This window comes from Rhinolophus ferrumequinum, chromosome 24 (assembly GCF_004115265.2).
Source record: "Rhinolophus ferrumequinum isolate MPI-CBG mRhiFer1 chromosome 24, mRhiFer1_v1.p, whole genome shotgun sequence".
Classification (NCBI taxonomy): domain Eukaryota; kingdom Metazoa; phylum Chordata; class Mammalia; order Chiroptera; family Rhinolophidae; genus Rhinolophus; species Rhinolophus ferrumequinum.
Genome location: NC_046307.1, coordinates 23,452,624 through 23,554,850, shown reverse-complemented (window position 1 = coordinate 23,554,850; position 102,227 = coordinate 23,452,624). Strand labels below are relative to the sequence as shown.

The 102,227-nt window shown below is 42.6% G+C and overlaps 2 protein-coding genes across 5 annotated transcripts; one reads left to right on the top strand and one right to left on the bottom strand.

The window, feature by feature from the left end:
- Positions 1-19,332: 19,332 nt before the first annotated feature.
- On the bottom strand, positions 19,333-49,223 carry G3BP1 (G3BP stress granule assembly factor 1). Of its 3 annotated transcripts, none has more exons than XM_033096077.1 (12): positions 49,069-49,223; positions 35,446-35,558; positions 32,589-32,670; positions 31,962-32,135; positions 29,256-29,346; positions 28,168-28,261; positions 26,305-26,506; positions 24,727-24,828; positions 24,366-24,477; positions 24,034-24,162; positions 23,613-23,722; positions 19,333-20,461 (listed from the first exon to the last, which is right to left on the bottom strand). In XM_033096077.1, the coding sequence occupies exons 2-12, from the start codon at positions 35,538-35,540 to the stop codon at positions 20,255-20,257; spliced, it is 1,398 nt and encodes a 465-aa protein (XP_032951968.1). In that variant the 5' UTR covers positions 35,541-35,558; positions 49,069-49,223; the 3' UTR covers positions 19,333-20,254. The 3 variants fall into 3 exon arrangements, with proteins under 3 accessions (XP_032951968.1, XP_032951969.1, XP_032951967.1); XM_033096078.1 differs by lacking the exon at positions 49,069-49,223 and adding an exon at positions 48,682-48,815; XM_033096076.1 differs by lacking the exon at positions 49,069-49,223 and adding an exon at positions 48,455-48,598.
- A 9,758-nt stretch (positions 49,224-58,981) lies between these two features.
- On the top strand, positions 58,982-77,904 carry ATOX1 (antioxidant 1 copper chaperone). Of its 2 annotated transcripts, none has more exons than XM_033096609.1 (4): positions 58,982-59,091; positions 61,705-61,780; positions 64,232-64,401; positions 76,838-77,904. In XM_033096609.1, the coding sequence occupies exons 1-3, from the start codon at positions 59,086-59,088 to the stop codon at positions 64,354-64,356; spliced, it is 207 nt and encodes a 68-aa protein (XP_032952500.1). In that variant the 5' UTR covers positions 58,982-59,085; the 3' UTR covers positions 64,357-64,401; positions 76,838-77,904. The 2 variants fall into 2 exon arrangements, with proteins under 2 accessions (XP_032952500.1, XP_032952499.1); XM_033096608.1 differs by lacking the exon at positions 76,838-77,904 and adding an exon at positions 66,988-67,124.
- The last annotated feature ends 24,323 nt before the right edge of the window (positions 77,905-102,227 follow it).

Sequence of the window (102,227 nt, the reverse complement as noted above, 5' to 3'; positions counted from 1 at the left end):
TAACTGCTTAAATTTTTAAAGTCACAGAAGTGATGGACAATTTTTCCCAGAGTGGAAACAGTCACAAATAAGCTTGCTATGGTGTGTGTCCCACATCACACTCCAAAGGCCATGCCTCGCTTCCAACTGGCCCAGGGGGACACATGCCAAAAAGCCATTCTGCCTCTGCTCCAAGAGGGACGTGCGGCCAGGGCACGGGAGGTGGAAATGGGAAAAGGTGGAGAGAAGGGAGGGACTGAAGAGATGGGGCATTTCAGAGGCCCAAGGGTTGAGAAGCAAGATGACCCCACCTCAGTCCTCCTGTCTCCAGGCTAAGGACCCCTCCTGCCCGTCTCCAAGCACTGTCGCTTCTGTGCTTCATCACTGGCCTCACTTACCCTCCACCACCCCCCAGAAATGGCCGCCATGGTTTTCTCACTATATTGCCAATATGCAATCTTTTTTATGGTTTAAAAATAATAATAATCTCGAGAAATAATATGCATAGACTGAGTGTAAGCAAATGCACTTTTATCAAATGTCTATTTTTTGGAGAGTCTCTTTGAAATTGCAAATGGGTGTATATTTGGGAAGGTGGGGTCAGTGGGGTGAATTAGATTTATTACATAGTGGTTCTACAGAGTGAAGTTTTAAGAGGTGAAAGGGTATTGCTCAAGCTGCTGCAGGTTAGATATACGGGTGGAAAGAGATGGTAATGTTTAGAAAGTCTGTTCGTTATATTTTGACATTTCATAGACCACAAATAATGTGGGAAGCTCGGGCGAATGACTCCACTATATTTTTGTAAGGTTTTTTTTTTCCCTTCGTTGGTGCTTTGTTTAGCTTTAACGTTTAGCAAAAGGAGACAACTATTTCTCTTTCCTTCTAACTCTGAAGTGCCAGCTCTATCCCAGGAGAGCTAGGGCACCCCAGAAAAGAAGGAGAGACTAAGAAATGAATTGTGAGAGGTGGGAGACCCTGCGGTAGGACACAGGTGCTCACAGATGGGAGGTCACGAGGTGGGCTGTAGAATTAAAGAGGGGAGCTTTCTCCAGCAGCCTCTGCCCACTCTCTGCCCACACCGCGACGCCTGCCACCATGGCACCGCTGTCTGTGGCATTCTCCCTGCTTTGGCCAGTAACCAGGATACTGGGGTTACACTTCTTTCTTTGCACTTTCGTGTCTTGGCTTTGGATCAAAGTAGTAGGTCGATGGTGAGACACTGCTGACAATCAGTTTGTGTGGTCACTTGGGGTTGCAGTGTCTTTAGAGTATCCCCAACTTGGGGCAGAACAGAGATGAGACACTGGAGCCTAACTCTTCCCTAAAGCATATTCCCACAGAGAAATTTCTCCTATTCCCTGTGCTTGATGCCTACAGAGGCCCAAAAATGCAGGCCAAGATAAAGATCTAGAGTGATTTAGGTAAAGGAAATGCACTATGCAGCCAAAAAAAGATTTGGCGTTGGGGCTTGAAGGATAAAGCTGTTTACATCCAGGTTCCAAGGTCATGGAGTCATCGTCTTCCCTTCTCTTGGTCTGTGTAGACCAGAAATGCAAACTACATTCTAGCCTTGGATAATGCGGGATAGAACCTGGAATCCTTTCTCCTTAGAAGCATTGAGGGATGGAAGCCACACTGGGTAGGAGTCTCATCTAAAACCATCCTTCTCCCCACTATAAATCTGTGTCTAAAAGAGGAAGAGTTAAATAGAAGAATGTGAACAACTACCACCAGTTCAAGACTAGAGTGTCAGTCTCTGAACTGCTGTCAGCATCTTTCATCAGCACTATATTCACTTTATTTAAGGAAGGAAAAAGAACCTCAATTCGAACGTGGTATATGAGTCTTTGGAGAGGCTAGTAGCCCCTTTCACTAGCACTTTATTCACTTCATTTCAAAGAAAAATCATTTTTTTAATGAAAAACATGAAAGAAGCCCTTCTCTCTACTTTACTCATCACTAATCTAAATTCAGAATGCCTGAAGTCTAGGGAAATCGGGCAACAGAGGCGCTAGGCCTCTTAGCAGCAACTAAAGACAATACCAGTTCTTCTAAGACACGTGCTTCCGCTCAAAAAGCAAAATCTGCAGATTTCACACTGGGCTCCTTGACAGAGGTGTCTGAGATCTTTCTGAGACAGAAACCACTTGGCCATTTGCCCAGCCTCTGCTGGGTCCTTGAACTTCTGCCACCATATTCAACTTGTGGACCCACTTGGAGCTGCCAGGTCTAGTTGACAGTATGCAAGAGACAACAGAATCATCTCTTTGAGACACAGAGGGGGAATGTCACTGAAATCTTCTCTCAGACTATTCCAAACTTGGAATCCCTCTCAGAAAATAAATGTGAGTGATTGCATTATAGTAGTGAAAAGAAGAATCTGAATGTGCATCCTGCCACTAATATACTGGGTGACCTTGGGTAGATGCCTAAGCTTTAGTTTCTCTAAATACACAATGGGGAGGGTGATGCAGGTGATCTCTAACCCCTCCTAGCTCTAACTGTGTTATGTGCTTGAACTGGTCCATCGGAAGTTCACACAACAAAATGTTTGGTGTCACTTTGATTTGTGAACCCTACGGGCAGACATGCACATAAATAGGCACACATACACAGACCCACACAATTCTTACTGCCTTTCTTCTTTGCAAAATTTGGAGATTCATTTTTTGCTTTTGCTCTACTTTATCAAAGGGGAACAGTGGTGGGGGGAAAACACGTGAAAAATCAAAAATACCACATCATGGTTAGGCATGGAGTATGCTCAAGAAGACATTATCCTTAATGGATAATGTCATAAGGATTTAGCACTAAGCTACATGGATTTCATCGTTATAGACAATCAAACTAGATAATTTAGGCCAATTATTTTTTTAGGTGGCTCCAACAAATAAGACAATACTGTCTTAATTTCCTGTTTAGTTTGTGTACAAAAGGTATCATGCCTTAGAAGCACACATGCCAAGTGCTACTGTAGGAGGGAAAGCTGATTGAGGTATAATGAGTGGTTTACTGGCTTTCAAACCCTTTGCACGTACAGACCAGTATTTACGCATGGAGAGAGAACTAGGTATGGCATAGAGCAGTTGGTGACTTTACCCACCTCCAAAACTGCAGGGATTCCCGGCAGCCAAATTTAGAAGATCTCAATTAAGCAGACAGATAATACCAGTAACTTCCCACCTATGAGTTTAAATATATCTCATTTGTTTCAAGAGCAGTCAAAATAAATGGCTCAGCTCTGCCACCCTCTGGTCCTTTCAAACATTGAAGAGTCCGTTCTTAGCTAAGGTTGTAGGGACAGGAGAGAGAGAGAGAGAGAGAGGAGAGAGAGAGAGAGAGACAGAGACAGAGACAGAGACAGAGACAGAGAGAGAGCTGTAACTTAACTCTATTTTTAGTTCAAGTCTACGAAGATAAAAGGTCCTGCGATCCAAATTATTTCTTCTTCTACCTTGTCATTTGTATCCCTCTAAGAAGTTCACCAATATTTTTCATAGGCTATTGTTTTCATCCTGGGGAGAAAACAAATATAATGGGAGATGGTTCCTTTCCTTCAAAGTCCACGTTTCTATGAGCATCATTAAAAAGAGATGGTGTTTTGTGAGGCTCCATGATTTCAGATTGCAGAGTAGATTGGATCCCCAGCAGAGCTGGTACCATCACTGGTAACAGTCAATCTTTTGTGAAGGTTAGATTCCTTAGTCGATGGCAACACTCTGCAACTGAAGAGAGTTGAGTTGTCATCATGTCTGCAGTAACTGTCTCCTTAGAAGCTGGCAAGCAGAGGGCTTGCTGGTGGTACAGTCTGTATCAGCTTTCGGAGTGGGGTCGAGAGCCGAGATTTACGGCTATTCCCCAGTCCAGCAGGAAGCGCAACCCTGGGACAGTGGATAGCACTCTGGAAGTCATCTGATTTATTCAGTGAGCACCTTCTGCACATTCTAGCCGCCTTCCACCAACTCTGAAGAGGCAGGCAACACTGGGCTTTCTCTGTGGGCTGTTCCTCAGGTTAACTAGAAAGTTTGCACTCTAAGGGACTAGTAAGGTCTGTTGAGAAAGAGTGAAAGGATCTCTACTGCCTGATAGAAAGCATCTTTAATTCATGAACCAACCAGACCAAAAATTCTCTAAACAGGCAAGCAGGGAAACATGTTCTTAAAATATAATTTAGCTCTTCTTCCCCACTAAGCCCCTTTCTCTCAGAAACCAATTCCTGAAATTTAAATTAAGAACCCTATTTTCCTGCAGCTCTATGAAGCCAGAAACAGGAGCTTATCCTTACCAAAGGAAGGAGTGAAAGAAACACACCTTGTTTCATTTGAGCTGGCTTGCTTTTAACTACTTGTATCAGTGTAAGGAAGACCGTATGTTGAAAGGCTGTGGTTTCACAGTACCCTGAAATCCCCACGGGTAGGGCAGAACCTCCTTGGATAGATTGAAATCCCTGCAGATAAAGAACTTCTGAAAATTCTGAAATGCTGCCCTCCCCACTCCAGCCCCATGTGAAGAGAGTGAAAGCCATGACTTTTTTCTGACTGTCCCAGCTGAACACCTTGAGATATCAAGGAAGAGACGGGCACCCTGCAAATATCTCTCCCAGGCTTGAGTAATCGAGAATTTTGAGAGCCCAGGCTAGATGATGCTTCTATCAATTCTTTATCCTGTAGCTTCCTTAAGGATTTCTCAAGCTGTAAAGACAGCAATGGCAGGAGATAGGTTTGCTCATACGTGGGTGCTATTTCGTGCTGTTTTGATGGAGCCGCGTGGTTATTTAAAGCAATAATTAAGGTGCTTTATCATTCTTTGGAACAGCAAAATGAGTTCCAAAGTAGAAATTATTGCCCAGTAATTTTTAGGATCATTAAGGCTTCCTCAGCTAGCATCTAGACCATTACTTCTTCCTCCTTTGCAATCCGCTCAGGGCCCTGCCTCCTCCCACTGCCTCCCTCTGCCTGCATGTCCTATTGCATCTCATTTCATGAAACAACTCTGTCAGAAGATGCTGGTTTATTTCTGAGGGGGTTGAGGGTGGAGGGGACTAGAATGGACGTTGCTCTCGTCGCATTTGTTTTAAGGTCGCCATTTCTAGTCCTCCTCTTGCCCACGCATTTTGAAATTTCACGGCTCTGGAAAATTTCCATGGGAACATTGGGTCGAGAAGTCAGAGTATAGAGAATGGCACACCAACAATATACCCTTCAGAAAGCCCTGCAAGGAAAATTATATTTTACAGAAGGCCATTAACCAGCTACAGATCAGTACCAGCTAACTAACCTGACTGAACGTTTGCGGGCTGCATCCAGATTTCAAGCGTAATGGGGCTCCCCTTGCCACAGTTGCCCTGCTTCACAATGACCTGCCCTGCTTCAGATTCAGCTGCTTTCTTATGCAACTTCAGAAACCCAGCATCCTATTTAAACACACCTGCCTCCTGCAGCAGACAGAGGTCAGTGGGAAGTGGGTCCTTGTTCTGGTACTGCCTCCGGCTCACCATGGAAACGTACGTAAGCTAATCACCTTTCTTGGCCTGCTTACTTCCCCGTAAAAAGAGGGAGTTGAAGGAGAATTTTCAAAGCGAAACTCGGGACATGTTCCTGGGTTGAAGAAAAGAAGAAACGGTGTATCGTAGTGCTATAAAATGCTTCCTTGTTCCCCCATTTCAGGGTCAGGCTTGGAACCCCATCCCAGGCCTTCTGGTCGGCAGGTATGGAAAGGTTAAGAAAGGGGAAGAGTCTTGGCCCTCAAGGAGATTAACATCTTAATTTTTTTGCTACAAAAGTAAAGGTATTTCATGGTGCTGATGGACTTGCCTCTAAGACAAGCTTCTCACCTGAGAATCCCATCAAACATGAGGATAGTCCACTCTGGGATTTTAGCATGCATGTCCTATGGAGGCTGTAACCCATTTCCCATGGCAGTTGTTTGAATTCTCTGTCAGAGCCTCTGGAAGAATCAAAGAGAAATGCATCAGAGCAGAACTTGTGAAATACCCCTAGGGAAATAACTGCAATATGTCCAGGTCCCCTCCCAGCCTGGTCCCCGCCACACCCCCACCCCCATACATATAATTGAATCATAACAGGAAGCTTCCAGCAAGATTTAAGAATATTTTCCTGTTTGTCCCTGTTACTTTAGCTGTAGTTACAGGCAGAAAAAGTGGGACTGCTCCAGACCATTAGGGAGGTGCATCTAAATTCATACCATTAGCTAAGCTATACTAATAAAAAAAAAAAATATATATATATATATATATATATATATATATATATATATATATAAAAAAGCAGGTGTGGGTGGAATTGGGCCAGCTCTCTCCAACCCCCACCCCCAAATAAAACCTCACCCTGGCAATGATGTCTCTAAAATTGCTTCCACACTCCTGTAGCTCCAACAAACACTTCTTATAATCAGAAAACACTGTTTCTGTCTTCCCCAACAAGGATGTAGTATGCTTTTAATCAATGGAAACCTCTTCAAAATGTTTATACGGTGACATGACAAATGGTCCTCAATCTCCCTTCATCCGGCCCTGGAATTAATGAGAATATTGCAGACTGAAACTTTTTTCTTGTTCCCAAAGGTAAAAATTAATAGACTTAAAAATAGACAAACAATTTTAGATTTCCCATAACACGGAAACCACACTGTAAACCAACTGCTTCCTACCCTTGCCCCCCGCCCCGTCACCATACAGCCAACTCCTCCTTTGCCCCTGGAAGATTCAAATCAGAGATATTAAAAAAAGACCTCTAGAATGGAGAAATGTTCAAACAAATATAGTGAAATAGTAATTGTATATTTGAGATGGATAACAGAGCCAGTCACTGTAAAATTCTTTCATTTTGCCCTCCATTTCCTCAGAGTCTCAATTTTCCTTTCTCTAGTTGAGCTTAAAGGTTTTCCCAGCTGTGAAGTTGTTTTCTAAAGGCCACTTCACCAGTTGTCTGTTAACTGCAGGGAAAAAAAACAACAACAGGCCTTCCCCCAGATTCTAGGGTGGTCCCACTCTACATCTCATCCTCTCAGCTTTCCTCCCTAAACCCATCTGAAGTTTTCCTAGTACAGTGGAAAGGGCACTAGATTTGAGGTAGGAGGCTGAGATGTAGCTACCAAAGGCGTTATTCTGAGCAAGACCATTACCTCTCTGACCCGCAGTCTCTTTACGTATTTGCAGATAGTGATACCCACACCACAGGTACAATGTCTAGATAAAATAACATGAAGAGTGTTAACTCCACCCCGTCGTCGTAAACTGGAAAGCGTTCTCATTATTATTTAGTCTCACAATCCCTCTGAAATTATCACTTCTTCCCGTTTGCCAGAAGAGGTCATCAAAGAGCTTTCTTTCGGAATTGAAACAGGATCCCAAAGCCAAATCCACCTGCCCTACTGAGTGGCTGACAGTGACCTATCATGGATCCCCTTACCGGTGAATTACTCCATGCTTGCTGCAGAGCCTATACATGCATTTAAAAGACCTAAATTCCAGTCAATTTCACTTATCAAGCACCTACATCCCTTTTTCCCAGATATTTTAATAGAAGGCACCAGATGACGCTCTGCAGTTAGTTGTACACTAGTAACGAATTGTGAATAAAACTTGAATTTATCACGATACGGCTATTGAGCACCCACTGTATGTCAATCTCTTTAAATTATGTGATTTAATTCCCGCAATAGCTCTGATCTTATTTCTCATTTTATAGTTTAGGAAAATTAGGCTCTGAAAGTTTATTTTACCAGCCCAAGTCAAAGCCTTGCCCAAGTTTGGCCATGATTCTATAGACGATGGGAAGCTAAGTTTTAGAAAAAGGCATGGCATTGTTTACCTCTTCTACTAATATGTTTTGGACCTTCGACAAATTCTTTCACTCTGTGACCTTAAGTCACCCACCTGTAAAAAGCTCTATCTTCCCAGATTTCTGAGTATAAAAACAATTCACTGGAATAGTCGTTTGTCATTAAAAAGCAGTACAGAGATGAGACATTCGTTCATTTTAACTTAAATCTTTTAACTGCTGATAAAAAATAGGGACCTTTTTGCCTAGGTCCATTTCCAATATACAAACATGTCATCTATAATCTGTTAAATGTCAGAGAATACTGTTTTGTAACAGTACTAGACTGGAAATCAAGTATCTTTTTGATCAAGAACCAAACAAAACAATCCTTGGTCTTCCTCTTCTCAGACCTTGGTCATAAACAATACAAATCTATCAGCCCACCTACTAATCCAGTTTTTGGTATAGGAAGGATTTAGAGTTGGTATGGGGCCACTTTCTAGCTATGTATCACTGTGGAGAGTGAAAGGAGCAAGCAGCAGGGCGGGGTGGGAATGGATCCCATCTGGAGGACTTGACGACACACATCTTGTCAGTCGCCCAGCATGAGATCACAGTGTGCCTGGAAAGGCTTGGCTGTGGCTGGAATCAAGAAGGATTAAACCTTTTCTGGAAATCTTTCCTAAGTCTAAAATCCCTTGAAAACATTCACTCAACTAAGAACCTACAACAAACAATTCAAGGCACAGGAACCAAAGATGAGCACTGCCCCAAAGATCAGAACTGAAAATTTGGTAAAGGGAGCTGGACATGAATAACTAATTCAAAGGACGATGTGGTAACAGAGGCAGAGGCAGAATTCAGGGGAGAAATTGTGTCTCACAGGAAGAATCAAGAGTTCTTGGAGGACAGGAAGTGGAGCTCAGACTGGAAACGAAAGGTTCCTTTCCGTAGCAGTTGACTATCTGGATTTATACAATCGTGGTGGTTTCACCCACCTTTCAAAAGGTTAAACACTGGTAACTACTGCCCCCAAGCAGGTGTTCAGGTAAAGGGAACACCTCTTTATACCATTGAAATCAGAGTATTAACAGTGTCTGTGTGACCAACGTTCCAGTAAAAAAGGGCCTTCTCATGACTCTACCCCCATCCAAGCTCTGGAAATGAAGAGGGAAAATGAAATCACAGGGAAATGTATGGATGGACATATCACACACATACATACACCTGCCGCTTGTCTCCAAATCCTCTTGTTCTTGACTTAATCCCCTAAGTGACTTCATGTGTACAAACGAGGCCAGACCAGTTCACGGGACAAGGCCTCTGCTTACACGTCCTAGGACCCACTTGGCCTCATCCATCTCTTCAGCTGCATCCAAAGCGTGGCCGTTGGCATGACAGGACCATGAGCTAGAAAGTGATCCCAGGAATGTCTTAGCCACTGCTGCCAGCCACGGCCACTCCTGTGTAGCTCTGGACGCTGCTAAGAGAAGTGGCAATCTAAATGGACTGTTTAGTGACCTCCAGTCAGGGGCAGTGTGTCTCCAGGTAACTGCTATGTATTTGCCTTTGGGTGATTTTGCAAAATGTCTCAGCCTGGAGAAAGCAGCTTAGACTTTCAGGGTTTCAGTCAGAAGTTGAAGTTCAGGGAGGTCTCAATAATGAGTGGCATACCCAGAACTAGAATATATACACTTTCCGGTTTTTCTATCAGCTTTGTTTTTCACCTCCCTACATCTGCCTGTTATCCGTCTCTCTATTATGATAAGGCAGTGTACCATGAAAAGCAGGGCATCAGAATAAAACAGCCTCTTTTCTTACAATGTAGGAGGGGATAACAGAAATGCCGAAATAATTACTAATGAGGAATGTAAGAAATATGTAACAGAGAAAGGAGGGTGCCATGAAGCGGGCAAAAAATAAATCCTGGAACATTTCAAGGCATAAGGGCCCACTTGGGCGGTAGTACCTTAAAGAACAGACGAGATTTTGACGGATGGCCAAAGAGTATTCCAGCAGACGGAACATGAACAAAGACATGGAGATAAAACACCAGGGGCACATACAGAGAATAGTGATTATCCATTTAAGTGTAATGAATGGTGGGCATGATTGAAAGATGGAGTCCATCCCAACAACCATAAGTGCAGGGTAAGGGGTAAGGGGCGGGACGCTGTTGAGTCAGCCGTTCTCACAGGCCAACAGGGCATTCATTCATCCCTTGACGGGCACGGCAGCTCATTCCATCTCCTTTCTATTAGCTGACGCTTCCAGCCTAATTCAGATTTTCCTGTACTTATTTTGGGGGAACTTACCTTTTCCTTCATTTTAGGAACAGTACCCACTAGAAATTCACATCTTCAAGGGCATCAACTAAACCCAACAAGTAGTAAGCATTTAGTTTGTGCGGGGGTGTGACAGCAGTATGGTAGTCATGGTTCTACACTGAGACCCCTTTTCTACAGTGACTCTGAAAAACTTCACTTCCAGAGCTCTCTCTTTGTGTCAAATAGCAAGTCAATACTTAGTACAATGCAGGTATTTCTACAGGGGAGCGTGTGGTCCAAATACTATTACCTTTTGTTGAGCTGAATTATTAAACAGAGCTGGCCTGCAAGAAAAGTCTAGTCTACCATGTCCTTTTTATTCTCAGCTAACATCTGAAATGACTTCTCCAGTTTAGACAGCATCTCTCTATTCAAAGCAGGAAATCATGTCCATGGAGAAAAAGAGGGTATGGAGGAGAAAACCACCAAATGTGGATTTAAAAAAAAAAAAAGACAAAATGTAACCGATTTTTCATCAATTCATTGCTCAGTGGAATGAGCATAAAAAGAACAGTTTCTTTCAGAATGATTTACCTTTTCTGAGTAAATTCTCTAGACATAATATTGTGGGGAAAGAGGTTAGTATTACCTACCCTAGTAAATGAAAGATTGGCCCAAATCTGTTTTGAAAGTGGTGCTTACGTATCAAAGTAGCATTCTAAACTCCATTTTTTTCACATTAGATATATTTCTACCTCATTAAAGGTTGACCCTGCTCAGATTTCCATTTAGCCTGAAGAGTACGTAAGAAGCTAAAAAACTGGATGTTCCCACAATGCATGGCAGAGCATTAAACTCAAATTTTATACTATGAATTTAAAATTCATACTATCTCTTATTTTAATGGTTCGATTTTCCAATGCTTCGTCCATTATATTTTCAGCACTAACAAGTTAAAATGAGCGAATTAAATCCCCAAGGGATGCGTCTCGCTACCTAGTCTATCAGACATAGATAAAATGCCTGCCCAGTGTGATTCTTGCGTATTAGACAGTAGTGCAACACGATCTTTTTTTAAAAAAAAAAACAGCCAAGTTTTACTTCAAGACAAACACAGCAGGGACCTCAGAGGCTTTCAATGTTAAGTCTGAGAAACTAGATACAATGCACAATACACGTCTGCAAGTGCTGTAATTAGACTTGAAAGGTACATACAATGTGCACAAAGTGACCAAGACAAAACCCTTAATACCTTGAAGCCCTCTAGGTAAGATTGCCACAGGGTGCCCATGTCTCAGTGTACTGCATCTTTGTCACAATCAACCTGTTGGCTAAAATCACTTATCTAGAACTGATGCAAATTACTGCGATGTAAATAACTCGTGTGATTTCAGGGAAGAGAGGCTGGCACAAGACTGGGAAGGGCAGTGATGGCTCCCTTTCTCGCTCTTCAAACATACCCAAGTACTTCCAAATCACAAATTATTTGGTCCTCTCTCCCAGGAAGACCATTTCCAGAGACCTCATTCTCCAACTTGACTGGCCCAGGGAACCCACGGGAGGAGACCGAATTGCATTGCAGCCATAGTGGTGAACACGCTGGAGCCATGGTTGGAAAGTGGCCCATAATGAGCTGAACAGGACTAGTGATATCCAGTTCACAGCTAAGAAAACATTCGTGACAAAGCAGTGTTAGATGGATTTCAAACACTCCACACACTGAGTTAAAACATTATCAAACAAAGGCTGTCAGTCACTGGGTAAAAGGATATTTACATGATTTATCTTAGACTTAGTACATTTTTTTTTTGACTCGATTATCCACTAAGATGGGCCAGTTTCTGCGAATAGAACCAGAGTGCAATCTCAAGAGTCTCACCCCAGCCTTGCCAAAGCAAATGACTTCTGCATAACTGGCAGTCATCTCCAAAAGACTCATCCTTCATGTTTTCCCCCATTTCACTCATTTAGATATTTGCACAAAAGACCTACCCCTTTGTCTTAAAAGTTGCCTCATTTGATGTTTAGGCAGAAAAGCAAATCCCATGTTATGATTCTTCTGCAAGTAATTTTACATTTCCCTTTTTCCCAAAAAAGGGTAGCTGCCAACTTAAATGTTTTGACACAGGGGTGCAAGTTCAATGTGAACTTTCAGCAGCTCCAGGGGATGTTACCTGTAATAGCACACTTTGCTTCCTTACACTTACTATTCAAAATCATTTGAACCCCAAAGAATAGAAGGGCACTGTGTAATTCTTCAGGTCACAAGGCCAGGGCACAGCATTGGCTGTGGAGTCTGATACAGGTAAGACGACTGGAAGTTACAATTCTGTGACTCCCACACTGTAGGGAGCGGTAAACTACTATACATTGGGCTGGGCAGTTAGTTAAGCTACCAAGTGCTTCACCACCTACGATGGGAGAGGTTCGAGATGGCTCATACTTCCACGCAAGAGACTATAAAAGTCACAAGCCCACAGAGCAGTAACTGACAGCTAGCCAAAGTAGAAGAGAGTTCTAAAGTAGCCTGGGGACATCTTAAAACAATTAATTGGCCTGGAAAACTGGGTCGGAATTACTCACAAAGCTCCTCATCCTTTCCCAGAAGAAAATGTGATAGTATGTCTTTTATATGGAAACTTCTTTGTATATATGTATAAACTTGGTATGGCCTTAATGCTGCAGTTAAGGATTTGTTTGGCTACCACCTTAAGCAGCGTGTTAAGCAATCGCTTCCTTAATATAACATTTTTACTTCTTACAGGACTCTTAACCTTGACCAACCAAATCCCTTTTACCCCTTACTCTTCCTCCATTTTTGCATGAAGTCATAAAAGTTACAGCAATTATTTTCTGGCTTGTAAAAAAAAAAATCTATTTCTGCAGTTTGAAGATGGAATGTAAAATTTCTGTGATACATGTATATAAAAATATATTTATTGAACCATCCATATACACATATCCATGCTGATTCCAATGGAAAAAATTAAACGTTTTCTGAAATTTTCTCTGTGATTAATTCATAGTCGTTACTACTCAACCAAGTTTATGTGAGAGAACTTTTGAAGTCTTGCAATTGCCCCAGAGAGAAACCTACATATAATCTGGAAAACACCATTTCACTTAAGACTTTATGTTATTCATTCAAGAAATATTTATTGATATGTGTGCTATGGGAGATACAAAGATGACTCAGACACATCCTGCCCGTAAGGGGCTTACAGTCTAGTCGGGGAGACAGAACACATACATGGGCACATAGTCAGAGCTATGCTTCAGTAAGATGAATCTAGTATTGGGTATAATGTAGGCTGAGGCAAGAAGAGGTAAAGGAAGCTGAGAGGCCACTCAAGTTACCTAGGTGAGAAGAAGAGAGAGATGAAAGACCGTTGAGGTAGAACTGACAGGACTTAGCTGGAGAATGGATGTGGGGAATAAGAAAAAGGGAAGCAGATAATTTAAGACTTGGAGCACGGGGGATGACAGGAACTGAGAGAACAATGGAATAGGTTTGTGGGAAAAAAATGAAAATTGGCACATAAAATTCATCTGCATAGAAACAAAGTGCCTGGGATATACTGGGCACAGCCAGAAAGAAATGACTCGTGACTTCCTCCCTCCTCGGCCCACCCCTCAAATTTCCCCACAATCCCCTCCATTATGAAATGTCATAGTGCCTAAAACTTACTCAATTAAGTCCTATTTCTATGTATGCCTCCCTTGTGAGGATGAAAACAAATACATTCATTTGCTCAATTCAATGAGTCATCGTGGAAGGACTCTTTCGTATCTGTTACTGCACCTTCCGGTGAAGCACAGGGGTTAATCCCCCAATCCTGGTCCTCTAGGAGCTTATGGTCTAATAAGGTAGTAAAATAGATATAGGTCATTCTAATTCTAGGTTGAAGGGGTAAGTTATGAGCTAGGAGAAAGGTATAAAGTGCTCTAGGAACATTTTTGTAAAAATGAAGGTTGGGACAGAATCTCAAACAGGAAGGACAATGTGGAAGGGAAGATGAGAATGAATTTGTTCCTCACTTCAAATTCTGGCCAGATCAATCCCCAAAAGGGGGTTTCACATTCCTGTTGCAAATCTTCTCTCCTACGGAAAAAAAAATTAGCTCTTGAACTGGGTCTTCAAAAAAAATGACTTCGATGGCAAGGGATTTGGGTGGGGGGTGCAGATGCAAGTCTATCTTCAGGGAAGAGAGAAGGCACTTGAAGCCCCAAGTCAGCAGTGCCTGGCTTATTAGAGGAACCGGAAGTTATTCAGCATGGCTGGAGCATCACTTCCATAAGGACGGGAGAAATCACTGGAAAGGAAGATTAGGACCCCGATCCATACACGGCCCTGCCAGGTACTGAACAGGGTACATGCCTAAGACCAAATTGCTGCCCCTTAGGAGCTTACAGTTATAACAATACAAGGTGGAGAAAGCACCACAATGTACAGAATGAAAAACACTGACGGATTCAGAAGATTACAGCTGAGTTTCAGCTATTAACACATTAGGATACCCGATAGCTTTCTGACAGCTAGTAGTAAACCCATCCCTGAGCGGAGCACAAATTGCCATCCTCAGACAGCAGGCCCTGGTAGAAGTGGGCATGGAGACAGTTCTAAGAAAACAGAAAACCTGGGTCTGAAAACTAAGCTACAGAAGCTCCTTCCCTTCTCTCCCCACATCCGGAGCATTAACAGCTATGGCTTCCTACAGTGAACCGAGGACAGACTGGTGATGCCTGAAGGTGCTCCGTGCTATTTCTACAAGCCAATTTGGGATTCTGTATTAGTCATTCTCTGAGCCATCTGTCTTTTGAAAAATGAAGAGGTTGTATAAATCACTTTAGTCCTTTCCAGCATTCACTTTCTATGATTCAAAGAATTCTAGTAGCCCCTCCTGTCTTTTGTAGTAATAATCAGAATGGGAAAAAGGTTTTAAGGAAATATTCTGTTGTTTCTCCCTTAAAATTGTGATTTTTTTTTCCCCACATAAATCACAAATGATTCCTACACCATCGGCTAAGTTCCACCTCAATCCCCCCTTGTTCAAAATCTAACATCTACCTATGTGAACTTATTTTTAACATGATGTGTTCTACATAATCTACTTAAGTGTGCACTGAATCTTTAAAGGAAGGAAGTCCTTCTCCCTACTTCCTTATGCCAGCTTCTCGGTATAACGTCTTCATTTAAAAGGGCCAAATCAGTGTATACACACACTCATCACAAAAACATTTAAGAATTTTAACCAAATCCGAAGTCGGACAGGTGACATCAAAGCTTGGGGAGAGTATATCAGTAACCAAACTGTTTAATTATAGCAATAGTCAAAACTGTTTATATCCAGATTAAATGACATCATCATCCCTGTAATTGCTACCAAAGTATAGGAAACTTCCCGTAAGTGGGTTTATGAAAACTACTTGTTAAAATAATTCAACAGGAAATTTTTGGTAAACATTCCTTAATTTAAGAAACTAAGACACACTGGACGGACACAAGTCCCTCAGGAATCTGTGACACCGGCCACATTTCAAAGTATGAAATATGTATGGATCTCTGGAGGTGGCCAGGTCATGTGGTTTATGGAAGTTAAGAGTGGAACTGCTCCTCCAACCCGATTTTCTTCTCACAGGGAACTAAAAAAAAATTACCAGGTTCACGTAGAAATTGCAGGATGGGAGACTGTCCAAGGTTTTCGGAACAAGCGATATAATCAAAAAGCGAACGACCTTGATGCTAAAGCCACACATTAGCATAAATCAAAACTAACACTGGTGATTCTAGGCCCCTTCTAATCAACTCTACTCATTCAGGCCACAATGAGAAACTTTTTCATGAAAGTGTGAGCAAAACAGTCTAATTTCAGCATTATCCTGAGCTAGATACATATTCACTAAAAAGAATGTAAATAAAAGTTGTCTAACACGTGCCACCTTTACTATCATCTCATAAGAGTTCACAAGCCTACCGATGGTCCCAGAACCTCAAGCACCGTATACAAATGCAAATCCCAAAAGGCATCACTGCCCTTACTTAGTTATCTTGAGCCACACGGCCATGACTTGATCAGCAACTTGAACCTATAACCTCATCCCACACCAGACACGGCTAAGTTTCTAACACATTCTTTAAGGTTTCTAAACATTTGTGGAAGACTACCTTTAATTGCCCACTGCCCATTTTTGGTATATTGGGCAGATAGCTAGAAACCCATATTCAAATAAATGTTGCCGTCGCTTCTTTTATAAGGTTCAAAATTGCTGAACTAAAAGATCATTTGTATACAGTTCCTGAAGATTCTTTTAAGTAGCACAAAAACATAACTTCAATATAAAAGCTATCTTTTTTCAGTAGGTTTGACAGATGTAATCATTTATATAAAATAGGCCACTCAGCATAAACAAGGGTCTACAAATTTAAACCTCATAGAAAGAGTATTTCCATATAGATTCTAAAAAAATTGCTGTCTATAAAGTGCCACGTTTTCCACTAAATCATAAAACTCTACAAGGGTTTTCAAATAAAGGGATGACGTAGGAGAGGATGGCAGTTACAAGCACAGAATGCAACTGCTATATAAACTCACCTGGATTATCATGCTATAATAAAAATAGTTAAAATCCACATCAAAATTTCAAGATTATACCAGATGTATTATCAAACCAGATAATAATCTAAGAACAAGTTATTATTATTGTGTCGCTATATAGTCTGCAGATCAAAAGAAGCCCTATAAAGTCAATGTTTACTTATCTTGTTTACCCTAAAGGAAATGGAGAACAGAAAGGCTAACCTTGTTATCAATGTTTGGAAACAGGCTGTGGTCTCTCTACTGTAGTCAAGTCCTATCATCTTAGTATGTCATTCAAATGTAAATAAGTAGGCGTTTTGATTCTGGAGGAAAAGCATCAGTTTTGGAGGCCAATCTGCTCTTTGCTACATGGATGTCTTGGAGGCCTGGTCAAGTAACTGCTCTGATGCCATATCTTCTTCATCTATTTGGGGAAAATAGCACCTGACCCACAGAGTCATGAAAATAATTAGTCTTCTGACCTAAAACTAAAGTGCAATTCAACTAACGCTGTGGTAACCTACTCATTCAAAGCCAAACAGTTACTTCTGTATTATCCATTTCACGGTTCCCCAGCAATAGCTCAAAAAGTCGAGAGCACAGGAACACACAGTAAAGCCCAACTTCACCATAAAAGCAAACAAAAGTGTTTTTCTAAGTCCCAACGTCTACTTATTTTCAACAGGTCTTAAAGGACTAAGACTCACTGAACCAAACTAATCTCACCTAGCGTGATACTACCGTATTTCCCCGAAAATAAGACCTAACCGGAAAATAAGCCCTAGCATGACTTTTCAGGATGACAACCCCTGAACATAAGCCCTAATGCGTCTTTTGGAGCAAAAATTAATGTAAGACCCGGTCTATTTTCAGCGAAATACGGTAGGTAAATAAATGGGTGAAGGGTGCTAACTAAGCTCAGTAGAAAAGATCTGTACACTGGGTCATTCCTACAGATGAAAAATGGTAGTTTAAAAGCTGAGAAGGTTTAATGTGATAAACTGATGCTGTCTACAGAAACATCTTGCCCTAACCTATTTTATTTTCACTTTCTACCTGCGTGAACATATCTCTATAGTATCATGTTTATTCCATCAGCAGTAATATAAAAAATGATATTGGGATCATTGGTAGTGTTAACCATGATGCTAAATCCTATTTAGAAAGTCCAATGCTGTCCAAAACTCCACAATCATCCCAATTCTGATGACCTGAAATTACTGAAGCAAACTTTTGTTTTCTGAAATTATGCAGTAATTCCCAAGTTACAAGCAGCAAGTGACAAGCAGCATCTAGCATACTGCTACCACCTCTCCAACATTTTTTTAAAACCACACAATTGGTACAAATGAAGGAAAATGAGATTACTTGCAGATGTTGCTGTAATTCCTGAACGAGATTTCTATTTGCTAACTCATTTATTGTATTTATCTGAGGCTTTATGTCAAAGGAATGAGTCTTCAACTCGAGTTGCTCTAATCCACTACTCCGCCCACCATGTCTTACAGGAGTAGGGACTATTTCTGTTTTCAAGGCAGTTGATTCATTTCTACAAAGCATTTGACATAGTTGGCCCCCACTCGTTAAATGCCAAAGACAGTGTCTCCTCTCCGATCTCACATATTTTCCAAGTGTTCTCTGGATAGAGGAACTGCCCCAAGTTGGGTATCACTGCATCAGTGAATGCCTTTAAACCTCTGGGTAAGAAAAACTCCTATTTTGAAATGTATGGTTTAGTATTCACTTGTGAAAAATGATTTCAAGGTTATCCATAATTTATCACCTTACAGCTACTGCAAAAATAACTCAGGTTGTTTTTTCTTTCCACCACAAGCTTAATATAAGCTACAGAAGTACAAGCTGAATTTCTTCCAATCATCACTGGCCTGGGCAAAATGAAGTGGTTACCAAGTAATTATTTAAACTCACCCCAAAAACAGCCATGTGACTGTTATGTAAGTTTCTTTATGTGAAGGAGACATTGCCAGTTTTCAAATATTTGAGGTACTGAGGACCAAGTGATAACATCAAACTTCATTTTAGTTTAAGACTACACCCTAGGGCAAACCTAGTTTCCCAGTAACAGCAAAACAAACAAAACATTCCTGTTCCTACTCATACACTATCCTCCAACAACACTCCAAAAGATGAACACTGTTAAGAAAAAAATAAATAAGTTAAATTTGACAACCTTGTTGCCCCTCAATTAGTAATGACAAGTTTTCACACAAAGTCTTGCTTCACAAACGTGTAAACCTTCACCCACTTCACACACAGCACTCAACAAACAACATACTATGTAAAACGAGTATTAGTCTATATTGCCAGATTAAATTTTCTTCCAGAAATATTTTAATAAAAATTGGCCATTTCCAAGAAACACCCACTGCATGCCCATCAATAAAAAGAGAACCGTAACAAAACAGAAAATTTACCATATGGCTATGATTTAAAGGAGAAAAACTAGCAGACACGCAAGCACATCAGCAAAGTCCAATATTAACATCACATTCCTTCTTGTGGGCCATGATTAGGATTCTAAACAGATACGGAAATAAAACTTAGTACAAACGCTGAACTAAATGATGTAGGTCCAAGGACCTCTATAGAAGGATCTGTCCTCAAAGGCATTCCAGTTGGAGACTCGGTTTCAGAATAAGGCATAACAAATGAATAGAAGACATACAAGGTAAAAGAGGCAGTCTATGATTCCCAACACACTTTGAACCTGAAAAAACAAATCTAGACTTTTTTTATTATTATTATTTGCCATTAAACAATTGCCAAGACTGGAATCAAAGATAAATAGAAGGCACAACAGTTTTGCTCTGGTTTTGTGTTATTGGGATTGGAGGGAGGGTGCGTTTTTTGTGTGTTTGTTTTTTGTACAAATACAAATTAAACACGAAAAAAACTGTACTTCAAAAAAAACCCCTAACAATTCAAGAAAAGTATATCAGTTGCATTTTAGACATTTAAACCTAATCTCACAATTTAAATTTCAATAGTAAAAACAGTCAGTTGTAGAATCATTTTGTGATCACATATCAAAAGAAGAAAAACTCTAACAACACCTTTTATTATCAGTTTTTAACCATACCAGTGAAAATCAAAGTTGTCAATTTTTCCAGTGGCAGTTTCTCCACAACGAACGTAGTCATGACTCTCGAAGAAACAATTTGGGTTTTTCCTGCCTTCAAAATGTTTATCAAATCCTGTATTTCTCAAAGGCTTTTTTGAAACACGTATAAAACAAGTAAGAAATATTCCAATGAATGAACATACCAAATGTCAGTAATAAGCAAGACACATTCCTTTGGGGAAATGGCTGTTAAAAAAAAAAAAAATCCAGTCTGTATATGCAAAGTAAAGCAAGGAAGTTCAGTCTTTTTTTTTCTTCTTTAAAAATCCATTTTTCCTAAAATATCATTCCACAAAATTGGAAGTGAAAGACTAAAATGTGAGGAGAGGGCAGGGAGGGAGGAGAACACACACCATTAACACAAAAAGTAAAATTATACAAACTCAAGCAGTTTATAAGAGACCAGGGTCATACTGCAAGATACCAAGGGGTGGCTGAAGAATTCACCGTTCTGCGGAAGGGTGGCTTTGTACTGCTGCATGGAGATCAGCGGAGAGCAATTCACTGCCTTGGAGCAATCCCCCTTCCCACTCCAAATCCTGGTTTCTGCACCATGCCTCCTCGCGGGGGACCTCTCATGCCACCACCCAGCCCACCTCGAGGGCCTCCAGGTCCCCGCAGGCGATTCTCTCGCCGGTCCCCTTCCCGCGCAGCTCGAGTCTTCTTCTCTTCCACATTCAGACGGACCTCACCTCTGAACATGATGGGCTGTAAGAGTCAGGGTGAGCAGACTTAACACAGTGCTGATGGAATACCAACTAGCAAAGATAAAGTAAAGCCATTATACAGAACCATCAACTTACAAATCACCTACATTCTCACAGTTCAGTTTTTGTTTCAAATTCTGAACACATAACGTTCCAATTAACGAATACATGGAAAGGTGGTTAGGTATGCTGGCCAGTTCAAAAGAGTCCATTTAAGCAGCACAAGTAACTCTCATTGTGCTTAAAGTAAATGTTTTTCCCCATAGAATTATATAGGTAAGAACTGCCGGGGCAGCCGAATAGCTCAGTTAGTTAGAGCACGAGCTCTGAACAACAGGGTTGCCGGTTCGATTCCCACATGGGCCAGTGAGCTGCGCCCTCCACAACTAGATTGAAGACGAGCTGCCAGAGGGAAGGCCGGATGGCTCAGTTGGTTAAGAGCGCGAGCTCTCAACAAGGTTGCCGACTCAATTCCCGCATGGGATGGTGGGCTGTACCCACTGCAACTAAGATTGAAAACGGCGACTGGACTTGGAGCTGAGCTGCACCCTCCACAATTAGATTGAAGGATAATGACTTGGAGCTGATGGGCCCTGGAGAAACACACTGTTCCCCAATAAAAAATTAAAAAAAAAAAAAAAGAACTGCCACTTTATCTATGGATTGGGAGGCTTAGACTAAAAGACCAATAATCACTCAACGTGGAAAGATTGAACTGCACATATTACTGAAAAGTACACACACATATCTCACAAACATCATTAAATTCATCTAAATATAATTTAAATAAAACGCTATTTGCCTTAATAGAATTTTGGAAAACACGTAAAGATAACATCTTATTGAAAGGAAGTCTTTTGCCGTTTTTTTCCTCTAAGAACTGAAGGAGAAAACAAAGGGTCACTCAAGACTACAAGGAATCCTATGTGTACTCCTCACTGTTTTTCTGAAACATTTTTAAAAATACACATATCAGTACTTACTATACAGCGAAGTGTTCTATGTGCTTCACATTTATTATCTCATTTAATCTTCACAACTCTCTGAGGGTTGTTACTAAAGCTGTTTTAGAGGCCAGCAAACCAAGGGCTAGGGAGGTTAAGGACCTTCCTTTATACTTAGCCCATGGGTCACAACGTGAGTGAGTGATGGAAGAGGAAATGTAAACCAAGGCATCCTGACCGGCAAGTATAAGCTCTGAACCACTACACTACACTAAAGCACGTCGAACACCGGTCATCAGGCTTCTAGAAGCTATTTCTGTACTCATAAAAAATTATTGAAGGGAGTATGGTAGACGTCTACCAATAAAGTGAGATAAGGGAAAAGCAAGCTACATTTGAAGTTGCCAAAGTACAAAGGAGTGGTCTGAAAGTATACACGAAAAAAAAACACAAATTTTTGAATTCTAATTAATATTTTAAATTTGGATTAAACATATTTGTATGTGTACATTTATAAATATATATTTTAACATTTAACATAAATGTAAGTATTTTTTATATTCACACTATATAAATCCTCTCATATGCAATCTGAAACACTGTTCCAGGCAATGTTCTACATACAATGGGAAAAATAAAATTAAAGCCTGAAAGATTCAGGGAAGAGTGGTTGAGGCTGGAGTGTTTTAAAACAGTTATGGAAAACATCTCTGAGGAGTTACCAGAAGAGGTGAGCAGTATGAATGAAAAAAGGCAGCAGACATACAGCCCCTTTTCTAAGGAAATTTACTGGAAACAATTCTTATGCACCAAGATGCCATGGCTTACCTATGTTCATTAAATAAAACAAACCCCTTATCTTGGGCAATTAACTAGGAAGCCAGCTATTGGGTCTGACCTTTGGTCTGCTGAGAGTATCATACCCTCTAAGGAATTATGAATTCAAGGCTGCATCAAAAAGGTTGGCCACTGGACCTGTTGAACAGTAAGTGAGATTTATCCACAAAGCCTACTGGAGATTGCTAGGTTCAGTATTCTGTGGCCTTACTGAAAAACGCCACTCTTCTCATTTCTCAGTATTGTGCAGGAGGTGCTTCACAAAAATAATGATGGGTTTGAAAGATAATGCACATTTTCAGATTAAGGCTCACATGTTATGACCAAAACACACTAAACTTTGTAGTATATCCATTAACACTGTGGAGAACATCAGAAATTCTGGAGAACCTCTGGGAAATGATCTCCAGCATTTCTATTACATGGCTAATAAAATGTGTAGTATTAATTTACAGAGACTGAAAGCACATTAGTGGTTGCCAGGGCTGGGGAGAGGGGGACCAGAGGGGGTACACGGGGCCGGGACAGGGGCTGCGTAATGGATAAAGGGGCTTCCTTTTGATGAAAATGTTTTGTAACTAGATAGGCAATGATTGCACAACAATGTGTGTTAATAAATGTTACTGAATCATCCATTTTAAAACGGTTCATTTTATTTTTTTGTGAATTTCACCTCAATTTTTTTAAAAAGTGAGAGGTTTTAAAAAATCCCACACCCATCTCAGTAAATTAACAATTATTTACCCCTTTGTTTTTCTCTACTACTATTGCTATAAAAAGTGTTTTTTGCTAATGAAGATGTGGGAGAAAGGAAGAGTTCTTTAGGAACTACACAGTAAAACAACTCCAATTCTACAAATACCTCTATTATCGGAAAGGACTCATACTCCTAACAGCAATGTTAATAAAAGTGGATCCAGGTAGGGTGACTCCAAACCCAGACAACTGATAGAATAAAAAGACAAGCTCCTCATTGTTATACTCAGACAACAGTTATATACCAAGACTTCCCTGGTCAAACTGGCTTTTACTTATCTTAGCTAATAAATTGACACTGTATTTCATCTCCTACACCAGAAGCCAGCACCAAGAAAAGAAATTTACCTAAACCTCAGTGCACTGGTAACTATTAGTTATTTTATTCTCATCATTCACTTATTCAAAACCTAAGTTATTCAGACACAAGTTTTTTTTAATCTCCCATGTAGTTCTTTTGATAATAATGACTGAATATGATGTAATATGTTATCCAAACATGTTGGAATAAAGTGCACTTTACATATAAGACACAGTTGTAAGGGTGAAGACATTCAAAGAGCCAACATACACTCTTATTTAAAAAAAAAAAAAGCAAGATGAAGAACTGCTTACCCTGTTGCCAAGGACCTTCTGAACAGGCTCAGAATCATCAAACACAACAAAACCAAAATTGGGTAATTTCCCACCGCTGTTAATGCGGAGCTCCACCACATTCCCATATTCTGCAAATGAAACACAAGTTCGCAAATCACTTATTAGAACATTTAGTTTAAACATTACATACGCACTGTACAATACAATAGTCTCTAGTCACAGGTGGCTACAGAGCACTTGAAATGTGGCTAGTCCAAAGTAAGACATGTCATAAGTGTAAAACACACAATTTCAAACGTCAGCTCTCTCTTGTATTTTTACATTTTGAAATGAAATTTTAGACACACTAAATTAAATAATTATATATGTGGCTCATCTTCTGTTTCTATTGGGCAGTGCTGCATTAGATAAATCTAGTGTTTAAAACTCAATAACCTACTTTGAAAAAAATCTTTAAGCTCTGATTTGTCCACCTCGTGAGGTAGATTGCCAATGAAAAGTTGGTGACTGTCAGGGTGTCTCACGATTCTTCGGGGTTCAACATCACCTTGCTCACCAGCTTCACGAACTTAAAAACAAAAACAGCAATGAAAGACAAAGAAGACTCTTTTCAGCGACTGTTGCATTCAATAGTTTTTTTCTCTACCCTAAATACAGGTAATTCTATCCACTACAACTTTGTTTTAAGTAAATAAATGTCAAGCCTCCCCCAAAACAAGCTCTCACCTCAAAATCCCCCAAACTAGGTAAGTCCCCCTTCTGAGCTCTTACTTGGTCTGGGCCCCCTCTGCGGAGGAATGTTTACTCGTGGTTCTCGCACCCTTTGATCCCTCTGAGGCCTCTGCGGTGGAACCTGAGATTCAGGCTTAGACTCCTGGCGGGGCTGAAAAATTCGTAAGTTAGCTTTTGTGTAAAAACAAAGCAAGCTTACTTTTTTATCTTATGAAGTTTCTTAGCTAACAATAATGTTTAAACTCGAAAATGACAACTTTCTCTCTCGCACACAAAACCATTAAAACCACCTTCTCTGCTTTCTATACCAGTTTCCACATTCTCTAAACCTCTATGGAAACCACATTACATGAAATGCAAGTAAATTTCCCCTAATATACAAGCTTAATTAGAAACTCACCTGTGAAGCTGGTACTTTAACAACATGAGGTGGTATCCCAGTAACTGGAACAGCTCCACTGGGTGGAAGGTTCTTACTGGTCACAGATGCCCAGGAAAATGTCTAAGGTTAACACCACCAACACCAGATGATTACACCATATATCAAAACACAGAAAAGCTCTTAGCTCTTGATTTCTTGTACATAATGTATGAATCATATTTTCACAGGCAAGATGGAATTTAGAAGTATCTTGAGATTCTTTTTCTCCCTTAGTTACAAATTTTGTAAAACATTTCTTAGGACTACTATGAAATGTAGTCCTAAGACTTTAGAATGATCTTGAACACCTTTTCAATCCATCAAAATCACCAAACCCTATTATTTAACTGTTAATTATCTTATCTCCATCTCAACTGCCATGACCCTAACTCAAAATATGATTCTCTCTCTCTAGGACTACTGTAACAGCCACCTAACTGGTCATTCATTCTCAATGCAGCCAACCTATTTTTCTAACATCTGCGAGCTAAAGTCATCTCACCATTTCTTTCCTACTCACCTACTAGCTAAAGGAGAGACCCAGAACCCTACCCATTTTACAGATATTTCCCAGACCTAGAATAGTGCCTAGCACATGGGCACCTGTGACATACATAAATGACTGTTAGACATACATAAATGACATTGTAAGATCCCTGACCCCATCAATACAGCACTGAAACATACTCCTCCACAGACCAGCGAATATAAAGGTTCTGTGAGTTCAGTGAACATTATCCTGATGTGACTTAGGAGTAACTTTTCTGAAAAGCTTCAAAATTTTGAAATCAGGGATTCCAATTAGAAAAGTAGTCCTATTTCAGCTATTTGCTTCTACTGCTACTTTAAAGTTATCCTCAGATTTCATAGGAAAAAGGTCTATTGTGCCATGTTATTTTTAAAAAAATATTATGATCACTTGTTTATCCCCTTTCTTCCACCTCCCCATCCACTCTGGTTCAAGCCATTTTGTTTCTCAGTCTAGTTTTGTAGGACACAGCTCCCTGGCCCCCCGCTGAGGCAGTCAGAGCAGCTCTCACCGGCTGCCAGACACTCACACTGGCCACTGGCCACTCATGGCAGCACACGGTAGCCCAGCTCCAGGGAGAGCTGTTGTTCACAGTCTTAGCTGTAGAGGGCGCAACTCACTGGCCCATGTGGGAATCGAAACTGCGACCTCAGCGGTAAGAGCACAGCGCTCCAACCACCTGAGCCACCGGGATGGCCCCACTTGTTTCTTTTAACAAGCATGTAATAATTGCAATTTGAAGGATGAAATATTAAAAAGATGAAGAGTTGGCGATATGGTGATAAAAATAATATAGCACCTGCAATTTCTCGTCTAAAAAAAGTATTCATGTTACTTAGAGGGGGAAAGTTACTTTTGATTTTATAAAGCAATATGTATCTTACTGAGGTATGGCTCAATATGTAAGAAACTTCCCTGAACCACCAATATGTAAATGCTCCTACAAAGGAAAACCAAACAATAATAAAGGAGAAGAGATTTTTTTAAATAAGCTAGAAACAGAATGAAAATGAAGACATGTCACATACCCTCAAGTCTTCCTGCACTGTCTGCGCTATGTCTGTAGGTGCTGGAGAAGAACTCTTCTGAGCATCCTCAGGAGCAGTTTCTTCCAATACTGGTTCAGACTTTTCCTCTTGGATTTCAGATACAGGTTCTTGCTCCGGTTCGGGTTCAGGATCAGGCTCTGGTTCAGCAACAGGTTCCTCTAGATGTTCTTCCAAGTCATTGCTTTCACAGGAAAGTTTGAGAAATATCACTCTGCCTCCATGGATTTAGCAAGTATTTATTAACTAGAGACCAGAACCCCAAAATACCTCCCTCCCTCCAAAAAAGATCTAAGAAATACATCGAGTATTAAAACAAGACAACTTTTTAGAAAAGCACTCAATGAGCAAATGTTAACTGAAGTCAGATTGGCTAAATTCTCATAAGCAAATGCCACCAAAGTGGGTTAAAATAAACCACATCATTATTTCTGTTAGAATCCCTGAACTATTACAATTTACCTATCACTCATCACAAAACTCTAATAGGCTGTAGGGAGGGAGGAAAGGGCAGTTGAGTTGTTTAATGGGTAGATTCAGTTTTGCAAGATGAGAAGTCCTAGAGATGTGTTACTGTGTTACACAATCCTATGTGTATACTGCTATACAGTATGCTTAAAAATGGTTGGGGGCTGGCCCGGTGGCTCAGGCGGTTAGAGAGAGCTCCATGCTCCTAACTCCGAAGGCTGCCAGTTCGATTCCCACATGGGCCAGTGGGCTCTCAACCACAAGGTTGCCAGTTCAATTCCTCGAGTCCCGCAAGGGATGGTGGGCTGCGCGCTTTGCAACTAGCAACGGCAACTAGACCTGGAGCAGAGCTGCGCCCTCCACAACTAAGACTGAAAGGACAACAACTTGAAGCTGAACGGCACCCTCCAAAAAACTAAGATTAAAGGACAACTTGACTTGGGAAAGAAAAAAATAAAAAGTCCTGGGAGTACACACTGTTACCCAATAAAGTCCTGTTCCCCTTCCCCAATAAAATCTTAAAAAAAAAAAAAAAAAAGTGCTTAAAAAGGTAAATTTTGTTACGTGGTTTTTACCACCCAAAAAAAAAAAAAAAAACTCTCATAATAAATAAACACATATGGAATTTGAGAAAAAAAAGACGTTATGATTCATAATAATTCTTAAACTTCCACATAAATCAGTTTGTTAAAGCTGCAGATATTCCCCAACCCCCCATAATTTTAATTCTGGTAGGTTTGTGGTGCAACAATAAATCATTTTCAACCAACCCAGGTGAGTACCGTGGTTAGCTCATCATCCCACCTTGAGAAACATTTGAAAATATCTTTTAAGCACTGTGTATTATTGGTATCACATGGCAACAAGTATTAATTTCAATTCCTATCAAACACATTTCTGTTCCAGTTGCAGATTAAAGAAGAAAAATCCCTAAGATACAATCACACATTTATTTTCTGAGTTAATTAATGAAATTCTTTACCTACTATTAATTCATGTCTTAATTTCTATCAATTAATGAGGGATCTCTAAATAAGTCCTTGTACACTTTATATTCCCGCCATAGCACTTAATGCAGTGGCTTGATGTGTTGAATACTTGGTAAGAAATCCCAACTCTTTTTCACTTACCACCCAGAAAAAACTAAACCAAAAAGCAACTGGTGGGTACTAAGTAATCCTCATAGTGCAATCTATATTAAACACATTACAGATTTTTGTTAGCTCAAAGATAACAAAAGTAAAACCTTTCTTCTGGAAAGTTACCATTATTATGTGAGATAATTCTGAGAATACATGACTGCCCTCCAACCAAGGAAAAGACCAGACAACCCAAATTCTCATGCAGCTCTGCACAGATGAACAAAGTTTTCCTTACCTGACAGCCTGATCATAAAAAGTTCCAGAATCATCAGGCACCACCTCGGGTGTCTGCTGTCTTTCTTCAGGTTCCTCTACTTCTTCCTCAGATTCTAAGTGAGAAAAGAAATTTAAAGTAATTTGTGCTTACTTAATTCACAAATACATTCACTTTCACAATGTTCATCATAATAAAAAAGGCAATGAAATAAGAAAAGCAGATATCTATAAAAAGGAAAGAAAATAAGGCAATTTGGTAAAATCACAGTATATGTTTTAAGGACAGAATTAAGACAACTGCAGTGTTTGGGTTAAGAATATGGAATGAGGTCATATTTCCATGATTTCAATACAGCCTCTACCACCTAACTAGCTATATGACATCAGGCAAATTACTTCTCTGCCTCGCAGTGCTCCAATCTATTAAATGGTAACAACAGTACCTAAAGAACTTATCCATAAGGCTGTTTTATTACACAATAAATATAAAGCACTTAGAATTGTCTCGGCCACATAGAAATTGTTTTGAGACAATTCTCCAAGAGGCTCTTGTGTTTCTGTACATCTGACAATTGAGGCAATGGCTACCCTTTATTCCAGATTATCTTTTAAGGATATTTACACAACAAACAAACTCAGAAAACAGTGTCTCCCTTCAGAGCCAGGGCAGACATATTTACTGCCCATTATAAAAGATGTGGGTTCCCTAAATTTAAGGTTCCACTCTTGCAATGCACCCCACTGCAGTGCAGGTATCTTTTGGACTTCTTCATGATGTCCTATGGAACAGTGGCAAATGCTACTACTGTTGCTATGAGTATAACCTATCTACTTCTGAGTTGGTTTTGTCTTCTACCTTTAAACTAACCTTTAAACTTCAAGGCAATGTTTAATAAAAAAGGCAATGAAATAAGAAAAGCAGATATCTATAAAAAGGAAAGAAAATAAGGCTAACCTTTAAACTTCAAGTAGGTTTAAAACTCAGACCCTTTATGTCTTAACAATTAGGAGTTACTAAAGAATACAGAGGACAATGAAAACATTCAAGAAACTCGTATTCTCTTCAGGTCAATTAAAGCCATCAAAAAATTTAGACAAGTAACTTACCCTCCTGGGGCTCAGTGACAAAGCCACCAAAGACCTCATCTTGGTATCTGAAGATATCGTTGTGAACGTAGAACTTATTTGCAACAGAACCCTGCAATGCCAACAAAAACTTTTCCTTCATTCAGCCGACTTTTAAAAACCCAAATCACTCTATTCCAGGCAACACTGCCCCTGTCCCCCTGCCCCGCAGGAGCCACCTGTCAGTATCTGCAGACACTTGTTTTCACATTGGGAAGTGCAAGCGACTACTGAGGGCAGCGATGCTGCTAAACATCCTTCAATGTACAGGACACCCAGGCACAACAAAGACTTATTCAGTCCAAAATGTTAATAACACCAAGACTGAAAAACCTTGCTCTACATTATGGCTGTTAAAAATTATACTCAAATAGAGCCCACACCTCAAATCATTTCTTGAACAATAAATACATATTACCAACTACAGCAGATATTTAAAATTTCCTAAATCTGTATCCAAGACTATTCATACAAGCACTCAAGGGTGGTGTAGCTGAAAAGATCTGCTTACACTAGATACAGACAAATTTGAGTCTAAATTCAACTATGTCAATTACTAGTTGTTGAACTTCTAAAGCTATTTCCTCATCTGTAAACAAGGATACCAACATATACCTTAGAGCTTATTTATTAAATAAGGTAGTTTATGTAACAATGCTCTATATACTAAGGTAATGTTAGATTCTTCCTCTTTAAAGGAAAAAGGGAACTATAAGTAAACTTACTTGGCAGTCATCTCCCCCATGATTCCTTGCATATTTATAAGTCCATCAACAGTTTTACACTGCAGATAATGTAAGCCTTCCTCTAAAAATCATGACTAAAATGATCTCATGTAATTTTTCAAAGATATTTTATATTCAAACAGTTAAATGATAGGGGTTTTAGATTCACTAACCTAAAGAGAAAATTATCTTAAGAGTAATGCTAGAGAAAACATTTCATCAGTAAGTCCTTATTGAGCCACTTCCACATGCTTATTCTTATTCACATAGGCTTCTTGCTGACTCAGTCGTGACCAGTGACCAGTCAGGAAGACTGTACAAATACAATTATTCAACATAAACCTCTGGTCCTTTCATGGTAAGTATGATAACTAAAAAGGAGCTGATCCCACACTGGGGCTGGGGCATGGACAGCGCAAGTTGAGCCAAAACATCTTGTGCCCCAAAGTTAAAGTTCTCCAAAAAACAAAACAAAACAAAAACCATAGGGGGGTTCACACTTAGTCATAATGAAATATTTTAGACATCAGCATAAAGTTAACAATGGATTAAATCCATTAAATAAAGACTACACGAGTGATTAACACATAGAAAAAGCAGGGTTCTTTACAGTAAAATGCCAACTAATAAATACAGAATGATAGAATCAGATAATAACCATCAGGGCAGCAGTTGGTTCCCACCAAGAATCATCAATGAATGTAAAAACTAAAAACTAGTAAGTTTGATGAAGAATAGGATATTTGCATAATCTCAAAGAATCACCCACAATGTACTTACTAAAGTAAAAATACTAACTTCACAGTGGTGAAACCTATTGACCATCACCTTACCTAAGTGACCAAAGTTAACATCACTAATAACAGGGCTAAACAGCATCAAGAGCTTCCCTACTGTGAGGCACTAAAAGGCACGTGTATGACCTAAATCTGATCACAAGGGAGTATCAGAACAATTTAAACTGAGGCATTCTACAGAGTAACTTCATCGTGCTCTTCAAAAGATTGAAGAATTACTGCAGATTAAAGGCGTTTGCAAACACATTATAGTTATATACAATGTGTAATCCTGGACTGAATCTTGGACCAGGGGAAAAAATTACTATACAAAGGATATTGGGACAATAACCGAAATGTAAATATTGACTAGATGCTAACTGCATTATAACAATATTTCTTAAATTTGATAACTGTACTCTTATGGAAGACAATTCCTTCCTTGTTCTTAGGAAATGCTCACTTAAAGATTTGAGGATGGGGGCCAGCCCAGTGGCTCAGGTGGTTAGAGCTCCATGCTCCTAACTCCGAAGGCTGCCGGTTCGATTCCCACATGGGCCAGTGGGCTCTCAACCACAAGGTTGCCAGTTCAATTCCTCAAGTCCCGCAAGGGATGGTGGGCTCTGCCCCCGCAACTAAGATTGAACACAGCACCTTGAGCTGAGCTGCCTCCCGGATGGCTCAGTTGGTTGGAGTGCATCCTCTCAACCACAAGGTTGCCGGTTCAACTCCCACAAGGGATGGTGGGCTGTGCCCCCTGCAACTAGCAATGGCAACTGGACCTGGAGCTGAGCTGAGCCCTCCACAACTAAGACTGAAACGACAACAACTTGAAGCTGAACGGCACCCTCCACAACTAAGATTGAAAGGACAACAACTTGACTTGGAAAACAGGCCTGGAAGTACACACTGTTCCCCAATAAAGTCCTGTTCCCCTTCCCCAATAAAATCTTAAAAAAAAAAAAAAAAAAAAAGATTTGAGGATGGCTGGGCATAGAATCTCCAACTTACTTTCAAATGGTTTAGATTTTACAATGATAGGTGAAAAGAATTATGAACGTGTGGACAAGTGCTGACAGTGGCAGTTACTGCATGTGGGAGTTACTGCACATACTACTTTAAATTGGAAATTTCAAAATGAATAGTTTTTCAGAGATGCACAACCTTTCATTGTTCTTTTTTCATACCTCAGGAGCAAGGACAAATGTTTGCATGAATCTCCTCAAAGCCTGGTTGTTATTGGAGAGCAAACCCATCACCTGGACCACCACACCATCATTCAGAGTGGCATGAGCATCAACATGGCGAATCTTAGTGTGGCAGTTGGTGAAGTTTTGTGACATCACTTTCCTATGGATTTCCTAAGGAATCGAAGCAAGAGTTACTGCCTTAAAATTTATAATCTCCAACAAAAAAAAAAACACTTTCTAACACAACACAGGTAAAGAGAATCTGCATGTTTAAATTACAACTACACAAACCCTACTCGACTTTGTCTAGTACAGTATACTCCTCTTGACCACCTCTTGAGCCTTTTAAAATACTGTCCTTCATTAACATACCTAAAAAGTGTTTACAATAGATGATCCCCATGCTAAAACCAATTATCTTCTAACATCAAAAAACTTACATTGTAATCATACAAAATAAGCAAATGTGACATAAGCTTCTCAATGACTGTCATATTAATCAAATAAGTTACTGAATACCTAAATTTCTAAAAAGTTGAGAAATCTATTAAGCATGTATTCATCCCAGTTTTATGGGTTATTTTCCAGCTGCTTACCAGCCTACAAAAAGCTTGGTATGCTTACTTTCTGTCCATAGACCGCATCTGCTGGTTTTCCATTTGAATCCAATCCCCCATGGACATAAGAAGAGTTCTTTCCATAAAATCTGTGGAACAGGAAGACAATTTACTGTCATCTTCAAGTATCCTAAGACCAAGTATTTATTTTTCATGTTTGGTACCTAACTGCCTGTCACACTGGCAGATTCTTGGAGGCAGGAATGTGTTTTCTGTTTCATCTTTGTAGGCAATCAGATCCATCCCCTACTGTCAGTCAACACTTGCTGAATGGGAATGGATTGGTCAATGAGGCAGAACAATTATTAGATGATCGTGTTGGGAAGGATCCTGTAGTTCATATCAGGAAGGCCACTTAAAATAAAACAGAAGTTCCTGTTTTCACTCAAAAATAAAACAGGCAGCTTTGACATAGGTGAGTACATCTATACTCTCCACAGAGCTCGAGAGTCCTCTTACATCTAATGCATGTGAGAAGTTCCCATTAAAGACCCATTAACCCACGCAGGTGGGTTGTAGCAGTACTTCTTAGTATTTTTTGCTGGTGCACTAAGAGTTATAGACTTTAATTCCCATAGCTTGAATTTTCTCGATCCTCAATTGCTTTGTTTTCATTACAATACTGTAGTGGCGCCGGAAGGCCACACGCATCCCCCCAGCCACCCACGGGAAGTGCCCCAACCCCAGGAGAACCACACTGTGAGGATGGATTTCTCAGCGTCTTTACTCAGGATAAACAATTTTTCACAACTGAGCCCATACGTGCCATTCTACATCCTGATTCTGCCTCCCTCTGCCCCTCAAAAGGGGGAAAGCTCAGGGACCACAAGAACCCCAAGTCTACCTTCTAGTTGTCAAAGTTATTAAAAGGTTGCATATCAGCCAATGAAATCAATTCACTGCTGGCTAAGCCACTTTTCATCATTATCAAAGATGTACCGCACAGATGAAAAGTGGGAAAAAAAAAGACACCTTAGAATCAATCAATAGCAATACTGACATGAAATATATCAATGCATTTGGTTAGTTTCAACTCCTGCTCCTTTTTAAACTCAAATTTATCTAACTTCTAAGGGCACATAATAAAATCTGACATAAAACAGAAAAAAAGTAAGTTCAGAGACTTTTTCTAACACTTAATACTCACGTGAATGCTAGCAAATTTTTAACCCCTTAGCATCTTTATCTGCAAAATGCAGTTCACTCTCCTACAATGCCTTACTAAAAGATTTGGGAAAAGATCAAGAAGAAACAGGTGAAGTGTTTTGGAAGTTATAAAGCCTTAAAAAAAAAAAAAAGAATCACAAGAGATATTTTCCCTTTTCAGAGCAAGGACTCAAAATAAATTTAAAAAGGACCCCTTGCACACTGCTGGTGTGCATGTAAACTGGTGCAGCCAGTATGGAAAACAGTATGGAGGTTCCCCCAAAATTAAGACTAGAACCACCATATGACCCAGCAATCCATCTTCTGGCTATCTACCCCCAAAATTTGAAAACACTTATTCGTAAAGGTATATGTACTCCTATGTGTATTACAGCATTATTCACAACAGCCAAGACATACAAACAACTTATGTGTCACTTTGACAGATGACTGATACAGAAGATGAGATATATATATAAAATAGAATATGACTCAGCTGTAAAAAGGATGAAATTATTGTCATTTGCAACAACATGGATGGATCTTAAGAGTATCATACTAAGTCAGATGCAAAAGAACAAGAACAGTATGATTTCACTCATATGCAAGATATAAAACTGAAAGCAACAAACTCATAAAGACAAACAGAATGGTGCTCACCAGAGGGGAAGGGCAGTGGGGAGGACAATATGGTGACAAAGGAGACTAGACTTTGCATGGTCAACACACAATGGAGTATACAGGTGTTGTAGTTATACACCTGATAATCATATAATGTTATTAACCAAAGTTACCCCAATAAATTTAATTTTAAAAAATTGAATATAGTAAAAAAAGAATTTATAAATTTTCTTTTGTACCTAATAATCATGTGCTATCCAATGTGCAAGCTTTTCTAGAGAAAAAAAATAGTTCTAGTCCAACAAATTACACATTTTGGAATTTCTAAGAATTTTAATAAGTCCACATAAACAGACTTAAGAGTTCTGTATAATGCAACACTGTGTATAAAAGGAAATAATGGAAGCACATCATTAGGGGATTAAAGGGTGCTACATCTCTATAAAATAAAAACTCTGTGGATACTAAAACTAATTTGATACATGTGTCACCCATGTAAAATGACCCCAGATTATTAAAAAAAAACTAAAAGACAATATATTAAAATGTTTGCATATACATAGAAAAATTGTTAGTATGGTCTTCCCTATTTCATAATGTTTTAATTTATAATAAGCATGTATTGTTTCCACTAAAAAGATACCCCAATTTTTTTAAAACACGTCAATACAAGTGTGTTCTTATGGGAACAGTCTTGAATATTCTTCAATACATTCTTACTAAACAATTCATGACGCACCAAAAACAGCAAAACGGAAACAAAAGCATGAATATTATACCTTTATATTTTCAGGTACTATTTTTGTGATAATGTATAAGTTTTGGTAATTTAGTCTAGCTTTTTAATAACATCTGTATAAACTAATAATGAATAAACATATATATATACATGTCTATATATGCATGTATAGACATGTATACATATATGTACGTATACTCTACTTAAAATTATGTAATTTTAACAGCCATAGTTTATTGGTACTTATATAAAACACTATCACGAAACAACCCTACAAGGTGCATGATGAGTAACATAATCTCACGGATAAGTACCCACATACTAAAATATCGCATTAGATGGAGCAGCAATGTTTTACCTGTGTAGCATGTCTGGGGCCTGGTTCAGCAGCGTGTAATACTGTCTCACGAATTCCCGCCCGACCAGCAGGGGACTAGGCTTCTCCATAACCATTGCTTTGGTCAATTCAACCTGGAAAAAGAAAAAGTATGTTCAACCTGAAAAAGCAAGAACAGGGGGTAAAAGTGGCAGGAGAAAAGACAATCATTTAGCTAAAACCAACTAAAGTTAGACGAGACCACTTCAGCAATTCTTGGTTTTAAAAAATGAATAAATATTGTAAGAACAAACAAAACCCACAGACCAGGTGAGATTTTATACATTCAGATTTATTACAATCAGCTAAATATTGGGAAGAAAATCACTATGAAGAATTCATCATTATTCACAATAGCCAATTTTCTTAGATTGAGTATAAGAACCTCAAAGTATTTCCATCATGCATTCTAGCATAATTTTCTTAAGTTATCAAACCATATTAAGTGTTCCAGTTTTAAGATTACAGATTCTTATTTATGGCTTTATTTGATTCAATGGCAATAAAATCAAACAATGAATATAGCTTAGACATACAGGCACATACATCACCTTTTTAGTCAAACTAAGTTAAAATAATATTTAGTATCTTTAGAAAAGAAACCACAAAAACCAAAAGTTCTAAATATGCTTAATTTATTGTACAACAGGACCAAAAATAATCTGAAAATATGGGCAAAAGTTAACAAAATTGTTTTCAGTCAGCAAAATAATCCCTACCACTTTAAAATTATCATGATGATTTACAGTACCTTTGAGTGTTAAGGAAGTAATTACCGCCCGTTATTATTTACAAAAAAACTTTTTGAAAAAGAAATTTGGCACGAAATAATCCCAACTTTCCATTTGAGATAAAATCATCTTGAATTTAAAGGCAAACAGAGGGATATGTACATATTAATTACAGTATTTAAAAGGTGACAAAATTTTATTTCAGTTTTCTTAAGGACGGGCAATTCCTACACAATTTGTGGAGATATGTTTAACCTCATCTACTGTATTTCTACATTATTCTTAAGCATCTGTACCATTTACTACTTGTTTCACCAAAATCTAAGAAATTAGTGGAAGGCCTGTTCATTTTCCCAATAACAGGAAGCTATGGAATAGCTTCCCAGTCAAACTGGCGAGTAGCTTGCCTGCAGGTATGGTTGTGAGAACATGACATCAGTAACAAGAATTTGAATCCTAAGTCTTGAATGAAAATACTTAAAAGTAGACTAACCAGAGGCAGAATGAGAAACTGTTATGTTTTCCCCGGGCTTTTGGTCCAGAAAAAAAATAATTTCAGATGTTCCTAGATGTACTGATCCCAGATTCTTCAAAACTGAAGATCCTGCAATGTCTAACTGTAATCTTTAACAGTCATGTAGCCTGTTTATGAGTTTTAAGATTTTCCATTTCTTCACTTAAATCAGAGCAACTGTATTTTTTTATACATTAGAGTTCCCATATAAATTTTCCTTTCTTAAAAGGGCTTAGCTACTCTATTCGAAAACCACCAACATCTGACTCAACCTCAGATAAAAGGAAAAACTTCTATGCAATTGTATCACATCCCCAGATCTCACAACTAATTTCAGAAATGGAAGACAGGTCTTCAAATTCTTTGGAAACTGGTGAAGTTAATATCATTTTCATTCCATTAAGTTGTAGTTACATATTTTCTAATATGTAAAGAGACTGAACAAAAAGTTTTGTTTCCCTATCTCATCCAAAATATGCAATAAATCCACAATATAAAAAGCAATAAAAGGAACCTTCATGAAAGGACAGATAAATCAAATAAAAACAGTACACATTAAGTAAATTCCTATTTTCTTACTAATTGCACTTACTTTCTCTTTCATACCATCTGCTCTTAATGCCCAATTATTACAAATGTCATCATTACTAGACTAATAATATCAACCTAACTGTATCCTTTGATACTGACAAGTAGTCTCATTGTAATATAAATTTCTAACATTTTATCAAATACTACTTCTCACATCCAATCTTTCTATGCAAAATGATGAAAATCCTCTAGGTTGTGTATCAAAGGTAAGAAAAAGTAAAACCTATAGACCACCTCTAGAAATTCTCTTTTCCCTTTATTTGAGATTACCTAGATAACTCAAATTAAAATGTAAAAAAAGCTCATTACTGATTTGATTATAACATTACCATCAATATTTTATTTCAGGTCACCACCATAAAGCCAAGTAAGTAAAGTTAAACATATGTATATGCTAAATTGATCTTTACTTCGTTTGTAGGTTTTTCTTTATTTTCTCTTTTCTGTTTTGTTTTTTTTTAATTTGGGGGGGTTTGGAGATTTTTCTTAACTGTTGTAATTCTGAAGCAGATTGTCAAAAACATCTGTACCCCTCACCAAGTTTCCAAATGTTAATTTTATTAGTTTAACAGTTTAATATAATTAAGTATTTTGTAAACTAGGTTTTCAATTAGCATTTTTTAAAATTTTCCAAATAGACAGTACTTTATTTGGGGTTGAAATTTTTAACTTCAGAAACATGCAATTCAGCTATGTTGAAACCAAATTTTCAATACTCTGGTATTAAAGTTACAAGTTTTAATGTTAGTCATGAGGGTTGCCTCTAATACCTATACAGTTTCCCATCGCTTATATTTACACTACAAACATTATATAGTTCCATTACAGTGGAGGCCCTGGCTCTTAAAAAGTCTCTTCTTTAAGCTCTTCTATAATAAATATTGACCAATGAGCTTAAGGGAAATAGTAGCAGTATTTAAAAATAATATTCCTGTCAATTATATCTCAATAAAACTGGGAAAAAAATAATATTCCATGTGACAAAGTATGTACAGAATTTTAGTAAAAAGAAACTATATTGTGTCACTGCTTTAAAAAAGGCTTATTCCAAAATAAAATAGCCAAAGGCTTCAAGAATTCTACATTAGTTAAAGAGAATGCAAGCTTTTTCCTTAATGTTAAGTTCCTTAAGAGCAGAGACCATTTCTTAGTTAACTTTCTAGCCCCAAAACTTGACAGCCCCAAAACTTAACACATAACAGGAATAAAAAGTTTTCTTTCATTCAACATTTTCATACAAAAGGTTAAATTTTTATACAAGCAAAATGAATTTCTGACCATTCCTCAGGTTAAACTGTCAGGGTTTCCAGAATTGAGATTAAGATAGCAAGTACAACATTGTTTCTTTAATGATTAAGAAAAGGCCAAAGAAAAAACTAAGCTAAGGTGCCAGAAAGTAGTTGCCTGAGAGGTAACTGAATGAAAAGGCCCACAGAGAACCTGGTTAGAGAAATCCATGTATCTGGGTGATAGTTACACATATACCACTGAAAAACTTTTCAAACTGAACCCTGACATTCTATAATCCTGTTTGTAAATTATGCCTCAAAAATTCTAAATAAAAAATGTTTTCACATGAAAAAAATCCTGAAGACATCATAAAGTATATTGGAATAATTAAAAATACTGAATGAACCACCCAACAGCACCAGTCACTACAAAATGTTTAGGGAAGTTCTTTGGTAATCTACGACCATACACTGCAAATTTTGTGAATAACTTTGTGTGTTTAATCGCCATTCTCAGTAAAAAGAAAATGTTGGCAATTTGAGCACACAAGATCTAAGTCTACACAGACTCAATCAATCCTATTCAGAAAAAATTTATTTGGTGAATCACCTCTCTGAAACCTTCATCTTCGTTTCTGGCCCAAACATAAAACACAGCTATGAGAAATATATGAAGTACGATCATACCTACTAAGAATAAAGTCTTTAATCTCACTCTCGTTCATCAGAATGCTCAATTCTATCCAATCTAAAATAATGAAAGTAAACAAATTCAAACGGATTCATCTCAGAAAATTTGGTGTTTTGCCATTTACTGATTCACTGTGACAATTATAAACAATGAACCTCAACGAAAACACATGACAAAAAGTTCCAAAATTCTCCCTTATTCATTAAACCCTCCTGTGTCCTTTTCAAAGAGGTTTTACAAATTTGTACAACTATGAAGTCTGGTTGTTCCTAATGTAACGGCATATGCCAATGGATACATTACTCATTAGGCTATGAAATGTGTACCAAAATCAGGATTACGAAACTAGTTTCATTGTTTGAATTATCAATAGTAATTCTCCCTTCCCCATGATGATGTGAAGACTTCCTAAAAGATGCCTGCCACTCTCCCAAGACAAAGTAAGTTCTTTAAATAAACATTCCAAATAATTCCAATTTGGAGATCACTCCTTTATTACACTGCTTTCAGATCAACAGGATAAACCTTTTGGGGTCTATATTAAAAAACACTCAAAAATAATATTCCTAAGAATGATATAAACTGAAATCATTACAGTCTAGAGATAAGAAAATGAAAGAAACAGGACCTGGGACTAAAGAGAAGGGGGAAATCACTCACTTTTCACTAAAGGATGTTTACTTTCCACTAATTTTATATCCAAGTTTGTAATATTCCCAGTACTTGTGAATGTCATAATATCCCAAAATTGTACTCTAAGAAAGGGACAGGAAAAATGTATTTTAAAAATTATACTTTCCCTTAAAATTGTTTTCTAGAAATATTGAAAAGGTACTAGGTTAGGGAAAGGAACAGTTCTTGATCTCAAGAACTAAAGAAAAAAATTGCCGCTTAGAAATGCTTAAAGAGGGAAGGCTAGTAAACATGAGCTTCAGGTTACCAGTTCTACACTGAACCCTCCAAATCGAAGATAAGTAAAATATGACAAATGAAATTGGAAACTGAGCACTGTATTTTAAAATAGTGAATGAGTATTTGAGAGACAACAAAAGGAAACCCCTAAATTTTCTTTAACCAATTCTCTCACTGGTGAAAAATTCTCCAACACCATTCACTAGTTGTGCTCCTGGGCTGCTCTTTAATCTGTAAAACTAAAATCATAATTACAAGAACACTATATAATGGGAGTACTGTGCACCTATTAAAAAGATTGAGACTCAGACCTCTGCATTGCTGGAAAGTCCTGAGATGAACACGAGTTACTTTAAGAATTAAAAAAAAAAAAACGAAACAGGTAACAATGTCCAATAATTAGTGGCAAGTTATCTTACATATTTTAGCTCTCTTGAAATGGAGTGATCTTTAAAATCCCTTTAGATTTATAACTCCACAAATTAACTCTACTGTGTGATTCTAATTAGTACAAGTGGGGTACTTTATAACAGATCTGAGGACCACAGGACATCTCTCTGTATTTATTAGTAGCAGTTGCAGATGGCCCAAGTTCAACTTTTCATGGTGTAGGAAGTTTTCTGTCTGGTTACTTTCTCCCAACTCTCAGGGCAAAGGTCTATGAGCTAAGCATTCTCCTAAAAAAAAACTCTTTAAAATGTTCACCTTTAAATTTGTCTTAAAACAAGATATCTATTTACTTTGCTTTTTAAAGGATTTTATCAGAATATTTTCTGATAAAGTTTCCCAATTTTAAAAAGGAATTCACTTTTGGCTATGATACTATAATTTTTCCAACAGTATCACTCTGTGTTGGCATTAGGATCCTGGCTCAAAGCAAACACTGAAAGCATGAGTAAAGTAGTTTACAATACAGGAGGGAGAGTGAGGCCACAGAATTGGTTATCAGTTACCTACAAGAGGTGAAGAATATAATTTTTATACTTTCCTTACATACATAATTTGAAAAGCAGTATCATCAATAAGTGCTATTCCACAAAATACGTAGACACATAGAAATGCTGATACTTCACAGATTAACACTGATTTATTTTTGCTGGATTGACCCTGATTTATGAAATACTCCTTTAACTTTCCAAGTGTCCACTTAATACCAAATAACCAGATTGCATGGCTACTTTAAAGACATTCCCCATCAATAATTTTGCTCAAGTTCAGAGAGATGTTGAAGGTGCTTCCTTTAACTGACTCTAAAGAACTGTGAGCGTTTATGTTCCAAGAGACGGGAAGCACGTTACAGACTGACCATAATCCACCTAAATTATTTTTAACGTTAAAACTTACTCTAACAAAATCAAAACAGCAAAATGTCTTAACTCATGATCTGTAAATACCAGGTTTCAATTAAGAAAAAAATGCAGTATCATACAATAAAAAATTAGTACCCAAAATGTATATAGAACTCCCATACAAATCACTAAAATAAAGAATAACCCAACAGAAAAAAAAGGCAAAGGAAAAAAGGCAAAGCAACAAGCAATTCTCATTAAAGTAAATGGGCAACAAACAAAAGATAAACTTTAACCAATAAAATGAAACCTACCACTTCTCACAGGAGATGCCCCCAAAGTATTAAAATATCAGCCAACACTAAACATAGGCAAAGTAGAGAAGAGAACCTGCAAAAACTGAAGATTATCAACTAGTACAACCAGTGGAGAACTACTTTGCAGTTTTGATAAAATTAAAAACATTCTGTCGAATCTAGCAGTTCTCTTCTAGATATATATAGTACATAGTATTTATATATGCCAAGAAAAATTCACCTATTTGCACAAGACATAGAGAGAACTAACTGCCACCCTATTTCTAAACTATAAGGCAGGTAATAATGTACATGTCTGTCAAATGAGAAATGGATTGAGTTGTAGTTTATTCACATCATGGAAACCTCTATACCTAAGAAAATCATATGAGACACAAGATTGAAAAGGGGTACTATTAATAATTATGCCAGGTTAACTGGAATGAATTAGGACTATGTCATGGTTTCTAACCATAACATAAAGTCACCCTATTTATAGCAGTCATCAAATCAGCATGAAAGAGATCTCAAGAACAATGTTACAATGAAGTCAGCTGCCAAATGCCAGTTTGTACTATATATGATAGGCTTTAAATGTTTAAGTGTTTTTAGTATACACAAAAAAATATGAAATATTGTTCAGACACATATGTAAACTTATTTTTTAAATAATCTGGATGTAAAAATAGACAAATAGATCCATGGAACAGAATAGTTAATATGCCCACACATAAATGGAAAACTGTTTTTCAACAATAGTGCAGACAATTCAATAGAAAAATGGATATTCTTTCTCCAACTGGTGCTGGAACAATTGTATATCCACATATAGAAAAAAAAGAACCTCAATTCACACCTCACACCATATTAAAATTTAACTACAAATGGTTTTAGGTAAAACCTAAAACTGTAAAACTTCTAGAAAAAATATGCATGACCTTGGGTTAAGCAAAGATTGTAGATACAATACCAAAAACGTGATCTATAGGAGAACAGATTGATAATATGGACTCCACCAAAATAAAAACTGTTACTCTACAAAAGACACTAATGAAAAGCAAGCCAGACTGGAATATTTACAGAGCATATATCTGATAGAAAACTTGTATAAAGAATATATAAAGAACTATCAGAACTGAATAACAACCCCATAAAATAGAAGCAAAAGATATGAAGAGACATTTCACCAAAGAAATTTAAATGCCAAATAAACACATGAAAAATGCTAAACACCATAAGTAATTACAGAAATGCAAATTAAGACCACAGTAAGGTACCACTACACACCTGAAAAAAATGACTAAAATTTACAAGGCTGACCAAACAGTGTTGGCCAGGATGTCGAGAACATGGAACCTTCAAACACTGCTGATGGGAATGTAATGTAGTACAAGTACTTTGGAAAAGTTGGGTAGTTTCTTAAAAAGCTGTATTTGTAATAGCCAAAAGCTAAAGACAAACCAAATGTCCATCAACAGGTGAATGGATAAACAAAGTGTGGTATATTCAGCAATTAGGGGGAAAAAAGCATATATTGTATGATTCCATTTACATAAAAATTCTACAAAATGCAAACTAATCTTCAGTGACAGAAAGCAGATAAGGGCTTTCTAAGGCAAAAGAGGTGAGGGAATAAATAGGAAAATGGAAATGCAAAGGGGGGTGAGACAACTTTGGGGGTGGTGATGGATATCTTAATGGTGGCGGTTTCATGGGATGAATACACCATGCACCTGAAATATCTGCAGTGTATTGTAAGTCACGTATACCTCAATAAAGCTGTTTTTTAAGAAAACATTTTAACCCACCAATAAAATAGCCTGGAAAGAGGAAAGGTCATCTCAGGGGAAGAGAGGGGATGGGGATATGCACAGAAAAAAGTCAAACATAAGAGACTGATGCTAAACTGTCAATTCTGAATAGGATGGTACTTAAGTGGTCTTTTTATTCTATTATAATAATTAATAAAAAACTAAGGGAGTATAAACAATAAGAGTTTGTGTGTACTAACATGAGTATAAACTGTCATACCTGTTTTTGCAAGGTTGTGCTATGTATTCAAACCTTAAATTTGGGCTTGGTTATCAGAGAAACAAAAATGTTTTCCCAGAACCAGAGACTTTTAATACAGAAGCCAAAATCTGTGTTCAGAGCAAGAGTGGATCACCACCACTGGATCTACTATTCAATCTACTTTCCAAACTCTTCACATTTACCACCTGTCAGCTCCCTTCTAAACTCTTCCTGACAGCTCCTTGGAACAATGAATGGCTGATTCCAGGGCAGGACAGGCAAAACACAACATGAGCCTGAAGTACCTGGTAAAGAAAGAAAATGCTTCAGGGGAAAAAAAAAGAAGAAGAAAAAAAGCATAGGGGGGAACATGAACATCAAAAGGACATTAAGAGCTGAAACCAGAACAATTTGAGCAATAAAGCAAAAATAAGTTTAGGATGACAACCCAAAGAATAAAAGATACACAAGTCCATAGTGATATAAATAAAAGACTAAAAAATTAATAGGTAAGAAAATAAAGTCTTAATAAAAAAAATAAATGGGGCAGAAGAGCCCACTCTTCCGTACAGAAGAATGCCAAATAATGCAGAAGGAAATGGGAAATAAAGTATCACCATTAGAAACACAATAGACACAGGCAAGATCCACTAATAAATGTTAAAGTTAAGAGGGAGGGAACTTTAGAGAAACAGAACATTTGCAGAGCTTCAAATTTTCCCCTCCCAAATATTTAGTATCATATTCACCACTTCAGATTTACCTGCCTCTTAGTGACTAGCTTCTAATGATGAGAACATGCAAAAGGGAAAAAAATCCTAACCTGGTAGATACCACTTTTATCAAGTGATCAGGTTCAATTCAACCAGTGATATTATGTACCCCCTGATATGATAAGGCTAAGTTGCCTGTGGTATTCTTCCCCAAAATCCAAAACCTCAGCTTACTCACAACACCAGACACACCCAAATTGAGATCAAAAGGGTCAAGCTCATAAAAAAAGACAAAGGCAAGACAAACTGTCACAGACCAGAGAAAAGACTAAGGAGACTAAATGAATGTGGTATCTTGGGTTGGATCCAGGAACAGAAAAGGACATTAGTGAAAAAAGTAGGGAAATCCAAATAAGGTCAATCGTTTAGTACATAGTATTTTATCAATGTCAATTTCTTAGTTTTGATAAATATACCACGATTATGTAAGATGTGAATATTACAGTAGTTGGGTGAAGGGTACATATCTCTGCATTACAATTCTTCTGTAAACCTCAAATTATCTCAAAATCAAGTTCTCAGATAAAAACTTCAAGACAGGAATTAGAAAACTTAACAATTCACTAGCTTTTCTTGGTTTTTAGCATCCCTTTCCCACTCCAAAGTTAAAAGTCAGCTTCAGCTAAGTTTATAATTAAGAACAATCTGTTCTTTCTCATCAAGATGAAAATACTTCATACTTAATACTAATGCCTCATCGACAAAATTCCTGAAAACTCATGAATGTCCTGTCCTTTAGAGCTTATACAGCATAAGTAGATACGCTCCAGGAAACGCTAGGAGCAAGCTCAGCGTCCACAGACACAGTGTGTGCTTGAGGCACTGCCTAAAAGAGCCTGGAAGGACAGATGGATGTCGCACGCTGTCCAGATTCTGAATCCACTGGTTTTTTTTGAATAAAGAAATACCTAGCACTTATCCATCCACAGCTCCCTAGGAGGTACACCACATACTTTACAAAAGAGTTTAAGACAACTATTTGGATTTCAGATTTTCAGGTCTCTCCTAAGTAAAAACATGAGAAACCCTACAATATGTGAAAGCACTTTTAAAATATATAAAGAGCTATACAAATACATGATGCTGACATTAATATCCCTACAAAACAGAAGTGTGTCCCAACCAGAAAGCCAGTTTTCTTCCTCTGAACCATCTCTAACATTTACTTTTTACTAAATACCTGAAATATAGCACACAAGCTAACACCTAAGCAATATTATAAAATATGACGCGTGGGCCGTGGACAGAAGAGGAAATCCATCCCATGTAGTCACCTAAAGACCTTATTTACTAAGGCCACAGCCTATGAGAGATATTTATTATCTACTTTCTACTTTATAAAGCCCATTCTTCACCATCTCTCACCTGGCTTCCAATTTAGCTTTCCCAACCAAGGTGAGGCAGGGTGTCCAAGAGTACTTAAAAATAAAAAATTTTTTTGAGTAAACAGAAAGCTGATTGAGATGTAAAACCATAAATCTAGTTAACTGTTACAGTGTGAACAGCAACCACAAGTGAGATTACAGTTGCTGAATCTAAATTTAACTCCATGGCTGGAAGGACAGTGTTGCTTTGCACTAAAGGTTTTGCCACTAGATGTTAACAACTGACTAGCCAGAGGGTGGGAAAAAAAGCAGTTTTTTTAACCTACCTACTTTGACAATTATCTCCCTCAGTAAAGTCAACAAGTTTTGTCCAAAGCATTATGTTCAATTAAATGAATATACAATGCATATTTACATTCTGAAATGTTATTTTTTAAAAACCAGTCTAACTGCAAAATGTTGAAGATCACATGGGTAATTTTATTAAACTGGCAAAAAAAAATTAAAAACTGGTTTAGATCACAAATTCTGGCTTTGTATTAAATTTCATCATTTAATTAAACATTGCCCCATCCATCCTCCTAAGAACCACATAAAATTCACAAACCTATAATAATTTAAAACTAATCTCTGCCTTTTACTTTCTATGCAAAGCCCTAAAACAAGTAAAAAAAAAATGTAAATTACAAAAAACTGCTGCAAAGTAGGTCACCAACAAACATTACCAATCTCCTGATGTTCCCTAGCAGACTGTCAGCTGAGAACAGCAAAGTGAATGTGAGTTAAATAAAGAACAAAGAACTGCCTACTTTTCTACCAGTTGGAAGAGGTACAAAAGCTTAGATTGAAAGGATTTAACAACAAAAGTAACCTCTAACTTGGCTGGGGAGCAGGGAGGCACCCAAGTCTTTTATTATCACAATTTGCTTCAATTCATTTGTTCTTAATAAATGAAAGCACAAGAAGAGATCAGCTGGGCTACCAATTTGTGAACTACCAGTTTTCATATTCCTGTTCAATTGATAACCATGTATTTGCTTGAGGCCAAGAACAGTTTTTGGGTTTTTGGGTTTTTTTAAGAAACATTTGAAAGGCAAAATAAAAATTTCCCACAATTAATGCACAAGATAATTTCAGTGATACATTTTACCTCAAGCAGTAATAAAATTAGCTGGACTCAAAGTTAAGAGTTTCAATGTAATCATTATGTTTTCACATTTGATAACTAAAAATTCTAATTCGATAGATAAGGGGTGTCTAAGTGCAGGTAACTGAAATTGCTACAGGAAGGCAAGTTCAAGTGAAACAATGTTATATTCTTACAGCATTGTCACCTATTATAGGTAAAGAACTTGTCTATACAATATTTCAATCCTTTCTTGTTACTTTCTGTTAAACATGGAAACTATTAAGTAAATGGAAACACATATTAAGGTTCCTCAGTTTTTAAATTTTGTGTTCTCTGACTGTAAATCAAGAGCTATCCGAAAAAGCGTTTGTACAAACAAAACAGATGCCTTTTTTTAAAAGGTGGAAAGCCATTCCAATCAAAATTAATTCAGAAGAGTTTGTCCCAAAACTTTCATTGTAGTTTTATCTCAAGTAGAGACATGTGTCACGTCAAGTAATGACCTGGGCCTGCAACACGGCAACATTTTTTGTTCTTTCATTAAGCCAAAGAGTATACTGGCTTTTAAAAATCTAAAACGTAACTCTACTAGAAAAAGATAAACCCAAGTCTTTGGAGGTGTCTTCCACGTTTCCATACACTCATACACAGGAGCCTAGGAGTAAATAAATGCTAGATAAATGAACTGAACGTAGACAGGCATTCATCCACAGACCAACCCCACTGCCAGAAAGGTAAGATTCCCAACACATCTCCATCACCCACCTGTAATTCACCTCCCATAAGCTCCGCTCTATACTGTAACTGAGCACTAGCCTTTCCATTCCAATTTCAAACATTAACCTACACACGCTGCTGAGATCTGAAACGCATTGCTCTGAAACCTCATTTTCTTCAACTACAAAACAAGGAAGTTAAACTAGGTTCTCCAAGGGCTTTCTCAAAAGTCGGCTCCGATGGAAAAACGAAGACAACTGATTCAAGGTCTAGTACCAGCAGCGCCTAACTTCCTGCTGGTGGGAATTTCCCATCAGCGTGCTGTGAGTCGCACATCGGACGAGGAACACTGCCCGTGTTCACTGGCACTTATTCCTTTTATTCTGTCCTTTATCCAGAAGCTTCTAGGGCAGCACATCCGTCAGCTAGCTACGCGAAGACACGTACAAAGGAAGCCCAAACCATTTCTTTTCCTTTGTCTTAATCGCACGTCCAACTCGTCTCCCTGGAAGCCCATGAACTGGCTCAAGTACAAATGCCACTGCAGTCTTCGCAGCAGTTGGCCTTTAGAGGCTGATGTTGTCCCCTGGGACGAGTACTCTGGGGGCCAAAGTGCCCTAGGGCCGCACAGGGCGCTGGAACAAAGACTAAAATAGGCTCGGGGACTAGGAGTCAGGTGGCCTGGGTTAAAACAAATACCTGCCCCTTACCGTCCGTCTGCCTGTGACCATGTCACTCCACCTCTGGGCCTCTGAGTCCGCTGTAAACTGAGGGAACCTACCTTGCAGGGTCGTCGTGGGAGTAAATGAGAGGCACACAAGTTGCCCAGCACAATGCCTGGCACACAATAAGGGCTTCGAAAAATGTGAGTTATTATCATCATTCATTACCCATGCACTCGCTGCACCCCCTTTCACTGCCTGCAAAACCCTGGAACCACACTTCTACTTCCCCGGTCGAAAATTCTTATCGCACTTTCGTGTGGCCCCCTCCCCCCCCCATAAAAACCTTCTTTCGTCCGGGTCAAGCTAAAGCTCCACGCCGGGGAGGAAAAACTCAACTGGCCCGTGGGTGGGGGAGCGAGCGGGAAAGGCTGGCCAACCGGCCGCGCGGGGCCCCAGGCCCCCGAGATCGCCCTGGGGCCCGGGGCGGCGGCCGCAGCTCGCTCTCGCCCCACGTGGCCGTTGGGCGCGGCACGCGCACGCGGCGGACACGGCCACGCGCGCCCGCCGGGGGGCGGAGAGCCTCCGCGCGCCCGTGCGGCCGCCTGCGTCCGTTGGGGGGGGAGGGCGAGGGCGCGCCTCGCGCGAGCGCCGCTCGGACCTCTCCCTCTCACAACAGCCCCAGCTCGTCCTCGACCCAGGGCCGCCCCGCCCCGCCCACACCCCGGCGTACCTGCGCGGCTGAGCCGGGGAGGAACAAGCTTTGCTCCACAGAACGACACAAGGCAAAAGCCCCTCACGCAACTGCGTCCGCACACACGCGTGCTCCGTCGCCGGTCTATATATATGCCATTCAGCCTAACTTGTTGCGGCCAGGTCGGGCAGGCTGATGACCAATCCCGACTGCGTCCTCTGGGCTCCTCGAGCAGCAATTGGGCACTGACTCAGGATGAAGGCGTGGCTCTTGATTGGCTTTGACTCATGCCTATGAGACTATGAGGATCTCGTTTCCCTAGTAACAGATTGGCACAGAGAGAGACCAATTACTTCAAGGTACAGTGGAAAAGGGGGTGGGAAGTTCTTTAACTGATACCCAGAGTAGCCAATAAATGCATGGGGCCGCTCCTATTCGTTTAAACGTCTTCCCCTGGGCGGAGATCCGTTTTCCAATGCAGGAGCGGTTGCTCCACAAGGTGGGGCCCGTGTACTTTGGGGAAGTAAACCCCAAGCAGCTAGGAGGTGGGCGCCAGGGAGGCCAAGGAGGCCCCCGACCAATCGCAACGCGAGAAGGAGCTGATTGACGCGAGGGTTGGACTGCACCAAGGAGACGGAGCCCCAGGGCCGCGGTGCCCTCTGGTGCGGGTCTGAGGCTCTCCTGGTCCCCGCTCTCCTCTTGGCGTTCCCTCGCTGGTTGGGTTCGGCCGCTGAGGCCTCTGTCCCGCCTTTTCTGCACAGTTTGATACGAGGGAAACCAAGTGGTAAAGTTTCCCGTTGTTTGTTTGTTTCTGCTAACTTTATTTCCATGCTTAAGGGCATTTGCTGGCTCTCACCGTTAGTCAGCACTATCGTTGGGCAACTGTTAAGGGAAAGCCAAAGGAGAAAGTAACTCCTGTTGTGTTCCTAAGATCTTGTAAAAAGTAGCACGTGAAACTGTTGAGTTGGAGAACACAAATTTCTGCCCTGCGGTTCTGGGCAAATGCTGCTGCTGCAGGTCGACCGGAAGGTTGGCTGGTGGATGTTCACTGAGGTTTTCCCTTTTAGTTTTTGCCGAGGGACAGTAGTTTGTAAGTTGTCCTATCAGTTTGGGCCTCGATGCAACATCCTGTGCGTCACCACCATTGTCATTCAGTTTTCTAATCGCTGTGGGCGTGGAGGCTTATTTCTTGAAGTTGTTCCCATCTTTAAAAGGTAACTTGTCAAACTCCTATAGGGACACCCTGAAGATTTCCCGAAACAGTTCGGGGGCTGAGTGACGCTCCAGCCTGGTCCTGTCCACGTCTCACTCAGTGTTTTCTTGGGCCCTCTGTTGGTCACCATGAGCATTTTATATGGAAATACATAGACACGCCTCGGTCAGTTCTTATTCTAGGAATGTGACCCTGCGGGAGGGGTTCCCGTTAAGTTTTGCTGAGAAATTTGGAAATGAAGCACGTGGAGCGTCTTTGTAGGGAAAGAAGGGGTGTGGGCAGCCGCCTGGTGGCATCTGGGCTCATCCCTATTCTCCTCGTTGGCCCCGGAAACGCGGGGAAAGCGTCCCTCTACCCGCCCGTCCTCCCCGGACCCCACTCCCGCAGCGGCCGCGCTCTTTCAGCATTTATTGAGATCCAAGGGCTGCGATCAGGGGTGAGCAAGACGCTGTCCCTGCTCGCTGTCACCCATTCAACAGACCGGGCGCTGCGCTGGGCCGGTAGCTCCCAAAACCGGGGAACAGGTGTGTGGGACTGAACACACCGGAGAGAACTCAGTCCAGACCAGGAAGCTGCAAAAGGTTTTCTGAAGGAAGGAAACTTAAGGATCGTGTTAGCCATGCTAAGGAACTTGAACTTTATTCTCAGAGCAGTGGAAAAAAGCTCCTGAAAGGTCTCTTAAAGATGGACTAAGAAATTTGCATTTTACAAGATGACTCTCCAAATTGAAACGCTAATCAGAGCAGATTGGAGAAACTTTAAATTCACAGATTAGTAATTTAACCCAGGTGGCCTGCGGTGGGGGAGGGGTCAAAGCTATTCTTAATTACATTTGGAGGAAATTGTAAGTGATTACAGCTTTTTGTAAGGCTATTTGGCAGTCTATTAAAATTATGTATGTCCTATTTCTTGGTTGATAGCCACATTTTTTTTACAAAGAGGCATGTACCAGGGCGTTCATTACAGTACTGTCAGCTTTGTTAGAATATTTAAATACTGAAAACGTTAATTGCTCATCAATTTGCAAACTGATTAACTGGTGATATGCACGTAATACAGAACACTATGCAGCAGTTGAAAAAAGAATGAGGTACAAACTATACAGATTGTTAACTGGATTGTTAATTGACAAAAAATCAAGTTCAACAAAACATACAGTGAATTCCCATTCATATTAGTAAAAACGAAACCAAAAAAACAAAACTGATTTCTGCATGTTAAAATAGGTATCTAAGTGCAGAGGAAGGGTTTTAAATTTAAAACAATAGTCATTCCTCCTAGGGAATCCCCTAGGTTGGGAGCAATGAGAATAATGTATTATTTGAAAGTTTTACAACGAGACTGTGTTCGCCGGGTAATGGGAGGTAGAAAGAAAGGAGGGAAGGAAAGAGGAATGAATTACCAGAGGGAGAATGTGAACAAGATCCTTCAGGTGGCTGTTGCTGTCTCCACAGGACAGAGAAGTTGGCATCTTCCTGTGGTCGTTTACCCACTCAGATCATAAACCCTCAGGACCCAGACGCTGGATATTTAGTAAATGTTCAGTGAGTAATTTACCACCAGTGAATTGTCTGGAGCACTTGCTTTCTCAAGGGAGATTTTGCCCCCAAGAGACATATATGTGGCCTTGTCACAAGTGGGTAAGAGGGGCTGCTAGCATCTAGTGGACACTGGCCAGGGATGCAGCTGAGATCCCCCCTCCCCATGACAAAGGATTATCTGGCTAAAAAGTCAATAGGGCAGGGGCTGAGAAAGCCGGGTCTAGTTATCTTAGCATCTAAGGGAGAGTCCCAGCCTCCTACTGGTCTTTCTCTCCACTGCCAAGCAAAATGTGCGAACCCCTTCAGTACACTACTTCACCCTCTCTTTCTGCCAATTCTCCCCAAAGCTCTGAGAATCAGGGTGGGAAGAAACCTGGGTAAGACTCCAGAAATACAGTTTGGTGGGGGGCAATGGAAGGGTGGTAGAAATGTTTGGTAAGGAATGATCCTAAGGATAGCATCTGGATCAGTGTTTCCCACACATAGCTAATCACTCATGAAGGGTGATTAAAAACCTGTGCCTGTATGTATGCGTATCTTGACCTGTTAAACTCCCACCTGTGACAAAGACCTAGTACAATAATATTCATTGCAGTACGGCTTGTAGTAGAAAGAGACAGGAAATAACCCAGCTGTCAAACTATATGGGACTGGTTAAAAACAATACAGTGGACTGTCAGAGAAAATGAGGCTGATCTATGTGTATGGTTATAGAGTGATCTCCAAGAGGTACCAATATATAAAGAAAGCAAAGTGCAGAATAATGGAAACAGTTAAAAAGGGAGGAGGGACGCCATGGGTGATTATTTCTATAAAGATATATTGTGTTGCTATAGCTATCTATATACATTCCTATATGGTTTTGGTGTACTTGCACAGATTATATCTGGAAGGAGTCACATGCAACTGCCAATTGCTAACAGGGACGTGAACTTGAGCCAGGGTAGGAGAAAGGCTTCGTTTCCATTCTGTATCCTACATGATTTCTTTTTAAACATGTGTATGTATTATTTGTCAAACAAAATTCAATGTTGAATATAGATTTTAATAGGGACATGGAGAACTACAAATATAGACACCTTGATCTTTAAAACAGAGTGAAATACCACATCACTCCCTTAGACATACAGGGATTTTGAAAATGAGGCATCCAAAGTTTTAATTCACCTTTCTCCCAAGCTGCTAACCTCTTTTCCTTTGGCTCCTTACCATACAAAAATCATACAAAGATCCAAAGAGAACCTTTACAGGCTTAGAAAGGCATGCCTAATTGGATTCCTCCCTCCTTTGGCACTGACTGCAAATACAGCACCTCTGCAAACTCTATGGAGTGCTGACCATGACCCAGGCATCTCTACCAGGATGATCTCATTTAATGTTCACAGCAACCCTATCCCATTTCTCAGAAATAGGCTCGGAAAGGTCAAGCAACTTGCCCAAGGTCACACAGCTAGGGCTGGAAGCTAGGACTCCCTAATTTCAAGTCCATGTTCTTTTACCCACTGCCCAGAGAAGGAAGATATACCCTCAAGTAGGGAAAAGGGTCACAGCCTTCTCAGAAACCTCTGAAAGGCTGGGACTTCCTTTCACTCCCCCAGGTGTGCCACCAGGTAATCCTGCATATACAGCTTTCCAGGTAGTTTGAGAGTTTTGGAATCCATGGCAAATTGTGGTAACCTGCAGCCAAAGCTCCCTGCAAGAGATTCTTTGTAGCACATTCTGTACACTGTATATACAGACCTAGGAGTCCTCACTTCCTGTGGCTTAGAAGAGGGATAAAACTTGAAGGTCCAAATAATATAACATGTATCAATCACCTATTATGTGACAGGCATGTTGCTAGGCACAATATTTCAATTCCTCCTCACAAAAACTCTATGAACTATTAACTCAATATTATAGAAGTAGAAACTATGGCTCAGAGACGTTAAGTGACTGGCCCAAGGTCACATCGCCTGAACGTTGCAGAGCTGGTATTCGAAATCAGGTTAATATCACTCTAAACCTAAAGCCCAATAGGGAAGAAAGAAACAATTATTAAATATATATAATAGCTTATTTAATCCTCAAACAGCTCATTTCAACAGATGGGGAAGCCAAGGCGAAAAGAAGTAAAATAATTGATGAAGTCATCAAATTGTGAAAAATGATCATTTGTTAATATCAAATGTTGGCAAGGGTGTGGGGGAAAACAGTTATTCGCATATACTGCTAGCAGAAAACACAAATTGGCACAGCCATTCTGAGGGAGGAGGCAGCATCTCCCTAAACCCAACACCTGCCAAATGGTCGCTCCAGTAGGTGGGTCCACAGGCGAGGGTACAGCAAGAAGAAGGTACCAAGCACTGTCTGCAAGCCCACTCACTATACGACTACAGTCTGTACGTTCCTATCCTCACAATAACTCCGTCGGCCAGAAAGGTCCCCTGGCTTAGTGATGAAATGGTTTACCCACGTTTACAAGGTTAGTAATGAGACTGCTGGGCCATCTGGAACTCAGGATTCCTGAACTCTGCTTTTTAAAAATATTTTTCTCTGTGATTCTTAATACGTATTTATTGTAGAAAATACGGCAAAGAAAAGCAGAAAAAAGGGAACTAAAAAATCACCCATAATATTGGAATGAGTGCAGGTAGGACACATATATCTGGAGATACAAAAATGTAGCTGATAAAACTTAAAGAGACAATCTGGCAATGTCAAAATTGAAAACGAACAGCAATTCCACGTGTAGGAATATATTCTACATGACATGTTAAGCAACGATGTATGTGTATGGATTGTCATTATACCATCGTTATTAGCATGAAAAGATTGGAAGCAACCTATATGTCCAGCAGTGAGGACTATATCAGGAATGTGACAGGCGCAAGTAACAGGAAGTCTGAGTCTCAGTAGCTGAAATAAAGAGGGGCTTACGTTTCTCACATACCAAGTCTGGAGGCAAGCTGCGGCTGGCATTGGTTCAGTGAGCACACAGTCAGAACCGGCATCTCGGATTCTCTTGCCATTTCCCTCATGGTTGCAAGATGGCACACTTATACTCTAGACCTCACATCAGTGTTCTGGGCAGGAAGGGGAAAGGAGTGGCATCCGTCCCCTCTGTGAGAAAAGCAAGAGGTTTCCCAGAAGCCTCTTAGCAGGCTTCTGCTTCAGACTCATTGGCCAGAGCCATAGCATAGGGGCAACTTGGCTGCAAGGGGGGATGGGAAAGCAAGGATTTAGGGATCTAGCCTCTATACTAACAAGGGTAAAAAAAAAAAAGAGAGAGAGAGAGAGACTGGGAATGAATGTTGGAGTAGTCAACCAGTGGTTTCTGCCACAGGGACTGGTTTAAATAAACTATGGAACAACTGAGTGATATAACACCTTATATGTAGCACTAAAAAGAATGAAGGGAATTGATATGTATAGTAAAGAATAATCTCCAAGAATTTTGTAAAGTGAGAAAAGCAGGGTGCAAAACTGTGTATAGAATGCCTTTTGTTTAAAAAATTGAGATCGGGTATGAGGGAGACTCTTTTCCCTGTATATCCTTTTGTGCTTTTTGAAAAATTTTAAACAGTATGCACCCTGGGGTTTTTGCCTGGACTTCTGCACCCATCCCATCCAAGATAACTTCTAGCAACATTTTCTGTAGTTCATTTCATGCTTATTTTTATGTAAATAAGGAATTTATGTATATGTTTACATATAAGAATGATAATTCGGTACATTTTCCTCTCCTCTTTGGTAGGTCTTCATTTGTCATCTCTAGTGAGTTTCCATAATGCTGCCTCTCAGTAAACTGTACTCTCTCTGCTTACCCTCCCTCTTTCCCTAATTTTCAGATCTATTCCCTCTTCCTCTGCCTTTCCTTTACTCCTCCTCCCCTATTCACCGTGATCTTGCTTTCCCCAGCCCCAGTGCACAATTGTCCCCAATGCTACCAAGATGTTGAGCTTTGCTTTCACTGGACCTAAGGAAAAGTGTGGCAGGTGGAGAGAGGAGTAGGGTTAAGGGGTGAGCATTCTGCCCGTAGGGGAAGACCCAGTGCCAGGAGGCCGGGAGAGGTCCTAGTAATTAGAAGAAGACGTGTAGTATTTTTTGATGCCTACCCTGTGGCAAGCAATGTCCTAGGGAGTTTACATGCATGATCATATTTATTCCTCCCGAAAGCCACAAAGTCAGTTTCTCTGAGGAAACCATATGTCCTGGTTTGCCTGGAACAGTCATGGCGTATGCCTGCTGCCTTGGCATAACTATGAATGGCCTCCACTTTCACTCTTAAAACGTTTGGATTTAAAAAATTGTATAGTCACCTTAACTATCCATGTTTTATAAGTGAGGATACTGCGGCTTAGAGAGGTCATCTGCCCAAGATTCCAGGGCTGGCAAATGATGGGATTAAGATTCAAACTCCGGTCTCTATGGCTCTGCTATGGACTGAAATGTGTTCTCCCGCAGTTCATATGTTGATGCCGTCACCCGCAATGTGACTGATTTTGGAGACAGAGCATGTGAGGAGGTGAGAAAGGTTCACTGAGGTCGTAAGCGTGGGGCCCTAGTCCGATAGGGCCGGTTCCCCTACCAGAGCCTGCTCTCTCTTCCATGTGAGGACATAGCAAGAAGGTGGCCCTCTGCAAGCCAAGAAGAGAACTCTCGCCAGGAGCCGAATCAGCCAGCATCTTAACTTGGACTTCCCAGCCTCTAGAACTGTGAGAAGTAAACTTGTTTTTTTTTTAGCCACCCAGTCTGTGATATTTTATTACAGTAGCCTGAGCAAACCAAGACAGGCTCTGATATCCATGGTCCTGGTACTCACCATGCTGTAGGCCTTCTCATCCACGGACGGTGTGAGTCAGTGACTGGTCCTGGCCTAGACTTATCCCTTCCATTTTGTGTTCCCTGAACTTAGGCCAAAGTTTCATTGTCCTTTTCCCTAAACTGAAGTAGGCAGCTTGTTGTTACTCAACAAGTCTGGGTCCAATCAGGAGAGCGAAACCATACCATAATTTGAACAAGGCGAGTTTAAACATTATAATGGGACTGTAGTAAGGAGGGATTGGCTAGTAAGAAATAAAGAATACAGGAATGTTCTAAAGAATATAGGAATAGCAGATATGAGGGGCAGCCCGTAGGGCTAGGATAGTGAGATAGACAGCCCAAGCAAGAATCCTCCCACCCCCTAGCCACCCCACCTCCCACCCGTGACCCTAGCCTGAGATCCAGGCTTGGCCTACTGAATGGCAGAGAAGTGGCTATAGTGCCATGCCGGTGGAACTTGCTAGAAATCCACACTCTCGGCTGGAAAACTACCTTCCAGGATGCTGGCCAAAGCTCTTCACAGAAAGAGGCTCTCACTGGAGGCACTCTGCTATGAAAACACCTGAGGGGAGTCGGTACTGGAGGAAGCTGTGAGGTGCTGCTGGTCCCTGCACACTACAGAGGCCTGGTGCTGGGGAAGCGGTCCTCAGAAGCTGGGAATTGGGCAACCACACATCCTGCAAGGACCAGGTGAGAGACCACGCTGGAACCAGGAAGGAAAACCTTTCCCCCTCCAGTGTCTCTACAGAACCTTTACTGAGGAAGCTTAACATCCTGCCAGCAGGCAAAGGAAAAATATATTTAACGGGTCCAGCTCCACTTTCACATCACAGGCAAAAAGGATGAATTGGAGCTGAGAAACAAACCTGCACACTTTCTCAAAAAGGTTCCATGTTTTAAGACTATAGTTCTCCTCAACCAGTGGTTCCCCAAACCAGAAGCCCGGGGCAGGGGGGCACTAAGAGTATGCCTTGGGGCACTGTAGTGCCTTGGGGCGAAACCCAGAAATCTGAGCTTTTCATGAGCTCTCCAGTTTTATTGAGTAGAGATCTTTGAGACTAACTTAGGCTGAGCCCCTCTGGCACGGTCCTTGGATATTCCAAGGACAGAGCCCCCAGGTGCTGTGTGTGTGTGTGTCTGTGTGTGTGTGTGTGTGTGTGTGTGAAGTTCCACGTCTTGGCATTTCTGTTTCTCTGTACATGTCCTAGATCATCTCAGCCTCCGTCTGTCTTCACCCATGGCTGGGTGCTCATGTCTTTGTTGCTTCACTTCTCCATTTCTGTGTCTGCCTCTCAGTCCGAATATCTCTGCCTGTCAAGCCATGCCCACCCTTGTCTTCCAACTTTTATACTTGCTATTCTCTGTGCCTCCTTCCTTCCCAAATTGTTCATCTTCCTTCATCACGTATGGGTTCAGAGGAGCCTCTGTGATATGTGGATTATTTTGAACTAAATGCAACTAAGCCCCATGGGGCTCAAGAGAAACTTCTGCACCCCCTCCCAACTATCTAGAAGAATTTAAATTAGGGGCCTTGCCCATAAGATTTATCACTACAAATAACTTTCTATGACCTACACGGACAAGGCAGGGCAAAGTTCTAATTACTGAACTGTTGTTATCCTGAAAACGACCTTCCTCCCCTCATCCTTAGCTAAGAATGTCATATATTCCTCGTTTTCCATTTCTGTCTCTGGCTCTCTCAGGTATGCGGGTTTCCCATACATAGGTATGTAGTTAAATTGGGTCATTTTCTCTCCTTACTCTGTCTCATGATTTAATTATTAGACCAGGAGAAAGAACCTGGAAAGGTAGAGGAAAGTTCCTTCCTCCCCCACAATCAGATGAACCTGTACTCTCCCCCCTTAACTCAGACATTACCTCCTTAGGATGTCTCCTCTCTTCAAGAATCATCCCCCCACACACTGCAGTCTGAGCTGGAGATCTTTTCTCTGCCCCATCACATACTTCCTTTAACACTGCAATATCACCTGCCTGCTTCCTTGGCTCCCTACTGAGCTATTGTCTTTTCCACTACTGCACCTTGGATGCCTAGGACAGGGCAGGCTCATGGTTGAGACTCAATAAACATTGAGTGAATACAGGAGTGTCCCTTTAGGAAGGGACAGGGTCCACAGAGTTCACTGCGAGGCCCTTGTATCTCCAGCCCCTAATACGAACCTGACAGGCACAGGCGTTCTAAAAATGGTCAACAGGCGGTAGAGACCTGCCCAGCCTAGATTTAACCGCCTCGCTCAGAAGTGGCCGGTGTCCAGGGGCCCCGTCCGCCAGAAGGAAGCTGAGTGGCTAACGCGGGTCCAGCAGGACTGGCCCTCCGGCGCGGGGGGCGGGGCCTAACTGCAGACAAGGCAGAAGGGGGCGGGGCATGCTTGCGGGGCTGCTCCTCCCCGCACGCACCCGGAAGCACAGCCTCGCCAAGGCTCACAACCGGGAGAAGCGTCGCCGCCGCCGCCACCACCCACCGTCACCTCCTCAGTCATGCCGGTAAGTGGCCGTCCTGCCCTCGCCCCGCGCAGACCCGCGGCCCCGGCCTTGCGCCTGGACTGCACAGCTGCTTGACCAGATGTTTTTCTGGGGCTCAGACCGCGGCGGGCGCTGTTGCCCCTCTTCTCTGCTCTCCCCACCCAGCCCCCTAGCTTCCGCGACGCTCCAGAAAATCCGATCGGAAAGGGTTATAGGTAGGAGTCAGGCTTCCGAATATCGGACCTGCGAGGCCTCCAGCGATTACAGACCCAGCCCTTCCCTGCATGGATGGGGAAACTGAAACCCAAAGGAAGGCAGAGAGTGGCCCGAGATCCCACAGGGAGTGGTGGCGAGCCGGAACTGGAACGCCTGGTCCCTGCGCGGTCCATCTGGATACCGCTGTCCGCGGGACTGGCCTGAAAGGCGGGTGGGGTGGCCTTCACAGACGTGAAGGTTTTCAGAGGTCTGTATTTTCCTCCCCTTCCCCTGCCCATTCTGGCCGACTTTCAGGTCAGGCGACACTGAATGGAGACAGTGCTTTCTTTGGAACCTGAACCAGGAGCCCCAGAGAGGTTCAGGGACCTGCCCAAAGTCGCCAGTCGCTCCGTGGCAGAGTTTGGGAGGAATGAGTCGGACTTCGCCTGTCTTTGCAATTCACTCAGTCTTAGCCTTGTAGATAAGAAATTAGGGCCTTTTGCAGGTAAAAAATTAAAAACCTCATAACTTAATTCAACGTCATGATGGAAGTTGGGTGGAGCCAGGATAAATCCCCATATCTTCAGACTCCCAATCTCTCCTGGCCTGGCTACACGGGAAGTGCGAACAAAAGTAGTCACTGGCTTGGGAGGAGGCTTTGATCCCAGTTGCGACCTAGAGATCCGGGTTGCGTCCTGTGTTTGGCACTTGCCCACAGTGTACCTAGTTCACAGCTCTGCTCCTAGTGAGTCCAGAGGTGCCTCGCAGATGCCTGGTGTCTTAGCAGCCTAGCTTTGGGCAGCTGACAGGGGAGCCAGAGGCCCCCTGGGCTGAACCACAAACATCTCAGGTTTCATTTCCCTTGGGTCTTGCCAGGTGCCTTGAGACAAATCCCCAGACAACACAAAGTATGGACAAAGAACCTGGCAGCGTGGGCCCTCCCAGTTGAGCAGATCTGCCTATGGCAGTGTCACAGAACAGCATTAATCACCCTGAGACTGACATAGAGGAGGCCACCAGGTTTTTGGGGGAGGTGACAGTGAAGGGAAGGCCAGCTTGAGGATCACTATTCTGTGTTTTACTCCCAGGGATTTAGACAAACAAAAGACCCTCCAGAGGGGATGATCAGAATGAAGGCACCATATCACAAGAGGAACAGCTGAAGGACGGAGGGTGTTAGTCAAGGGTCTGCCATCAAAACTGGAGGGGCAAGAGTGTGTCACCTAAGAGGTTTCTTTAACACATAGCATCTCAGAAACCTTTTTGAAAAATCTGTGCTGCTTACCAACTGGGTGACCTCGGTTAAGCTGTTTTACTTCTCTTTGCCTTGATTTCCTCATCTATAAAATGAGGATAAACACTGTGATCTCACAGAACCATTGTTAGTATTAACTGGAAGAACGCCCATAAAATATTCAGCACAGCCACTGACATAGCTAGTCCCCAAGAAATGATGCCTCTTTTGTAGACCTAGGACAAGTAGTGTAGAACTATAGGCAGGCAGAATTCAAAACCCATTATTAAAAGGACCACAGTGGTCAAGGGTTTAGGCTTTGGAGACTATGTCCGGTCTAGGCCCTGCTACTCACTCGCTGTGTCACCTTGAGCACGTGACCTGACCTCTGAGGAGGAGAGCACTGAATTAGAATGTTTGCCACCCAGAAGCCACCTCTGGGCTTCTGACCTCTGTACTATGGAAGATGAAAGGAGACCTGCTCTATGTAGTCACCAGCAGAAAGCTTCAGATATCTGTTGACTTTCAGTCCTTGGGCAACAGAACTCGCTTTATCGCAACACTCGCTCTATTGCGGTGGTCTGGAATCAAGCCTGGCATAGCTCCGAGCTATGCCTGTATTGACATGCAGCAGTGGACTGAACAAAGCCTCTGTCTTCTGGGAGCTTGGTTTGTTAGATGACCTGAAGATTACAGGATGTCAAGACCACGTGAGGAGTCAAGGAGCCTGGTTTCCCTTACTGGCCTGCCCTCCACCTCACTGGGAGCCCAGGCGAAGCCTTTCCCTTCTCAGAATTTAGGAGCTGCCTCCGAGAATGAGGCATTTGGATAAGAACAGTAGTCTCCGTACATCAGAACCACCAGGGAAGCTTTCTAGTCAGAGTCAACACCCCAGCCCAGACTCACTCATCGGAACCTGTCGTTTTTGCAAGTGATTCTAATGCCGAAGGTGCTCTTCTGATTAGACCAGAAGGTGCATCAATAAGACCACAACAGCCTGAGAGAGAGATAGAAACCCTTAGTTACTCCACTTCACAGTTGGAAGCGTGTGGGGCTCAGAAATAGGCTACCGGTGAGTCTGAGGACAGCCAGATCTTGCCTTGTGTTTCTGCTCTCTGTCTTGGCCCTTGAGTGGGACTGCATATTGGTGGGGTGTGTGGGTCTCTCTGTAGTATTTGGCTCATGGTCCCCTTTGTTTGTTTCAGAAGCACGAGTTCACCGTAGACATGACCTGTGAAGGCTGCTCTAGTGCAGTCACTCGGGTCCTCAACAAGCTGGGAGGTGAGTAAGTGGCCCTCGGCTGGGGATAGAGTGGGGGAAACCCATAACTTATATCATGTGCAAATGCATGTGGACATGGAGCAGGAAAAGCTTCAGTTTATACTGGTAATAACAGCAAACCTAAGACGTATTTAGTACTTAGCATGTGCGAAGTACTCTGCTTAGTGGCTCCTATGGATCAAGTCATTTAATCCTCGTAACCATTTAGGTAGCTTCTTTGACTATCTTCATTATAAGCAGGAGGGAACTGAAGTTCAGAGAGGTTAAGGAACTTGACTGGAATCACACAGCCAGTAAGTGGCAGTGCTGGGATTCTGCCATGCAGTCTAGCTCCAGAGCCCTGGCAGTACTAGTTAGTACGTTGGTGATCTCCAGTGGGATAACTTTTGTTATATGGCACATTTGAGTGTTATTTTCTACTAAGATTTAAAAAATTATAATAACTTTAAAAATGAACTTTGAATCAGTCATGTGCAGAACTCCTAAAGTGCCTCTTTCGGACATATTTAGAAAACCATTATTCTCATCCAGCCCCCTCAAATCTCAGCTAAGGAAACGGAGGCCCAGAGAGGGCTGGGGTCTGGCCCTGAGGCTCCATGAGATAACGACTGAGCTGTGATCAGAGTTCTGGTAGTGCTGGGGGCAGTCGGTCTTCTAAGATTTTCAGTTTTAAAACCCAGATAATAACAGCCCGTGTTCAAAAGGCTTCCACGTAGATGTGATCTCATTAGCATTTAAAGCAGTCCTCTGAGCCGTACTTTCCATCTGTGGAATGGGGATGTTGACACCAAGGCCCTGGAGGGAGGAAACTTGCCCAAAGTCCCACAGTGAGTCAGTGCCTGGTGTCTAGTGCTGTTAATTAGGATCTTAATTTGAAAGGATCTGAAACAGTGGAAAGAACCTGGCTGCCAACTTGCCATGTGACTGTGGCCCCTCTCTGGGGCCTGAGTTTCCGCAGCTGTCATGTGGGAATGGCCGTCTGTATCAGCTTTTGCTGTGGATACTTTGAACTTCTGCTTGGAAGCTTGTCACATACAGAGCGGCAATGTCTGGGTGAAGTGAGGGGGGCCTGCTTTGAGTTGACAGCCCAAGGACACCTGCCCAGGAACCTGGGCTGCAAGAATCACAGTTTGAAATCCACTATGTTAGATGGTCCCAGAGCTTCTTCCAGCTTTATGCTGCCACCAAAGTATCCCAAAAAGGAGGGAGACACTTCTGAGCCAAAAGATAAGAACTCAGAGTGCAGCAGGGTACATTGCAACCCCTCCCCACCCTGGGTATTCATTAGGTACAAATTCAGATATTATAACTAAACTCTGTGCCATGTGATTTTTTTTTTTTAAGGCCCCTTGACTGATGTTTGGTGATCGGCCTTTGAACTTGGGCAGGTTTCTCCCCATCGGTGGCCTCCTGAGATGGGTCAGAAGGGTTTTTGAATTGATTGGGGCCCTAGATGAGCAGTGCTGGGCCTGAGAAATCACAGACTAATGGCATACTTGAACTGGAAAGACCATAGGGGCTGGCCAACCCCAATCCTTCCTATACAGATGTGGAATCAGGCCTTGAGAGGGCAGGACCCAGCAGGTCAGTGGTGAAGCCACACCCAGAACCTATCAAGGGCCTTCTCTGTGCATCCTGTTGTCTCAACAAGACCCACTCTGCTTGTGCCGCTTAGGGGTCTTAAGTTGGCACAGCCCTTTAGGAGGGCAATTTTGCAATATCTATTAACACTGAAAATGTGCCAGTCTGTTGCCCCACAATTTCCATTCTATGAATTCATGGTATAGAAATATTTTCACAGGTTTTATAAGATATGTTCAAGTATGTTTACGGGAGCATTGCTGTTATAATAGTGAGAAACTAGAAGCAACCTCCATGTCCTTCAGCAGGGGATTGAGTATATGTATGGTGCATCCACACTATGGAATACAGTGGAGCTATGGGAAAAGAAAGAACGACGTAAGTCTGTGTGTGCTAACTCCGATGGCAAGATATCTTGGCATTGGAAGGTGAAATATAGCAAGACCTGTTTATATGGTACGATGCCACTGGGGGGAATTATTTTTCATTTGTCTACCGGAGAAAGACTGGACAGATGCCATACTGTTCACAGTGATTTCTAGAGGTTGGAGACAGTAGGGGCCTTACACTTTCAAATTTGATTCAGAAATGTTTGCCTTTAAAAAAAAAAACAATGACATGTTTGTATTACTTAAAAAGGAAACAGAAGAAGCCCTAGAGTGGAGTAGGGATCAGCAAACTACAGCCTTACAGAGAATATTTCCTGATCCCTGGTCCAGAGGAAAGGAGAAGAGCGGCTGCGAAAAAGAAATTCAAAGCCTGAACTCTTTCTCGGGCTGACTGTGAGAGTTTCTGCTTCCACTCCCTGACACACACACACACACACACACACACACACACACACACCCCACCCACTTCTTCTTCCTGCAGGAGTTCAGTTTGAGATCGACCTGCCCAGCAAGAAGGTTTCCATCGAGTCTGAGCACAGCGTGGATACTCTGCTGGAGACCCTGAGGAAAACAGGGAAGACCGTTACCCTTCTCAGCCCCAGCTAGTGAGGGCCTGGGCCCCCAGCCTGCAGGATGGACCAAAGTGGGCAGGTGGGTGAGACCCCAGCACTTCAACACAATAGTTCATTACCTAATGCCAGTCACACCTCCAGGGAATCCGTACAGCCCCCTGGGAGTAGAGGTTGCCCTGTGTAATGTCTTCCAGGGTCCCCTTTATGACGTGAGGGGTGCATTTCATGGTCAGCCAGGTTTAAGTTTCGAGTATACGATCCTGAGCCGTGTGTCTTTTGCTATGATAAGTTGACTGTCCCATCAGAGATAACACCTATGCGCTGGGCGTCGCACTCCTGTGCACTGACGAGGTCAGTGAATTCAGAATCGTGCAAAAATGATTGTGTGCCTCAGGTGGATATTCCCTTTATTTTACGTGTGCCGGCACGCTTCACTATGGAACTGGGGCAGACCTTACTCATCCATCCAACATTCCTTCCTTCTGTGCGCAGCACTCCCAGGATCCTTCACAGCACCGCCCTCCTAGCGTCACACCCACGTAGTGCATTTGATGCGTGAGTTGCAATGACTGCCACATCCTTGGTGTGGTTCAGTGCTCTCACTATAATTGAGGAAACTGAGCCCTAGCGAGGGTAAATGGTGTGGCTGAAGCCGCACACAGGTGAGTGGCAGAGGCAGGACGAGAGTCAGGCATCTGGAATCAGAGTTCTCTAATGGCTGGTGACATTGTCCTCTGAATGGACCCACGGAGAGCTTCCCCCAGGCAGAGACCAGTTCTAATGACTGGTGGGCCCTGTCAGTCCCCTGAGAGTTTAGCCTCCTTCCTAAAGCTGTCCATTGGAATCTGAGCTGGGGCGAGTCCTGTGTATACAGTGAACTCACATGCAAACCATGAGATGTCAGATGCATCTGCTTTCCTCATCCCCTTTCCGTCCATGGATACAACCCATGTTCAGGAAGGAGCACAGGATGGATAATTAGAATTCCAGGATTCTGATTCCAGCCCTGCCCTCATTTCACACTGTGACTTTAGACACTTCTGTTCACGTGCCCGAGACTCAGTCTTCCCATCTGTAAAATAGGGCTACAGCCTCTTCCCTGCTTTCCTGCCTGATGGGGATTACTATGAAATCCCTCTGAATATGGTTCCATCATGCTGAAGATCCGTGTTCATCATCATTCCTACATTCCTAGGGTTTTGTGGGGAGGCTGAGTGGAGGAAAGGGGGTTCTGGGCCCCTCCATTGAGTCCCACGTAGCCCGGTTTCATATTGGGCCTCAGTGTAAGATTGTGTTTGATGAAAGTGTTCTGACCAATTACATTGTTTTGTATACCTGAAACTAATTTAAAAAATAAAAAAAGGGGGACGGATGCAGGGAGGGAAGAGAAAAACCTTCCTGAGCTGGCTATATACATGGGAGAGCCCCAGTGCAGACACTTTGAATTAGAATCTCCTGGCCTAGGCATGTGAATATTGTTCCACTAAAAAAGTAATAGCTGTCAGTTGTAAAACCATGTGTAGCATAATGATTTTCTCAGTGTTGTTTTTTTTTTTAATTGAAGTGAAATTCACATAACGTGCAATTAACCATTTTCAAGTGTACCATTCACTGGCACTTAGTGTATTGACAGTGTTATACAATCACCATCTCTTTCTAGTTTCAAAACTTTCATCACCCCAAAAAAACTCCTTGTACCCATTAAGCAATCTCTCCCCACTGCCTCTTCTCTCCTTCCCCTGGTAACCACTAATCTGCTCTCTGCTGCTCTGGATTTACAGATTCTGGGCATTTCGTAGAAAAGGAATCATAGGCTCTGTGACCTTTGTGTCTGGCTTCTTTCACTTAGTATCATACTTTCAAGATTCATCTAAGCGGATCAGTACTTCATTCCTTTCTGTGGCCTGATAAGTCTCCTAGAAGTTGTATTTATTTATTTGTTTGTTTGTGTTAGTTTTTCCGTATAGGAAGTGCCACACGTGTATAAGTAGAGCAGTAAAAACGAATCCCTATGGACCCCATCAGCCAGATCCAACAGTAATCCAGTCACTGCCATCATTGTTTCCTCCATGGCCCACTCCCATATTGTTCCAAAGAAAATTGTAGACATCATGGAATTTTATGTGTACATAGTCAGTAACCATGTGTAGTACGGGAAGGCTCCCTGAGATTCGGATGCACGGCACTGGGTGAAAATCACCCATCAAGTGAGCTTTACCCCACAGTCTGTATTACGAGCCCTCCCTCCCCGATGACTGATTTGAATCCAGGTTTGGGAACCAGAGATAGAATATTTATTGGTTATGAAGTCACCTTGATCATCGGGCTCTTTACAGATGCGTTTGCTTATGATTTTGCTCATTGTTTTCCCAGGGTAAGTTGAAACAGGACAGGGAGTGCTATCCCAGCAGCCCTGAGAGTCCCCAAAGAAAGCGTTGGCAGCGATCTGCTTAGCAGGGTTAGTGGGTTCCAGCTAAGCTGAGTATAACAGACTCGGGGGAGCAATGTGCAGGCCTGGTCACTGGCCTTCCAGTCCTGCTCCAGCTCCTGGGCTTCCCTCCTCTCCACCACAGCTGCCTCTTCGAGAACCCTGACTGCTCCTGCAATGCTTCCGTGTGCACTGCAGATGGCACCTTTGTTCCACCTAATTTTTCATCTCTTCCAGGACCCCCATCCTTCCCTGCTTTCCAGACAGATCTGGAACCTGGCAATCCTGCTCAACAATGGGAGTTCTGCGGAGACCCTCACTTGCCCTGCTGCTCCCTAGCTTCCCTGCAATAAAGTCGAGCTGCTTTTGTTGGAGATGCTGTCTCTTCGGTGGTCTCAATGTCACTTGCTTAGATGCTATGTTGTGATGCTCACGCGTTGCTCTGAAGGACATAACTGCATGTTTACTTGGGTTGGAGTCTGAGAGCTCCCAGCCGGGAGTAGGAGGCTCAGTGGATTCTGAGTCTTTGCTGTGTGGTCTTTTGCAAGTCACTTCCCCTCTCTGGACCTTCCTTTTCCTCATCTATAAAGTGAAGCTGTTAGGTCAGATTGGCGATTTTTTTTTCACTACTTTTTTTAGATTCCATATTTTGAAAAACTTTTGTCTATCAAATGACTTGCATGTAAAGGATGTCAGATCTTAAGGCAGTTAGAAGAGTGGGAAGAGGCAGTGAAGACAGACTGCCTAGGATAGAGTCCAAGCTCAAGTAACCTCTTGACGTCCGCAGGCCTAAAACGTGGTATTAATAGCATCTACTGCAAATGGTGGTCATGTGGAGTAAGTGAGGAGACACATGTAAATTACTCAGAGTAGTGCTTGCCAGTTATAAATCACTCAGAAAAACATTGTCTGTTTGCATATTTATGTTTTGTGTTTCATTAATCAAAGATCTGTAGAAGCGGAGATTAGAATTTCAGTCAGCCTAAAAATTAGAATTCCAATCAACCTAAAAATGAGTCCCTCACAGCACAGAGTTGATTCAACTATATCAAAACAAAGGGAATGTTTTAGTTTTTGCAGCTTTATTTTTTTAGAGTATTTCTTTAAACCAGCAGCTCTCAAACTTTTTCTATCTTAGGATGCATTCATACCCTCAAAAATCACTATCTCAACAAGAGCTTTTGGTTATGTGGGGCATGCAATACTAGAAATTAAAAGGAATTTTTGAAACACAAGAATACACACACATGCACCCCATTAGCCATCAAGACTAGATGAGGTGAGTGCATAGCGTTTAGATTCTGGAAACTTCATTGTGCCGTTGTAAGAGAGGAAAAGGCGTCTTATGGCAATCGTTTTTACCTCATGTACCTTCTGAAAGGTCTTGAGGACCACACATTGAGAACCACTGCTTTAACCACTTACAGGGCAGTGACTGCGGACCCTGGGATAAGCCCTGGCTCAGCCCTTGGCCTTCTGTGACCTTGAACCAGTCAGGCCATTTCCTTATCCACACGTAATACCTCCACCTCAGGGAACTTGGTAGCCAGAAATAAGACTTTGTTTCGACTCCAAACTGTGTGCTAGCATAATTTGGGGTCCATTATGAAATTATTAAACAAGTCTTAGCCATTTCTGTCTTGGTTGATCTCTCGGGGACACGGGGATTTTTTTTCCCCCAACTTTCATGGTATCTGGGTTTCTTGGCCACAAGATGGCACTGTCCTTGGGGGTTTGACCATCCACAGAGAAGTCCATTTCTGGGAGTATACACTTGAGGAGTTTCTCCATTTTCACGGCTTCCGCAGGAGACACGGTTCAGGCTGGCTGGCCCGAGGGTTGAGACCCTGGCGCCTCTCGGGGCAAATGCCCCTGGGAGGAGTTCCTGTCCTTTGGCTCTTCTCTGCCCCTTCCTCCCCCGCTGGAATCCAAGTTTCCAGCTGAAGCCCTTGGTTCTGTTCAAGGCCCCAGAGGAGCTGGGGAACGAACTCCCACGCCTGCCAGCAGCCCAGCTGGCTGTCCATGGAGGAAATGAGATCACAGCAGAGTGCTGGCTTATGCTTCCCTAGCCCCTGACCCAGCCCTCCTTCCCAGCCTTTCCCAGCCCCGGGTCCTCTTGTGTCTCCCAGATGTCTTGCTTTTGTTCATGCTGCCCCCACACCCACGTCTATGGAATGATCCTCTCCGCCTGCCTCCCTCCCTCGGCCTTGTCTCCATGTAGATTCCTTTCCCTCCCTCACATACCACAGCCTTCAGGAAACCTCTCCACAACTGGAAGTAATTTATTTCTCCTCTTGGCCCTCACAGCATTTATCCCACCAGCTTCAGTCTTGTGGTAAAGCTTTCTGTCCACGTGTCCTGTCCTCAAGGATCAGGCCTTCTGTGCACAGAACAAGCACTGAGGGACTATTTGATGGATGTGTAACAGCCGCCGTTTGGGGGGCATTTGTCCGTCCTCCCCTTACCTTAATCTCATTCCATCCTATCTGGTTCCCATGAGACAGTGGACTAGCCCAGCGGTATTAAGCCATGCCCCGGACTTCAGCAGATCTGGATTCAAATTCTGCTTCCACCACTTCACAACTACACGGCCTTGGGAAAGTTACTGATTCTTTTGCGCAACTCAGTTTCCTCATCTGTAAAATGGGGATCAGAATAGTACCTATCCCATGTCACTATTGGGACTTAAGAAGCAGCACGTGCCTGACGCTTGATGACAGCATTCCACAAAATAGCTTTTTGTTTGAACAAAAAGTTTCATGATTATACAATTTGCAATTGGAACACCGAGATTTGAAAAATTCAGGTCTAGATCCTTTCAACCCTGGCAGACGATGAAAAGTACCAGTGGAACCTCAAGCACCGCATTGTATGGGAGGTAAGCTGTTGGTGAGGACGCAGCCCTCTCCACGGCATTCTCCTTTAATGAGTGCCAGTCTCTTAAAAAACCCAAGTCTGTCATTTCTGGGGAGTGTCCGTCAGAGCTGCTTTTAGATTCCATGTCTTTAGGGACTGTGGCCACACAGTTTAAGTGGACAAGTTTCCTAAGCTGCTCCCTAAGGGGGAAGGTCTGCCGCCTGGAGCCTTGAAATAAAACATCAAAGCCGCTGCAAATAGGGACGTTATCACCCACGGGCCTCCTTATCACGGACTCCTGGCATCCTAATCCTTTTAGAACTCTGTGTAGCTCTCTAGGCAGCTCGGAGCAGGCCGTATCTTGGATAAGAATGCAGGCTCTGCGGACAGATGGCCTCGGTCCCAGCCTGGCTGTGTATCAGCTGCGTGAGCTTGGGCAAGTTGCTCAACTGTCCAGGATCTTAGTTTTCTCATCTGTAAAACAGGAATAACAACTATACCTTCTCAGAGTGAGGTGAGATGGTGCGTGCACACGGAGAGGGTTCAGCTTGGCTGCTGCCATGATCAGTGCAGGATCTTAGGAAAGGAGAAGACCGAGTTGGTCATTGCAGCCCAGTGTGCACGTCCCCTCCCTCGGATGGCTGGCCCCGAGCCTGGGCCTGCACCCCATCCCTGAGAGGGAGCAGCAAGAGCAGCTCCGTGAGGGAAAGTTCTGGTGTGCAACCCTGGCACTTGTCATGACTGGGGTGAGACTGTCCTGACACACAGGCCATCATCCATCAAGCCTTTCCCCCCGTGGGCGCTCAGAGGCGGGACACGCTTTCCCGTTCCCATCCCTCCCACCTCTCCCTGGTCTACCCCACAGGGAATAGTCCCAACTCCTCCGGGACAGAGCTGAGTGACCGGACCACCTGCTCACTGTTGAGAACCTCTGTTGAGAACCTTTTGATAGTAGGAGCTGAGAAAACATAGCCAAGGGCAGGCAGTGCTGGGCCCCCACTGACCCAGCTCCCACGGCTTCCCTACTCAGCATGGAAAGAGCTGGAGTGAGTAGAGAGAGCACGAGGTCATCTGACAGAGGGAACCTGGCTGGGCAGGTGACTTAGTCCCCTCTCACTTCACAGGTAATGTGCAGAAAGCTCCTAGCATATAGTTGGTGCTCAGTCAGTGGTGGTATTCTGTTTTACATTTTTGATCATGTGCCCCTGAATCCCAGAACTTTGGAAAAGGACTGTCAGTCAGGCCACACCCACCATCAGACCTGGCTTCTACTCTGCTCGGTCCCTGCCCTTCCCCGGGTCCAATCTGGAAACAGCCCTCACGGAGGCAGCCGCTTGTGGGTATCTAACTGCCTTTTTGGTCTAAACAGTAGCTGTGGTTCCCTCTAGTAATTAGAGGCCAGAAAAGCTAGAGGGAGATGTCAAAGGCTAAAGGCTGGAAAAGCAACCTGGAGTCTTGAGATCTCCCATGTCCCACTGAGGGCTGGGCGACCTTGACTCAGACCCTCCTGCCATCACCGCAGGCCTGTGCCTCTTCTTCAGACCAAATACCTCCAGAGATGGTACGGGCCTCAAGGAATACTAGAACGTTAGAGGTGGGCACGTCTCTAGAAATAAGTCCTACTGCCTCATTTATTGGTATTATGTTATTAATGGAAATGTCTAGCTTATGATGATACAGAAGAATTACAAAAAATTAATCTTATTTATATATTAGCCCCCGGCTTCCCCCAATCTCCACATGACAAAGAAAATCCTCTTGGTTTTTGATGTATATCTTCCAAATCCTTTTAAGGCTTATGTAAATATATCTAAGTAAGCATAAAAGGCTAGGCACTGTAGCATTTCAAAGCTCAGGCTCTAGAGTTAGACTGTGTGGGTTCAAATCCTAGCTTCATATCTTACTGGCAAGTTATTCAACCCATTTAGGCCACTGTGTCCCCATCAGTAAATGGGAGATGATTGCATTTAGATCATAGGGTGCTTCTGAGAATTAAACGAGATAATCCACATAAATCATTTGGCACAGTGGCTGGCATGTAGAAGACTCACGAAGCGATAACTATTTTATTAGTACTGATGTTTTGTAACCTGCTTCTTTGACTAAATAGTTCAGGGACTCATTTTCATCTCAACTGTGTGTATTTATCTGTGGCTGCTGCTGCACTACAATGGCTGGCCCACAAAGCCTAACGGAAGAATTTTGTCAATTCATGGTCCAGATCAGTGATTTCAGGCCATGTTCTATGGAAACCTAAGGTTCCATCCAGGGATCTCAAGGAAAAGAGAGGAGGAGATGGTGGGACTCTAGGCCTCCAGCACTTCTCCACCAAGATTGATCCTCTTATTTGTTAAAATTAACCAGTTGTTCTGCCAAACACTTAAGGAAGAAATTATCCCAATTCTCTACAATCTCTCTCAGAATAGAAGCAGAGGGAATACTTCCTAACTCATACTGTGAGGCCAGCATTACCTTTATTCCAAAACCAGACAGACAGTACAAGAAAACTGTGAACCAGTATCTCTTATGAACATAGATGCAAGAATCCTCAACAAAATATTAGCAAATCAAATCCAACAATGTATAAAAAGAAATATATACCACGACCAAGTGCGATTTATTCTAGGTATGCAAGGCTGGTTTAACATTTGAAAATTAATGAATGTAATCCATCACATCATTAGGCTAAAAAAAAAACCCACATGATCATATCAATAGATGCAGAAAAAGCATTTGCCAAAGTCCAATACCCATTCATGATAAAAATTCTCAGTAAACTAGGGATGGAGGGAACATCCTCACTTGATAAAAATATCTACAAAAATACCTACAACTAACATCATACTTAATGGTGAGAAACTTGAAGCTAAGATCAAGTACACAACAAGGATATCCTCTCTTACCACTGCTTTTCAACATCGTACCAGAAATCCTTGCTCATGAAACAAGGAAAGAAAAGGAAATAAAAGGAAGGAAGAAATAAAACTGTTTGCAGATAAAATGATTGTCTATATGGAAAATCCAAAAGAATCGGGGTTCAGAGAGCTTCCAGGTTGGGGAACATATTCACGTACTGGGAAGGTGGTGTACCCCCAACTCCACAGGGACAGAAACTACTGCACTTGTGAGTCTCCTGGACCTCACTCTATGAATCTCTTCATCTGGCTGTTCAAGTGTATCCTTTATCATTTCCTTTAATACCCGGTAATTAAGTATCTTCTTGAGTTTCTGTGAGCTGTTCCAGCAAATAATTAAACCCAAGGGGGAGAAGATGATGGGAACCTCTGATTTGCAGCCAAGTCAGACAGCAGGTGTCGGTAACCTGTGGACCTACTACTTGCGATTGACATGTGAATAGGGGGAGTCTCGTGGCACTAAGCCCTTAACCTGTGGGATGTGACACTATGTCCAGGCAGTGTCAGAATTGACTTAAATTGTAGGACACCCAGTTGATTTTGCAAATTGCTTAGTGTACAGGAAAAAAAAAAATCCCCACACATCTGGTGACCAGAAGTGTTAGAAATGTCCTGTGTGAATGTAAAGGAGAAAGACACAGGAAGAGAACTGGAGGTCTTTCCAACACGACCATATATATGGCAACATGTTAAGATTTGTCAAAGCCAGTAGGTAGATAACAACGATATTAACTTAATTATCCTCTATACCTTCTTTGTATACTTGAAATGGTTCACAAATTAAAAAAGACTTGATATATAAACATGGAAAAGACTGCGAATAGTTCAAAAGGATATACAAAAAAATAAATATCCCATTTATTTGTGGTCCTACTCCTCAGAAACACTGATTATTACCAATTTCACATGCACCTTTCAGGAATAGTCTCAAATGCGAGCTTGACTACCCCAAAGAGCTGCTGCACGCAGAAAAATCATTAACCATCCTGACACCCCTGGATGTCCGATTCTCCTCACCCACTGGGCAGCAGGCCTGCACACTGAGGCCTTCTTTGGAGAGTCTACATCATTACCCTGTATTTTAGATGTTCACTAGAAACCACTCTTTGTTTCCTCTGATATTGGACCTGCACCTATCTTGTGTCTCTTCCAATCGGCACTTATGTGGGCTTCTCTTATTTAATCAGGGTCAGTTTCTCTGGTGAATGCCTGCTTATCTCTCTGACGTGTTCTCCCCAGGATCCCTAGAATGAAATTTTCATATGCCTAACCACCTATATTTTAAGTCAGACCATCGCAAACATCTCAAAATTTGGTAAAAATCAGCCCAGCCATTATCTTACAATGGGGTACACAAATAGACAAGACGTCACAAACTTCACTTTGTTACATGGATAAATTCCCCACTGTTCCCTTGCTCTGACCTTTAGGAAAGACAAAAGAGAGAAAACTTACAAAATGAGAGCACACTTAGCACTCTGTTCTGTACCCTGCTTTTTCTTTTTCTTATCACTATGTGTTGAATGGTTTCATGTTTCACATCAGTCCACATAGTTTTGCCCTTGCATTTATAGTATAAATACTGGTTCAGTTCCACTTGTGAATATACTGGGGGCTAAAATCAATAATAATCCTATTCTTTCTGAAATAAAGTCTTAATTTCTGTTAAGTATAGTACAACAAACAAAGCAGTTGGATCCCTTAAAGTCCCATGTCCTGGGCGAACAGGGATGTTTGGTCACTGTATATAAATACTGTATAAACATTTAACAAGTTTGAATAGGAGGTGGTACGCAATCTTCATCTTCGCCCTAGAACAAAACTATTAACCAAATATCGTCCGTGTGAAATAAGGATGTTTCTAGGACTTTTGTTATCACTGTTGGAAATGGGTGCTCATAGGTAGCTGCATAGGATTCCATGGTCTGATTTCTCCATAACTTTATTAAACCCGTTCCCTACTGATGGACACTTAGTTTCTTTCCAGTGTTTTGCTGGAACAAACAAGTCTGCCATAAATGTCCTTATTTATTCCATAAACTGGCAAATTGCACATAATAATTTGTTTTGAAAATAAGGTTTTCCTGCTCAAAACAAAACTTAAAAAGCTGCAGGATTAAAGACTCTTTCATCTTGGGCCTTCTGTGAGTCGCCCTTTCTTCAGGTAACTGACCGAATGGAGGATGAGTTTAAAATGGGTTGGCAGGCAACTCCCGGGAAGGAAGCCCAGGCAAAAGGGGAGGCTTCCTGGGGTGCTCGAGGGAGAAAAACAACCCCATGCTGTGGTTCCCAGCATGGAGGGGGTGTTTATCAAGGCGGGTGGGAGATGAGTTGGCCAGACTTCGAGGGGTCCAGTGTTGGCTGGGAGCAGGCCTGAGAGACTGGAGCCATTCAGCTGTGTTCTAAAAGGAGCAGGGAGAGGAAGGAAAAACAAGCCCAGACACACACTGGGTGGCTGCCGGCTGGCCAGGGCTCTTGGTACAAGCAGCCCAGTGCCAGGCTATGGGGCCCAGCCAGCTCTCCCCCCCGGGAACCCACCCCAGACTGGGCAGGTTTAGGTCAGTTCTGAAATTGTTTCTTGGGGCTATTAGAAATAATTTTTTTATAGAGTATGGGATAAGTCAGTACTTTTCCAGAGAGATGGGCTACCTGGACCAGAAAGGTGATTTTCTACCAGGTTCTATGTGTGATGCTTATGTATTAATGCACCTTTATCCATCAAAGGGGCTGCAGCATCACTTGCCAAACTATTGTATGTGGGATGCTCCTAGTGAAACACAAGGTCCAAAAGACAAAAAAGTTTGGAAAGTGCCAGATCTTCAAAGTCAAACAAAATTCTCCATTGTGGAAAACCTTCAATATGCTATTAATAATACTGTACTTCATGAATTTTCCAAAAGGAGATCTGTGTGGAAAAAGCCAGGTTTGGTGTTGAATGAGGATGGAATGCCCTGTACTACAGGCTGTATTTGCAAGTCTTTGCCATCCTGGAGTCATTGGGTAAGGCTGGTAACTTGCATCTAGGGTCCCTTCCCCTGGAAAGAACTTGAAAATAAAATGCGCTAATTTGCTGATTGATATTAAGAAGTCCTTTCCCCTCTCTGAGCCTCACATTCTCCTGTCAAATGAGGTGGTCAGACTATTTCATTTATTTTTTAACTTTTGGATCCGAGGAAGCCTTCTGCCAAACAAAGTCTTAAGCATCATTCTACACAAAACAGATGAAAGTGGTCTTTAACCAAAATGTTTTTAAGGTAATATTACATCATTATAACACGGAAGTGTTTATTGTAAAAGTCAGGATAGGGGTACTTTTAGGAGCAAGGAGGTAGTGGTGATTGGGGCAAGGCACAAAAAGGGCTTCTGGGATGGCTACAAAATTCTATTTCTTGCCTTGATTGGAAGTTTCAAGTGGTATTTTTCTAATCATTCAGTAAACTATAAAAATATCATATTACTAATGCATTATAAAAACAATCACTGAGAAAAGTAGAAAAAATTTTAATAAGAATAAAAATACAAGGTTGGACAATTAAGTTTGCCAACTCATCCTCGAAAAAGTGCTACATACCTCATTGCTAAATATCATTGCGGTCACCTTTGAAGTAATCCCTTTGGGAAGTTATGCACCAACGACAGTGCCTAGTCCATCCTTCAAAGCAATTTTGGAACTCTTTTTCTGGGATGGCCATCAGAGCTGTCATCGTGTTACCCTTGATGTCCTGAATGTCATCAAAATGTTTTCCTTTAAATATTTCCTTTGTCTTAGGGTAAAGAAAGAAGTCATTGGGGGCCAGATCAGGTGAGTAGGGAAGGTGTTCCAATACAGTTATTTTTTTACTGGCTAAAAACTCCTCACAGACAGTGCCGTGTGAGCTGGTGCATTGTCGTGATGCAAGAAGCATGAATTGTTGGCGAAAAGTTCAGGTCATCTAATTTTTTCACGCAGCCTTTTCAGCACTTCCAAATAATAAATTTGGTTAACTGTTTGTCCAGTTGGTACAAATTCATAATGAATAATCCCTCTGATATCAAAAAAGGTTAGCAACATCGTTGCAATGAGTTTGGGAACTTAATTGTCAGACCTCATAGAAGACAAAACAAAAAAAATCAATCACTGGGAACCCAAATGTGTCAATTAGGTTTAGTTGCAAGAGGCAGACACTCCAAAATAAAAGTAGCTTAAATAAGATAGAAATGTATGTTTCTTTCATGTAAATGAAGGGTGGCGGTGAGCAGTCCAGGGCACTGTAAGTAATGTAAGAACTCAATGATCATCAAGGACCCACGGCTCCTTCTATCTTTTTGTCCACCAGCTTCAACATGAGACTTCCAATTCAAAGTCCAAGATGGCTGACTGAGCTCCACCATCATGTCCACCTTAGAGCCAACAAGAAGAAGGATAAGAAAGACACACCATCTCATTTTAAGAAAACCCCCAGAAGTAGTACTCAAACAACCTTTATTTACATCTCATTGACCAAAACTTAATTGCATAGCCCTACCTATCTGCAAGGGATGCTGGGAAATGTAGTCTTCTATCTGGGTGGCCATGAACCCACCCAACTGTAGTTTCCACAACCAGGGAAAAAAGGAAGGCTAGATTTAGGAGACCAACAGAATCTACCACACATATTAATGGATTTTTTTGTTTTTGATGTGTTGAAATTTAATGGGTGACTGATATCAGTGTCTTTGCCGCTTTTCAGTCACAGTTTTAAATATAGCTTGAAGTATACAAAATGAGATGAATATTAGTCTGTGGAACTGCAGAAGCACTCACAGAATGTGGCTCATAAAGCCCTGAACTAGAGATTCCCTCAGAGCGTTTCTAGCTTTGACATTCTAGAATTCTATGAAAGCCCTACCCCCTTCCATGAACTTACAGAGGACTTTATCTCTGGGGACTGGCAGGGGACTTCTCGTAACCTTTGGGACTGAGAACTGTGCTCATTGTTTCTTCTGAGTCAGCACAGCCCCAGCCAAATATCTTGAAAAGCTCTCTGTCATTCAGTGGCCTTCCCTCTCGGGCTGGGAGTTCCCCAGAGAAGGTGTAGCTTACTGAGACATTGAAAACTCAGTGTTTCAAGCCAGTGGCTGCCTCTTAGCAGGGAGTGGCTCAGACTTTCCTTCCAGAGTTTCAGAGATCTTTCTGGTAGAAGGGGCTATCTTTGGTTCAACCCTTTCATTTTTCAGAGGAGGAAGCATGGATCCTAAGAGGTTAAGAGATTTATATGACATCACCAGCAACTTATAGCAGGGCTGGGCCGCCTACTGCCTTGTTTCGATGTTTTCTATTATCATTCATTATAATAGCTCAAATTTCATGTTAAGCATATTATATCCCTCATCTCATTTAATCTTCACAATAAACTTGAGAGGTACGTACATTTGTTTTCTTTCTTGGTCATTTCCCCGATGAAGAAACTGCAAGCCGAGGCTACATTGTTTCTCAGTGTGAATCCGAATTTGAATCTAGGAAGTGCAAGTGCAGAGTCTGCGCTTTAATGTCTATGCTAAGAACCACTGCCTCCCAGGCCTGCTCTGGGGAGGACGGACTACTCCTCCCAGGCCTGCTCCCAGGCATGGGGAGGACGGACTACTACGGAGCAGGAACACTTCACCACACCTTGGATATCACAGCCCCTCAGGCCACCCTTCGCCCCAATGTTATGCTCCTCCATCGACTTCTTGATGTCTAATTCAGCAGTTTGGCCCAGGGAATAATATGCCCTGAGGTGTGGATACAAAATGTTCCACAGTGCGAAAGCCCACGCCCCAGACAAAGTGGGTGTGTTGGTATATTTACCAGGAGCACCTGTCTACGTGAGACAATCCTCTAACACCCCCAAAAGGGTCAAATGGTGCTTCAAAGCCTGCAAGGGTTGTGACGCTAGATGTGGGGACCACGACCGCCCCCAGAGGCAGTGCCGTCCCTGGGCCTTGCCCAGCAGCCTGCAGCCTAGCTCCCTTTCCGGCAGTTTCTGTGTTGTATACAAAGTGGCACTGCAGCAGCAGGGCATTTCCGCCTGGCAGTGCTCACTCTTCCCCAGGGCAAAGGAGCTGAGGAATCGCCTCCCTAATGGCCAACAGGAAGCTCTCAGGATGAGACGCACTGTGGGAACTTGAGCGGTTTCGCTCACTCCCGCCTCTGCAGGCTTCTCCTTGTCCCCCAGCACAGAGGGCATTTAATCTGTTTCAGAAGTGGAAAAAGACTGGGATGAGGCATTGGGCCGGAGAGACTCTAACTTAGAGAAGGTTCTAGAAAAGGTATTGTTTTTGTCCTTCATTCTGAGAACATTTCTGAGAGGATTGTAGGCGGGGGTGGGGAATGCTGGGCCGCGGGCTGCGAGGATGGCGGGTTGGAGGAGTGAAAGGGAATCGACATAGCTGACCTGCCTCAAATAAGGGCGCAATCCTGGAAAATCCCAAAGCTCCTGTGGCCCAAGGCAGTGCAGAACCACAACTGAAGGAAACAAAGCCCAATTGTCACAGTTATTAACAAGCCCTATAACCTTTACTTTTATATCTCTAAGAGCATTAAAGGGGATCTAATTAATAATCCCTAGAAACTCCATTTCTGTTCCCATCAAATTCTCTCATCTCCTCTCCTATTGCCCAACTGCTTGGAAACTCTATAAAACCCCCACCCGAACGTATGGATTTTTGTTTCTTTCTTCCTTCCTATTAATTTACAAAAAGAAAAAAAAAATAAGAACTTTTAAATTTTGAAATAATCATAGATTCACAAGAAGTTGAAGAGAGTAGTACTCAGAGGTCCCCGTACCCTTTACCCAGGTTACATCTTACATAATTCTTTCTATTAAATGTTAATAGCTCATCTCATCCTTGCAGCAACTCTGAGATTACTGCTCCCATCACCGTTTTACATAAGAATAAACTGAGTCCCAGAGAACTTAAATACATCGCTCAAGTCCCTAGCAATTTGGTGCAGAATCAGGACTTAGATTCGTGTGTACTGACTCCAAGATGTATACATGCACACACGAATTCTCATGCTTCCTCCATCCCCTCCCTGACCCGTCCAGGAAAGAGGAAATGTCTTGAAGAGGCCCAGTCACCGAAAGAATGCAGTTCTTCACATGCCTCAGATAAAGGCCAACTAGAACTTGCTAAAAGTTGGAGGAGCCTCACCTACATAGCTTGGCTGTAGACTCACCGAAATTATGCTTGTGACCCAGACAGCAGCTCCAGACACTGCTTCAGCTCCTTTCTAAAGCTGGAACAAATTCTTGTCCCCCTTAAGGCTGCCCTTTGCCCTCTCCCATGACTTTCTTCCATTCCCTCTTCCTGTTTTGGTGTTTCTCTGAAGCCCAGGGTGATGTGCCTCTGCCGTCCGTAAGAAATATCATCTCCTTTCTCTTAAAAGTACAGCTGTGGCCCATCTTGTCTCACAGATGTGATAAAGGGCTATATGTCTGCTGAGTGAACATGAAATCTCAGAGCCAGAAATCTGATGTCTTCTGTTGAAAGTGACAGAAAACCCAACCCAAACAAGCATAAGCAGAAAGGGGGTTAATTGGCTCCTGCAAACAAGAAGTCCAGGACTAGCACTGTTATCGTGTAGGGATTGCACTCGGCTGTGTGTCACAGAAACCAGACTCCCCACGCTTTTATCTCACCCTGCAAAGCCACCTGGCCATCTTGGGAGGGTGTAGGTTCTGAGTGGTCTTTGGTGCTGCTGCAGGTCCTTCTGTCAGCTTCCCTGATGCTCTACTTCTAGTCTCCTGTCTGCAATCAGAGAAGGAAGGGGGATAAAGGACTGAGTGCCCCTCCTTTCACAAGCTTCCCCAGAAGCCCCAGGCACTGACTTTTATTTAGTAAGTCACTGGTGGGAACCATGTCACATGCCTCCCTGCAATGCCAGGGAGTCTAGGAAGCTGAGTATTTTGATATGGACCTAGAGCTCTCTAAGCTAAACAGACGGTCTACTGATGAGGCGGAAGAGGACACAAATAGCAGTGTCTGCCCCAGGCTGGGTTAGGGGCTCAGACCAACGTCTCAAGACTAGTCTCTCCCTGTCAGAGTCTCTCTCTCTCTCTCTCTCTCTCTCCCCCCCCCCCCCCCACTCTGCTCTCCATGTTGGCTTCATGCTCACACAGGGCCTCCCCCTGTGAGCTCAGGAAGGCTGCTGCTACTCTGGGTCTTACTCCTAGTCCAGCCCTGGAGGAGAAGGCCAGATTCTTTTTTGCAGGCTTACATGCCATCTCATATTCCTCCTGAAAGAGTTCCTGTGGCCATGGGGAAAAGGATAGCTTAACACAGTCTCCTGCTCTTTTTCTAAGCAAGTCTAAGCAGGAGAGGGAACTCAAGGCATGGGTTCCAAAGAAGGGGAAATGGATGCTGGTGGCTCAAAATCAAACATAAACAACACGCTGGCGGCCCCAACAAATCATAAACAAATATCGACTGCTGAATCTTAAGCAGAAATTTTTAAATCATCGAAGGTGTGTCAGAGCTTCCCGAAATATTTGATTTAAATTTTATGTTTTAGATTGGAGGTTCTCAAAGGGTGGTCTGGTGGTCCCTGTAAGCGTTCACCAGGCCCAAACTATTTTCCTAACACTACTAAGAACTTATATGTCTTTGTTACTCTCGTTCTCTCACAAATGTACAGTGAAGTTTTCCAGAGGTTACATGGTGTGTGGCTACAAGATATGTGATATAATTGCTCTGACAACTAATGAGGTGTGTGTACCTGTGTATTCTTGTATTTTTTTTTTTAAAAAAAATCTTAGTTTTAATTTCTAATACAGTAAATACAGATAGATAACCCACTAAATAAAAGTTCTTTGGGGCTCACAAAAAATTTGAAGAATATAAAGGGATCCTAAGAGCAAAGCTTTGAGAACCATGATAAAGGTAGTAGAACAGGCCTCCCCATGCCACTTTAATACATTTGACAGTAGTGTCTTCTGCAACCCGCCAGGTCTTTCAGATATTAGGTTTACTTGAAAATCTCAAATAAGGAACAATAACAGTTATAAATATTACATAACAGATTGTAACATTCGAGACCATAATTAGTTTAGCTTTTGGTGTTAGTCATGTTCAACCATCAGTGACAGAAAACCAAAAGTGGCAGTGTCTTAAACAATACAAAAATTTGTTTTGCTCTCACACAAACAAAATTGGGAGGCAAGCCATCAAGGGCTGGCATTGTGTCTGCATGATTATCAGAGATGAGATTCATTCCATTTGGTCGCTCTGCCACACTCCACATGGGGTTTAAACCTCATGTTCCAAAGTGGCTGCTCAGACTCCAACCACCCCACTCGCATTCTGTCAGCAAGACCCATCCCAGGAATTGCATGTGTGGGGAGAAACAAATCTTCCTCAAGGTTCTCTTGGCTCATCTAATAATCAAATAGACATGAGACAGATTAGCAAGAAAAACAACCAAGTTTAATACATACGTATGTATGGGAACCCACATACATGAGAGAGTCAGAGACCCCACGTGCAGGAGAGGTTCTGAGACAGAAAGGGAAAAGGAGGTGTATGTGACATTCTAGGCTAAGTGTGAGGTCGGGCGCCTGGGGCTTTAGGGGGAGGAAGGTCACTGCAGAACTATAAGAAGAACAAATGTTCAGGGACTAGTAGTTTGCCCTGACACATAGATAGGTCCAAAAGGTTACCTTTGATAATTTCTTATTATGAGCAGGCCCAGAATTTAAATTCTTAAGAGGAAGGGGCGAGCAGGACTTTCTCTTGACCCTGCAGGAGATCAGCTGCCTTTGGTCAAAATAATATACGTACCATGGAGGCACTTCTTAGAATGACTTGTTCTGAACACCTAACCCGTTTACAGCTACAGTCCTGGGCTGCTTAACGACAGAGATATTCTGGGAAAAGCATCATCAGGGAACGGCATCTTGTGCAATCATAGAGTGTGCTTACACAGACCTAGTGGTACAGCCTGCCACTGTGAGTGTATGAGCTACACGTTTATACGACTGGCCGCGCGTGTGTTTACACCAGTATCTCCACAGACACGTGAGCAACTGTACTGTAAGGCCTGACAGTAGGCTTTTCCTTTTGTAATGCATGGTGATGTAAGAAACGTCCAAACCTGTGGAGAGATTTTATAAGAGTGTATCTGAGCCCAGACTGATGACAATTGCTGGGAAGCAAGATCTCAAATGCTCTGGACAATGAGTTTTGCAGTTCTTTTTTTTTTTATGCATTTGAAATTAAGGAGGGAAAGGAAGAAGGAAGATTACATGAAGGTGGAAGAAAGCAAAATGGGGATTGGATTACAGGGTAGTTGTTAACAAGATTATGTCCTCTCTTGAGAATGGTTATGCTTATTTAAAGAGTGTTAACCTAGATACACAAAAAAATAATAGACAGGGCTTGCTTAAGGCAAAGATAACTTTCTTCATGTACTAAAGAAGTTGTATGCCTGGGGCGTGACTCCCCACCATGACCTGCCCAGTTAGGAATTTACGATCAGGTCATCCTGTGAGGTTGCTTTCAGTAGAACCCCTTTTTCATCCACACACAAGTCCCCAGCTTAAGCTTTGATTGCAAAGGCATCCTGTCCAAAGAGGTGTCCTCGTTGAGAAGGTTCTCGCAACAAACAAATGGTCAGCCCCAGGGCTAGATAAAGAGCCAGCCTCTCCGCACTCCCTGCCCCCAGGCTCCTTTGTTTTAGAGATCTTGCTTGATTTTGATAACTGACCCCTGGGGCTACTTGTTTTTTTCCTTTCTCTTCCTGAGCTCTAAATTTCCACCTTTATGTTTTAACTTGACCAATAAAAAGTGAGCCCACTAAACCCTAGACCCCATCCTCGATCCCAATCAAAGCAGAACTCCAGGAACTGTGCTCTCCCTATCTCCACCTCGCTGTATGCCCCAGGTATGCTTTGTCCACGCCAGTGCTGTAAGGAATAACCTCTTTTTGCCTTCAAAGTTATCGCTGAAGGGTATCTTGCAATTGTAATAAGAGCCACAAGGATCTGTCCAGTCATAAGAGTGGTTTAGAAACGGGGGATGTCTGTGGGAAGCTCCCTGAGGTCCAGGTGAGCACCCGTGGGCATTTCTAGCTGACAGGATTATCAATAGGCTGCGATCCTCACAAAACAGGACTGAAGTAATGGGTTGTGCTACAGTGTTCCTACTGCTAAGATGTCACTAGGAGATCGAACATTTTCCAGCTCCATTATAATTTTACAGGACCACCATCATATATGTGGTCTGTCATTGACCCCAACACAGCACATGACGATACATATTATAAAGTTGGTATTTTCTCAATATCGTAAAATAAAAAATATATATATATTGTTCAATGAATTGGCTGCTGATGCTGATTCAAGTCTGCGATTGTCATCCAACCCCTAGTTTCAGTTTTCAGTTTTTGTGATCATCCATACTCATTCTCTTTGCCTGGTTTGCAACATATATAAATCAATGTTTAAAATCAGACAATCAACGTATATTGATAAAACACTACTTTCATCTATTTTTATAACGGGAGTCTATGTATAATTTCATTTGGAATTGAGGTTGTATTATTAAAGAGTTTGACAGTAATGATTTTCTGAAGGTCCCAGGCCAACAGATGCATTTTGTCTGGTTACCTTTGTGCTTGAGCATTTCGAATTTGAATGTCTTTAGGCTGGCCTGATACGCTGGTTCACCTCAGGCTCCACCCCACCCTCTTGCGTTAAACTGGGCAACTTCACCACATTTCAACATCTGCCTGATTCCTGCTGGCGCCTGAATTGCCTACCAGATTATACAGAGGAGAAAGGACTTGCCTGAATTTCAACCAGTATTTGTTGAATTTGGGGAAAACCAAGCAGGTGGGTAAGTGCTCTGCGGGGTCTCAGCTCCCGCTCCCCACATAAGAACGCAGGCTATGGTGAGGCCAAAAAGGAACACCCACGGAGTCTTAGATAGGGAAGTCATACCACTATAGTCTCACTGGCAGCTGGGTTGGAGACACAGGAAGCAGGATCCACACTATCCGCAAGCCGCCGTCTGCTTCTCTATCAACCAACCTCACTTGCTAGCTGCAATCCGCGCTTGCTAGCTCAGCCACCATCTTCTTGCTAGCCCCCATTCTCTGCTAGCGTAGCCACAGCAGTTATGTTACTGGCCAATGGCTCACTGGTTACAGCCGATGGCCATCCAATCACAGTTGATGGCCACTTACTAACTGAGCCAGCACCTTTCCACGTGAGGCCGAGAGCCTGGAAACCGCACTCCTGGCTCTGTCTCCACAGATCGGATGTTGGAGAGTCTTAGAGGTGAGCTGAAAAGCCTGACCTTGATCATGTGGGAGATGGGAAACCACTGGATGTTGAATTCTGAAGGATTTGGGATGGGTATGGAGGTCCTAGAGAGTACCTCCCTAAAACCAAGGGTAAAACAATCTGTTCTGGTGATGAGACTGGGAGAACCAGGGTCGGTGAAAACAAGGCAGACAGTAATGGTCAGATGTTAGTTTTAGTGGCGAAAAGGCCTGAGTGTGTCTTCCTAGGGAATTTGGGAGAGTCTTCAAGGAAACAAAAATGGGTCAGATCATCCCAGCATCTAGGCTGCTTTCAATGGTCATTAGTATTCCAAAGTACACTTAAAAACAAGAATTTGGTTGGTTTCTTGAGAGTTCCAAGCAAAGCTTCTTGGGCCTTTCAACCCAGAGAATGACTCAGGGGTGTAAGTTGAATGACCAGGGCCAAGGTTGATTTGCTGTGTCTATGGGGAGACTGGGAACAGAAGGTCACAAGAAGGTCACATTCCAGGAGGTCTGGACAGGACACGAAGTTGCTTTCTGAGTCTGATGAACTGGACTGAGTGGATAAGAGGTAGTGAAATACAGTGTTTCCCGAAAATAAGACCTAGCCAGACCATCAGCTCTAATGTGTCTTTTGGAGCAAAAATTAATATAAGACCCGATCTTATTTTAATATAAGACCCAGTCTTATATTACATAAGACCGGGTATAATATAGTATAATATAATATAATACCGGGTATAATATAATACCCGGTCTTATATAATATAATATAATGTTATATAAGACCGGGTCTTATATTAATTTTTGCTCCAAAAGACAGAGCTGATGGTCTGGCTAGGTCTTATTTTCGGGGAAACACGGTAGCTGCCATTTATTGAGCCTTAAGCTTTTTATAGGAATTATCTCCGTGAATCTTCTTAACTGCTGCATGAGGATAAACGCTATTGTCCCCATTCTACAGAGGAGAAAACTGAGATAGAGAGGTTAAAACAGTTCTTTAGACTAATTCCTATAGATGGGATGAGTTTAAAGAGTATAATTGGATTTATTTGTGTTATGCCTCCTCAGAGGAAATGGGAAAGTTTGTTATGTTTATTCTAGTACTTGCAGTGAGATGAGAAAGGCCCTGGGCTGGCGCATTTTGTCCTTCTGCATCCTTTGACCCTCTCTCCACTTACAACACCCTAGTTTTCCCTTGGAGGACCCCTCCTCCCTCTCTTAGCACCTGCGTGGGGTGGAAGACTCCACCTCCTGCTTCAGGGATAAGAATGCCCCTTGCTTTGGTCAATTAGAGCTTTGCATTTGCTGGTCACAGGAAGCCACCAGCTGTGCTCTCCATTGTTCTGAAATGCAGATGGTCTGGAGAGGAAGAGTCAGGACATCTGAGGAGGTAGGAGGCCTGGGAGAAAGCTGCCTCCTGTTCCTTCCTACCGCGAGGCCACTGTCTGTTTTTCACAGTAGCTAGCATTCTCTTGGAAATGGCAGGTTCCAGCTAGACCCTAAGCTCTGTGAAAGCAGCACCCGCACCCAGCACCAAGCAGAGTCAGTGCTAGGAGGTGTCTGATAAATGATAGCTGAATGACTGAATGAGCTGTGAAACACAACGACCGTTCACCGAATCATAGCTTGACAGACGAGGAAGGATGCTAGAGATCTTTTAGTCTGATGTCAATCCCATCTCACAAAGAAACCAAGGCAAGCGGGCTTCCAGTGAGACTAGAACTGAGTGCGAAGTAGATTTCAGGCCTCCTGACCCTAGTCCTGGGCTCACTTTATAATACCAGAGCTTCTCGAGGTGGGATGCTTACCGTGTTTTTTGTTCTGAAGACGATTTTAGTATGAAATTACACTGAATCCACAGAGTAAGTAAATTATTTCCTTTCCAAGTCTTTTCTAAACCTTCTGATGACATTGCAAAGAAAGTCTTAGTTTGCTGCTGTGAAACTGCTAACACCTTTCCAGCGTTTAACAATCTGTTTTTTTAAGAAGAGAGCTGACTTTAAGGCTCAGAGTCACCTTCACAAGTAACAGGAGTAATTTAATGTCTTACGGAAATTTTCGAGCATACTTCAAAGCAAAGAGAATATTATTAACCTCCCAGGTACCCATCACCCAGCTTCCATTATTATCAATCACTCCCATTACACACTTTTTTTCAGAAGTACTTCAAATCTCATACACTCTGTCATTATCCCCATAAATATTTCAGTGTGTACAGCTAATAGAGAAAGGCTTTTCAATCTAGCCACAATTCCATCCCCTCACCTAACACTACTAAAAGTAATTCCTTCCTATCACGCGATACCCAGTCTGTGTTCAAAATTTCCAGATTATCTCAAAAATGTTTATTTATATTTGGTTGATTTGAATCAAGATACAAAGAAATCCACACCTTACACTTGATTCTGATGTCGCATTTACTCTATTTTAGTTCCTCCTTCACTCACCCCTTTCCCTTCCCCCGCCCCCACTCCTTTCTTAATGCCATTATTACCGCAGAAACCATGTTATTTGTCTTGAGAATTTCCCCGCACTCTAGGTCGGGCAGGTTGGATTCTTGTGGTGACTGAATTCCTGCAGTGGTTTTTAAATACGTTCCTCTACCCCTTTGTAATTACTATCAACTGGTAGATTCAGATTGGTACTGAAAGTGACTCCTGACCAACAGAACCGGGAGGATGAGTGTGCTCAATTGGTGTCTCTGGTCTGATTAGATGTAAAGGCACTAATGAATGACCTTGTTTCTAGTGTCAAAGGGGACTCCTGTAGTCCATGGCATGTGGTGGCAAAACAATTCCTCAAACTATTGGCCATAGATTTCTGTAATCAAGTACCTATGGAAGACAGGGCTCTGAGTAACCGAGTACTTGCTGTCATCGAACACCTTAGTGACAATAAGGCGTGTGATGCAGCTGGTTGGTTGCTTGTAAGAGTGCTGGAGAAGGCAGGGCAGAAAGTGACAACTTGGGGCTTGAAATTCCCAGCTCAAATTATTATGGGTTTTCCATTTCATTTTTTATTTAAAAATTTTTATCTGCTAGGCTATAAATGTGTTTGCTAATGATATTTACATAATTCATTTGCTTTATCATATATCATTTATTTCTTTATCCTACTGTTTCAAGATACTAATAGTAAGACTAAGAATAAGACTGCTGAGTGGTTACCAGAAGGTTAGGGGGTAGAAGAGGGGAAATGGGGTCAAATATGTGGTGATGGAAGGAGAACTGACTCTGCGTGGTGAACATACAACGTGATATATGGATGATGTATTACAGAATTGTACACCTGAAACCTATGTAACTTTATTAACCATTGTCACTGCAATAAATTTTAAATGAAAAAAATAAATTAAAAAATAAATAAGACGACTGAATGTATTTTTTCCCATAGGTTGTATCTCAGTAAGGATGAATGGCCAAAATACTGTTCAATTTACTTGAAATAATGATTCTCAGGTGGTTATGCCAACAACTCGATACACAATTAAGCTCATGGCTTCTGTACTTTTTTATTTTTAGAATTTACTTTATGTCTGTGACATCATTTAGTATTTTAAATTATGTAAAACATTTAATAGTTCCAAAGTTAGAACTATATGACAAGATATATTTACAGAACTAGCTTTTATCAACAACCTTCCCCCTCTTTCCCTAAGGTAATCATGTCTATTAACTTGGGGTTTATCTTTCAATTGTTTCTCTTTGAAAATATAAGCAAATACAGATACATGTTTTTATAGGTTGGTGCACAAGTAATTGCGGTTTAAAAGGTTAAAAATAATTGCAAAAACCGCATGTACGTTTGCACCAACCTAGTAGTTCTCTCTCCCTTGTTCTCTAAAAACATTGTTGTGTACCTTGCGTTTTTGTTGCTTGTTTGTTTTTCACTTAATATGTCCCGGAGATCATTTTATAGCATTACATAGAAATGGTTCCTTGCTCCTTTTTACACTGAGTTAGAATTTCATAGCATACTTTTATTAGACTGTGTCAATTACTTTCTATTTACGACAAGTATAGCAGTCAGGTCCCTGGCAGGAAACAGATGGCACTTTCTAAATGGGTAATCTGAGAATTTAATCAAGGGACTATTTATACAGATGTGGGCCCCCTATAAGTAAACCACAGGGATTGGGCCGTTCCCCGCGGCCAGCAACTGCAAGGGGCCTGAGGGGCGAGGGGAGACATGGTCCCTGGAACCAGAGAGGGGCCTCGGGACGAGCTGGGCCCCAGAGCTGAGAAGCACAGCCCCTCTGCTGTGATCCCCAAGGAAGGAGCTGGGGAAAGAAATACTCCAACTGCTCTGTTCTTTCTCCGTCTTCCCAGTCTCCTACTGATGCCCCCACCGACCAATCCCAAATGGAAACAGAGGCCATGGAAGCCTCCTGATGCAGGTGGAAGGTCAGCCTCTGTGCCCAGAGCAGATGGGGAGAGGTGGAGGGTGGATCCAAGAGGCAGGCAGGACACACTAGCACAGCAAGTGATACTCCTTTTCATGTATTAGTGATATAAGTTCACCTTTAAATTAAATGTATTTTGGTTTTAAAAAGTAGAAATAAAACAAATAATGCTATAGATGTGTGAGGATGTGGCACAAATGGGGAAGGTGGTGCCAGGTGACTGAAGTCTGGGAAGCCCGGCTCAGGACCACACTGCCCCCTTGTATTTTCGTTAACAAGCTGCTTTCCCTCCAGGTCCCTCCCTGGCTGCCTTTCCTCTGGACCCAGGAGAGTTGCTGAAGAACTATTAGGGAAGTGATCTTTTTAATTGAAAAGAGCTGGAGACGCACTGGGAGGTCACTGGGTGAAGGGGTTTGAGAGCCCCTGAAATGGATCCATGCTCTCCTGGGCATTCCGCGGCACGGCTTCCCCCAACCCCAAACCCACTCCCTTGGCCACCCTCCCGGGGAGCACAGGGCCCCCTTTCTTACTCCTTAGCCAACTGAGCAGCTGAGGGAAGCTGGACACTGCCTGTCCTTGGGGCTGAAAGTCTGGGTTGGAAATTATAGAAGGGCCTTAAGGGGTGGAAGCTGGCCATGGCCTGAGAGCTAAACAATGACCTCAGACAAGCTTTGCTATCTTTCCAAAGACCCATGGAGGCAGAAAGCTGTGCAACTGGGAGGTGAGAGGGATAAAAGAGACAGTTGTAGCAGGAGGCATCCCTTCTGCCTTTTCCTTGCCTCTGATGAGAAATTCTGAGATGTTCTAAATTAATTTACAGCTGCTGGAGAGTGAGAGGAAGAGCAGAGCTGTTAGTGTGCTATTGGCTGCTGACCAGCTAACAGAAGACTTCTCACATCCCTGCTTTTCCTGTTGGACTTCAGATTAATTTCTAGATGGCTATTTCTACAGATTATCTTAGCCAGGCACCATCTCACTCCAGGAGCCCCCGCTTATTTACACAAGGGCATTCCGGACTGCTGCCCACGCCAGTCCACGGGAGTGGACATTTCTTTATGTAACTCTGTTATCCCAGCGCTGGCCCCCTACACTTTCCCCCACCCCTTTGCTTATAGCTTGTAAATTCTTTCAGACGACGTCTTTCTTCTCCCTTCCTCCTACTTGATGTATAAAAATGCTTACAAAACTCTGGGATGGTGGATATGCCATCTTTTCTCCCTAGTCATGATGCTCATAGTTTAGACTCCATGTGCCAAGACCAGTCTTTTGGTTGGCATTTATGGATCAATGAAACCTTGCTTACAAAAAGGCTCTCAGCCATGGGAGTTAAACATTTTCAGTTTCACACCTCCATCTCTAGGTATAATGTCACTCACTGAGATGAGTGACGGAGCCTGTCCTCTGGGATGGACACTGTGCAAATGCTAGGGACACAATGGACGGAGAAGGTATTGCTTCTCCCCTCAGGAAACTCCCAGTACAGTGAGGAAGACAGATGAGCGGTCACGGAGCCTCTAGGGGAGTTACCTAATCCAGACCTTGGGAGTCGGAGAAGCTTTCCAAAGAAAGGGGTGTCTAGGCTGGGAGCTGAAGGAGGGTAGGAGTGAGCAGCTTAAGTCCACAGGGAAACGTCCCAGGTAGGGAGAACAAAGGCAGCTGGAGGTTCAAGAGATCCTGGTCTGATAAGGCAATTACAAGTGGGTCCGTTTATTAGAATGTGTTGGTGGGGAGGCGAGGGATGGGGGTTTGGGAGAGGAGGTTGGAGGGGTAGGCAGGGGCCGTGCTATTCAGGCCCTCGTAAGCGTCTGAAGGAGCTTGGGGGGTATCCTGTGGGAATGCAGCGTTCAGGCAGGGGAGTGACATAATCAGATATACATTCAAGAGACTCTTTATACTCCCCCGGAGGTAACTCTCAAATTTGTCCCCATATTTCTATCCTCACTGTCATTCCCTGGACCCCTGCAATAGCAAGCTCTCCCTCCGGAATCTCCCAGCATGCTGTGCGGCTGCCCTAGGGGTATCAAGCTTCCTCCCTCCCTCCCTTCCTTCCTCATTCTCCCTCTCTCTCTCCCTCCCTCCCTCCCCTCTTTTTCTTCTTCCTCTTCCTTTTCCTCCTCCTTTTTTCCCTTTCTTTCTCTCTCAGCTTTGTTGACGTATATAATAATTCACAGACCATAGGTAATGGACTGAATTGCGTCCCCCAAAATTAATGTTAAAATCCTAAGAATTCCATCTTATTTGAAGATAGGGTCTTTAAAGATGTAATTAAGCTAAAATGAGGTCCACTAGGGCAGGTCCTAATGCCGTAGGACTCAAGTCCTTACAAGAAGAGGAAATTTGGACACAGACACTCACAGAGGAAAGACCATTAGAAGATGCAGGGAAAAGATGGCCATTTACAAGCCAAGGAGAGAGGCCTCAGAAGAAACCAATCCTGGTGACACCTGGATCTCAGACATCCAGTCTCCAGAATTGTGAGAAAATAAATTTCTGTTGTTTAAGCTGCCCAGTCTGTGCTACTTTGTTATGGAAGCCCTAGTAAAACTAATATACCACACAATTCACCCATTTAAGGTGTACAATTCGATGGGTTTTAGCATATCCACAGAGCTGCGCAACCAGCACAAGTAATTTGAGAACATTTTCATCACCCCCAAAAGAAACCCCATGCCCACTACCAGTAATTGCCTAATTCCCCTAGGACCACCCCCTGCCCCACCCAGCCCCAGGCAACTTTCTGGTTCCATGAATTTACTGATTCTGGACTTTTCCTACCAATGATTTCACGCGATACATGGTCTCGAGTGACTGCTCCTTTCCCGTAGCACACTGTTCTCAGGATTTGGGTGGGCTCTTTTCTATAGTGTCTCTTAGCTATGTGTGCATGTGCCTTTTCTCACCCACATTCACCCGTCACGCAGGGGCACAATTCATGTCTGATCTATGCCTTTATTGCCCACAGCACACATCTGGCATATAATGAATTCATTTTTCTGTAAAATCATTTTTAATGTGACTAAAAGGGAGGGGAAAAAGCACATTCAAAAAACCCCGAATGTGTAGACCTTAGGAAAGACTATATTGCACGACCGTCCAGTAGTTAAACACCAAATCAAGTTCCAGTTAACCCTAATATTCATTAGTGTAAGTTTCTTACAAATAATTGTACTTAATTCCTTAAACTTTCTTATCTTTGTACTAAGACTATTTTTTTTGTAATTGCAATAAAACAAACATAGAATTCATAGGCTGAGTTGTTACTGGGAACATCATCACCATCACACAAATGCAGGGTAGTGTGAGGCCCAAGGGCTGTAAGGGTGACCGAGACAGACAAAGGTCCTCGCTCATGTGGCAATTAGATTCTGGGGAGAGGGAGATAGAGAACAAGCCCTCAAATAAACACACAAGAGGATTTTATCTTGTGATAAGTGCTGTACAGAAAATACCCCAGGGGGTACGGCAGAGGGACTGGAGATTGGGATGGGATGGGTGATAAATCTGAGAGTAGGAGGTTACTGAAGCCTTCTCTCAGGAATCAGCTGAGCTGAGATCAGATAGATGAGGGGTAGCTTGTCTTTGAAGGCCTGGGGTTGGAGCATTCCAGGCAGGGGAACAACAAGGGCCGGGTCCTTAAGGTAGGAGAACAACGACCATGCCTGCGGAAGAGAAGGCCCGTTAGTGAGGGAGGGGCGGAGCTGGAGATCTGTGTTGGGACCAAGGACCAAGATGGGTGGCTGGCTATAATTCAACATGGCCCTTGGGTGCTCCTCACTGTTCGATTTCTGGAAAGAAATTCTGTCTTCTTCCATGTTGCAAGTGAAATGGCTGCGCCCGGCTTCTAAGAGAGATAGCAGGATAGATTCGGGGCTGCAATCCTGAGGACTTACAAGGCTAGGCTAGCAAACCCGAGAATCTGAGTGGGGGACCCAAGGGAGGGATTCAAGAGTAAGGAGCAAGGGAGAAACTATTTAGAGCTGAAGCCTGATAGCCGGGGCCAAATCACATAGGGTGTTGAGGGCCAAGAGAAAGAATTCGGATTTTATTTTAATGGAGTAGGAAACATGAAAGGTGAATCAATTAAAACTAAGTTTGGCTGCATATGATAGAAACCCCCCCCAAACAATACTGACTTAAACAAGATAAAAATTATTTCTCTCTCAGGTAAAATTCCAGGGTTGATATGGCAGTTCCTTGGTCATCAGGCCCCGGGCTCTTTCTGTCCCATCACCTTAGCCAATGGCTTCCATCCTCAAGGTCACTCTGTGATCCAATATGGCCGTGGCGCTCCCGCCACTGTGTCTGTTTCCCAGGCAGCAGGAAGAGGAAGGGAGGAAAGGCAAAAGAGAGGGACCTCCCAGCTGAGTCAAATTCCTGAAAAGATCCATCTCAGAAGCTCCTCGCATGTCATTGGCTAGAAAATGGACATTGGAGAATAGAATTCTGCATGGGTTTTAAGCAGGGCAGGGACACAAAGTGATTTGCATTTAAAAGAGTTAGTCTAGCTGCTATGTGGAGAGTGGGCAGTAGTGGGGCAAGAGTGGAAAGACTACCAGAGAGGGCGGTACAGACTTGGTTCCTCGTCGGTTGTACAAATGAACCATGTGACTTTGAACAAGTCTTTCCCTCTGCCGGGCCTGAGTTACCTCGTTTTGCTAATATCCCAGAGGTGGTTACCTATGGGCCTGGCAGTTCTCAGAGCTGGTTCTGGGCCCTGGAAAAGCCCTTCCATGGCGTGGACCCACAGTCCGTGGTGCCCAGAACGTGGAGGGAAGATTTCAGACATCAACACACCTCTGAGGGAACCTGGCATCTCTAGTTCCCGAAGTGCTTATCAGTGGCTCTCCCATTCTCTATCTCCTTGACCCCACATCTCTGAGAAGACACCAGCCTTCAGGCCTGGGTGCTCAGGCTTCTGAAGGAGAAAGAAGGCCCATCCCTGGCTCCTGTTTGCCCCTCCACCTGTCCCTGCTCTGTTTCCTCCTCTGTCTGTCTCCTCCGTGTTTGTCTCTTCTCTGTTTCCTCCTTTTCAGATGTGAACCATTCTTGGTCCCCGCCCTCAAGTGTCTTCCATCAGAATCGTGCTTGCTCTGCTTTTGCTACCCTCGAGGTTGTCTTTCTTTGGTGGTTTCTTCTTCTCTCATAGTCTCTCTTTGCCTTACCCTCTGTGTTTGATTCTCTATTTTAAAAGCATAGAATAACAGGTGATTATATACTCATAAGAAATTCAATACAGAAGTATAAAGAAGTGAACGTAAAGGTCCCCTTCACCTCTGTCCTTTCCACTCTAATCCATTCCCTCTCCAGAGGCTGCCACTATTTATGGGTTTGCAGGTACATGGCTCACCCTGGTCTCTGCTTCGAACCCCTTCTCTCTCTCTGGGTTTACCTGGGTCTCAGTCCCACTGCCTTCATCTCTTTTTGTTTCTCTGTGTCTCTTTTCCTGCACCTCTCTCATTGTCTGTCTATCCTTTCCCTTTCTCTGTCTCTGCCTCCTGTGTGCTCACTTTTCTTCTTCTGTCTCTCAGCAAAATACAGTTTTTTGAAGCTTGAAAACACAACTCTCATACAAACAAAAAATGAGTGCATGTCAACAACTTATTTACCCCATGAGGAAGTGAGCAGAATGATAAAACTGATTCAAAGAGAATTCAGAGAGAGAGTATGTACCTATAGGCACTGAAAGAACGCGAGAAAAAGACTGGTAGGTCAAATACAAAACTGGCTAAATGTCCTACAAGGCATTAAACCTGTAACCTGTGGGGCCCTTCTTGAACTGGATAGAAATCTATGAGTTAATCCGTAACTTCAGAGTCAGAGCCCTAATCAGTAGTAAGTAGCAAGTCAAACAAGAACAAGAATACATCCCCTAGAGGAGGATAATCGTTAGGCCAGCTCCCATCCCAGGCTGACGTCAGAGGACAGGCAGTCACTCTATTGTCCTCTTGTTAAGATTTGGGTGAGTTTTCTCCACATTTGTTTCTCTGTGTCTGTCTCTTCCTCTCGCAGTCTCCTTGCCTGTGTCTCTCTCTTGACCATGACAGACTCTGTCACCGTCTCTTTTTCTCTTCCTCTGTCTGAATCTGTCTCTCTTTCTTCCTTTGATTCTGTCTGTCCCTTTGTCTTGATTTCACAAATGTATTTTAGTACCTTTACCTGGGAGTCAACCAGGTAACAGGACCTGAGCCAGAAACTGTGAGGAAAGGACAGAGCCAAATCCGACAGGCCCTTGCCTTTCTGTCTGTCTTTCTTTCCAGAACTGGAAGGAGTTCAAATGGAAATTCTGAGCACTTGGAGGAGAGGAGCTGAGGGTGTGGGACGTGGCAGGGGAAGGGAGGGCCGGCCAGCTGCAGTGGGCTGTAGCAAGCTCTCTCCCGGCTTCAGATGGCTGGGGCGGAGATGATTTCACACCACAAAAATGTCGGAATCAGGAGAATAATCCAACCTGGGAAGGCGCTGCTTAGTGGAGGAGGGGAGGAGTTAGAGATCTGTGTTGGGACCAGGGACCAAGATGGGTGGCTGGCGATGGTTCGTCATGACTCTTGGGTAGGTCTCACTGTTCTGGGATTTCTAGAAAGAAATTCTTTCTTCTTCCATGTTGCAAGCGAAAGGACTGAGCCCGGCTTCTAGAGACAGCAGGATAGACTCGGGGCTGCAATCCTGAGGAATCATGAGGCTAGGCGAGCAAACCTGAGAATCTGAGTGGGGGACCCAAGGGAGGTAGAAAAGCAGGAGACAGAAGAGAAAGAGAAGAGGAAACACTGAATTTGAAGGTGGCAAGGCCTTAAGTTAAATGACTTAGCGATTTTTAAATGTTTTATTATGAGCTACAGAACCCTTGCTTTACACCAGACACCACTATGGAAACAGACACACAGCTGCCTCAGTGGGCCCAAGGGGGGACCTGAGCCCCCTCATCTTGCTCCTTGTCACCAGCTGTTCGGAAACTATGACCTAACCCAACACCGTCATCTTACACACGAGCAAGCTGGGGAGCAGAGACGGGGCTGACTTGCCTACTCCTCACTGGAAGAAGAGCTGAGAAAACCAGGTCTCCTGAGTCCTCCTCCAGTGCTTTCTTCAAAAGGATGGGAAGGACGGAAAGAGTAGGGGTCTAGGCAAAAAAAGATCGAAAGACACATGAGAAGATGGAGGAGAAGAGGAACAGATTAGGAAAAAGAGCGAAGCAAGGGCCTGGGTCTCTTTCAAGTTTTCCAAACCTGCAGGTTGGACATTGGCCTCTCTTTCGGGAGAATGGAGAAGAGGGAATGTAAATGCCTGTAGAGAAAGATGAATCCAGCTTCCATCAGTGAAGGTACCGAACTGGTAGCTCAAGGGGAGATTTTTCTGGCAGGTGGGTTTTGTTTGGAGACGGATCCGAAAGCCTCAGGGTGGGAGCCACGCTCCAGGGGCTGGCATAGGCCCCACTGGTCCTGTATTGTCTTATTGCTAAGGGGCTGCTCGCACCTGTCACCTGCTGTACCTGCGTTTCCCTCCCCGGTTTCTCTTGCAGGGATGCAGCAGGCTGCTGGAGGAAGCCCCTTTCTGCTGCCTTGGGAAGGAAGTAGGGACTACTTACAGGCTGCCTGCCCAGGCTGAGCGCAGCCCAGGCTGAGCACACTGCACACGTCCTCCAGGATGCACACATGGCTCCTGGAACCCTCTCCTTTCCCACGGCACCTGGGACAGTTTGGAGTTTGTGATACTGTGTCCTCGAACAGATCACCCTCTCCAGGGCGCATTTTTATTTCACTAGAAAAGCCCGTGGGCGGAAAATAAATTTGCACATTTCAAAAAAAAATTTTTAAGTGGTGAAACCATTTTAAGTAATGAAATTTTTAGCAAAAGCCCAAGATATCCAACAGATAAAAACCGTTCTGCTCTCGTAGAAGGAGGGGTGGGCTGGGGGTCTGGAGAGATGTCCCCTTGGCTTTCCTCCTGCCCCCTTAAGGCTCTTGCATGGAACTCCTAGAACTCCGAAAAGGCAGTTTGCAAACCCCTGACATGGAGAATCTCAAAGATTCGTTACAAGAAGCTCCTGTCTGAGGGAAGGAAGAGGAGCCAGGAGTGGGGAGAGATGGCATATTAGGGCAGTGTTAGATCCGCCTTAGAAGAAGGCGGTGAGGCCTGCCTGTCCAGGAAATGGCGCAGAAAGAGACTTGGGATGGAGGAGGGAGTAGGGGCTCAGCTGCTTAATCCAGATCCCCCTTCTTGTCCCCCCTCTACGCCAGCCCTGGGACCCAGAGCTGGGAGCCTCCAGGCTGCCTCCCAGGTCAGCTGAGCACCGCGCCAGTTGCCACGTCGCTGGGCGGGCGGGCCATCATTATTCCTATTTCCACAGCTGCTGAAACTCAAGAGAGGTTTGGTTTGTGGGCCACGTCAGGAAACATGTAAGAGCTGCCACGTTGTAGGGTTGGGTTATTGGGCTTTCCCCTCCTCCAGAAAAGATATCCAGGCATGTGGGGTTTCAGAAGAAAATTGGTGCCTGCGTGTGAGTGTTCCCTGGACCTGGACCAGCAGCTGCAAATTACAGAGCCAGGGATGGGAGGAGACAGAACCAATCCATTGCCGAGCTCCTCCAACCTGCCCATGGCTGCGGATAGACGACAGCGCAGGCCAGAGGGAGCCTGTACCTTCAGTCAGGGATACAGAACCCCAGAGAAAGGCTAAAGGGCTATGAAACTATAATACAAATCTTCAACATTTCGAGAGTGCTTGTCCACATTAACAGCCGAAGAGAAGGCGTCTGCTCAGTGTGCTTTAGTAGAAAGAGCAATAGGCCAAAGAATTCATTATCTTGGGTCAAGTCCCAGCGCTGCCATTAACTGCCCCGGTGACCCAGGACAAGTCACTTCACCTTCCTGGACTTCAGTTTCTTTTAAGACAAGGGTGTTGGATCAAATAAACATTTCCCAAAGAGTTCTTCATGGAACACCTGCTCTATGGGATGGATGCACTCAGAAGTTCATGAAAAAGAGGGCTCTGTAACGGCTAAACAGAGTTCAACAGGTTTCTCTCCTGCAGAACTTTCCAGAGCCTTGGATGTTCTAACATGCCTGAGGAATATGCACGAGGAAGGTGACGAATGCCACATTATCCAAATCACTTGAACCCAGGGGCCCCATTTTTCTCTGAAGACTAATATTCAGTGCAACCCACTTTAGAAAATGGTGAATGACTGAATGATCAAATGATGAGATACCGAACATTTAGTGACAGCTTATGTCACAATAGGCAACAGTGGGTCAAATGCCTTATACATATGATCTCACGTAATCCTCTCAAGAACTTCAAGTGGGAGGTTCCACTTTACACTTGAGGAAACTGAGGCTGGAAGTTAAATAAGATGCCCTAAGTTTCCCAGAGTTAATAACTCGCTGCAGGACCTACGCCCAGAGATCTGACTCCAAAGCTGAGCCTTCGTGTTCACTGTTTAAAACCCATGCTTACTTGAGTCTCACACTGACTTTGTACTCAGGAGGGCCAAGTATTCCAATCATGCTCATTCTACAGGTAAGGAAACTGAGGTGGAGAGGAGAGGTGAGCTGCTCAAGGACAGACTACAGGCAGGGCCTGAGCGCACAGGTCCTACAAAGGGCTGAACCCAACTCGGAACTCAGATGAACGCTTCTCTTTGGGTAGGTTTTTGTCATCATGACAAAGTGCAGCCAACACGTTGTAAACCATTTGTTACCTCAGTGCAGAAGAGGGCTGTGTGAGGAGATGCCTTGGCAAACTCTCACGGGAACCCCGATGGAGGCAGCTGATACAGTGGGGAGAGTCTTGGACCAAAGGATGAGTTTAGAGTTTTCATTTCAGCTCTACATGGGCCAGCTGGATGACCTTGGGCAAGTTCCCGAGGGACACTGTCTAGTTAAGGCCAAAATGTGCTTAGTGAATCCTGACTTTTCTGCTTTATAGACTAACTGTGCCACTCAATAAGATTACGGGTATAAAAGTCCTTTGTGAACTGTAAAGAGCTGAGGGAAAAATCTGAAGCTGCTCAGTGGGAGTGTTGCGAGTGGGGAGGGGTGCTGCAGTGAAATTTCATCCTCCTCTTATTGGGCTTTGCCCTGGTCAGTGGCCACTCTGCCCAGGGGACCAAGGGCCAGATGACAATGGGGTCTTTGTGACCTTCAGCCAATGGGAGGGCCTGCCTGGGGAAAGATACAGTAACAAGACGACAGGCTGAGTCAGTCTCTATGCACCCGGGCCGTCTTGGCTTGGCAGCCTTGACTTTGAGCCAAAAACACAAAAGGTGCATTTCAGAGTTTTGATACATAATCTTCACCCCAAAGGGATCAGCAAGTCTGATCCTTGCCTCCAGAGACTTGGGGCAGCCAGAACTGGCTTCAGCCTGGGCCTGGTGTTGGGAGACCAGGGCTCCAGGCCTAGCTGTCCACACTGTGACCTTGGGCTCTGTGATCCTCAATTTTCCAGCCATACATGAATGGTGTAGGATTGGGGAGGGCCTAAGGGCCCTACCAACCCTACGCTTTGAAAGAATAGGAGAGATTCAGCTTGAGCTTGAAGGTTGGATGGGTTTGGGGCAGATGGCTGAAGGAAGCAGCCTCACCAAGAGTGTGCCATAGGCGGAAACACGTACAAGGAAGTGATGGAGAGTGGGGGCGGGGCTCTGGTGTTGAGCTACTTGTGTGGCTTCCTGGCTTTACCACTCTGGAACTTTGAGCAACTTATTTAGTTCTATGAACCTTTGCATCCTCATCTTAAAAATGGGAATGGTCATCGTACCTGCTTATAGCAGGCTGGGAAAAAAAAAAGGCATCCTCCCCCCCCCCAAAAAAAGGCATCCCCCAAAATGTTCATGTTCTAATCCCTATAACTATTAGGTTGGTGCAAAAGTCATTGCAGTTCTTGCAATTATTTTTAACCTCTTAAACTGCACTTACTGTTGCGTCAAACTAATAACTGTAAATACGCTACCGTACAGGGCAAAGGAGACTGTAGATTAAGTGAAGAATTCTGAGATGGGAAGATTATCCTAGATGACACACACGGGTGGGCCCAGTATAATCACAGGAGCATAAGAGGGAGTCAAGAGGGTGAAAGTGAAGAAGGAAATGTGATGAGGGAAGAAGAGGTTCGAGTGACACGCTTACAAGATGGAGGAAGGCCACGAGCCAGGGGACGCAGATGGCCTCCAGCAGCTGAAACAGGCAAGGAAACAGATTCTTCCCTCAAGCTTCCAGAGGCAACACAACCCTGCCGACATCTTGATTTTAGGACTTCTAACCTACAGAACTAAAGTAATAAATGTGTGTTTTAAATCACCAAGTTTGTGCTAATTTATTGTAGCAGTAATGAGAAATTAACATACGACCTACGTGTGTATATTAAGTGAAGATGAAATGGATAACGGACATAATAGGTCTTGTCCAGTGTCTGCTCAGTAATACTGGATATCGTTCTCTCTTCCCAGCTTAGTCATAATTGTTCCGACAGGACCTGGTCGCCTACAGGCCCTCCAGGCCCCACATGCCAAATTCGTCAAGATTTCTGGCCTGGAGAGCTGAACCACTGAGATCCTGACACTGTTTCTGATGTAAGGCCTGAGGTGATGCTTCTTGGCACTGCTCCGATTTAACTTTCTGCTTGGTTGCTTTCCTCCTCGCCAGATGCCGAATCAGCAAAACCTCCCTGGTCTCTTTCCAGACTTCAGACCTCTCTCTCCCTGTCCAGGTATTCCTGCTTGTACTTGGGGACATTGGCGGCCTACCTGGCCCCAGCCGGGCTCCCAGAGATGGTCCGTTAGGTGGTTCAGGTGACAGACTGTGGAGTTACTGAGCAGAAAGACATGCAGGTTTTCAGTGAGGATGAGAATCTGCCTCTGAGCCAGGGGTGAGGAGATCTGGTTTTGAGCCCCAGCCCCACTGGGTCTCCGCTTCTCCGTATGTATAACATAGGTTCTCAGCCCTACCCAGATTCCCTCAGAGGACTGTTCTGTCCTGACACAGCACATGAGGAAGTACTGTGGAATGGCCAAAGGGAGGTAAAAATGGTAGAAATAAAGAAGAAGGAGAAAAGGAAGAGGAGAAACAGGAGGAGGAGTCTCCTTTCCGAGGTCAAAGTCATCGTTGCGTCAGAGGCTCCTGTTCTCCCGGGAGCTCTTACTCCTCTATAGAAAACCTACCAAGCTTTCCTCTGACAGATCCTGGCCGGGGTGTCCCCACAGAGGCCTGGGTGTAGCTCCCAGGTGAGACCTCCGTCCTAGAGCTTTCCAGTTCCTGAACCGAAGGCCACATGGAGACTCCAGCCAAACACTGGGAATCGTTCCATCAGCTCATTGTCATGAGAATCATTATCTTAGTTCACGAAGACGTGCCCAAAGTTTAAGTTTAGTCCCTATGATGCCTGAGAGCTATAGCAACCAATCCTATACAAATATTCATCTGTCTAGATGGCAAAACAGGTCTCCAAGGACTATGCCAGCATCTGTACTGGACGGTAGAGGCAGAGCATCAGCCCTTGGCTTTCGGATCCGGGGGAGCCCTGGGGGTCACCTGGAGCAGACCCGGTCCTGGATTCCTGACTAGTTCCTTTGAGAAGCTGAAGGAAGCCATCGGCCTCCTCTGCAGAAAGAACGAACAGACGCCCAAACTTTTACACCCAATTTTTGCAGGTTTGTGGCTCTCTGGAAGAACACAGTTGGGCACTATTCCAGGCTGGAACCCTATTAGAAAACAACGTTCTCAGTGACTGAGAGCCAACTTTGTGCTGGCCACTGTTCTAGACACTCAGAGCGCGGCCGTGAACAAGACGCGTGCAGGCCCCACTCTCAAGAAGCTTCTGTCTAGTGGGGGAGACAAATAGGTTCTGATCATAAGTACTCGGAAGAAAATAAAACAGTATAAGGTGTCGAACGATGTTTGGAAGAGAGGCAAGGAAGCTGATGTAAGTTGGGTAGTCAGAGAGGCCCCTTTTAGGAGATGACAAAAGGACAGAGACCTGAAGGATGAGAAAACCTCAGGCACAGCAAAATCAGATGGAAGAGTATCCTGCCAGAAGAGCAAGTGCA

Coding starts and splice junctions, on each gene's coding strand:
- ATOX1 (XM_033096609.1), top strand. Junction 61,781..64,231: donor GGTCCTCAACAAGCTGGGAG/GTGAGTAAGTGG, acceptor TTCTTCCTGCAG/GAGTTCAGTTTGAGATCGAC.
- G3BP1 (XM_033096076.1), bottom strand. CDS start 48,556: ATGATGATAATAACTCACATTTTTCGAAGCCCTTATTGTGTGCCAGGC. Junction 29,347..31,961: donor CATTTGTCCTTGCTCCTGAG/GTATGAAAAAAG, acceptor TTGGCATTGCAG/GGTTCTGTTGCAAATAAGTT. Junction 24,478..24,726: donor TTAAAGTACCAGCTTCACAG/GTGAGTTTCTAA, acceptor CGAATTTTTCAG/CCCCGCCAGGAGTCTAAGCC.